Source organism: Wyeomyia smithii, chromosome 1 (genome assembly GCF_029784165.1).
Source record: "Wyeomyia smithii strain HCP4-BCI-WySm-NY-G18 chromosome 1, ASM2978416v1, whole genome shotgun sequence".
Classification (NCBI taxonomy): Eukaryota; Metazoa; Arthropoda; class Insecta; order Diptera; family Culicidae; genus Wyeomyia; species Wyeomyia smithii.
The window spans coordinates 16,832,874-16,944,345 of NC_073694.1; the positions used below are offsets into that span (position 1 = coordinate 16,832,874).

Sequence of the window (111,472 nt, forward strand, 5' to 3'; positions counted from 1 at the left end):
AATTTTTTTTAAGTTACCTAAAAATGCGTGTTTTAAAACTGTGTTGATTGATGAAAGAAGGATACTTAACATCTGTTCTTGCACAAAACAGGCAACCGATTTTAAAGCGACTAACATGCCTAAACATAGTTGTTTTGGGATGATGGCTGTTAGAAACTTCGCTTGAACTTGGAGAATCAAATATCAAAAGTTCCATATCTTTGTTGGTTTTTAATATCATACTCTCGAACTTATTTTGTACCGAACTTAGCAAATTTTTTGTTGTGTTTTCAACAACTGAGCCTTCAGTAAGCAGTTCGTTAAAAAGCTAATTTGAATAGCATGGAGTGAATCTTATTCTTACTTCTTATCTTGCATTTTCCAGAAATACTGATTGCAGTGATTGTCATACGAGTCGGTTATTAGAGTACTGCTGTTTCGTCAAGAATAAACTAATGATTCGTCCGAGTTGAAAACTGCTCTCCAGCTCTCCACGAGGGGTAATGGCGAATAAATTTGCTAGTAACCTCAAACAACATGGGACCCAATGCAAAAACTGTATAGTCAATAGTCTATAACATTATGAAAATAATAAAACCATTAGTATAAAAAAGTGCATTCATGCTCGAATAGGTGAATACTGACTGTTACCGAAAATATTTTTAATGAATCTTCTGTTTTACATATTAAAGGCTTGAGAAAGCGGTCGACGAATAATTTTTGTTAAAATTTTATATTTTATTTACTAGTAAATTAGGCCTTTATTTTATTAAGTTGATTTGCTTGCTTTTTAATTTCAAACTTTCATCGGCTAGCAATAAAGATAGTGTAATGGAATAGCGGAAGTGACTTTGGAAAACTGCCTAAATAGTTTTGCTAAACATACGACGGTACTCCAGCTATGTATCATCAACTTCAGAATCATAAGCAATCAAGTCACTGCAATGCTGGCCCCTTTCTCGCAACGCACCCGCAGGGCTGTACCCAAACAAGCCACAGTTGATCTGGCTGTCAGTTTTCCTGACGTCCCGTAAACAAAACTGTCAGTCGCCGTTTTTCTTCAGCATCGAAGATCAGCGTTTCAGTTCAGCTGCGCGTGAAAAACGAAAACACGTCGAACGGAATAGTACTGAAGAAATTTCTGCACAAAACTTTTCGAAAGCGCAGTGTGGAAAATAGAAACGCCAAATAACGCGCCGCGCCATCCTACGGACAGGTTTGTATATTAGCGTTCGGTAGGGTTGCAAGGAAAACACTCGTACCCGAAGCGGCACCGAAGGTGGACGGTTTTTTGTTTTACTGCTCGTGTTGTGCGCGGAGTGTTGCGGTTTGCCGTTTTTCTCATTATACAGTCCTTTTGGTTGGATTTTGTTTCGCGTCTCTTCCCTCTCCCAGCCCGGTTCGAGCGACGTCGGTGCGCGGTATAGGCCCCATCCACGAGCGTCCCGGCCAAGAAAAATCCTAAGTGTTCGCGTGTGTGTTCGTCAGTCGATTTATGTGCTGCTGGAGTGATTGTATAAGTGTATTTGTGTCTGTGTGTATGCATAACGCGCAAGTGGCGTGAAAAATAATAGAAACCTTAGGTGACAGATCGTGTAAAATCCTTCCGAACGAAGATTGGAATCCGGAGGCGGATTCCGATCTGACAGTGTTTAGGTGGAAGGTGCAGCGATTGGCTTTCGCAGCCTGGACATTACCGAAAGTGAAGTGTCCTTCGCTGACTGCTGCAGCTGCAGCTAGTAAGAAGTGCTTGTGTGCGGTGCTCTAGTGTGGCCCATCAGTGAACCAGCAATCCACCAGGGCCAGGTGAAGAAAAAGGTGGAACAATTTTGCATCGCAGCAGGACAATCTATCGGCTGGTGTGTGCCTTGGGGAACGGTTTCCTTTTTTTTTTCTTGTGAAAAGGTGAGTGTTTTTTTTGCTCCTCTCTGGGTTTGATAACATGCTACAGTACAGACGGACGGACGGATGGAAGGACGGACACGCCATGCAAACAAAATTGCAAAATTCTAAAGTGGCTGGGCTTCTTTTCCCATTCAGCAGCAAGCGCTGCTATGCAGGGGCCTCAGACGGTTGTCATTTATCGATTCTAATGGGAAAGGGTGATGCACCGACTGCGGCCTCGTTCAACACTTGTAGCTAAAATTGTGTTTTTTAAATGGTTTATTATGAAACCGCCCACTTGCCTGATAATAGGAAACAAAACTCTTTTGACACCAGCTGTAAGCATTCAAACTATCTCGAAATTTCGTCAAAAGCTATTATGCCTGAAGGACGTCTGAAAACTGTGCAACATTCTAAGCTACTGCTCACCATCTTTGAATGTCTGGAAGCTATTGCGAAGAAGCACGCAAGCTTCTTTTCCTGTACATAATAGTGAACTTCTTTAAACGAAATATGTAGACTTAGTTTTAGAATAGCCGTTTTACAATTATTATCATTAGCAATTTAAATTTGGTGCTTTTGACAACTACTCAGTCAAAAGTATACCTAACACAATCTCTATAATTGATGTTCCCCTATTACTTTTAACTGCATAAACCAATAACTAAGATTTATGATAGTGGAAAAGTTTTTAAATTCATGGTCAACTTATGAAAAAGTCTTAAGTTTCCCCTATCTTGTATTTGTATTTGTGAAAATTTAAGGCTTGAAGAAAACAACTAATTTGAAAATTCAATCAAAATCAATTTTGAGTGTGAATTCCAGCTTCTCGGAAAGGAAACCATCATTCGGCATTTCAATTCTGCTCAAGTAAATCCATTTGACTTGATATAGCTGTGAGCAAGTCGTCCACCCTCAGCAGCATCGGCTAGGGTTTCCGGGTGAAAATCCAAAGTTGAACTCTTTTCTTAAGAAAAAAAAAAATATATTCATAAATTAACAAGAATTTCTTCATTGTTTTTGTTGTGGCCTCGGATGAATTTAACAATAGAATGGAAGCCAAAGTTGGTGGTACAGAGTTGGAAAAATAGTTTTATATCTTGGCGAGTGGAATCAAGTTTTACATCTTCGACTAGGCTGCGTTTGTTGGGATTCTCATTTTCCAGGCAGGTTGCAAATTATTTTTAAACTTTGGACCATTTAATTCCTCTTTAAATTACAATTTACAAGTTGATATCTTCGAGAAATCGCTAGCTAGATAAGTTTTTGCAATCTCCCACAAAGCTGAAGGCATGCTTCTCTGAATCTCCAATTCGTTCCAGTTCCCATCTGCGAGCAGAACGTTGCAGGAACGTTGCGGAACAAAATGCTATGCAAAATAAATGTTGGCATCGAAATTATATGAGCTTTAATGGTTCCTTCAGCAACAATAAGCAGTGTGTATGCTTTGGAAATTGGCACACACTTGTGCAAGGTTTGGATGATGTTGAATTATTTGTAAGATACTGTGGCAGTCGCAGAGAGTTCAAATCAAATATTTATTACAAGCAAAAACAATGTCGCCTAAATTTTCGAAAATTTTCTTTAAAAAAGCTTTGTTTATGCAGAATTCCAATTTCCTCTTATGTCCATTCTCTCCCACTCATCAAATTCCGTTTTCGAGGCTTTTGAAGATTCTGGACTTCTGGAGTCGGTAGAACATTACAGATTCTATGAAAATACTTGATTATGTGATTCTATACTAAAATAATCTGGAAACTCAGAAAATACTCCTAATTACCATATTTTATCTATCTGCTATGATTTGATACATAAAATAATTGATATGTATGAAAATATCAAGCGTTTGTTTAATTTGCTTGAAAAAATAGAACAAAAACCATACATATGTGTATCTCAAGAAAATGGGGAGAGTTTAAAGGGATTGTACACTAGAGTCGCTTTTTATGCGGGGGATACGTGCCGCGTAAAAAGAAACCGCATAAATTCCGGAATCCGAGTGAAAAAATTCCGAAATCCGCGTAAAAAAAAATACCGCGTAAATTCCGGAATCCGCGTAAATTCCGTAATCCGCGTAAATTTAGAAATCCGCGTAAAAATAGCCGCGTAAAAAACCGCGTGAAAAGCTACCTTAGTGTATCTCCACTAAAACTAAGAGTAACTATTCCTCTTGAATAATATTTCAAGTTTTCCCAAATCGGCGAAAATATGTTGAATCCAAAAAAATGATATGAATATGGCAAATAAAAACTTCCAAAAGCTACCGAAAGCTTTTAAGAAGCTGACTTTCGCAGCGGCGGACCGATTATCGAACCAGGGCCGAATCCAGAATGCGTCACCATGCCACTCGGTCTTGGGCTGCTATCCACCACTCGTCGCTAACACCTATTACGCGGGCACTCTCGTCGACAGCACACGTACAACGAGTGCGGGGTCTACCCCGAAGACCACGACCTCTATCGAGACTCCTGCCAAATATAGTTTTTGCTGGTCATTCCGCCTGCATTCTAGCTACATGACTTGTCCACCGATATCCGCCGATTTGTAAGCCTAGTACACTTCATGGTTCATGCGTCTGCGACAAACACCATTTTCTAGTTTGCCGTCAAGGATTGAACGCAAGATTCTATGCTCAAAAACACCAAGATCAGCCTCTTTCAGTGTTCATGCTTCATGGCCCTAGAGGGCTACCGGAAGAATCAGTGTTTTATAAAGTGCTAGTTTTGTACGGGTTTGTAGGCAGTGGGATCTCTGCTGGTTACCATCCGCCTCTTTTTCTTACGATTAACCTCATTTGCGTACGTCATAAATGTAGCCTGGTCAATAAATTCGTCGACTACTTAAAATGATTCCTCATAAGCACCAACGTCCGACGGGCTATCACGCTCTCTACCAGCCACCATGTGCTTTGTTTTGATGGAGTTTATGGTAAGCCCTATTCTCGCAGCTTCCCTCTTGAGAGATTCGAAGGCCTCTTTCAGCGCTCCACGGTTGAAACCAATAATATCGATATCGTCCGTGAAATTTAGGAATATATGAGACTTCGTCATGATGGTGCAGCTTCTCAACACGCCAGTCCTGCGTATAGCACCTTCCAATGCAATGTTGAACAATAAGTTTGACAGCCCCTGCTTCAAGTCGTCTGATGTCACGAAAGTGTCCAATAACTTTCCGGTTACCTCGACGCATGATGTGGAACCGTCAAATCGTGCTACCGAATCAGTCTGATTGACTTTGTTGAAAAACGATGTTTGAGCATTTTTTGCCATGATTCATTTCTCTTAACTAAGTCGTACGCTGCCCTGGAGTCTATGAAATTTGAATGACCGAACCCCGTCAGGCGTCCTTTGGCAGCGGCTGAAAAGTATTGCAGTGGGTAAATTGTTGATTGTGTGTGAGTTCCATCCTGATGAAGTGAATCACACGTTCTTGTCGAGCTACATTCAGAGCGATAATTACAGTGATCGGAGAAGATCTACGCCTTACAATTTTTCTTTCCGTCCAGTAGAGTCTGGAATTGCCGATCAAATTCTTGAGAATAATCCTGCCGTTAGTTGTCCAACAGATTACATGTATGTTTAACCGTATCATTGAGACATCATCTCTTTTATCTTGTTGGAAGCACGCCAAGATCATCCCACTAAGTAAAAAACCGCTTTGAATACTCTGTCAAATCACACGCCTATTAGCATCCTATCTGCCCTGTCGAAGGAAAAAATGCTGAAGCAACAGATGTCATGCTTTATTACAGAGAATGACCTGCTATCAGATTAACAGGCTGGTTTTCGTTAAGGGTAAAGCATACAAACATCACCGCTGCAGGCGAATCTGCGCTAAATTCTTGTGTACGTTTTACGGGTTAAACTGTTACGCACAAGTAAGCGAGTTTTAAAAAAACCGTGATTTGATGTTCGCTGGAGAATCTTTTCACTGATCAGAATTTCTTCAACCGACCAGAAAGCAATCCCCATCACTACTGTTTGAGAAGCTATTGGCCCTCCAGGCTAGCGTGCGATATTGTATTGTGGTAGCTAAGATATTTATATTGTGACATGCAGCTAAGTCTTATATTGTGACACGCTAAGGAACCCGCAGGTACCAAATTGAAAAGGTTTATGTTTACGCTACCAGGTAAAGAAATGAATAATATTGGTGTGTCGGCAAGGAGAATTCACGAGATTCATCAAAGGTGAACATTTGTCGTAAGGAGGTGAACATTACCATGCCATTTAATTTCCCCTAAGACTAATATCGATCACCCTCTACTATTGTGTTCCTTCTACAGGTTGATCGAGGCGTGCTTGGAGCGGGACACTATAGTAGAGGGTTATTGATATTATTCTTAGGGAAAATACCTTTTCAGTAGTTCAATTGGCCAAAACACCATGCCGGAGACATTGGAGATTGCGGGTTCGAGTCCCGTCTGGATGAGGAAATTTTTTTCTAAGCCTAAGTCACTTTTTCTGTCCTTGTTCATTTTCGCATCCTCGTGAAATTACATACATTGCCCCTCTTATCTTCCTCGTTGTCTTCGTTTTCAATGCGTTTAAAAACCGGGCGCGGATTTTTCATTCCACGAGATAGTGATCCGAGTCAACATTTGGTCCTCTGAACGATCTTGTGTCTGTAACGTCTGAAAAGTGTCGACCATCGATCAGAACATGGTCGATATGAGAGCAGGTCACCCCGTTCCAGGTGTGCTTTCGAATATTCCGGCTTGCAAAATATATGCTACAGATAGCCATGCCCCTGGATGCAGCGATATTGATAAGCCTAATGTCATAATCGTTGAGTGGAAGCTTTCTCTATCGATTACGGAGCGGAAGAAGTCTTCCTGTCTACCCGTCGGGATGCGGTATATTTTTCCAAATATGTTTCATACTTCCAGTTTGCACACATTGCCTGCCTTAGTAAACTCATCCTGCCAGACTTACACATTTCTAACTCCGATGACGATCTTGATTTTGTATTCTGGGCATCACCGTACGTCTATTCAAGGAGATCATAGAAATCCTCCTTCTCGTCATCAGGTTTATCATTGGTCAACACACATAAACGATCACTGATCGGCCTCCATCTAATCACTCGCTTCATCTTTTTTCCGATTCGCACGAAACCGATTCCTTTTTCTACTTTCACGACGCCACTGTAGTAGATGGTGCACTTAAATAAAGTGTCCGCAATAGGATCTACTGACTTGAATTCACGTTCTCCCGTTCCTGGGAAGCAGCACTACAATGAACACCTGAATGGCACAGAGACAAAGAACCAAGACGGTCCAAGACGGTTCCACGATAAGTGAAGTTAAGGATGCTATCAAGTACCTCGAACACAACAAATCAGCTGGAAAGGACGGCATCGCAGCGGAGCCTATCGGGCTGGGTTAGGATAGGTTGCCTTCCTGTCTGCATCGTTTGCTGTCTCTCACCGCAACACGAAGGTTTGTGTGAAGTTATCAAGCCGGGTTTGTGGATGGGCGATCAATAACGGACTAAATTTTCACTCTGCGACAGATCCTCCAAAAGTGTCGCGAATACCAATTCCCCCCGCGCCATCTATTTAGCGATTTTAAGCCTGCTTACGATATTATCGACTATGTAATGCTATGGAAAGTTATGGACGAATGGCTTCCCTGCGAATCTAACAAGACTGATTAGAGCCGAGAAAGATGGTGTACAATGCTCTGTGTCATCGGGTGCGGTATTAAGCTTGAAACACGCAAGTGGTTCGACAAGGCGATGGCCTTTCCTGCCTCCTGTTCAACATTGCGCTTGAAGGTGTTATGAAACGTGCGGCCTTTAATAAATCTAGTCAGTTAATCGGCTTCACTGATGACGTGGACCTTGACGAGAGAACGTTCCAGGCAGTTCCTGAACAGTACGCTAAGCTGAAAAGTAAAGCACAAAATATTGGATTGAAGTAGAATAGGTCGAAAACCAAGTATCTGGTAGCAGAGAGAACGAAGCGCGATAGGACTCGCATAGGCAGTGCCGTAGGTGGTTGACTTGTGTATCTCGGATCATTGGTAACGACAGACAAGCGGAGAAATCCGCAGACGTTTTGTAGTTGGAAGCCTTGCCTACTACTTATTCCACAAGACGTTGAGGTCAGGAAACTCTGTACCCGTACCAAGTGCACCATGTACAAGACGCTAATGAGACCGGTAGTCCTTCACGGGTCTCGCGACAAGGCTGCCACCTTTGATGGTGAGGCACCGCATTTCATGATTCAGTCGCGCATCAGACGCTGTTGTACGCCGCCCTCAACATTGGGACGCAGCCGCGTACGATCACCCTTCCCAGTAAGCATACGACCAAAGTTTCCACCGGAAGTTTTGAGAGATTAAATTTATAATAATTTTTATAAAAAAAAATCCAGGTACAATTCTATGTTTCTTGCGGTGTATATTTTTTCTAAAACGACACAATATTTATCTACAACTTTGTTGAAAACATGACACAAATCTAATGAACCTTTTTAACTCATTTAAAAAAAAAATTAAAATAAAAAAAGCTTTTCGAAATATTTGATGTTTATATATTTAATCTTGAAAAAGAAGTTGTCGCTAGAATTATTATTCCGGAGAAAAACAGAAGCATTGTTTACAACTTAGCCGAGGACGTCACATCGTTCTAGCTTTAAAAATATTCATAATCTTTGATATGTTTTTTGAGTATGCCTTGCTCAAAAAATAGTCTTGATTCACGAAAAACTGGTAGCACAAAATGGCACAGCTTATAGGAACATATATGTTAAGTTTCACTTAAATAAAAAAAACTAATTGTAATTTAAAATATATGATAAAATTGTCCTATGTTGCATGCAAATGCTCAGATTCCGAAAGAAAAATGTCAAAGAGGTGTCGAAAAGATGCAAAAAATATGTTAAACAGAATTCAAAAAGGGCTTTGAAATGAGTCGAGATGTAATATCCAAAAGATGCTAAAAGGATGTCAAAAAGTTTTCAAGGAGATATTGTATGTATATTAAAACATGTTATAAAAATTCAAATAGAAACATAAAAAACATCCGAAATAATTAAAAATAAAAAGTGTCTTGGAAATGCCAAGCTGACATCCTAAAAATTTCAAATTGGTTTGAAATTGTTCAAAATTTTCACAATGCTCAAAAAATTGAAAGTTTTGAGATATATAATGGCATGAAGATGGCAAAAAGATGTGAAAAAATATAAAAAATGATCAAAATAAAAACCAGATAGCGAACAATTTAGAAAACAATATTGAAATAGAAACTAAATTTTATTTTATCAAATTAAATTTATTTTGTCAAACCAAAAATGATCTCGCAATTTCACAATTACAGCACACCAATTTTTTTTTTACTGAGATTCAGTAAACTTTCACTGAATTTTGCCACGCTGAAATTCCAGTAATCATTTCAGCAATGAAATATTACTGAATGTGTCAGCAATGTGAAATGTCATTCATGGTTGACGGACTTTTACTGAATTTCCAGCGAACGTCCGTTAAATTACTGAAACATCAATTCAGTGGGAATTCTTCGTGTAGATTTTAAAACACGTTGAAAGTCGATGTTTTGCTTATTATTTATTAACCTTTCACCATGTCACTAAGATAAAATTGATCCTCGAGTAATGTGTCGCCTAAGTCCGATCCGTTCATCCGATGTCCTTTTGCCAACTTCCGCCACTGAACTATGAAAAACAAGATTGATTAATTTTTCCACTCACCAAACACTTCCTGCACGTCTCAACGGTCGGCGTTCAAGCCTTTTTACGCCTTTATTACGGGCGAACTAACCTTTTTTACGCGCGGACTAAAAATATTGACAACAAGCACCATTTTTTTTTCATTCTGACAGTACATTGCTGTACATTCAGTAATCGAAGGAAAGATTGCTGAATGTCGGTAAAGCAAAACGAATTGCCGAATTTTCAGTATACATTTAAATTGCTGAAATCTCAGTACATGGTTTTTATTGTTGAATTTCAGTGAAGATTGCTGAATCTGAGCTTGGGAATTTGGTGTGAGCTGATAGGAGTTTTTTTCCTGTATACTAAACATTTGAACCGAGTTTTCACCTTCTCTTTCTCACACAGTAATTTGTCTTGAAGTTATAGCATAGAGAAGCCAATTCAGCATTTTTTGCTTTAGCTCAAAAAGATAATCATTACGTCTTCAATTGATTTCTTCTTACCTTCTGAAATTTAGAGAAAGTGTGTAAACATTACACTGGTCAACACTGGTTCACTTCAAAAGCTCAAACCGGAAAAAAATAAAAGATTATAGCTATTCAACCATTCCTGTGAATTTTGGTGTCCCTAGCCATTGATAATTATCAACCAGTCATTTCAACAATTTCAAACAATTTCTTTACTTTTATTTTCAGGTGTAAATTTTCCAGTACCGTTTGGTGAAAGTCAAATAAAAATCAGCTCGCAGTTAGTGAAAACGCACAGAAAATTTACTCTCGTGTAAAACAATGTCCCACTCAAAACTGTGTTTGTGCGTATCATTGTGTTTAGTGTAACCATTTAATCGTCGTCCATTTTGTGCGCGTGCGTGTGTGCGTGTGTTTGGGCAAATTTTTGTAACTGTGAGTTTCGCGACCAAAGCGCACACAAGCCCACTTGACGATCGACTGCTGTATGCGTCCGAACGCAACCGTATACGACCGCTACCGTTGGAAAAAGATGGACCAACAGCAACCGGCGGACCGGAAGTCGACCACGGACGGCACCACGGTCGGCACCGGTCAGAAGGTTCCTCTCCTCACACCAAGTACACCGACAACAGCAGCAGCAGTGGCTCCAGCAGGAACCCCGCCTTCGGCAACGGCTGCCATGGGTGGTACGCCCGGTTCTTCACCGTCAAGAAGGGGTACCAAGCGAAAGAGTTCAGGTGAGTGTGATTTGGTTTTTTTTTTTGTTTGCTTTTGGATCCTTGAACAAATTGGTTCGAGTGAAACTTACACTCATTAACTAGACGTGTTTTTTGACATTGTCGCACGAGAACTATAGGAAGCAGACACAGTTCTAATGTGGGAGGAAAAACAAAAGCTGCTTTCGGTTATGTGTTTGCGTTTTGTTAATCCCCACGCATTCCATCAGTTTTTTTTTTATTTCAACTAGAAATTCCCCCCTGCGAACATAACATCAAGGCTTGTATAAGCACCATAAAACAGTGACAAACTGCAGTCTAGTATTCAAGAACGACAAAAAGAGAGAGAGAGAGAGAGAGAGAGAGAGAGAGAACGAGTGAGTGTAAGCATGGAAAACATCCGCATTACGCTAATTGCCGTTCTTCTACCAGTTTCCTTCGGCCCGTTAGGACTTGCTTGAAAAGTACCATCCACCATCGGCATGGATGGGTGGGCGAATGCAAAAGCAGCAAAAAATATAGTTCCTAGCTTCGAACCGCGTGGCTGCCATGCCAGTCATCATTATGCGAACGGATCAACTAATGGCGCCGCAACGCGTCATTCTCCTCTTTCGGATGGTCCTATGACCGATATTCTTTTGGTGTAGCCGCAATTGGATGGAGGAGAATGGCATAATTTTTGGTTCATTGCAAATCTAGTGACCGCTGCTGTGGTTGGAGAACAAAACATCACAGCAAACCATGTTTCCGAAGGCTGTTTGAATTTGAACTGGTGGTAATTTACCCGCTGGGTGTTTGTTGATGTGCATAAAATGGGAGCGTTGATTTTCCATTTGTGTCTTATCGATCGAACGGTTCATTTGTTTCGCCAGATGCGTGATTTATAGTCTCATCCGGTAATTGTAGTTTTTTTTCGGTTCGAAATGTTCAGTATGATTTGTTAGGCAGTTGGATGATGATAATATGATGTAAAGCTTTCTATTTATAACTGATGGGTTGTTGAAATATCACAAAAGCATAACGAGAGGCAGGAAAAAGTCCTGCAGTTAAGCAGGAAAAATAAGGAAAAATGTTAAGCACACGAAAAATGCCTAGTTTTATTTATTTTCAGAGTAAACATTTTCATTTTTTCCTTGAAGAGTTGAGAGTATATAAAATCGCAGCAGGCATTTTTTTTTTCATGGTGAGCTTGTTCGAGTGATAGAAAGGCCGTCAAATTGGCTTTCATTGGATTCAAAAATTTGTACCCAAGTGATGACTCTTTTCAAACGTGGCACGAAATTACTTCATCGAGAGACTTCTTTTTTTCAATTGATAATAATATTTTAGTGTTTTTTCTTTATTTTTTTTTGTCCTGCGATGTATATTTTTTCTGAAAGAAGAATATTTTTTCTATTTTTATTATAAAAGTTTTTTCGAACTGAATTTCTATCTTTAACAACGGCTTTTTCCCGTTAACACGCAAGTTCATTAAGCAGACAGTATGTGAAGTAGAGAAAGAAACGAAAAATAAGCGAACTGGAAATATGATACAGATTTTGGAAAAATATATACCGCATCCCGACGGGACTTGAACCCGCAATCTCCCGTCGGGATGCGGTATATTTTTCCAAAATCTGTATTATATTTCCAGTTTGCTTATTTTTCGGTTCTTTCTCTACTTCACATACTGTCTGCTTAATGAACTATAAAAGTTTTTTTTTCTTTTTTTTCTATGATTAAAAATTAGCTTTTTGAGATACATACCTTTTTTTTTGCATAAATGTCGTCCGCTGTGGATTTAAAAATATTTGTAATCATCAATACCAGTTTTGCATTAGACCTTTTTAGAAATTAGTTGTGACTGAGAAATACTGTATAAAGTTCCAGCCAAATTAAAAATGATCGATTAAAATGGTTGCCTTATTTTTCATGAAATTTGTATTGAAAATACAAATTTTTTTTTAATGTTCGAAGTAATAATAATACATGCATAGTTTCATTATTTTCAAAATTATCTATTAATATATTTTCGAAAAGATAAAGATTTAGCTTGAGCTTGAGTTGACGACCGCACATTTTGTAGTTGCTCCTCCGTGATCGATCTGAGCTACTGAAGTTGCACAAGGAATCACGTATTTGGCTACTTGGGATTAGTTTGCCATTTATCAGTGTACAGCAATTCAGTAGCTACCACTTTGTATGGATCGATAACGGCGCCGGCCACGTCCTTACGATCGTTAGAGTAAGGAAGGATGTTGTAAGAAAGGAGATGTAACAGTCGTTGTTGTCGGAGACTGAGTTTACCTCTGCAGCTCCACGACTGCGACGGAAAAGAAGGGTTGTGTCATCGTGGTATGTGACTGAGATGGCCGGCTAAGGGAGCGCTAAGTAGTCCACGTGGAATGTGGACAGCTTCTAAATTACTGGAGCTTGAATCCCGAACGTATGAAGTGCAGCCTCACTTCGGTTTGAATATCCCATGATACGTTTACCACAAAATAAGTCGCCTTATCTCGCTTATCAATACCGCCTTCAAAATACTTTCACAGATCCTGGTACGTCGTCTATCACCTTCAACCAGGAGGTTCGTGGGCCAGTACCAAGCGGACTTCATGGGAGCCCGTGCCAGCACGGACCAGATCTTTTCAATCCGACAGATCTTACAGAAATGTCGTGAGTACAACGTGCCTACACATCACACCTTTATCGACTTCACGGTGGGCTATGATACAGTCTATCGAGAATAGCGACAACGGTTTTCGGACCGCGTAAATTCCGGAATCCGCGTAAAAAAAAGCCGCGTAAAAAACCGCGTAAAATGCGACCTTAGTTTATTTAATAAGACAAAACCAGAAAGGACTAAAGATTTAGTAGAGGGGAATCACGAAATGCAGCAATATGCAAAAGGACGAGCTATGCGAAACAGAATGTTCTAGTTTTGCAACAACGCTTCAGTTCGAATCACGAAGAATAGACTAAAAGACAGAGTAGAGTCACGAAAGGCGGAATCTGAACCAGGCTTGAGTGCTTCATCACTTATTCAATTTTCGGACTTCAACAAAAAATAATACAAAAATTCGAATATGGTACGTTCTTAAAAATTCCATTCTTCGAAGGACACAATTCCAAACCCTAACCCAGTGGCTATTATTCTGTCTGCAAAACGTTCGCTTCATGGAGAGCTGTGCAATTTTTCCTCTACCAGACTCAACACCGAAATCGGTGTCAGCCTGCCAGCTGCACACTGCAATGCACAAAAATGACACTTCGGCTGGGCGGCCGGTTATCGGGGATATAAATTGTATCGGTTAGAAGGCAAACAAAAACAAAAAAAAAAGAGAACAGTAACTCCCAAAGTCCCCAAGCCAGGCAGGCAGCCAGGCTGCACATTGTCAATGGTCCGTTAGATTGGATCACATCACACAAGCACACAACAGAGTTTTCGTTTTTTTTTAAACGAAACAATTTTGTGTAAACAACAGCTTGAGGGCTCGAGGTTAGTGGCATTTCGCCATGCCTCATGCCGAAGCCTCGTGCCGCTCGATAATGACGACTGCGGAATTCGGGTTCTGGAACGTGATTTTTCCCTTAAATTTTTTTCCCCGAATACACACATTCCTGTGATACCGGGGCATGTGACTGTGTGCACGAAAGATCCTGCTCCACCTGGTAGTGAAGGTATCGCTCTAGCAAGGTGCCAGTACAATGAATGTGAACTTTCATTTGAATCTGTTCGGTTCTAGGGATCACGGCAAAACGATGGGATAGTGTTTGGGTCTCTTCTTTTTTTTTTTCAATTTGTGAAACCTGATTGGATGTGACGATAATAATAGTTTTCAATCAATGAACACAATGAGTGGTGTGCGGGAATGTCTTGCTTCGTCCCGAACATGGCAACCGTGCTGTGCGCCATTTTGTTTTGAGGCCAAATATCAAAATTCTAAGAGTTTGTCCACATATTAGCATCCTTTTACCCATCTTGTGAAAAAAACAAATCTTAAATCGGACAAAAACTGAGTTCAAAACGGTGATTCTACGAAACCGGTTTTGGCATAGTTTTAGTATATTTCACAAAGCAAAATAATATCGATTATTTCTGAGTATTAATGGTAATTCGCTAATATCTTAAAGTGGTAGTCAAATTATATCTTATTTTGAGTAAAATAGTCTCAGAAATCGAATGGTAGGTGTCTGATCAACGTAAAATGTCAGCAAAATGTCGAACAATTCCCCTACAATACAAAATAGGTTTATCTGCTGACATTTTACGTAGATCAGACACCTACCATTCGATTTCTGAGACTATTTTACTCAAAATAAGATATAATTTGACTACCACTTTAAGATATTAACGAATTACCATTAATGCTCAAAAATAATCGATATTATTTTGCTCTGTGAAAAATATACTGAAACTATGCCAAACCCGGTTTCGCAGATTCACCGTTTTGAGCTCAGTTTTTTGTCCGATTTAAGATTTGTTTTTTTCACAAGATGGGTAAAAGGATGCTAATATGTGGACAAACTCTTAGAATTTTGATATTTGGCCTCAAAATAAAATGGCGTCGAAAAAACCACAAAAATTACCGGTTTCTAAAAAGTTCAAAATGGCGCCATTGTTGCCCCTTAAGTTGAAATATGTTCAAACTCGGGGAAATTCAGTTTTGCATAAAAATACACAAAAAAATTATATATAGAAGCCAAGGCAGACAAAAAGTCAATTTTTGTTGCACTGTGTTATTCATAACTATCGCCGCCCTGCCGTTGAAGGCGACGGCCTTTTGGTAACCAACGATTTAACTCCTGGTTTGCTCAAGCTACTTAAAAAAAGTTGTTTAGGTAAAAAGGCGTCTCATTTGTCTAATATGGTATAACTCTCAAAATAAATCTTAAATGATATAAAATAAACTCAAGCCTCTAAGGAAGAAAATGAGGCAAACAAGAATTTTTTTTTGTTTTTGACACGTAATTCAACAAAAAATCTGGAACGTGAATTCACATTGATTTATATGAACGAATTCTGAATGAAAACGATTTCTAATGTCACCTTTGCCCCAATACTTCTCTTACCATCGTAAGGTTCGCAAATTTATTAAACATATCCACATTACTTGTAGCTCTCAGGGATCACTGTCTTGGCCCTTTCCACGTTTCTAAAGCCAAGCCGAGCAGAAACAGGTCTTTACCGAATACAGAGACCAAAATAAGAGCAACACATAATCACAGAAAAATGCTCCCTTGGTCAAAATAGGCTGAAAAAAGATCCCAAGTTAAACCCAAACGCATCTGTAAAAAGGTCAGAAAAGATAACAAAACATCCCAAATTGGGTCTCACCGATAATCACTTTCTGAGGAGATTAGTTTTATATCATGCTGCGTATCACTAACACCAATGGTAGAGCCCCGAAATAGGCTGATGAATTTTCTAAACATGCCTGAATATTTAATTTAGTGTACAAACAGTTAGATGATTTTTGAACTAACTAGAAACAATCCGAAAAGGAAGGCCTAGATTAGGATTATTTTTCGGTCTTTTGTGGCTTTTTTGTCATTGTTCTGATTTACTGATTCAAAAATTGGGAAATTTAAAGCATATTCGTATATCTTCTGAAATATTTATTCTCATATTATATCTGTATATTTCAATAAACAATACATTCAATTATCCACTGAAAAATGTATGATGATTGCGATTAACATCCTTGGCAAATTTGCATCATCGATGGACACGCAACACATCTAGCTGCGGTTGCAAACGGGTCGAAAATATTGCTCCGTTGCAACATTTGCTCATCACTCCAAAAAGCTCTGTAATTACTGAGCTGCAGTGCAGGTGTGAAAATTCTACTTGCTGCCTGATCGATAGCTTCATTTCCCGGCGTGTAATAATAACAGTAGGTGCAAATTCCTCCGCAACAAAACGTCTCTCCAGCTCCGAAGACGCTCTATAAGTTAAAAAAAATGATTCGTCATTCAAAAAAAAAATAATGTAATGTTTCCCTACCGCTATAGCCGAGTATCCGTCAGAGCCGATTAAACCCTGGGGGACGAAACCGTAGTAATCACAGCGCTCATAGCCCATTGCACGTTCTAAGCCTTGTTGACAATGTTCCTCCCATGGAGCACCGAAGCTGCCTCGAAGCACGGTTACTAGTAGGAACGAAATTATGGTTACTTTCATTGCGGTATCTGTACTGTTACTGATATCTACGGTTTGGTTTCGTCTGTACTTAAATAGTGAATGACGGGGAACTAAACCAAATTTATGGTCCAACTAGTTCCTGACTTTGAATATCTTTAGCAGGTGTTATCAGTATATCACAGCGAGTGTTTAATTGATGATACAATAAAATTTAATTAGCAACATTAAAATATATAATTCACTCGAAGCTTGGTATATTCCAGATTGGTTTTACTTACCTGCTTTTGCATCCATTATAACATAAAAGAAGTGTCGTTACCACAGTTTTCATGAGTTTGAATCAGATAAAGCTCAATAAAAAGGTCTTCACTGGACGGACTGGACTTTTCTTAACATGGAAAAGAAAAACATAAGAACGCATGAAAAATGATATCAAAACTCTGTAAGCTTCTATTCTGCAAAAATCCTCAAAAGCACATTTTTTATGAAATCTACAAAAAGTTAGCTGATCATTGATATAAACTATAAAAAGTTTCAACTTTCTAAAGAAAAAGAAAACATTCTAGAACCAGAAAGGTTTGTTTGAATTGGTATGAGGTTCTTGAGCAAAGTTGTAACCAGTAATTTTGTTTTGCCAAAAAAAAAACATATACACCGTGAGAAAAAATATTTTTTAAGAAAAAAAACGCTATAAATTAAATATCCAACTACCCGCTTTCTAGAAATTTGAATTATTCCTACGGAAACTTCACAATAATAGGTGAACATTCATAGTTGTTTGAACTTGAAAAAAAAAAACAAAACATTGTTTTTCAAATTTGAAGAACAAAATCACTATCTTTAAGTTTGCCAAAGACTATACCGATAAAAGTATCTCTTAATTCTTGTGTCAATATATTTTTTGCAATTAATTTAAAAAACTTTCGGTTGGAAATATTCAATTTGATGATCTGAAGCGGTAAATTTCAGTTATAATTTTCTTTCAACTCTCTCCGATGCTAAGATTACGATAGATTATCTTGTATCAATATGTTTGTAACAGTAACTTTTATCTACTACTAATAAAATAACTTTCTGAAAATAATGTGGTGACCACAAAAAAATTCAAGTTTGTAACTGGGGTCGATTTACACCGTCGGGTTATCATCCTGGTTCCGAATAACTCATAGTAGGGTGTATTTGGTCATTTTATGGTGTTTTCCAGGAACCAGAAGACACCATCTTGAACATCAAAATGGCGGTCTGAAGTCGATTTTCGGTTTTTGAATTTCAAAATGGCGTATGGAATTGATTTCCGATTCTACTTACCGTGCAAAATAAAAAGTGCAATAAAACGAGTTATTTGGAAAAACGTCGAGAAAAAATCGTATAAAGAAAAACCTGTAAAAATTTAACTGTGTTAGGAACACCCTACTATCGTCTGTTACAGTTATTGTTACTCACTGTAATTGTTTCACGCGAAGACGAAAAATCGTGCAAAAAAAAACGTGTAAAAACCCGCGTAATTTGAAAAAAAAACGACGTAAAAAACCGTGTAGAAAAAAACTTCCCTGTACTCAGTTTTTCAGAAACCGGAAGTCACCATCTTAAACTTCAGAATGTCGTCTGAAATTGATTTCCGATTTCTGGGTATTATTCTAGTTACGGAAATATCCATTATGGGTCATATCTGGCCATTTTCACCCGTTTTTAGACACCATATTAAACTACACAATGGCGTCTGGGGTCGACTTCCGGATTTTGGGCACTATGCGGTTTCGAAAATACCCGTTTTGAACGGTATGTGGCATTGTTTTCAGCTATGATGGGTCGAAATCAAGGCTAACAATTTTTTAATAGTACAATAGTTAGCATGATAAGACCATAAAGTCCCGTGTTTTAGTAGACGCTTAGCTGATTTTCCAATCGATTGTTGCAAGACTAAGGAAATCGGTTAAAAACTGACAGATTTTTTTGTATTTGAAATTGAACAATTTTCGTGACGTTTTCGATATTTCCGGTATTTTAGTTTGTACCCCTATTCCAGAATTTTGCCAAAAAAACGTAACTTTACGCCAGAACCGTTAACTTTAAAAATAAGTAGTGCTTCTTTGCTCTATCAGGTGTAAAAATCGAAAACGCCGTTTTTTATCATTGAGGCCAGAATTGACAGTCCGTTTACAGAAAAAAACCTTATCTTAAACTGATGCATTAATTATCAAATGCAAATCATCACATTTGTCAATTTTTAAAAGCCACGATAAAGTGATTCTTTTGCACGACAACATTTGACCCCATATTGCTAACGCCATCAAAACATGTTTGTGAACTTTGAAATTTCTTTTCAAAGAAATAAAAAATCGATTGTATTTATAGACAGCGCACACTGTTTCCAAAGCTGCAAAAACGTGATCGAAATTATTTTGGCCCAAAACATTGATTTTAGGGCCGTAACGTCTTCAGCAAATTTGTTCCGTTAATTATTCTCCATGTTATAGAAGTTACAATTCCATGATTAATCCACTCAACAGTGAGAAACGAGTTTTACTTTTCTCATTCTGGAATATAAAAATCCACTTTGTTCAGCAATTTTGTAGCAAATTTCAAAAGAAACAACTTTGTTGAAGACATCATACTTCCATCTATTTACTTAAATGGACTTTTGTGGAGTTTTCTATAGATTGCTATTAAAAATCTTTTTTTGCTATTAAACTTTTGATAGTGATTTTCTACAATTTTCGAATGTTCTACAAAAATGTTTGCTACAACGAAACAAACAATATCTCAAATGCCTATATCTGGACCTTATGACGTTTTACTTATACTTAAATATAGAAAAGGTTTAGTTTGCAGATATTTGCAGATTTTAAAGATATGTTAGTAAATTAGTGCGTTGTTGCAATAAAAATCGTCAATACCTGATGAAATATGAGAGATAAAAATAAACTTTCTTGGATGAAGTCGTGTGTTTTTTGTTAGTAAACAACAATGTAGAACATTGGAAAATTGTAGAAAATCACCACTAAATGTTATATTAAAAAAATGTTTTTTAGTGGCCATCTGTAGAATCCTCCACAAAAGTCCATTTAAAAAGGAAGATGGAAGTATGGTACCTTTGAGAAAGTTGTTTCTTATAAAATGTGCAACAACTTTGCCGAACAAAGTGAATTTTTATATGCAAGAATGAAAAAAGTAAGATTCGTTCTCACTGTTGAGTGGATTAATCACAAAATTGCAACTTTTATAAAATGGAGAATAATTAATGGATCAACTTTCCTGAAGGCACTATGGCTCTAAAATCTAGTTTTCTGGGTCAAAATAATTTCGATCACGTTTTTGCAGCTTTGAAAACAGTGTGCAGCGTCAAAAAAACGGGCAGTTTCCCGACACTTCTGAAAACGGCGTATGTTGTTAGGTAGGTGAATTCTTTTTAAAAATTGTATCTAAAATGCTATTCTGGATTCGGCATTGGATCGATAACCGGTCTGTAGCCGTAAAAGTAAAAATAAGTAAAGTATCTAAAATGCTTTGATCCGTGTTAAAACATTGTCTGAGTTGTAAAAAATTGATTTCTCGACATAAAAAAATGCACCGAAAAAAAGCTACCGTGAAATTGATTAGTGAAGTTTTCTAAATTTCTACATAACTCAATCAAAATTTATTTGAACAAGTTTCAAAATGACAAAAAAAATCATGAAATCAACTTGAAGTAAACTCAGTTTAGGATAAATTACGTTAAACTTGGAGAACTGACTAAATATTGAGAATAGGTTATGTTTCCATTTAATTCTACTACCAAAAAATCGAATATCCTCTTATACCGTCCGCAGACACGTACGTATTTCGGTTGCTACATACAACCATCATCCGTGCTTATGTGGACTTTTTTTATAATGAAGATTTTTTAATTTGTTTAAAAAAGATTTTGAAAAAATGTTTAACTGATCGAACCAGAATTCCGAATCTGGTTGATCGCCTGTCAGATGTGTCTTCAAATAGTTAAATGATAACACTGATTGGCAAAAGGGAAAAATGCCCTAGAGCTCGAACTATGAAAAAAATAAAAGATTATAGCCTTTCAACCATTCCTGTGCATTTTGGTGTCCCTAGACGTTTCGAAAGTGCCTCAAGTAAACGGCAAAACGACGAACCAGTTGAGAAATTACTCTGCGGCCTTTTGAGGTACTGTCGGGGCGGCTAGGGGCATCAAAATTCACAGGAACAGTCAAAAAGATATAATTTTTAGTTTACGTTTGTAGTTTGACCTCTAGAGTAAAACCTGTGTTGGCCAGTGTAATTTATAATAAAATAAATAATTCACAACCACGAACATGTCATCAGAATGTCACTTGGAAAATATTTGTAAGCATTAAAAATAAGTGTAAACATTTTGTGCCATGAAGAATAACAGTAGCAGGTAAAACAGAACGAAACTATGTAAGACACTTTATGAGTAAAAGTTATGGTTCTATGTAGATAACCGGTTCATGCCACACCGCTCTAATCATCGGTATTTCTAACAGATTAGCAATCACATTCAGATATTCATAGCAGAAACTGAATAACGCAATAAGGAAAACCGGAGGTTTGTTTTCGGAAGACATAAAAAACCTCTTTTTGTAATGAACCACAACACTGGTAAACACAGGATTTACCCTAGAGCTCAAACTGGAAAAAATGAATGCCCCTAGCAAAGATAACTTTTGCAGAGAATAAATAAATTTTCCCGAAAACAAACGTAGAAGCGACGACCCCGACGAGCAATTACTCTGCGGCTCTTTGATGCATTTTTGCATTTACTAGGGGCATCAAAATTCACAGGAATGGCTGAAAAGCTCGACTAGTGTAATCATTATTTTCGATTTTATCAAACTGGATGCAAGTTAGCAGAAGCGAAGCTAAACTGTTTGAATAACTGGTTGGAGTTGTAGCAGGGAACAGTTTAAGTGTGATCCTATTCAGTGTTGGAATTTAGGTGTAAGAAGCTATGATAGTCGTAAACTAAATCAGTTAGGAAAAATTTTTTGAAATATCAGGGAAAATCAGGAACTACCAGGGAATTTATTCTTGGAAGTTGAGTCACCACCCTGCTTTTTGGACGCATACCAAAAAAGATTGATATTTGAAAAAAGTTGTAAAATAGCCAATTTCACCCCATTTTTGTGAAAGTTGGGCCATTGCGACCATTGTTTCGATCTTTTGTGGTATGCCTTTTCTTTATTTTAGGTACTTGTGGCAGACATATCACTATTGATAAAAGTGATTGTCTTTGTCATATCATACCCTTCCTTAAAATTTAGCACTGAAATGTATTACCTCATTAGGAATTGCAGACCAAACCTCGAAAGGCTTTAGAGTTCCTTTTGTGAAAGCTCTTATTCTGCGCTTTTGTTTCTTGTTTGTTTTTATAAAGCGTTTCTGCTGGCGTAACCTTCCCGAACCTGTCCAATTCTCTTGTATTGTCCGATGCTCCCAAGTTTTCAATTCTGCATTTAGGACGTTTGATAACACCCCACAGAACGGTTCTGAGCCTATGAAATCGGAACATGACTTTCCACTCCTCAGTGACCCGGAACACAGTATAACTTGACTTCCCTTTTTATGCCAATTGTTTTAGTGAAAATATGCACTCCCATACCAGCTTAGAGGTTCATGTGAAGGCTTTTAGTGCATTAAATGTTGCTTGGTTATCGGAGAAACACACATATTCGTTAGCATGCTTATATTTTATAGCCAAATATTCAAAAATTACAAATATTTCAGCCTGAAACACTGTAGGCCAATGACCCATCGATATCGAAACATTTTTTCCTGGACTATTTTTACCTGCTCCGCCTGTGTAGAAAACGAAAGAGCCTTATCGAATATTCGGGCCTTCTTGTTCCCAAATTTCCCTTTCGATTTCTATAATCTCAAAAGGTTTTCCGAAGTTTAGTTTCCATGCAACCTTCGATGCCTAGTATGAGTTTGCTCAGCTCAAAATCTTTGAGGATTGCTATCTCCTTCAGATACTTCTTTGTGGCGTGTAAGTTGCAATGCACCTTTTTCTACCTCTAATTGTACTACCTGATGGAGTGGTAATAGATGCAAAGTTGCATTTAAGGCTTTCGATGGAGCACTATGCATTGCTCCAGTAGTAGCATTACAAATTAGCCTTTGATTTTACCCCATTCCAAATTATAAAAAGGGTTTGTAAACTAGGAAACAATGTACAGTCAGTTTGTGAATAACTTTTGAGTTTTTTAATTACGCGTTTTTCACGTGAATTTTTTAATTGACGCGGTTTTATTACACGATACAGCGTTAAATAAAAAATCTACGCCGGTTTGGAACCAAACACGTCAATGTGTTTATTATGAAAAAGATTTAATAAAAAAAACCTCCGAAAGATTTGGAATGCCCGTAAAAAACTTGTCGTAGAGCGTCTCAGGTATTTTTCAAATCTTTTATTGGTTTACTCTACGCAAATTTTCGAATTAACGTGTTTTTTACTCGGACTTTTTTATTGACGTGGTTATTGATACACGTTTTTTTAACGAGGTACGTATCCCCCGCCTAGAAAACCTAACTGTCAATGACATATTTTCCGAAAAAAATCTCGAAAATGACTAAACTTAGGGATGTGTTCACTAAGAGCATTTCTGATTTAATCTACATCAAAAATCGTTATTTGCAGTAGAGATTAAAGTTTTTGAGATTAACTCAACTCTACTTAAACTCTACTCATAACGTGGGAAAGTCACACACCCTGTAGTGGAAAGCAAACACAAATCTTTCATTCAAATAAAAAAAATAATCATGTTTCGTTATTTTGCTATTTCGTGGGTAAATGCACTTCATTCGGAATGTCCACTAATTGATACCTACATTTTGAAATCAATCAGTTTGAAATCAATTTTAAGTAAGCATACTAAGAGTAAAACGCCTAGGGAGGAGCGTACATTTGAAATACTGCAGTCAGACAGAAAATATGATATTCTCGTACTTGTTACTAAAAACAGTGATGAATTGGTAGAAAAAAATTTGGTAGCTTCTTATTTGTATGTATTTGCATGCTAGCCGCGTTCTAAAACCATATCTTAGAAGACTTGAAAGCCGTTTGGCTACTATCAATCGTGAGTCGTATGAGTATGTCTGCTTCCATCCGATATAAATAGAATTTTGACACCCAGCCGCACAGGTGCAATTTGCAATACGCAACAGTGTAATAAACTGTTGCGTGGCTGAGAGTGTTGCACCCAGGCTTCTTTCGTTCTCTTGACTTTTGCTCAAATTTACTTCTCTACCTGCCAAACCCCTTGGAGAACTAGACTTTCTCTCACACAGAGTGAGTAATTATCCACATTTAGGCGTAGAGTATTCCAGTCGCAGAGTTCCTTTTCACTCTTAATCATCGCGTGTTAGGGGTAAACATTTGTATGCTCTCTCAGTTTAAGAGGGAGTAGTTTTCGTTAGCTTCTCCTTTACTAGAAGAGAAGTTGGCCAAATATCAAAACATTTAGGTTCACATTGAAGCCACATCCCGATCAGAAGAGCATAACTAAAAAATTACAAAATTCTATCAACGGGAGATACAAATAACATATTTTGTTACGATTTTGTATTTTCCCATTTGCTTTAGATAACAATATTGAATCTGAATGAGTTATAATAACAAATCATGAAATAGAGTTGTTCTGAAACAAATCTAACAACTTTTTCGTCTCTATCAAGACCTGTTGTTTATAAAAATGGTTGTTATTGTACTGCTCTATGTGCTATCTAATTTTGTTAGAAAGCTGATACGTTAGTAACAAAGTTTGATATGAGTTTGATATTAGTATAATATTTTTTGTTATGATTTCTGTTATTTTAACCCTAACGGGATCAAAATTAAAACGCAACTTTGGAGGTTTTTCACATAACAAACTAAAAGCCACTGTTACATTTTTGTTTTGTCTTTCTGATCGGGATCCTAACCGTTTTCGAATCTAATATTATAGGAAGATTCACAACTCACCACGGGTGCGTGTTCTGCAGAAAGTTCGATTTTATCCTGTTTTGCCGCACCTCGAGCGATGAGAACGAAAACGCAATGATCAGTTGATCGCCGAGCAATTTATTTCAATTTTCTTGTGTGCGCGGATGAGCAATTTACAAGAGTTTCACTGGGTTTTTGCTCTGTCAAATTAGGAGCGTTTTTTCGTCAGAGAAACTATTACTCTGCGCTCTCTCTCTACAGCAGATGGTGTGATGCACATTGAATGTAAGCTCACAGTTGTTAAGAGGAAAGAAAACTGTTTTTTTTTTTAGATGAAGATTAACAAAACAAAGCCTGGTTGCACCTCCTGCCATCTGCATTCTCCATTCGACACAAAAAGAACATATAGCTTGTCGTTTTAAGCCGCAGAACGATACGGGTTTAATTTGTTACGTGTGTGAGAACTACAACATGAAATGATATTCAGAAAAAAAACATTAAAAAAAGGCGGAGCTTTCCATAAAGTAATGGGAGGGGGGAGGTGGTGATGATAATGTCCACGTGGTCATGAATTTTTTTTTTCCAAAAACTGAAAATCTGCCAAAAAATACATTTGTCTATAATAAAAATTCTACAGATAATCTAGTTTTAGAGTCATTGTCAGCTATAGTTTAGATAAATCTTGAATCATTTTATTCGCGACCTCTTCGTTTTTTGGAAAGGTTCTTCAAACATGTTAAGGACCTCTCAAAACTCCAGGCAAAATAGAAGATATTTCTTCTTTTGTTTTCTCTCGTGAATACTTGTAGGTTTTCAAGGATAATTTGAAATCATTTATCATAAACATTGTTATAACTCTTTTGGGCACTTTCAACTAAACTGTGTGCTAAAGTTGGAATTAGTTTCATCCATGTATAAAACCACTTTCAGCTGAATTTGGAATAAATTTTTGCTTTGCTTTTTTAGACTAAATTTGAATCATTGCCAAAAAGTTGCTTACTCTCGTTAAAATTACCCAATTAATTTGAACCAAATTCAAGATTATTTTTGTTACTTATTTAGGATTCCAGAGGCAGGAGCAGAGTTCTCAAATCTTTCTAGTTAAGCCGGAATACCTAGTTGGCATCATCCGAGAAATTTAATTATATATTCTGGGACGAATTTTTATTTTCTTCTGTTTTCATTGTACCGAAGATTTTTTAGCTTGTTTTGTCTAAGTTTCTATCATATTTTATTTTGACTTTTTCTGCAAACGTTTTAAACCATTATTTCCATTGTTTGCTTTTTCTAGTCTTCAGACTTTCGTAACCATTCTTAGCTGAGTTCGGAACTCTTTCTTTTTCATTCTTTTAAGCCTTTCGAAGTATTTTCATATATTCAAGGCTACATTTACGAGAGTTTTTATGCATTCTAAATAAATTTGATGTAGTTTTTTCTTGAGCTTACGGTTTTTTCTTGATTTGTAGTTGCTTTTTTAAGTCATCAGATAAAAATTTGAGATAAGTTTTTTAGATGTTTTTTTTTGGGTCAAGAGTTTCTCGGCTGCTGCGATTTGTTTTTTTTTTTTTTTTGTTTCAATTTGGAACTATCTGTTGTGACCTTTCCGCTGTTTTGTTGCTTTCGTAAGCTTTATTTCAGGATACATTTATTAATAAGTTTGATCCTGGGTTTTGTGAGGTTTTGGGAACGCTTCAATTAAATGAAAATTGTTCTGTTCTCTTGAATGCTTATGGGTATTTTTCGTAAATGCTTCAAACTGGTTCCAGCTGAATATAATTTTGGTTTTTGGCTCTCAACTGTCTTTTTTGACTAAAATGACGATTTTTCTATCCGCGTGTTATGTGCACGGCCTCTCTATACTTCCTCTAAATAATATTCGCTTTAATAGTCGTTTTTCGTAGCCAAACTCCACGACCGGAGCGATTTAAAATGGAGCAGATTTAGCACATCCCAATTGGAAAGTTCACAGATGAGAGAACTAAATCATTTAGTAATGTACAAATTTTAATGACTTAGCTAATTCAAACAAAAAGACAAATACAAGAAGATCATTTCGGATACGAGCAAGTATTCACCTCACTTCCCCAGTGTCATGTTCGAATTTCACCAATATGTTCATCATCTACAAACAAGGATTAGTTTTGCGGTTTGGTTTTTCATATCGATTACACATAATTGTAATTACCAAGAACCCAACAATATGTGTTAGCAGAATGGCCTAGACCCATCCGTTCTATGTCATAGTGGCTTTTAAATATCTCCTGCTCCCCTGCGTGGCCTGTCCGCCGCCCCGCTATGTTCGGGGTTGGTATCGAGCGGTAAAGCTAACTCAATGTGTGTTAGATTGATACATTTGGGCCTTTTCAATCGGTTGAGCTCCCACACAAGCGAAAATGAATCGACGATGACGAGGGAGGACACGATTATGACTCGTATGCTCAGCGTGCAACGTGCGATCAAAGTGGCACCGGAGTTTTTTCCAGCATGTCAAATAACTTCGGTGCACTCTAATTGCATATTTTCGTATAAATCACTGATTCGAACATTTGCTGGGCCTCACAGACAGACACGAGCGTCACAACTTAATCCAGTTTCAAAGCGACCGGAACGTGGTGTTCTAAAATTATATTCTGACTGGGGCAGGATTATTGCGGTAATGTCGCAGCAAACGAATAAAATTGTACCTCCTCTCGCTAATAATTCACCCACCCTTTTTTCTGCTGCCGGTGGAAATTAGAAACTTGCATAGAAAGGAAGTGGTTTCCGGCCGGAAGCCAACGGTTGACCACGGACAATCATAAACAATCGAAGGCCGGTAAAGGTTAGTGCAACAAACAAAAAAAGAGCGACTGCCAGCTTTCGTAAATCACTTCAATTTTAAAGCGACAACAAGATCAATACGACTATAACGTCAAGAGAACTCACTCGAGTGCTAAGCCGCTCAAACAGTGCTTATGTTCTCGAACCTGCTGTCGGGCCTTTTTGTGGCGGTGTCCGTCGTCCGGCCTGGCTTGGCCTGGCCAACCGCAGGCAGACAAGGTTACGGAAAATAGCTACTACTTCTGTCCTAACGCAATTCCCTACCTTTACCCTTCATGAACATCACGGCCACTAACTGGTAGTAAGTATGTAGGCATCGATGATTCTACCATCCGGTTTACAATGCATGAGAACCAACCAGGCTAGCCCAGCCCAACAACGACGACGACGACGTAGAGGCAATGCCTATGTTGATGTTCATCCGGTCGCTAAAGAAGACGTTTCGAAACGACCAACCGAACAGCGAACCGACCGAGTGGAGCAGGGTAGAGACACAAAAATCTGCTTTGCAACATAAACACAACAAACAGCCCCCACATGGCAGAAATCATATGTCAGTCCGGATCGTACGTCGTCGCGACGTCTCTTCATTTCCCAATTGGCTGCTGATGCCCCCACCGTGTGTGTGTGCAAAGAAAATGACTTTCAGCGGGTTGCCGGCGGTGGAGGAAAAACTTTGGTTTTTCCGCCGCTACCGTGTCGTCGTCTTGCGTCGCAAGCGGCCGTCCGTCCGATGTCGTGTATTCACAGGTTTCGGTCGTAAATTTTAACCGTCCGTTCTGCTGCACGCCGCTCCCCCTCCTCTTACCTAATGAGTCAGAATAATTGATTGAGTTGGGAAAATGTGCTAAATTGTGCGCTTAGCTGCATAGCAATGGCACCGAGGGGTGGCGCACGCACTGATTGAAACTTTAAACTTTTATCATCTTGTTTGTAATTTTGCTTATGTTCTAGCAAAGCAAAGCGTGCCTCACTTCTGAACTTTAGCGTAAGTTGCTTATGTTCATTAGGGTGGCGCAAAAAATAAATGTAAGCTCCCATGCACTTTTCGTGTTCCCTATGGGTCCTACAACAACTGTGTAAATTTTCAAATCGATCGATGAAACTATATTTTTGTGCTCGATTTTTAAAGTTTCCATACGATTTTATATGGGAAAATCCACTTTTTCAAAACTTATTCTCTAGAGATGTCTAGTTGGCTCCTCAAAATATATCGATAAATGATGTTTGTAGGAAATTTTCCTGGGAAAAACTCTTCTCAAGACCATAAGGCGCTGCGATGCTTGTAGAAAAAGTTATTCACCTCAAACTGATTGAATGTCTGACAAACGGCTCACCATTGAATTTTACCAGCAACACTGCTACAGCATGCTGCTTTTGCATACTCACTTAAGTATGAGAGATAATTTCGCGTGGAATTAAGCTTGAAAGTGTGATTTTTGCTCATAGTATCTTCGCAAAAGCCTTCAAGATAAATTTTACGCGATATCATTTCTTATCACATGGTTGATTTTGCAACAGCAGCATGCTGCAGCAGTATTGCTAGCAAAATTCCACGGTGAGCCGTTCGTCAGATATTCAATCAGTTTGAGGGAAATAAGTTTTTCTGCAAGCATCGTAGCACCTTACGGTCTTCAGAAGAGATTTTCCCAGGAAAATTTCCTACAAATATCATTTATCGATTTATTTTTAGGAGCCAACTAGACATCTCTAGAGAATAAGTTTTGAAAAAGTGGATTTTCCCATATAAAATCGTATGGAAAATTTGAAAATCGAGCGCAAAAATATAGTTTTACCGATCGATCTGAAAATTTACACAGTTGTTGTAGAACCCATAAGGAACACGAAAAGTGCATGGGAGCGAAAAAATAACACCATCGCTTTTTTCCCATATAACCGTGCCCATAGAACCGGGTCGGGGAAATGTAACTGAGTTTGCTGGTTGAGAATAGTGTTTTACCTTTTCTTGCCCCGTGCCGATAAACACGAGCTTTAACAGCGAAGGTTTTTTCAACAAAAGATCTGTTTCCCACAAACAAAAACGTAAAAAGTTGAACAAAGACTGAGAATACTAAAATAAATGACTGAAATGTTAAGAATATCAAATATATTAATAGCTCTCAGCACAAAATTTACCAAGATTTAGAAGTAAACGAAAAACCCATGCTAAAATGGGTTCCACTAACAGGTATAAATCCTAGAACTGTTACTGCCCACTTGTTACTTCAGTTGCGATTTTTTGATCTTGATAATTCATTTCAAAAGAAATCAGTCGGGTAAACCCTGCTAAGCATCCACTGCTTTTCGTATTCGTATCAGCTTGGCGCAGTTTAGTTTAATGACTCACTGCACTGCTCCGCTGCATCAGTTATGTGACATCAAGTTCCAGTTAAGTTATTGGGTCTAAAGTGGAAGTCTGGATGATGTCAAACCGTCTTGTGGGAACATTTAACGGCAATTCGGTTGCAAGTGAACGGTGAAGCTAATTGGGCGGAGAATTTTACCTCCTTTGTATCGGTCATTTCTCGACTGGTCTAGTGACGATAAAGCTGGCATAAACAATCAATTCGCTATATACAGTGAACCCAAGAAACAGCAATTTATGCTGATGGCAGCTGAAATGATCACGTAGGAAACTGTGAACCTCTGTAGTGCACATATTTTTCGTAAACATTTATTCAAGAACGAACCATCATCGGTTGAACTCATTCTCATTCGATTAGAACAGTGAAGTTGTGAGTGACTAATCTGTGCAAATTTGTGTGGATATTTTTATTATTTAATTATCGGTCCATTTGTTTTAAAACTGATGAAAAATGAAAGAAAATATGTTTGGTTCACAAAATCTAGCAATTACTCAACTTTTTCTGCTTCGGGAGTCTGTCAGAACAGAGGCAGAAAACAACATTCGTCGTTTAAGTTTACAGATTGAAATCATCCGAAGAGCTTATGATGAGTTTGATACATTTTATAGACAACTTTTGACATTGAATTTGCAGCAACAAAAAGGTGAGTCGAACAAGTAACCGGTGAAAGTTAAAAGTAGTGCGGAAGTTAAGCAACTGCAAAAAAATTACATGAGAGCCTAACACCAATTTCGTGGCAAAACTAATACATATTTTATATGCCTCCGAAAAGTTATCGAGGGTGTATGAAAGCCATTTAAAGCAGAAGAACATATGAAATAATTTTTTTTTCAAACTTCCGTAATTTAGTAATTGTTTTCAAACATTCGACCAAATTTTATTCTTGCTCTTTTCCGAAGCTACGTTTAGTCGATCAGGTTATTTAAACTGCATGAGTCATCAAAATACGTCACAAAATAACCTTTGTACACATCATTAAGCTACTAGAGAAATATCCAAAAGCCATGATAAAAACAAGTTAAATTGAGTACAAAATAATCGGAGGTGACTTCGCAGTTGTACCTAACATTTCTCGCGCTATGTTGCTGATCATACAGTGGATATGCCTTCACTGTTCGTTCAGATCCCATCCAACTTGCTCATCGATCCATTCATCAACTTTCTGCGAGTACTCGTTCACTCCTCCAGTTGATAACTGCTGGGTGTTCAACCGTTTCCCAATCAGCACGAAACCGACTCTCCTTTCTGTGGTAAATGTGATACTTAAATGAAGTGTCCGCAATAGGATCTACTGTCTGGAATTCACGCTCTCCCGTTTCAGGCCACCGCAAATTACTGGAGAGCTGCGACCACCACCATTGACCTTCCGCAGCTCTATTGCCAGGATATCTGCGCGTGTCGGTTCGAGTAGAGCCCTTACATTCCATGTACCGAGTGTCCAATAATCGTCAATACAGTCAATAGGATCGTAGCGCCAGCCCCGCAGTTGTCCTCCTGCACACTATCGGAATGTAACTGGACATTTTTTTTCTCATTTGTCTGTCTTCTCATCCGCACTGATCAGCGCTTCAATAGTGAGTGCAGATCAAACCGTTACAACTCTACAGGGCCAACACCTGATGGTATTTTGTCTGTGTGTGTTTCAAAGTTATGTACCGAATTATTTATAATTGATGTAAAACTAGCAAGGCTTAGGGAAGATTGAGACCTTAAATTACTAAAATGTATTTTGAAAGCCAGGAGAGCCAAGAATAATCTTGAACAGTTTGAACTTAAAACGGACGAATATGGAACTGTGAAAAAATTTCTAAAACTTACAATTATGACAAAGGCGTCGGCCTAGCGTAGTTAGTAACGTCTCCGCTAACCACGCTGTTGACCTGGGTTTGAATCCCGATGCCGACATAGGTGTCGATGGATGTGAGGTGGCGTGATCCACTCACAGTCAATCCAAACTGCTCTAGATTCAATCCTAACTGATATCGACAGATTTTCTGAGGCGAAAAATATTCGAAATCATGCCTTCCGTCTCGTGAGGAAGTAAAGCCGGGGGTGCCGTCTTACAAAAGGGTCCTGGATGGAGTGGTCTTCCCGGCCTTCTTCATTGATCAGCAGAACAGTGGCGAGAATAAAAACATCTAAGCTTAAGCTTGAAATGTATCAGGCGTTCCGCAGGGCAGTAATTTAGGACTACTGCTCTTTGCACTTGCATTGTCATATTGCCAGACAATTGCCGTATGTTTTTTGCAGATGATGTTAAGTTGTTCAAGATAATACGGAATACTGTAGACTGCCTCGAACTCCAGCCCTTTTTCTCAAGTGGTTCCATAGGAAAAATAATCCGGAAATGTTAAGCTATACAAAAGTTGGCTAAACTCTAACAAGAGTTAGACAGATTCGAGATTTGTGAGTAATGTTGGATGCAGCTCTGTCCTTCAGGCCACACTACAATGAGATTATAGCAAAGGCGAATCGACAACTAGGTTTTATTTTCAAGGTAGCCGCGGAATTTCATGATCCACTGTGTGTGTTAAAAAAGTGGCGTCTCTAAAGACAAAAAGTAAGGAAAATACTTTTAAATTAATATTCTTGGAACTTGAGAATGCAGAATCTGACTCAAAATTTTAACTTAAATTGACTTTCAGAACCAAAAAGACATGTTTGCAAACAAATCTGAAAACCTAAACGTCTCAAACTGAGCTTCAAAAGATCAATAATAATTTTCGAGGCTATGAATAGACAAAAGTTTGAAAAATAAACGTCACAAAACTATGAGATCCATTTAAAAACTACAACAAAATTTAGCTAGAAACCGAAGACAATTGTTCATAATTCAGCTCATAATTGCCGTGAAACTAGAGACTAGAAAAAGAAGGCTGGAATCGGCAGAAATCAGATTTTAATTTTAGGTCAGATATAGTGAAAATGGTTCTTGCAGCTTTTTGAGGCCAGAAAACCTAAAAAAAAGGAGTTAACTATAAAAGTAATAAAGTCAAATTATTGTCAACAATCTGAAATCTTGAAAGCGGGTTGAGAAAACTCAATACAATAACAAACAAACAAAACAGGCTAAGAAATGTAAAAAAAAAGATTCTTGAATATATTTCAAATTGCAAGAAACGGCATCCTTACAGATCCAAGAAAGACGCAAACTTATCTCCATTCGAGATCAAAAAATTCACCTGAATTATTTTGGGAAATTCTAGAAAAAAAACTAGAACGTTTTCTCTATTTAAATAAAAATGACTATAAAAAGGTTAACGGAAAAAAAATTAAAATAAAATTATTTTTTTATGTAAAAATATTTTAAAGTTAAGTCTAACTGAGTTTTAACAATTAGAAATTGGCGAGAGTAAAATTAGGTCAGAAATGGGAAACATACAAATTTGGTTCACATTTGCTGAATCCCAGTCTGCCGAAAAATCGAAAGAATCCATAGTTATATTTTGTATTTGCATTTGTATTCGTAGTGTACGGGGCTAGTTCGTCAGGGGTTTTCTTCGTCTTAATTTTTGCTTCATTCTAATGAGAAATCTATGACGAAGAAAACCCCTGCCGAAGTAGTCTCACACCCTACGCATTTTAAATTCAATTTCAAATAATGTAAATATCCAATTTTTTTTTCTAAATACAGTGCCTCCACAGTTGTGGGTCAGCTACCATTATGGGCCACTTTCAAGCAATTAAGTCTATTCTCACGAAACAGAACAATTTTTAATAGCAGGGTTATTTTTGGTAACTAACTTATAACCTCATTTATACGATTAATATGATTTAAATTTGAAAATGTCACTAAAAACTATGATTCTGCTCGGAGCACAATGGTGGGTCAGTCCATATTTTGGCTATTTTTATTACTTTTACATGCATCAAGACTGTACAAAATAACTTATTATCAAGCTTTTACAATAATAAAATAACTTGCGTTATGTATTTTACTTATTTTATAGACTAAATGATTTTGAATGCCAAAAGTGACCCATAATTGTGTCTTTTGCTATGTAAGTGATATTTTTCCTTCCAACCGATTTACACGCATCAACTGCAGTGAAACTGATTGTTGATCGAAAGTACACATCAGAACACAGAGATAGATAGTAAAACATTCGTAGTTGATGGTTTTTCCGTTTTTATATCCATTTTTGAACATTCAGACAACACGTTGACTGACCCATAATTGTAAAGGGACTGTAATCCTTTTAAATACGCTGATAGACAATGATTTCAAAAAAATGTCGTTCTGAAGCTCAGAAGCGGCCCAAATGATTCTGATTTGAATTCAACATTCAAGAAAAAATATTCTGAATGCTTGAAAAGGCAAAAACTGGCACTACCATATGCCGAAGCCCTTGACCAGAAAGAGCAGAAAAGCACGAATATCAAATCGCTATAGTTGAATAGTTTAGTTGAACCAGTATTTAATTTTCAAAAGTCTGAAATGACAGAAAATTATTCCGACGAATTCGAAATAAATTAAAAATTAATATAAAAATATTCTGAAACCATAAAGCACACATTAGCTCTAAATTCGAATTGGTGGAAATTTCGAAAATAAAAAAAAAAACACAATTCACACTTTCCGTGGTATTCAGTGGTGTAATACCTCGCTTAATAAGAAGTCATCAAAAATCATCAGCAGCAAACAGATTTCGACCGAACTTGGCCAGTTAAAAAAAAAAAAAAAAAAAAAAAAAAAAAAAACAATTAAGTTAAAATTCTTACAAAAATGTATTTTACGTTAACGTTGTTGTACCTTTTTTTGCGGTTTCAAAAACCGGGAAAACCGAAAAAACCGGGATTTTGAAATTGGAAACCCACTGGCCACCCTGAACCGATGAGGTAACGCATTTCATGATTCGCCGCCCGCTCCGGGGCAGACGCTACTGTACGCCGTCCATAACATGGGGACACATCCGCTGAAGACGTCGGACCGATCAAATGAACCGCTTTGGCTCTGAAAAATTTGAAATCAATAATACCATTTTTACACAAATCCTTTTTACAAACTAGTCGTGATTGAAAAAAAAAACAATAATTCAAAATTTCATTAAAAATAGTTAGTTACATTCTTATTTATGAAAATAATAAATATTTAATAAAATAAATAATATTTAATAAAATATAGCATTCTTATTTATGAAAATAATAAATATTTAATACTTAATAAAATAATGCTGACCCGACAAACTTCGTCCCGCTTATGTTTTCTTTATTAAAATAATATTAAACATTCCAAATTGATTGCTTCCTTGCGATTTGTTTATAGTCGTCAAATGCATGCAATTCAAAAAGGTGTCTGAGGTCGACTGGTGGCTTCAGTGCATCATTACGATTCCGGAAGTTCCCATGTTGGGTAGGTAATGGTTACTTTTTTAGAATGGCATTTGGAGAATATTTTTGGCCTTTGAAAGTCATTCTGGTTCCGGTATTCGGACATGTTCAGCTGTTTACCAGAAACCGGAAGTTTCCATCTCAAATTAAAAAATGGCGTCTGGAGTCGAATATTGGCTTCTGTGCATCATTTCGATCATTCTAGGCTGTATTCCAAATAAAAAAGTAAAAAAAAAAGTAGTATTCGGATAGAGCGGTGTCAGGTGAATACAATGAGAATGAAACTTTTAAACGACGTTAGCAGTAAGTGGTCAAGCGTTGTCGTATAAAAGAATCACTTAGTCTTTTACTGGAATGTGGCCATTTTTCCCTTAACGCTTGGCTCGAATGCATCGATTACCGTTAATAGGATGCTTCTCACCTCCAGTTCTGGCGTTCACGCGTTTTTTCATAGCTTCCGGACGCTCCTAGTCTTCTACGTCAAAATTGAAATTTACGCAGCTTTAAAGCCATTTGTGACAAGCTCCTTCACTTATGCAGTCTTCACCATAGTTTCAAGAATCGTTTAAATTGCCTCGGCTGTAGATTTTAGAAGTTTCTAGTGTAACCTTTTTTCTGGCACCAATCATAAAAATCGACTGTTTTCAATTTGTACACCTGAATGACCTGATAACTTGAATCTTATAATTCAGAGTTTCCAGTTCAGCAGTATGAGTGGAGTTTTTACTATATGTTCTCGTCAGTCTAAGCAGTTGTTTTGTTTAAAATCATCATTCTTTCTTTTTAAGTAATCGAATTTCATGGCATTAATTTTTATCTTGCTTCCCTACTCTCAATCTCACTAATTTTATTGAGAACGGATGCGAAAAACTGGACAGAGCTTTTGAATTTAATTGTAAAAAATTACTCACTAATTCCATTCCCACTTCTGTAGGTGTGTCAGTTTTTTTCGACAACATAAAATATAAGAAAATAAATCAAATTCCGACAAAGAGTAACACACCAAATAAGAAGGAAGCAAACCTTACTTTCTGAAAAGGGCATCGAACCAAAAACTGCCAAACCACCATTTCCCTCCGGGATCGAGGCCATAAAACCACACCGCACAAAGAGAAACTGTTTGAGCAAGCACACCTGCTTTTTTCACTGCTGGCTTCCTTCCGTTACTAAAGGTCTACATCAAAGACTAGAAACTATCAACGGAAAATTCCCCCAAGCTGTGGTTCGTCGTTTCGGGGCATCTCCCTACTTTGCGTATGGGACCGAGCTTAGCAGAAGACTGTTTTACTATGCAGCGCTTCACAATAAATGATAAAGTAGATTTGTTTCTATAGCTTCTAAATAACATAAAAATAATAACCAATTATTACAAATTACTATCTGCTAGGAAATGAACGCTAGATAAGTGAAAACTATGAACAATAAACAAAACGGATCAACTCCTTGGGAGCAGGGATGTCATGTAGAAAACCTCATGTAGTTTTCGACGAGTTTTCTACGTAGAATACCTCTGGTAGAATACCTAACCAAAACCGAGTATTCTACGAGTATTCTACGAAACCCTGCAAAGAGAGTTTTGTGGTGAATTACATGAAGAATAAACGAAATTTAAGTTTAAAAATATTATTTATTTTTGATTGTGATGATTATTTTGTGTGAATTGAGAATTCGACATTTAAAATCGTTGCTTTCAATCTCCTTCGATTGAATTTGTTTTTGATGTGTTTCATAGGTTTTCGGATTAGAAATACTTCCCGTTTTCAAAATATTCTGGGGCTTTCTAGCCAGTACAAACAACAAACCCATGTATGTTTAATTTTATCTTTGACACTTTGTATACATTTGTAAATTAAATTAAGTAACAATTCAGAACCCAAAATATGAGTAATTACTTAACTCAAAACTGAGTAATACTGTACCCAAAAAGTGAGTAACAATCACTCAGTTTTTAAACCGCTTTGTTTCTCAATCATGCGTATTTACGGAGTTACTCAGTTTATGAGTTGTTCAACTTTTTACGACAATGCATCAAATCTTCCTCATTTAAGAGTTATTTTTCCCGAGAGTGTAAAAAATTCTTCCTGCAACCGTTTAAAGTTGAACCATTGAGATGTTGGGTACGCTCTAAATATATGAGATTTGACATCGATAGCATAGTTCTGTAGAAATCAGGCCTTAGATGCGCCTTTGCTGTTGCACTGATTTTGTATGTGACGTATATTATGCGATTTTGCTTTCATTAGCGTTTTTGGATGACAACAAATAAGTTGTTGAACCGTGAATTACAATTGAAATTATTGAGTGAAAACTTTGTTAGGTTTTTTGAGTTTCTTTATCATTGCTTGTTTCGCCATAATCACAAAACAGTTTGGAAAAACACTTTCTTGCTTCTTCGTGTTTCTTTCTTTTGTTAAAATATTCTCCCGTTACTTAAATACATCTTATCAGCGCAGCGAATGGCATTTTATGACTCATACTGTGAATTTTCGAGTGTTTGAGAGTTTTCTACTTGCAAGAGGTTTTCTACCGTTGAAAACGTAGAATACAGTTTTCTACGTAGATTACTTACGAGTTCCGAAAAATCGCGTAGAATACCATCCCTGCTTGGGAGCGAAGATATTTTCCAAAGACACATACTACCAAAAATATGCGGAATCACGGCCGCAGGAGCGCACATCGAACGCCCGAGACACACTTCAAAACGGCAGCCAGAACCCCCCCCCCCCCACACACACTTTTCTGTGTGTGGTACTCTATGCATGCATAGCAAGCAGGATGATTCTTGCCTGAATGAAGTGCTGCTTCATGTTGTTCGCCCATTTTCCTGGCTTCCCCTCCTCCAAACCTTTTACGGAATGAGGTATCTTTGTTTGAGAGGTAGAATGCATCGCGATGTATCTGTGTATGTGTGTGTGTGCTCAGTTTAGTTTCGAGTTTCGCCTTGAAGCACACTTTTGCCACGTTTGCGGCGGCGAAAAACATTACCAAATAATGCAATCCGTCTAAGCGGTAGAAGCTTCCGGAGGGGTTTTGCGGGGTAAATCGCACTAAGCATTACTTTCGAATATGTTCTTTCCTTCATTCTTTTCACACGTTCAACTCAGTTCAAGAAACGACAGATAAGTTTATTTTAGCTGCGACAAGTGCCTTTTGCGACCAAAAGAAGGATCGGTTGCAGCCAGGGGGGCAGGTGGAAGAAACGGTTACGAAATGCGATGGTTGTTTTCTATTCACCGGAATGGAACGACATGTTTGTCCTGCAGGAATTTTTCGATTTACAGTCAGATGCTCTGGAGCGATGGACGAAAAAAGGGAAAAGATTTATTGAGCCCGTACCGAAAACGACTTCGAGCGGCGGACTATTTTCGGTGTTTGTTTATCCATATGTAACAGTAGATTTTACAGTTTGTTTCGTGTTTACTCGAACGGATGTTGAATCCAATGCCCGCCGCCGTTCGCCAAGTTCGAACACAATTCGATCTGGTGGCTTGTTGTCGCCGAGGCCGAGTCCAACTTACAGCGCGAAATTGTATTTCCTGCCGGGGGTGGTAAAACGTAATTTCTTTTCCAACGACCCATCAAACTCAAGTTGGAAATCTAGGAAATAATAAAAACAGAACACGATGACAGCCGTCATAAGCGTCAAACGTCACGCGGCAGCTATGATTTTCGCGTGAATCGCAATACAACAAAGAGTTATGGAGGTGTTTCACGCTAACTCGTCTATGGAGTTGGCAACATTACTCTTTCAGATTTTAATAATATTCAAAGAACGAATTGCCAGAGTGAACTCTGGAACTCAAATTAAAAAAAAATACCTTCGAGGAGTTGCTGCCAACAGCTCGGTGAAATTGTCGTGAACTGCCCTGCTTTCCACAGCACAGCTTTTACGGTAAACAGAAAGAGTTGATTTAGTTTTTCCTGTTTCGGTTGTCGTCGTTGCCGTCATCATTATAATCATCAACAATGATGGTTTGTAGTTCTGGGTTAGCCTGCTGCTACCGGAAACAGCACCGCAGCAGTCCTTGACGCGTTTCCTGGCTATCGGCCATGCCGCGTTAATTTGCTTCTCCCGAGCTCCTACCGGAGGTCCCGAGAAGTACCGTTCAAGTACAATACAAATTTGACAAGCCAAGGCTTGTCTTCTACCTTCATTTAACTGGCTTGCAGTCTTTCCTAGTATTTTCCGCCGGCGATGTTTGATGGCTGTTTTTCGCTTCGAGCAGCACTCATTAACATTTAGTTCAAAGGTAGGGGGAGTAAAACTTGCTTAGATTTTAATTTAAATTAAAATAATAAAAAGGAAGGGGAAAAAAACTACTGTTTATATCAATCAAAACGTGCTTCTACCTGGTTGCAAATCCGTGAAACAAAACAACAATGCAAACCGAAGAGCTTCTCCCGATTTCCTTCCCCGCCTGCACTCAATTCATGATACTGTCGACCTCCCACACTGTTGTCAGGTTGTTGTGCCTTTCGGCAGCCAGCGCAAAGTTGAGTAAAATGACACTCGGGAACGTAAAATGCGAAGTATAATCGCACTTTTTGTCCTGTCATTGTTTTGTTAACAGCAACCACAGCGACCGGCGGCGGTGGGGTTTGAGGCGTCGTCGAGCGCCGCCTTTGTTAAGTATTTGTCAGGCCATGCTTAGTTTGCGGAAGTTACAATTCCGTGAACTGATATCCTACACTAAGCAAAAGCTCCGGGCAAGAAGAGGGAGAAGGAAGCAAGAAAACCCTTTTTCAACGCTGAGCAATCTATAAATGTCGACAAAAAAATAAAAATAAACAAAAACTATTCGCCACTCACTTGTTTAAAGAGTGACATCCGCGTTACAGGTTGTCGTTTATTTTAGTTTGGAATTTTTATTTTACAGCAGGAATGATACTTTATCTATTGATCAAATAATGGCGGCGAAATAAAAGCTAACAGTTGAAGGTTGGCATCAAACCATTCTGCTCTGAATCTATTTTTTAAATATAGTTTTTGTTCGATAACAACAAAATTAGTACAGAGCGTTTCTTACGGTAGTTAATTGCCCACAATAGTCGGAAAATTGTGGGTTTTCTACTGTAGATGATTTTGTCATTTTTTTCTGTGTGGGCTCATCACTGCGACCAGAGATTAAATCTATTGTGATATTGCCCAAGTGTTTTCTGTACTCCGCACTTCATATTATTGGTAGTATCACTATTAAAGTAAGTGATACGCTTATCATTCATATCCGTGCTTGTGTGTAAGTTTTACCTTTCCGTTTCAAGCTTACTACTCTACTATACCGAGCCTCTGTCCCTCCTAACAATATCGCCTAATTACAATTCCCTGTTGAGAACTTTCATACGTTACTCACACCAGTTTTATTATAATAGGGACTTATTTTTGTTAGAAGGAGAGTCACCAGAGGTACTCTAGAATTCAGATTGAACGAAAGGTACTTGGTGGGAAGCCTGAGAATAAACCCATGCTAAAGTCCTTTGGCAACCACCAAATGGCCTGATTCTACTAAGCCCACGACCTTCGAACCCACGACCATCCGCTTACCAAGGCGGACTCTGTAACCTTGCGGCTACGGAACTCCCCATGATTTTGTCATAGGGCTGTCTATGAACAGAGGTAAATCTTACATTTTTTCGAAAAAAAAAGTAGAAGGTTATATCTGACACACAACCGCATTATTGACGTAGGACTACTCCGAGTAATCGTTCATTGACACACAACACAGTGAGCAAGAGGAAAGAAAACTAGAATTACCACATCTTTGATTTTTACATGCTCAAATCATTGATTTTAATTTCTTCACAGCTCTATTTTTTAATTAGGTTTCATTGCAACGACATATCCAGCACAAAGCTTCTCCCTACCCTCACCCAGCGAATGACAATACTGGCTCGTTCTTGGCTTGTTAAAAAAATCAAAACTTAAATTGAATTCATTTGTCCCGCCGCAGATTGCTTAAGATAATTTCTCATTGCGTGTGATTGCGGGAACATATGCAGCTAAGGAAATGAAAGAAAAATTAAACCGGGCGGAGCTTATCAGTTGCCAGTGTGCGAGTATAAAAGGAAAAGAACCGTCCGCGCGTTCAGTCATTTCGCATTTTGAGCTAGACCTGTGCGCGTCGCGGTCGCAGCATTTCTGTTTGCAGTTAGCGGACTCCCGATGTTCCTGTTTGGACAACTTTAACACGCAGTTTACAAACAGTCTTTTTCAAGACTTTTATTAAATTTATAAAGAAAGTTAATTCAATTTTACTCAACGATGGGAATTTCGAGCCCAGTGAATAATAACAGGTTCGTTTTGCTTCAGAAACGGTGCGCTAGCTTGTTTTAACGGGCAGCATTACTGTTGTAATGTAAGACCAAAATCGAATTCCATGGCGGTCGCAGCATTTCTGTTTGCAGTTAGCGGACTCCCGATGTTCCTGTTTGGACAACTTTAACACGCAGTTCACAAACAGTCTTTTTCAAGACTTTTATTAAATTTATAAAGAAAGTTAATTCAATTTTACTCAACGATGGGAATTTCGAGCCCAGTGAATGGACAGTGAATAATAACAGGTTCGTTTTGCTTCAGAAACGGTGCGCTAGCTTGTTTCAACCGGCAGCAATACTGTTGTAATGTAAGATCAAAATCGAATTCCATGACAATTAGTGTTTTAAAATCGTTTCTGGGGGTTCTGACGAGCAGTGGCAAGCCGTCATAAATCAAAACTTAAATTGAATTCATTTGTCCTGTCGCAGATTGCTCGAGATAATTTCTCATTGCGTGTGATTGCGGGAACATATGCAGCTAAGGAAATGAAAGAAAAATTAAACCGGGCGGAGCTTATCAGTTGCCAGTGTGCGAGTATAAAAGGAAAAGAACCGTCCGCGCGTTCAGTCATTTCGCATTTTGAGCTAAACCTGTGCGCGTGGCGGTCGCAGCATTTCTGTTTGGAGCTAGTGGAACGCTGGATGTTTCTGTTCGGATTAGACAACGAACTCTAATCATTTGACTGATTCTAGCGCTAACACTGGAGACGGAGAAAAATAGTTGTGATGAAAGTGATGGGCTGTCGAAAGGCTACTCTGCCGTTCCAATCATAGTAGTCCCATGTTCTACACAAAACTTATGCACGCTGGGACAACTATGCTTGGAAGGGCAGTACTTGTAGTAAACAAATTTGCTGCAGCGAAGGAATCTGCCGAAGCCCAGCACACAACTTTATCAAGCTGTTCAGAAACAGTCTTTTTCAAGACTTTTGAAAAATGTATAAGAATAGTTAATTCAATTTCATCCAACCAAGGATATTCATACTTTTTCGAAGCTGTATTTTAAATGGAATAGTTGTTTAAAATGTCCGAAAGCGTAACAAAAAATCAATCACGACGTGGCATTTCAAGAATCAATTTTACGTTTACATGCGCCATGGTTTGTGTCTACTCATGAAGTCTGTGCCAGGCATGCGCGCACGTGATTGGTTCATTGTAGGGGAAATTCGATCTTGAAAGTTTTCACTAATTTTCACTGTTGAACAATTAAGTAATAATGATCACTGAAGTATCACAAAAATGTCCATCATTTTATCAATCCAACGACATATTGATCATTGTAATCCATCATGTGGTTACACAAGTATTACCGTTTGAAATCTTTCATTCCGGCGTTACACCTTGGTTTTTAGTTTTCTCAGAATGTATCTCAATATAGTGCGGTTAGACGTAGTCCTACGTCAAAAATCGTCAATGTAAACAAATGAATAATTAATTGTTATGAGTAGGTTTCCTTACTGTGTTTTGGACCAAATTACTATGGTACACAACAATTTTTATTGGTAAGTCATTCATTCAAAAAATGCAAAAAAATAAAATTTTCCAATCAATTTTCGAGGTGGCACAAGTAGGACTCTCAGGCACACTATCAGGGACTGTGCTTACACGTGCATTCATTTGATTTTTGAAGGTCAAATTTATGAAAATTTCACAGACTCTGTGAGATCAAAATCTATTACTCTTCCAGTTTTAGGAACTTAGTATAATAATAATGCTTAAAAATGCGTTTTAGCACTACAGAGCCGTTTAAAAAAGAATCGCATTTAGATGATAATTTTTTCCCTGATAATTTTTTGCTTTTCCCTGATAATTCCTGATTTCCCAGAACGACAAATGAATTCCCTGATATTCTTTGATTTTGCCAGGTTTCCGCCAGCCTGCTCATGTTCTGGAAACTAAATCACTGTTAATATGCTGTACCGAAGAAACATTTGCTTAAAGCCAAGTTTTGTCCCGTAGCTCTCAAATAGCAAAGCCTTGATTCGGAACTCGACCTTCTGTTTCTTATTCATAGACTTCGCAGCCAACTGTTTAGTGTACAGGAGAATTGCGGGGCTAGCGCTACGATCCTACTGACACTAACAGTACCTCCCGAGCCGAGACTCGAACCCACGACAACTGGCTTGTTAGACCAGCATCGTACCTCGAGACCTACTGGGAGGTCTGAGCTCTCAAATAGGATGCGTTTTTTGCTACCTTAGTGCCACGAGCCTGGGGTTATTTGCAGATGAATAATTGTATATTTTAAGAGAAAATGATTATCGATTATTGCTAGGATCGAAGATGTGTTCCGTGAGTGTGGCAGTATGAAAATTTGTTAAAATTAAAACGCATTTTCTGTTGAAAAACTGTAAACATATTGAACTTTAAATTAAGTGATTCATTCATACAAACCATGAAACTTCAATGTTCGAAGTAAGATAAAATATATTGAATTCCAAAGTGCAATAAAAGCAGTAGAGCCAGGCAAACTGGACCCGGCCGACAATACATACAACCTGGGGAGCGATGTAGCCGCAAGGTTACAGGGTCCGCTTTGACAAGCGGGTGATCGCGGGTTGGAATCGTAGTAGATTCAGGCCATTTGGTTGACAAAGGACTTGACTCTCCTCCTAACAAAAATAGGTAAAAAATTGACTTTTTTGGATGGTGGTAAAAAAATAACTATGAAAAAAAATTGAGTTTAATGAATTTCCCATGGAACGTAAGCTTACTTGCAATAAAAATCTACGCCCTTGCGAGCGGTCTTATGGCAATGGCGGACAAAAACATGCGTGTAGGCATATTTTTGAGTTCTTTTTTTCGTCTAATCTATCAATTTCACGTCAGTTTTCGCAACAAAATTGTTGAAGTAGATCTTACGCTTCAGATCCTCAATAGGACGCAACTTGGGGACGTTGGGCGAGTTCATCAAATTTGGTACCACACCACATGTTCAGCCGCTTCATCTTCTCCAACGATCGCTTCGAGTAATGGGCCGACGCCAGATCCGGCCAAGATACCGCGTCCTCCGCCTTATGCTATTTCTTGATGAACGACGCAACTACCGGCAGGCACTTCGTACCATAAATTTCCCCGTTCACGGTCAGTCCGGAGTGAAAGAAGAGCGACTTTGACATCCTTTCCATACTGATTGTCAGCAACAGCAGCATCTTTTCTTCTTGGGAAAATTGGTGTGTGAAATGAACATCACCTCGATGTTCACTTCCTTCGTGGGGGAAGTAAATAACGAAGTGCCCTGCCAGTCGTTGTCATTTAGGGTGAGACAGGTCTCCTCGTCCATCACCATCGCCACGTCACGGTTAACCGGGAAAATCGATTTGACTATCTTATTAAGGCGCTGCTGCTGCGTCATTGCCTGCAGCTCCAAGACCAGTGGACGGGACTGCCTCTTCCTGACATGTACTTCCATGTTTGCCAGGTACTTTTTCACTGTTTGGCAGGTTGCACCGACCTCCCGGCCGAGCCAAGGCGTCACTTTTCTCTCGGTCTACACAAAACACCGGGGTAAATATAGATCAAATGTCTCTGGTCGCAGTGATGAGTCCACATAGAAAAAAGTACATACGACCTGACGAAGCCGTCAGATATTCTATCAGATTTGTCCAGGATGCTAGAAATAGCCAAAGAGCGAATAAAAGAGGCACAGTTTTCGATTTAGCTGAAACTTTGCACAGTAGTTTCTTTTAGATAAAGAGGGTCATTTTGTGATATTAGTTGTTTATGTTGACTTACCGCTGCTGTTTCAAGAAGACCTATTCAAAAATGTGACTGATGAATAAAATATTCCCTGTCAGAAAACGGTTTTGTTTGATTAAAATAGTATCTTCGGCAAAGTAGTAGACAATAAAAATGCGGTTTTAGAAAAAATAAATACACTGTAGGAAAATTTTTACAAATTGCTACTAAATATTCAATATCTCAAAGAGAACCATCTTTAAAAATCCATTTTTTACAGATTGAAGGTAACAATATTGTCGAAATTAATTGATGGTAAAACGAGAAACAAAACAGTTAAAATTATCAAAAATAATAATTTTTTTTTATTCGAGCCAAAATGGTTTGTTTGCTTTATGTCACGACTTCAGTAAATTTGTAGATAATATTTTCGTCGTTCTAGAAAAAATATACACAGTTTAAAAAAATTCTTCGGAAAAAAATAAAACAATAATCATAAATTGCATATACATACAATAAAATCTTTTTTTAACGCGGATTGCTTTCCGCTATTACTCAAAAAACGGTGCAAGATATCGACCTCATTTCAATCACGTTTTCCATTTTCGGCAACGAGGGATCATAAAACAGTTTTCGAGAAAAATCACAGTTTTTGGTGTAAATACTCAAAATATTGCATTTTGGTCTCTAGATTGACCACTATCACATTTAAACGAGGTTCAACCATTTAAGGACGATTTTCTTCGTTATATTTGCAACTCAAAAAAGTATTTTTTTACTCGGGTCCATTCAAATTTGAAACGCATTCCCAGCGTATGAAAAAGACCTTAGTGTATCCGAAAGTCCATTTTTACAGTTTTTTTTTACAAAAACTACCAACTAGAAAAGCTAAGATTTGAAAAAAAAAAATTTTTTTAAATTTTTTCCACAGTGTATATTACTATATACAACTTTGTCGAAGACACTATACCAATCAAACAATCCGTTCACACTTAGATTTGAATGCCGAAAACTCAACGGCTGATTAATTCAGCGAAATATTCTACAAGCTTTTGGCAGAATTTTCAAGAACTTCGGCAAACGAAATGTCAATACTTACTGGTTTACGGTAGATCGATGTAATTGCTGAATGTTTGTCAAAATGTATTGCTAACATTCGCAAAAAATTCGCCGAGCTCTATCAGCTTTTGGGAAATTTGCCGAGACAAATTGAGTGTGTTTAGACGCTATTTTTTGTCATTATTAGGCACTCGGCGCAGCAGATTATTTAATTACTTGATGTTCCGGTTTTTGTGCTAACATAAATCAAACTTTGGGATAATATCCTGCGCCGAGTGTCTTTATGTCCCTCCAAAAAAAATTTTACACGGTAAAGAAATTTAAAAAAAAGAAGAGAAGGAGAAAAAAGGAGGACAATCGCATTAGTAGGACAACAAAGAGCTATTATTCATTAACACACTACACAGTAAGGAAGAGGGTAGAAAACTAAATTTACCACGTCCTCAATTGATGCTTACTAAAGTCATTAGTTTGAATTTTACCGTTTTAGTAGTCAACGCAAGTCTTTTTTCAACAGGTGCAGGAATGATTCCCTGCTTCTGACGACGCTTTCGTCAGTCACGAACGTAATTCGCACCCATGTACTTCGACATTTCCTGACGACGCTTCCGGCAGTCACGAACGTTATTCACACGCATGTACTTCGACATTCCAAAATAATTTTTTATATTCACCAGTTTTCGAAATAAAAATAAACTATCCGTCCATTCGCTTTGAACTTGAATGAATGAATTTAAACTTTAAATGAATTAGCTGCAAACTCGCTGTGTACTATTATTATATACCAAGAAACATTACCCTATATCAGTCAAAAATTGGCGTATTTTGCTGAGAAAATTAAAAGGTTTTGTAAAAATGAAAATGAAAAAGTAAATTTACAACGCCAATTTTCCAACACTTTTCCACTTTTATATGTATTTATAAAGAGAAGAATCATTAACTATTCAATTGTAGATTTGTTTGTCCTGATAAGAACAGTGTTTGCATCGGAGCAATCACCCCTTAATCATTAAACAAAAACAGAACTCCGTTTCGGTTAGTTGTTAATGAGCACTATTTCCTGCTGCGTTCACAGCAGCTATCATTAACCTTGTCTATTCTACAGTTGTGCATTTTTTCATGCATAAAAGCTGTACCGACATGTGGCGCGCGTTCATTTCTAATCTAGCTTCTGGAGCAGAAGCACCAGCAGCAGTTCTTAAATATCTTCTTAGAGATGATGCATATGAAGCGCGTACAACGATGTAACCTTCTCTAGTTCCGTCGTTCTCGCTTCGCGTTTACGAAGCTGGCCGTTTTTTCTCTGAGACAATGACAACGACCAGGTTCGTAAACGTAGAAGCGAGAATGACACTTTGATAAATGATGAATGATGTTTTTACTGCAAATTTTTTTGTACGAGTTTTCGTTTTCGCCTTTGATACACGCAAAACTTTTCCTTATTACCTTAGAAGCAATAGCGCAAAATTGCTTTTTAGGTAACAAACCTATTACTAAAAAGGCAATAAAATTCTTCCCCAGTCAAGTAACAAAACATACTGTCATATATTTAGCACGTGTTACGGGAGTACGACTATCTAATAATGGTCGTTTCAACCACATGCAAGATTTTTTCTGTCAAAAACTGCTCCCTTTCCATCTCAAGAAAAAAAAAATCACACCGTCGCATATGTTGCACATGTTACAAGTTTCTTCAATCTCCAATTCATCCGGTAAGCGTGTATTAGTTCGCTCGTTGTATGCATACGGAGTAGAGGAAGAATATGACAAGAGCTGCCAAGCAGCATTTTCCCCGTCATAGAGTATGCAAACGTTGATGATTTCAAACAATTGAAATGCGTCTTTAAATGACATCACGATCTGTAAACTGCGTTAGAGAAAAACAAAAACATTCGCTTTCTTGCAAGCTATCCAAAACACATAGTCATTGGTTCATGGAAACTCATTTGCACCTGTTTGAAAATACAAAACTCGTGCCCATCCAGAACAATATTCGCAACTTCGGCAACCCTGTTCAGACAGTATAACATATATTCATTTCATGTAAACACTGGGGGACAAAACGAAAGTGTTTCTAATTAGACATTTGAGGTTGACGGGTGAGATTCTCATTATGTGTGGATGAAGGGAGCAAAAATGAATCTGATCGTTGCATCAATACAAATGCAGCGAGTAAAGTCTTGCTGACACATGCACTGTGGTGCTTGGCTGTATGTTCTCCTGCAGAAACACATACAAGGGTGTGCCCGTCATAATTTTTGTTACTTTTCGGTTATTACTATTTGTGTATAATGCGCAGTCATAAGACACAATAAGTAATAAAAAATTGCCCTAAAGTAATAAAATGTTCCCCGTTTGCGTTGGGTGTAGTTAAAGTATGTAACAGTAACGATAACAGACCATAGTCGGTTGTTTTTTACACAATTACATTTCTACACGATTTTTTACGATGTTTCTCCAAATAACAAATGCACGGCACGCATCCATCGTGTAAAAAAATACTGTTCTAACACATTTTGTTTTTCGCACGCTTCTAGTAATCATGTTTGTATTTGGCGTTCATATACTTAGCCATCTCACTGACTGTACGTTCGATTGATTTTTCAGTTGGAGTAAGGAGACAGTGTACGGAACATATAAAAAATCTCTATCTACTATCAACCTATTTCAACCAAACAATATCTCAAATCGTCGCGAAGCTATGGAACGAATCCGTTCAACAACATAAAAAGATTAAGAGACTCATCAATAGCCCATTCGACAACAAGAATGATAGATTAAATCAACTCTTCCAATGCAGTGTTTGGTTGTCCTGAGAGACAGTTTATTTTTTCATCTAGAACCTGATACATTGGTCGAAAATTGCTGCTTAGATGTGACCGTCCGTCACACCGTCCGTTAGTGAAATGATGTTTGAGCCAAAATCGACTTTTGTATACTTTCAATAGTACAATAGTTTGCATAATCAAATTAAAATATGTTGCATTTTGTCGGATGCGTAGCTAATTGTCCAACCGATTGCTACAAGCACGAAGCAAATCCGCTGAAAACTAATCGAGTAACAAGCATTTGAAGTTGGACATGATTTCGTCCCCTGTTCCGATTTTAAATTTTCATTTCACACCCATTTTCTTAAAGACGTATCATATAACTACGAATTGTAGCGACAATTTACGTCGTATTGAAGTATATTGATAGACTTCCAAGCCGTAATTTCACTAAAATTAATATTTCCCGGTATCACAACTAATGGACCTCCCGTACCTTTTCATTAGAAGGAAACATAGCTAGCAGTAAACCACCCTACTCGAGCTGCTGCTGCTGCAGTGTGTGGGAAGCGAAACTTAAGGCGTGATTAGGAGGAACAAACGGCCACTAGTCACGTTTCGCTTCCGAACCGGCGTGATGCTTTATTATAAATTGGCTGCACTTGAACTACACTTTGAGCCGATAATTGTGTTAGGCTCACACTGTTTTCCTGATTTGTTAGGTGCGTTACATTGTTCCGAGTGCTCCTCGCTAATGACGAGCGGATTTGTTAATTTTATTCACGAAACCGACCAAACACTGCTAGGTAATAGCAAACTATTTCGCCCCATAACTTGTGCAGTAATGCCACCCCGACCACAACGATGACGACGGAACATGAAATCACGAAACTGAAAATATTCCCGCTGGTAGAAATCCTTTTCGTGAATGACAAACAAACCAGCAAACAACGAACAGCACTTCTGGGACAAAACGAAACGAAAAACTCGCCAAAAACACCTCAAAGGCCAATTGGATGGGACGTGATGCGCGACTGTCACTCCGTCGTACATAGGTGCAAGGGAAAAAGTGGCATGTCTTGGTGTGGGAAATGGAGGCACGATACATTTCGTTAATCTTATAACACAGGTTGACGGCGGTGGTGGTGGTGTAGTGACGATAGAACGATTTCGTTTCACTATTCACACACGGCGGCACGGAATGACTTACCTTGCAAAAATTCGCATCTATCAGAACGGGTTTTTTTTCTTCCTTATTCCTAGTGCATATAACAGATTGCGACTGCAGCTGCAAAACATTTGGGACGAAACGTACGGAAGAAAATCCAATCCCAATATGGTACATCGTGTGATAGGAATCATGATGACAACGAAAAAATGGGATCGAACTGAAATCCTTTGTGAAATTATTCGACTTCTGTTTTAAAAATTGTGTTTGCACATCGTTTCGATGGAGTGTTTCTTAGATTTGGTCAAAACAAAAAAGTCTAAATCTCTGAAGAAAAACGAAAACAAAAATACTTTTTGGCAAATAACCAACTAAAACAATTCATACTTTCACGTCAATCAAAAATAATTTTCTTAGTCAGATCGCAGCCAACTTTCCTAAGGTAAAAACCGGTAAAAAACATCCTTCTAGGTCGTTTGTTATAAATTACCATTCCATCCTCTATACTCTGCCTGAATATTTTTCATTAGCAGGTAAGCATGTTTGATGACACCTGGGATACATTTTTTTCCAGTTCCTATCATATAAACATATACGAAGTAAAGTTCGGAACGTCCAAAAAGTTTGCCGTTTCATCTACCCGTATGTCCCAGTAGCATGAAGCAGCAAGCGGAAGCATGATAATCCACTCCGATAGGTAAACAGAAAATAACACATCAAAAATCTGCCTCCTGAATAATTCCGCTAATAGACTCCGGTTTCAATAATTGAACTGTGAAGAACGTTCCACACGGTGATTATTTACGAAATAAACATTGGCCGCTCCTTGCTGGCCAGTGTTGTCAGGTTGGGAACTGCCGCGGATAATCCGTTTACTAGCCGCTCGCACCTGAACACCCGGCCGAGGCCAAACCAAACCAAGCGGGAAGCCATTTGATGCGCTAATTACTTCGCTCGTAATGTAAACATATTAAGATTCTACCAAGCGTACGAACTGAGCACAAAACAGTGAACGAAACCTCGTCACACTGATGTTTGCTCCAGCGTCTCCATCCAGTGGGACCGCATGGTAGATCACCGTTTGATAGCAATTTCACTCGTTAGAGAAACCCAGAAAAACTGGTGGCAAAAAGGTGATTCTCATTTGATTCGATCAAGTCCACGCTGCGCTACCGCCGCAACGCAGTTGGCTAATATCCAAACAACCTCGAAAGAAAATCAATAAAAAATATGTAATTTTCGACTGTCACACAGAGCAACCGAGTTTATTTACGTTTGGTGTCATCGATTGGCCTCCCTCCCACGTGTCTGTCGAGTCGCAGCCGAGCCTCTAGTGTGATACCTACCACCTTTCACCTGGCTAGAAACTATAGAGGGAAAACTCGTTAAATCCAAACCCTGCCCCAGCCAAAACGGTGGACGCGCAGTCTCGACGGCAGTGGTAATGACTGACTAAAGTGGCATTTTTGCTTCCACATTTCACCCGTCATGGGCTCCAAATGTCATGCCGTTTTAACATAATGCGACACATTCTGCACTGGCTTCCGATCCGCAACACTTAAACGCTAGGAAGCGGGGCAGTATGGGACATAATGTGTGCACGATCGCAGTTACGAGGTATTCACACGGAAAGGCAGAAAGTGAGCGCTCCTGGTGGAATTTGGATGAGTAGGTGGCGAATGACGAAATGTTGACTACTTCGTCAGGTAATTTTGGGTGCTATTTCAGGAAGAAAAGTTTACGTTATCGAGGGGTTGATTTTGCATGTATCGTTCCGAAACAACGTCATTCCAACACATTCTGGATCAATTGTAGTTCCGTTGAAAAGTCATTTAGCTACTATTGTTTAAGATATTACAATATCGATATTAATTCCATTACACAGTGCAAATTTTTTTTTTGCCTTGGCTTTAATAATTTTTAGTAGTTTGATGCAAAACTTAATTTCCTCGAGTTTGGACCCATTTCACCTTGAGGGGAAACAATGATAATAACCTTCTTAAAGCTCAAACTGGAGAAATAAAATTAATATAATTTCCAGCTTTTTAATCGTTCCTGTAAATTTTGGGGCCATAACCATCTCGGAAGGACGTAAAACAGCAGCAGAATAATTGCCCGCCAGGTTTGTCGTGTCTACGTATGTTTCCGGGACAATTTTATTGAAGTTAAGACTTGACGTACTTCTAGGGCGGCTAGAAGCACCAACATTCACTGGAAGCGGTGAAAAGCTGTAATCTTTTTTTTTTTTTTTTTCAATATTCCAGTTCGAGCTCTAGAGCAATTTTTCGCTCAGGTTTTGCATTTTAAAAATATATAATTCTATATATCTGAACTCACAATATATGATATAAAAGAAATCACTTAAACTTAAAAATTCGTGGAAATGGCGAAATCCAACAAAAACAAAAAGAAAAGTTTCTGTGCTTTTCTAAGACGATTTCAAAAATTTCAAAATCAAATTACCTCCGGAATATGAATCCGAGAAGCAATGAACACAAATGGAATCCAAGGATTCGAAAAATTGAAGAATTTGAATCCAAGGATTCAAATAATCGAGATTCAATAAATTCGAAATTTATCACAACTACAGAATAACAAATCTTGCAAAAAATTTCCGAGAACTCAAAGACGGAAAGTCTGAATGAAAACTATTTCCAAAATATCAGATTATGAAACTGATGAATTTAGAAAATCCAGATTTCAGTATAATTGAAAAATCTTAGAGTTCTTAGAGGAATCAAATAAATCCATGAAACTAAAGGAATAAGAAGACTCAAGCAAACTAGAAAGAGAACAGAAATTTACAACTCAAAATCAAATAAAAATCAGAGAAATCCAACAAGTTCTAAAGGTTTAAGAAATCAAAAGAATACGAAATTTAGATCCTAGAAGTTCTAAAACTTTGATAACTTCTTAAATTTTTCCAAATTTCAGAAGTTTAAAAAAAGTTATACTGAACATTTAAATTATAACATTTATACAAATATGAACATACACTAACACATACACTTGCAAATAACATGAAACAAATATGTTTTAAATATATGACGCGAATTTTTTTTTTTTTTTTGATCGTGGTATAATCGAAACGTCACTGTATTTATATTTAGGTTGGGCTCAATTATATATAGACTCGATTATATATCATTCGATTAAATATCATTTTAGATTCGATTATTTATAGTAGGAGTTTTTCTCTATTTCAAATATGACTTACTTTTCACAACTTTTGAACCGCGTGCTCAATCATAATAAATCATCAGTTAACCCTTAATAAGTCCGTTCATCTGATATCAATAATGCTCAAATTGGTTGTGTAGTTTCTGAGATAATGAAGTTTCGTGATTTCCACTTGTTGATACATTACAGACGAAGTTATAGTCCGATTACAGTAAAATTCAATAGGGTGTTATGAGGTAGCTAGACCTTTTATTTGACATTAATTTTGTGGAAATCGGTTTAGCCATCCCTGTGAAAAGTGAGTGAGTGCGAGTAGTCTTCGGAATATGTTTCTTTTCATAACTGGATTTCACATTTTTAAACATAACAGACAAAGTAAAAGTCCGATTGCAAAAAAAAATTGATAGGGTCTTATGGGGCAACTAGACCTTTCATTTAAGAATAATTTTATGAAAATCGGTATAGCCATCTTTGAGAAAATCGAGTGAGATTGAAAAGTTGCACATACACACACATACAGAAAATGCTCAGCTCGTCGAACTGAGTCGAGTGGTATATGCCATTTGGCCCTTTTGAGCACTTTTATACCTTCAGTTTTTCCAGTGATTGCTATACCTTTCTAGGAGAAAGGCAAAAAAGGTGGATAAATTGTCAAGCCTCAGGGTCAAGGTCTAGAATAACATGGGATTATTCTCAGGCTTCCTCCCGTCCCCCTACTTGATCCTTCCCTCACGATAAATCTCAGAAAAAGTCACACACAGCTGAGTAAATACCTCTCCAGAGAGTCAAAAATGCTGATACTTGGCAGGAAAACTGACGAGGTTCGGTAAAAAAGAGCAGTAAAAGTATAGAAATCCGTCACCGATCACGGTGACAGAGTACTCTTGCTTTTCGTTATAGTCGTTAGAGATGCAGAGGTAAACCCGGTCTTTTGTAACAACGATAGTAACACTTCCTTCTGCCCTATCCTAACCGACCGTTTAGGAAGTAAAGCAGAAGCTACTGAACTGTTGTTCAGCTTTAGGGGTTTATATTTGATGGTCGTTATTGTAAAAATAACGATGCATGAATACATGGAAATTTCACACTAGTAGTAGTTGTGAAAATTCTCATAACTCTTATTTTCAAGCATTTATAGTTCAGAAAAGAACTGATTCTATGATCTTCAGCTCGAGTGTGTGCTACAGTACGTTGATGATCGTACCACCGGTAGCATTGAATATTTTGCTTGGCCGCGCAAAATAAAATTTGCTCTCTGCTGTGCCCTCCAGTAGCTGTACCAGCCAAATATCCTGTAGCGTACGATGGTAACTGTTGCTGCCGTATGCAAAATAAAGGTAACATGTTCCGCAGTGCCTGGAAGTTGACTCGTATGCAGCTCTCGTTTCTGTTTGTCGCGTACCTCTAACAGCTGTACTCCAGTCGCTATGGTGTGACAAACTAGACTGACGCTGAATTTTCTACACGCAGTCTTTTGTATCGAGTTCAGTGTAGATTTTTTCCAAGGGAAACAAGGGAATAGAAAGGAAATGTATGAGAAAGCTTGACCTTGGAGCTTTTCACTTCTTTTCACCATTAAGCAGTAAAGCAACAATGTTAGACATTATATCAAACAATTCTTACACATTTTATCTATCCACCGACATATAAATGACTAAGATGCATTAAGTCGTTCGCTTGCTATGATCGTTTGAAATCTGACGCAACATTTGCCAGTTCCAATTTCAATTTCACAAAATGTAATCTAGTATAGAAAACAAAGACGTAGTCCTACGTCAAAAAACTTCATTTCAATAAAACCATAAAAGTCAGCAAATTTAATGAATTCGATAAATTAAGAAAGCATCGGCGTGAGATTTCGTTTCCCCGAGTTTCTGCATCGGAAGGAGGGAACAGAGCGGTCGCGCATAATGCTTCGGTGTAAACGCGTTTCCTGCCCAGATCAGTCTTGTTCATATAGAGTAGTAAGAGGCAAAAGTACGCACGGGGCAAAAGAACACTTTGGCTTTTTCGAAACATACGAGGAAAACAAACTGGTAAAATTGCATGAATTTGCATTATAACGCCAGTTAATCACACATGTAAACACATTAGATTTCGTTTAAAAGGTGGAAAGTTAGGAGAAAAGTTGTGTTTTTAGCTGTCTTGATCTAATTTTCTTAGTTTTGGGAATTAGGATTCTCTTATTCGGAAACTACAGAAATTGGAAAACAATAGAACCTAAAAAACTCTTGTATAGTTATGGTTTGTAGAGTGATTTTGAATGTTTTGGTGTTTGTCATAAAAATTAAACCAGTTGAAAAACTCATTGTGGGACAAAAGTACGCATATTTCGCGGGGCAAAAGTATGCACTAAGTTTCTGTAACCGTAATGAAAATATGTGTTTAAGGTCAAATACCATCCAATATAGATATTTTTGCAACAGAGATGATGCCTAGAGATAGGGAAATTTAACAGACGCCATTTTGAATTCCAAGATGGCGACTTTCAGTTTCTAATAAAAGCAACCTAAAATGGTCGAATACCCCTTAAAATGTGTATATCCGTAATCGACATTATGCCTAGAGACTGTAAAACGACCCCAGGCACCATAAGGATTCTAAAAGGCGACTTCCGGTTTCTGTAAAACAACAGGGAATCGGAAATCGATTTCAGATGCCATTTTCAAATTCAAGATGGTCTTTTGGCATCATTCTGATTTCAAAAGTACTCATATGAGGTAGTGTTCGGTCAATTTTGTATATTTTCCGGAAACCGGAATCACCATTCTTGAAATCGCATTCAGAGTCGTACCTCCCATATTGGGTCGTATTCGGCCATTTTAGGTTGTTTTCCGGAAACCGGAAATTCAAAATGGTATCTGGGTTCGTTTTAATGTTTCTGCACATCATCCCAATTCCGAAATTACTCATATGGGGTGGTATTTGGTCAATTTTCACTGTTTTCCGCAAACCGGAAGTAACCATTTTGAATTCATGAATATCCTCTGAGGTTGATTTTCGATTGCAGCATCAATCCGAGTTCGGAAATACCCATATTTGGTGGTATTCGACCATATATGGTTGTTTTCCGGGAACCGGAAGTCGTCATTCTAAAACCCAAAATGGCGTATAAGGACCTCGTTTTTTTTAATTATTTCTTTGGGCTTTAGAGCCTCTAGAGGCATAACACCACGACACTCAAAACCATAAAAACCGGCCTGTGGAAGTAACTTCAAACCAATAATTATAAAAATCTATTCAAATATTCATAAAAAAATACTTCATAAATGGAACATATAGTCGGAAAGCCGGGTTTCAAGGACTAAGAAAATTATTTCGAGGCACCGCTCTGCCCATAATTGCATAATTGTTACATTTGCAAAATTGGTCGTTTAAATGACACTTTTATATTTTTTTATATTTTGATCTGTGCATTGTTCCCAATATATTCTTGCAAATAGACACTTGAACTAAATTTAGTATCATGAAGAAAGCATTACTTATAGATGAAGAAAAAAAAAAGAAAGCATTACTTTACACTATGTATACAATTAACATGTCTTTTGAAGTCAAATTGGTTGAAATTTTTGCAATGATACTTTTATGCCATCACTTTCAAGCTACTTTCGGAATATATCACAAGGGAAATGAAGTTTTTCTTGAATTCAAAAAGCATGAGCTGAACATAAGAAATGGATCACCGGTGGTTGGTTATCGTACCAGAATAACTCCCGAGTTCCAAAGGATGCTTTTTGAACAGGAAGCTTTTTGAACAAGTAGTGTGATTATTATGCGGTTTTTTACGCTATGTGACAAAACAACTCGGTATTTTTTACGACTTTTTTCAAACAAACATAAACATATTTTTTCAGATGTAAAAAGTACATACCATTTAAAGCATTTTCCAATAAAAAGCACGAATTCCATAAAATATCGAATGTTACAATTATGCGATTACAGGCAGCGCTCTAACGCAGCTAAAATGAATCGCTGCAATATTAGCGAAAAACGATTAACTTTTTTAAGAATAGTAATAAATGCACTGTTCATACAGTGCGAACTTTTGCTCCGCATGTGGGGTAAAAGTTCGAATTTGAGTATTTTTTTTTTCAAAAAGTATAATTATCATGCTACAAACAAAATTCGAAAATCTCTGGTAATTCGTTTTTAAGACAAAAGGTTCATGTACCGCTTGGATACAAAAAACGTATTTTATAATAATATTTTGCAATAACAATTAGGTTCGTACATTTATCCCTCACTACTCTAAATGTTTTCGGAATGTAGAGCGCGAGGTATACACAGAAATTTGTTTATGTCTCACAGTGACCGGTCAGCCGAAGGTTTCGTTCGGTCAATAAATATCGTAATTAACGGAACCATCGTATGCACAGGATCGCAGTGTTTTGCGAGAAAGATTCTCATCGGTCGTTTTCGTTACATTGTTTGATTTCGTGAATTACCACGGTGTCAACAAAATAACATAAAATTCGCGCCTGCTGAGGTGCATTTGCTTACTCGAAGGTAATGGACAAATATTTAAAATACTTGGATGCTTCTGGTTGTGAACTGCATTCGCGCGCGCCGCTCGTAAAGGCCGGCGGGGTCTGACAAGAGAAATACTCATCGTTCATCTTCGCAATGAGTTAACTTCGCGCGCAACACTATCTGACTCGGTCACTTACCACGGTGACATAACCCTTTCGTTCCGTCGCAGTCGTGGAGTTGCAGAGATAAACTCGGTGTCCGACAACAACGACTGTTACACCTCTTTCCTCACAACATCCTTTCTTACCCTAACGATCGTAAGGACGTGGCCGGCGCCGTTATCGATTCATACAAAGTGGTAGCTACTGAATTGTCGTACACTGAAGATAGCAAAATAATCCCAAGTAACCATTTACGTGGTTCTTTGTGCAGCTTTACTAGCTCAGATCACGGAGGAGCAACTACGAAATGTACGGTCGTCAGGCTCAAGCTCAAGCTCTATTTTTAATTCATTTTTCATTAAGTACCTAACTATTTAAATTAAAGGGCTAAGGTTATTATATTAAAAGTTATAGCACAAGTTTTTCAATTTTTTTTAAATATTGGATTCAGAATTTCGAAATCATTTCCAAATTTGTATTTTTTTTTAATGTTAGAACTGTTAAAACTCAAGAACAAACAATGTTTCTGCATCATTTAACGTTGTGGATTTAAAAACCAAGATTTTACAACTATATGTTTTTGGAGTTAAAAAATTGAAGATGATTGATTTTTTCATTAATTTTCAGGTTTTTGAAGTTTCAAGTATTTTATATGTTGGGATTTCAGTTTTTCTTAGAGTGCAGGAATTTAGGATTATTAAATCTTTATCCAGAATTTTAGTGATATTGGTTGACAATTCCAGGTATTTTATGTATTGGAATTTTGACTCGCTTATAGATTTCAATGAATTTGTTTTTGGGATTCTGGGATTTCTAGCGTTTTAAATCTTAGAATATACAAATTATCGCATTAAACATTGCTCGAGCTTTGAGAAGTTATAAAACAATCGGATTTTCCGATTTTCAGAACTTTTAAGTCAAGATTTCTGATTATTTTATTTCAACTTATTTGTTCAAGATTTTTATGGTTCTCAAGGGTTCCAGCATCAGCATCCTTTTAGGATTTCACAATTTTCTCGAAGGGCCTACAATTTTTGGATTTTTTTAATCTATCTGAACCGCTTGATGAAACGTCACTTGTCAGGCTGCCGTGTGATGAAAATTTGACTGTATTTTTTTTTTTTTTCATTTTCATATGCGCTGCTGATTTGAAGTGGTAGGATCATAAGATAAATGGGAAAAATTAGCCAAAAACCACTTAAGACCGGCAGTGCCGTTAATTCGTGTTATCTGTCTGAATTGGTATTTTCTTCGGAAGGTTACGTAGTTTGAAAGCAAAAAGCACGGTTGCAAATTTTCACTTACAATTAAAATTAATCGCTGTCCAAAAAGGTTATCCGTTAAAATGAAATGAAACTCACCTAACCGGTGAATAATGATCTCAGGTTGCCTGCCGGTGCTGAGAACAGTGCCAAAAGATTCACAGTAGTACACAGAGGAAACGGCGATGACACGCTATTTCTCTGATACCGCATCGCACCTTGCTGTTACCTCAATTGACTAATGCAGTCGTGCAAATTTGCATAAATGTGTGGTCATTTTCGAGCAGTGTTCTAGACAGGAGAAAAATATCTTTAAAAAGGAACAGTGCCTAGCATTGCAGGATAATGAACGGTTCGTGCTGATTTTGAAGTGAAAATTGGGGTCGTTTTGTGAATGATATGAAACTAGCAGATTTTTTATATCACATTGAAAATCGCTGCTGTCTCAACTGATTTCCCTTCGACCTTTTACTGCACAGTAAACGAAACTCCTTGCTAACCCCAACAAAAGTGGTAACATTTGTTTCCCGTTCGGATCAACAAGCGATCGGTTCGATTGGTTCGGCTGGCCCCTTCGCTTCGCAGTGAATAAACAGCAGAATAATATGAATGCAAATTGAAATCAAGCAGTTACTTTTGACAGGTTAGGATTTTCGGGGTTTTTTATTCTAACAGCTCTGCCTGTGCAACCCTTTGATAATCAAGACGCAGGTATTTTGGGGTGATTTTTTCAGCGCCCTTCAGCAGCGGTACGAGCCGAAGTCAAGACCAATGAATGGCACCTGGAGTGGCTGGGGAAGATGGGTTAATCGAACTCCACTGGCATAGGTCAGGGGTTGTACATTGCCCTAGAACTGTCGACGGTTACGGAAAGTGCATTGCATTGCCTCGCATGCGAAAAATTCGACCGAACTTAGAGTTCGGGTTCGAGAGTCGAATGCACGCACATGTGCAACAGCTGAGTGTGATGGGAAGTGTGTGACTATGGCAGGGGGTTGCATTCTGGAACTGTTTTATCGATTTTTCTAGTGGTTTTCGGCTACTCCAAATATGTGCGGTGGAATTTCCACCCGAGGAGAACGGTTTTAAATGCATTTTTAGGCTAATTTTTTTGACAAATACAAGTAACTCCGAGAAAAATATGAAAAAAGTAAATATTAAAAGACTGATCGCAAAAAAATTTGAAAATTCAAATTATTTTTTGGAAGTAAAAAAATGAAAGAAAAATAGATAAAGAGAAATAATCCAATATTCAGAAATGACGCATTCTACACAAGTTTCAAAGTTACGCACGGATTTTGTAACTTATGCTTTTTACGCTACACAAAAAAAAGTTTTCCTAACATGTATAAGAACATGCGATTATTTCCCCACATTAATAACGCTTTTCACCCGACGCCAGTTACGGTGTGCTGTTGGTTGTCTATTTTCAACAAAGCTACTATTTTTGCTGCCAAAAAAAGGTCACTAGACCCCGTTCTGGCGTTTAGTTTTTATGCCATTATGACTAAGATAAGCAGCTGACGCAAATGGTCTCTCTCTCGTGCTCTGTCTTGTTTTTTTTCATCTTTGCCCTCACTTTTCATATCCATTCATTGCGTCACATTTGTTTTTGGAGAGGCACGTGGTGACTTCTTCATCGGAATGTGTTGCAGTGTAATTAATGTATAATAAATGAAAATTTGTTCTTGTTAAAGTTTTTTTTATGTAGATCTAATCTGATTTAAAAATCTGTACGACGATTATTTGAAGAACCATTTCTGTTTTCTCTTCCAAAAAAAAAAAACTAACATGCCTTCATTTCGCGACACAATGGATTCTAAAAATAGTCAACCCACCGGCAGGTAAGCTTTACACACGGTTTCGAGTGTGTTTTTTTTTTCCTCACCATTAAAAGTTCGGCATTTTTACTATCTTCTATTTTTGACTCGTTAAATGTAGACATATTGAGTTGCTTAAAGTTTTATTTCACCCCCTCTAGGAAGTGCCGCCGCCCGGAAGCGCCGTAAATTGCAGCAGGCCCAGCTGAAGGCGGGTGAACCGAGCGCAGAGCAGGTTCCACAGACCAAAAACACCGTCGCCGTGCTGAACGAACTGAAGCGCAACCTGGTGTACAACCTGGAATCGCAAACCGGACCAGTGCATGCTCCCCTTTTCAGTATGTCCGTTGTGGTGAGTTTCTCTGCTTACTTACAGTCTACCTAATTATCATTAGCCAAATCGGATGCGTTTAATAATAGCCGAACTGCGAGAAAACGATACGGGGCCGAAACGTTACAACAGTCTGATTGACCAATTAAATTCCCATCTGATATCTAATGTCCAGTGCAATGCAAGTCGTCAAGTCAAAATTATTCCAAACGGCACGTTTTGCCGATATCAGCTATTAACGAAAGCGGTGATGGTCGTCCGCTCATTTACTTTGGCAGTCTATCGCACGATGCAGCAGCTCTCGGGATAGTGTTTATGGACGTCAAAACGAGCGACGAATTCATAAACAAGATTGTTTCTGTCCGTAATGAAATGGGTTTCAGATGTCGTAAAAAAGTTGAAGAGGGCCTTTGCGGTTCCTATAGCAGGTGGTTCCACGTGCTTCCGCCAAAGGCCCAAATAGGATGGACTGATGAATTGTAGATGCATGAATGACTTCGTGTTGTGGTTTACGATCAAAAAAATTTTTTTTGTGATTTATTGCTTCAAGTGGTTGAATGACTACTATACTTAAAATTTCATGAAATGTTTTCACGTGCTTCCATGGCTAAATGTGGAGCATAAATCGGCGTCGATTGTTTCTAATGAATTGGTATAATTATTCGGACAGTTGACATTTACGGCGAACACTGAATTTATTGTTTTAATGGTGGCGCCGATGACTAACCATGGCCTCTGCCTAAAAAAATTTAATCGGTTAATCATTTTTGATTGAAACTGTGCTGGCTTAGGATTGAACTTTTTATCGAACTTTTATTTTCTGGCATATTTTAACTCGATATCGATGATTTTTCACGGTTTTCTGTTTTCAATAATTTTTTGCCATTATTTGGTTTTGACCACTGTAGGGTTTTCAGCAACAACTGTTTTGACATCATTGTAATCTCTTTTCAGCAACTGTGACTGCATTTTTCAAAATTATATTAGAAGTGTAACTAAGTGTTCGCGTTTTTTTTTTGGATAAAAAAGCAACTCTATTTTGAACAAATGGTTACTTAAAAATCTTTCAAAGTGTTTCTCATCGCTAGCTAGGGTAGATGATCCAATAGTTGTGGTAGCACCAATAGTTGCGGCATCGCTTTTAAATTCATCGTTTAAACTAATTAGAACCGAATTGCTTATGCTACATGTTGGAGAAATAATAGATAAACATAAGTACATATGTTACTACAACAATATATACTGAAAATATCCAAATTACTGAAGAAAACTGTATTTTTCAGAAACTTACCCGGAAGGCACCACTCACTACCCATTTTCTTATTTTGTCCACGATTGTTTTAAGAAATGTGTAGTACGATTATTACTCATATAATTATTTTCCCAGATAACAGTTTATTATGGAAACTGTTGCACAGGTGAAGTTCGTCAATAGATGATCATATTATTTATAAATTACTTCCTCCACTATTGGATCACAGGATACACTATGCTCTTATAGTTGCGGTATGTTTCGCAATTCTGATTTACTTTATCAGAACATATGTATGTGGGACTACTTGTGTATATTAGGGACAAGCAGGTACTAGGGGACATACCTAAATGATGTAACTTATTACTATTCAATTTTCGAACCCCACCTTCCCCTGCCACCGTGTATTTACCGATACTTCATACATGATCGGCCACAAAAGCTATCGCTCTCACCCCTAAAATGCTGTATTATGCATTTATGACCTCTTAATCGATGCTTACCCACTGCTTTTAGTCTTGTAATTCTTTTAACGAGCCTTACACAGCTTCAATCGCTCTTTTAGTAAACACTAACGTCAAAAATGTAAGCGCAAACATGGTACGAAGCAGAGGTAATAGACCCTAACTTCCAGTGTTGAGAAATCACCATTTGCGAAAAAAAAATTCTGAATATTTCAAAATGAGCGCCATTGGTTTTTCTCTTCAGCCAATTTCAGCCATTTTCAAATGTTAGTCTATCGACATTTTATAAAAAGTATGCAAAATTTGTTTTATTTTAATAAAACCTACATACCCTCACTGAATTTTGCCAACATCTGACCAAATTGGCGTAAAATCCGTCTCTTAGTTAACTTCGTGCATTTTTGTATTTACTTGCAAACCGACTTGTCAACCTATTAAAAATAATATGATAAATAGTAAAACAATCAAAAACCACTTCAAGCAAGGCAAATACCTTCATTTAACCAAGCAAACACGAATGTTTTATGTACCGCAACTACAGGAACACCCATTCACAACTATAGGAACTCTACCGCAACTATTGGAACAAAAGCGTGCAACTTATTTTAGTTAATTTAAACTCTCAAAGCGGGTTCAAAGTCAATTTTAAGGTGCAAAATTATCAAATAGAATCCATTTCAACAGAAAATAGTGAAACGGACCAGCTAGATTCGTTTTTCTTAGCCAAAACATGGCTAAACATGCATAACTCGTGCTTAGCTCCTCCACTATTGGGTCATTTACCCTACAATTTTTTTTTAATTTTTCTGACAGAGTTCCAATACCGTTACGATAAAAGTGCTCGCCTTTAACGTTTATCCACGAATCAATCGATTTTTCTATGTCGTGATCAGCCATAACATGTTCCATCGAACATAACGAGTAATAATCAGATGGTGCAATATCTGGGGAATATGACGGGTGGGCGTTTCTATGAAAACTTACGACTTTAGCAGTATGAGGCGGAGCATTGTCATGCTGTAGAATCACTTTTTCGAGCCTCTGCTCGTATTATGACCATTTTTTGCCCAGCGCACGGCTTAATCGCATCAATTGAAGTCGATCCCGCACCCAGTGATGGTTTCGTTCAGTTTCAACAGTTTATATTAAATAACAACGATCTGGTCCCACCAAATACACAGCATAACCTTCGCGGTGTGTATTCCCGGCCGAGCTGATGTCGTAAAAGCATGACCGGATAGTCCACATCAAAGGCGTAGCCAGAGGGGGGCAGCCCCCCCCCTAAATGTTGACATTGGTGCAGAATTTTGTTTTCAATAATTCTAATAGCACAAAACGACATCTTTAGCCCACACAAACATCTGTGAAGTAACGGCCAGATCAAAATAATTTATTGAAATGCTTGCGCCATGTTGCGTGGAATTCCACAGGTTTTTCAGTTGATCCACCAAGGATATTGCAGCGGCAAAAGTACCGGGCAAATCCGCCTGTATCAACTAGCTTGGAGTATTGGAACCGAGCTGTGACAATTTCTTACTTTGATTCTCTTGTAACCTCACTGGAAGCACGGTTCGATGAAGATAGTGCACCTGCCTACGCGTTGTCCTTACTGCATCCCGCTAACGCAATACGCATGTCGTTGGAAGAGTTCAAGCGCAAAACCAAAAATTTCGTTATTTTTTATGAAGTTGACAATTTTGTTGGAGAGGTGGAAGCATGGGCGCAACTAAGGAAAATTTCTAGGGGGGGCTAGTTTTCATGTATGTCACTTAAAAAAGAGAAAAAAGAGTTTGAATATGCTTATTTAATAACGCTTAAAATAGTATCGTAAAAGCAGAAAAAAATCACTTCGGGTTAGAATCTCCGAAGATGTACTGAATATCTTGAACACATCTTTCAGCAACAATGATTCGATATTGAGGAGAGCTAGATTTGGTAAACGGCTGGGCAGTGCTTTTTAACAGTTCACCCGTACTAGTTAGAAGAAAATAGACCCCAGTGTGGTTCAAGGCATATTGCCCTATTCCTACCTCCACGTGGTACAAACTGGGATACGAGCAACCAAGGAAAAACCGGTAAACCGGTGGGGTAGTTGTTCTCCTAGAGACCCAAGCAACAATTGAAACATAATAAAAAAATAAATTGTGATCATTTGTTGCACTAATGAAATTCCGAGGTTTTAAGAAACAATTTTTGTTACTACGATGAAATTGTAAAGAAACAAGCAACAACTAAAGTTGCATCGCTGCTTCAAAAATCTTCACACCAACAACGTAATTCGCGAGGTTAGATTTGTTGTTGAAACGTATAAACGGCATTTGAAAACCTAACCTTCACTGAATAGATATAGTGGGTGGAGCATACAGGTTGCCAACGTGATGCTTGCGAGATACAAAAAACAAACACACAAAAATACTTCTAAAAGTTGCTGTCATGTTCTGAAGCCATGTAACAGCAACTTTTGCTCAATCGTACGCCTTATATTTGTTTTTGAGATGAGGTTATTCACTGCGTTGTAACTCTTGGGTGCTTGGACTAGAAGTCGTCCAAAAAGTGTGGGTTTCTTAACGATATGATAAATTGCTTTGAATTTCATTATCACGCTAAGGTACTGATGGATTGAAGAAGCAAAATTAAAAACTGGTAATGACCATTGCATTGGCATGATAAGGGAAGCAATATTTAAAACTGAGCCATGAACTTGCAATGCAGCATTTACCATGTTGTTATCAAATTCCATGCATAAGTTCATACACATAGCGGTTTCATTCTTGAAACTTGTGTTGAAACAACGAAAATGTTGCAATTGGCTCCACCTCCTGCGCTTTTTTTGTCATTGTGTATGAAACTGAGATGTAACTGCAACTTAATTTCGCATAAGAATTTGTTGCTGTGATGCACAAAGTTCATTAACGAAACAAATTTTGCTGCTTGGGTCCGCAATCTGTTATATCTCCGGCATGGTGTTTCGGCCAATTAAACTACTGGGGAGGTAGTTTCCCCTAAGACCAATATCGATCACTCTTCACTATTGTGCCTTGTTCCAAGTACGCCCCGATCAACTCCTAATCCCAAAGTAAGCTGTTCCTGCGTTTGACATTGATTTTTATCGAGCAATTCCTCCAGCAAAGCGTTTTCAAAGGATTTAAGTATCCCTTCACGAGAACAGTTATTAACATCCGAATTACCGTCATTAAAACGAGGGAACTTTTTTTAACTTTCGATGCACTTCAGCGCAAATGACGCAATGACAGCTGAAAGTGTATGACGTGACGCCACAATAAAATCACTAACGTTATCGAAGTGATTTAATAACTATTTATTTCAACTTGGTTTATTACGTTTTAGAAATGTTAGAAATGTTTAGAACATTTACCCTCGTCTTTTTACTGACTCTCACGAACTTTTATTGATTTTCTTAGATTATTTTTAACAACTTGTTATTAATTTGTCATCATTTTAATCTATTTTTGACAGCTTTTCCAACAATTATTGTTTTTTTTTCTTAAACTACTTATTTACTCTTAAACGGCAACTATTTCTAATGCCTTTTCGACAACTTAAAGAACCGTTTCTGATATCTTGGTGATTTTTTGATTTTCAATGACTTGGTGATTTACAATGGTGACTGTCAAAAGTTACCGATGAAAGCTGGATCTGGATGGTTTTGAATAGGTCATAATTTTCCAATATCTTTTCGATGACTCTTCAACAACTTTTTGACAGAGTTCAACCGACCTTTTAATAAGTTTTTATATTTTTTTGACAATATTACGGGTATACAAATAATTATTTGCTTTTTCACATATTTTTCACATTTTTTGACAACACTCTGATGAACATTTGGTAGTTTTTAGAGTAAAAACCTCGCATCTTTTAAATTGAAAGTCATAAATTAAGTCTAACACTCGCACATTAATACTTTAAACACAAGGCTAACACATTATAACATTTGCTTAAGTCTATTAAAAAAAAACGCTTGACTCATTAACCCTCTAGTGCCCAAGCCCGCCTTTAGACAGGCTTCGGTAAAATTAATGTTAATCTTCATAAACATTTTTTAAGTATTTATTGAAGATTGATAGTGATTCTACAGAAACCCGTCTAAAGACAGGTTTAAGCACTAGAGGGTTAAAGCTAAACAAGTCAAGCGCATTATTGAAGACGCTACACATCCTCCTGGTGAGTTCATCTTGATCATATTCAGTACGTTGAAATAGGAGACGCGAAAAGTGTCGTGATATCAAATTTCTGTTCAGCATATTTATGTTGACTTCCTATAGTATACTTGAAGCATCTATTTGTACTGATTAATTCGTTTGATCCAAATGTCGGTGTAGGGATTCCATATTATAGCCGAAATTTCTAAAATAGAAAAAAACTAGGGAAACGTAAAGCGATCGCAAGCAAAACGGATTGTTAAATTCTTTGGCTATTTGCATAATAAAACCCAGGTTCTGGCCAGGTTGCACAACGATATGGAAGTAGTGGTGCCAGCAGGATAGTTGCGAATCAAGCAGTACACCTAAATCATTGACTATCGATACTCTTTCGCGAATTTCTCCAGATACATTATAGTTCCACGCAAACGGATTTTTTTCCGCGTTAAAGAAATCGCGAGACATTTCGAAATGCTGATTATCAGCAGAATACGATGACGTCAGTCTGGAAAATCATCCAGATATTGTTGCACCTTTTTACAGTCTTCTTTAGTGCGAATGACGTGAAAGAGTTTTCATAATCAATATAGATAAGTTTACAGCCTGGTAGAATGACGTTGCAAACATCATTGAAAAAATTTGAAAAAAAGCAGTGGTTCAAGGTTGCTCCCTCGAGGCACACTCGACAAGTGTGCGGTCTACGAGGTATGATCTCAACCACTTTTTAAAATGATGTGATGCACCAAAACGTTTAATCTTGGCCGAAAGAATGGTGAGATCAACACGATCCAACGCTACGTTCAATTTGGTATAAATAGTGTCCACTTGCATCCCATTTTCCACGTTTTCAATACAATTTTATGTAAATCGAAGCAAGCTAGTTGTTGTTGATCTACCTGGGTAAAAGCCATGTTGGTCTATCTAAATTTTTCCGACGAGAATCTCAAAAGACATTAAATGAGGTTTTTCGTCGATAGTTCGTTACATCGTGCAACAACAAGCAGTCAAAAGATACCGCTTGCAATAGCAAGTTGGTAAATAACATCCTCAACAGAACACAGAGCACGATGGCAGATCCATTTAATAATTCCTGTGAATTTCGGTGCCCCTCGCAAAGTTGAAAATGTGTTAAATGAGCGAACTCTCTGTTGACCAGTGGGTTTTCTTAAAACTTTTTGATTTCATTTTAACGTCAATTTTGCAAAAATTCAAAACACTATTTGAAAATTTTTATTGATTTTATAATGTTTTTTTGACAGTTTTTTTCGTCAATTTTTGACGATTATTTGAAGACTTCGTTTTTCTTAATAGTTCACAAGAGTTTTTGGCGGCTTTGAATTTTTTTTGGTTAAATTATGTAATTGATTTTCAATCTTTTGACAATTTTATGATGTTTTTTCTGCCATATTTTATGTTCCGTTTGAATGATTTTTTTCCACAACAAAATTATGAGGACATTTTGACAACTTTGTGTGTCAAAATGTCCTCATTTTTTTGAGACTATTTATAAATTTTTGCAATCTCTTTTTTCATGATACTCTTTATGATTATTTTCGTCGCGTTTGTGTTACAGTACAGTTGACGATCGAATCCCAGTTGGTCTCGACGTGCGAGGCTGGCCTAACAAATCGTCGTAGGTTTGAGACTCGGCTCAGGAATAGTACTGGGACTATCCGGATCAAAATATCCGGATATCCAGCCTCGGATATCCGACAAATATCCACAATTCGGATCAGTTGGATGTCCGGATATTATCCGACAGGATATCCGGATTTTCGGATAGTCGGATTTCCGGATATCCGGAATCTATATCCGAACATAGTTTAATGAAACCTATTTACATAAATAGTTACGATTAGATGGGGGGTTGTGGAAAGAGCATTTTTTCGCGTTACATTTTAAATAAATGGCCTTTGAAAGACAAAAAAAATCGCATATCCGGAAAGTAATTATCCGGATATCCGGGTTTCTGAATATTCGATTATCTGCATCCGAAATTCCAGATATCCAGATAGTATCCGTTTACCTATCCGTGATCCGAGCTTCGAATAACCGGATCACGAATGTATCCGGTTAAAAGTCCCTGCACAACGAAGTCTGTGTATGAAAAACGGAAGGTCGAGATCTAAATCGGAATGTGGCACCAAGGCTTTGCTTTTCACAGTTGACTATTAACTATTTCTTTGACAATTATCAGGTGTTTTCAAAAGCAATTTAAAGATATCTTGGAAAGATACTCATCGCTCGCAACATTGTTCGATTCCGTCACTTATCACGGTGACACAACCCTTTTTTCCGTCGCAGTCGGGGAGATGCACAACTAAAATCGGTCTCTGACAACAACGATTGGTACCACTTTTTTCTTACAATCTCCTTCCATACTCTAACGACCAGTGGTGGGCACCGCTAACCGAAAATTTAGCGACGCTAATCTCTAAGTCGCTAACCGGAAAATTTAGCTCGATAATCGCTAAACGCTAAGCCCACATTAGCGGAACTTTCGCTAATCGCTAACTTTTTAATATGTAAATAGTCATATCGCTATATTTATTGCTCATGTTTTGTGAGATTGGGACCACATTGATCTGTTTTGGTTAAACAAACGAAAACAATTACTTTTTAAAGCATTTACAATAAGAGGTTCACGAAACGGTATTCATATTTGATTTTGTAAAAACAAGAATAACAAAAGTTATTTAGCTTGCATTGAAAATAGATACTCTTAGGAATGTTTTCATGAAAATTCAATTATTATCTGAATCGAAAAAATAGAACCAAAGTTCTCATAATTTCAAGCGCATTGCAATTTACCAAAGTTCTTGGTGTGCCAAAAATTCAATCTAGACCTTGTGCTTGTTCTTCAAAATGCTCCTGTGGCTTGTACGATAACTGGAACTCCATTCTAGGGTAAAAAAACTGACAAAAGTAACTTTCGCAGTAAAGTATGTTCATCTTTCGAAGCAATTTACGTACGCCATCAGCAATTCACAGTTTTTCTAAATATTTCTATTGTCGCTTCTCCACAAAATTTAGCGAATTAGCGATTAGCGTTTCGAAGGCCAAAATTTTAGCGACGCTAACAGTTTCGCTAACCAGCTTAAAAATTAGCGAAATCGCTAACTGAATTTTAGCGTCGCTAATTAGCGAATTAGCGAATCAGCGGAATGGTGCCCACCACTGCTAACGACCGTAATGACGTAGCCGTTATCGATCTATACAAAGCGAAAGCTACTGAATAGTTATACATTGAAGTAGGCAAAATCATCCCAGATGCCATAAACGTAGTTCTCTGTGCAATTTCAATGGCTCAGTTCCATCACGGAGGAGCAACTATGAAATAAGCAGTCGTCAAGCTCAAGCTTAAAAAAAAAACAAATAAAGATCTCTTGGAAACTTTTAAAATCTTTTGTGATTCTATTTTGAACGGCTCTTTAGTTCTAAAACTGATTTATTTCAGCATAACGTCTACTGCGGGACCTCTACTTTTTGGTTTCACATCCGATCGAAAAATATCAGGGCAGTTAACGGTTGTGAAAGATTGAAATTTTTTCAAAAACCTTTTTTGATGATTTTTCGACGATTTTTTGACAAATTTCTTGCGAGTTTTACTGTTGTTATTAAATACCTATTTGTAAATTCCAGTTACACACAAAAAAATTTTAGCACCTTTGAGTCTTTTTGTGACAACTTTCTTACATCTCTCCAACTGCTAAACATGAGTGGAAACTTATGTTTGACAATATTTTACAACACATTGATCAACATTTGATAACTGTTGAACAAATTTTGTTTTTTGAATTTTTTCTTCCATATTTACGATTCTGTGACGGTTTTATTACCAGTTTTTGATAACTATTGATAATATTTTGATAGTTGTTTTTAGACATCTTTTATAGTTTATTTTGACAACTTGTGCACAGACCTTTAAAGGGTTTTTATTACATTCGTTAATACGCGTGTCCCCGAATGAGAAATTTAATGGAATATTTTTTTTTGTCTAATTGTTCGAAATTTTCTAATATACTTTTCTCTTGTTTTGTTTCAGGTCGACGGTCAAAAGTTTATCGGCCATGGGCGCAGCAAAAAACTTGCCCGCATAGAGGCCGCTGCAGCAGCCCTGCGCAGTTTCATCCAGTTCAAAGACGGTGCCACACTTACTCCGATAAAGCCTCTCCATAATGTTGACTTCACTAGTGACGATCCGATGATCGAGAACAGTATCTTTCCCCTTTCGGACCCTCCAGAGTTGGCGGAAGCAGTCACCACAAGCCCGACGGCGGGTAAAACGGAAAAGGCCAACAATAAGGCGTCCCCATCCGAAAAGGGTCACATTTCCCGACGAGGCGAGTCCAAGGAGCGGCAGAACGGCCCCAACCACAACAACAACAATAATAATACCAACAACAACAACAACAATAATGTGCACTCAACAAACAACAGTAATTCTCCTTGTCAACCCAAACAAAGTTCAATTTTCAGCTCACATAACAATAACACTACTAGTGCTACTAGCTATTACCAGGCGAAAGCTAGCCATAACAATACTAGTAACAATAATAACAACAGCAATGGCAACACTTGCTCCGGTTATCCCGCATCCCGTCCTGTCGGAGCCTTCCAAAATAGTTCTCCCCTACACTACCATCCCTACCATCACAATCAGCAATTTCCCAACAACAACTATCAAACCCATCACAATAGCACCCACAGCACACACCACTATCACTTGCAACAAAAACAGCCACGCTCACACCACAACCATAGCCAAGTGGTGCAGCAACAGCAAATGGTAGCGTCTTCGGCCGGTTTCCACCGCAGCAAGATCGACAGTGTTCCCAGCACGACGGACAGCGGTGGAAGTGTGAACCGCTTCTCAGCGGCGATTGAAGCGATTGCCTTCAATTCTCCTTCAACCACCATCACCACCACCACAACCACCACCAAATTCACCACCAATAACAATAGTAATAATAATTCTTTTCCTACTAATATTTCTACCCTTCCCTATACTATTACAACTACTTCTACTGTCTTACTCAAACCCCATTACGATCGTTGTAAGCGTACCAAATGTGATATTAATATTGAATCGTTTAATGCTCTACCACAACAACCACCACCACCACCAACAACAACAAAAATGCCACTACTACCACTACCATCACACCGCCTACAACCACAATCACCGAACTTACTACAACATTCACCAGTATTAGCGACTACTACCAATACCACCAACATCACAAAAGTCACTGCTGCTGCTGCCAACCAAGCGCAAATCAGCAGCAGTGTCCTTAGCAACAACAGCAACAAAAACCAGAACAACGCCTACAACAGCAGCAGTAATCTGACGGCGACGACGGTGGCAACAGCGACGGTGGCGGCGATGACGACGATAAGCCCCGCCCAAAATGGGCACCGGCAAGTGGTTGAAAAAATTCAGCAAAGTTTAGATCTATTTAAAAATTCCAATGAAAAGAATGTAGCATGGAAGAAACGATTAGAAAGCAAGTATATTTTGTTATTTTCAGCCCTCTTCTTTCTCGACCCCCACCCACACTCCACTAGCTTTTTGTTTATCCCCTTCCACCTGTCATCTCTGTATCATCCGTATACTACTGCAACTGTAAAGATATTTGCTTTCGGTATTGCTTTCGAAACATTTGCAGTAGCCAAGGATAGTATCTCTTCCAGTATCTCTAGCTGTAGCTTTGTGTCCCTCCTCTGGGTGTCGATTTGTTCGATGCCAAAGTCCTTTTCTCTAATTCACTGTTTGTGTAGACTAGCTCCATGTGAAACCAAACTTCGTGTAGTCAGTGTAGCGTAAAACATTTTCCATGTAGACACATTCGTTTAAAAAGTGCACCATTCGAACGCGCGCCCCCTTTTTGTGATGTCTCAAGAAAATGGTTGCCGAAATGTAGCTTAACTCCCCTGCCTTTACAAGAACTGTACTTGCATGGATTCATGTTTCCACACACGGACGTTATGACGGATATAAGACGGGTTAAGATAGAGGAAATGTCTCGCAGAGATGGTAATAAATACATAGTCAAAAGCGAAAAAAAAAATGCTCTGGAGCTCAAACTGGAACAAAATGGAGGATTATAGCTTTTTAACCATCCCGGCGAATTTTGGTGCCCCTAGCCACCTCTAAAGTGCGTCAAATCTTCAGAGACTTCTATGAAATTTTCCCGTATTCAACATTCACAGGTACAATTAAAATGCTATAATCTTTTATTGTTCCCAGTTTGAGCAAAACCTGTGTTATCCAGTGTAATTCAAAGTTCAGTCACAGAATCACGAGTCTGGTGTCGCAGTGAATTCTAAAATTTAAAAAAAAAAACTTTAAAGGGCGTCTGTCACAGTTCAAAAAAATTAAAAAGGATGAAAAAATAAAACAACACAAATAAAAAAAAGATAAAAAAATAAAAAAAAAACGATTTTTTATTTTTTTTTAAAAATCAAAACAAAAACACATGAAAAAACCAATAGGTTGAAAAACGAAAAAAAGGAAACAGAAAATATGCAACGAAGATAAAGTTGAATGAATCATAAGAGAATAATTGATAACACTGGAAAGTACAACAAAAATAAATTGATAACAATTTAAACAAGTCAATGGAGAAAGATAACAATGAAAAACAAGCATAAAAATGTACAAAGAAATTTAGAAAAAAATACAAAAAATGAAAATAAGAAAATCCAAATTGTATTTTGATTTCTGAGGCCAGCGATGTGAAATGGACAAAAAAAGTCTAGAATAACCTCAATTATATATTTAAAAAAAACTTTCAATACAAAATAATTTGAAGAATAGTTTGGACTATCAAGCTGGAATGAAAAAAGATTCAATAACACCAATTCTGTCAATGGAATGCGACGCTGCAATACAGAACAATACAAACAAAAAAGGAAAATCAACAAAAACAGTACATTGAGAAATGGTTAAAGAACAAAACAAGCTAAAAATATAAATATGTTTTCATAATTATCGCGAGACTTAAAATCATAACTGAAAACAAAAACAAATGATGAATATCTTGAAAAAGGAAATACAATAAAAATAATGAACAAAAAAAAACATTTAAAAAAATAAAATGAGTAAGTAATTTGATAAAATCAATCAATGTATTAAATGCAAAAAACGCTGGGAAAAAAAATATTTAAATAACCAAAAAAATGAAAAGTTAAAAAATTTAAAATTTAAATAAAACAAAAGATTAAGAAAGGCCAATACATGGCACATGGACAAAATATTTTTTTAGCAATATCGCTATGTTTAAGAATAATAAAAAAAACGGAAACGTGGAAAAACAGGTGATGAATATTGAGAGAAAAAAATTAACAAAATCTTCTGTATAATAAAAATGAGTTGGAGTTTCTAAATCACGATTTATCTCAAAAACGGATCAGCGGACCGGCGTGAAAATTTGTATATAAGGGTTTCTAGGGACGGAAAAAGTCATTATACTGGTTTGAGATCCCTCCCTCCTCTGGAAGGGAGGGCTATCTTACAAATGAAACACAAATTTCTGCCTAACTCAAGAAATAACCATGCAAATGGAACCATATTTGGCATGTGTGGGTTTTTGGAAGCAAAAAATATTTCTATAGAAGTTTGACACCTCTCCCTCTTCTGAAAGGGAGGGGTCTCATGCAAATGAAACAAATTTCTGCATACCTCGGGAATTAATCAAACAAATAGAACCAAATTGGACAGTAGAAAGTTTTTGGTAGCAAGAAATTTTTATGTGGTAGTTTGAGATCCCTCTCTTCTCTGGAAGGGAGGGGTCCCATTTAAATGAAACATACATTTTTGCATAAATTGAGAACTAACCATGCAGATAAAACCATATTTGGCATGTGTAGGTTTTTGTAAGCAAGAAATATTTCTTTAGCAGTTTGAAACCCCTCCAGAAGAGAAGGGAGGGATCTCATGCAAATGAAACACAAATTTCTGCATACCTAGAGAACTAATCAAGCAAATGGAGCCAAATTTGGCAGGTAGAATTTTTTGGGGGCAGAAAACATTTCTATAGTAGTACAACACCCCTCCTCTCCTGGGAAAGAGGGGTCCCATACAAATTAAACACAAATTCCTGCATAACTCGAGAACTAATCAAGCAAATGGAACCTTATTTGACATGTGGATGATTTTGAAAGCAAAAAAAAAAATAATGGTGATTTGACACCCCTCCCTCATTTTGAAGGGAGGGGTACCATACAAATGAAACACACGTTTTTACTAATCAATAAAATGGAACTAAATTTGACATGAGACTGATTTAGGGAACGAGACATGTTTTAATGGTGGTTTGATACACCTTCCTCCTCAGAAAGGGAGGGCTCCCATACAATTCAAACATAAAATTCTACATACCTCTAGAACCAATCAGGCAAATGGAACCAAATTTTTAATTCCCAGAAAAGTCGTTTTTTACGCGGCATGTTTTAATTTTTTTTTTTTTATTTTCAAACCGCTTATTCAGAGTATCAGATGAGTTAACTTAATCCAACTACTCAATATTTAATGATTTGGCCCTACCTTGTTTGTATTTCCTCTCGATTTTCAACTTGATTCGCAGGCGGAAGTAACACTGCTATTGATTCTTTTTCGAAACTATTTAGCAGAAATTATTAAAAACCTTAAGCAAATTAAGTGTTTTGCGCGGTTTTCAGAATTTACACGGTTCTTTTTACGCACTGTATATTCCCCGCTTAAGAAAAGACTTGAGTGTATGTGGAATAGAAAGAACTCCCATGCTCTCAATGTTTTAAATTTTAAGTAAAGAGAAAAAATGAGCGGGACGAAGTTGCCGGGTCAGCTGGTGAAAAAATAAAAATGCGGACCATTAAGCCAATATAAACATGAGAAAAAGAAATTTCTGAGGATGCCTACAAATATTACTGAAAAAACAGTTGATGAATAACTAGAAACAAGAAATTCAATAAAAAGTAGTAGAAAAATTTAAAAATAGTAAAAGGAGAAAAGTGCAAAAACAATTCAATCAATGCTTACAATGCAGCAATATAGAATTTTGGAACGCTGGAATAAATAACCCGTAAAAAATGAGAATGAACAAAAAATGAAAAGTTAAGAAGAAATAAAAAAGACTAAAGCTAATAAAAGCCCAACATAAACATGAGAAAAAACATTTTTTTTTTCAGAAATATAACGATTTTTGAAGATAATAATAAATGTCGAAAACGTGCACTAATAACTGAAATCACAGTTGATGAATATTAAAAAAATGAAATTGAACAACAAAAAAGATATGAATAAAGACCAAAATTAAGGAAAGCCAATATACACGAGAGAAATGATTTTTTTTTCAGAAATATCGCGATTTTCGAAGATACCAATATATATTGAAAATGTAAATTTTTAAACTAAGTAACTCAGTTAATAAATATCTACAAAAAGAAATTCAATTAAAAATAGTACAATAAAAAATTCTAAAAACAGGAAAAATGAGACACTAGAAAAAACCAGTTCAATCACTGTTTTAAATGCAGCAACAAATAATTGTGGAATGTCGAACAACCTGAGAGGTAAAAAAAATGAAACAAAATACTCAAAAGTTAAAAATCAAATAAAAAAAATCTAAAATTAAAAAAAGTCAATAAAAACATGAAAAAAACGACTTTTCAGAAATACTGCGATTTTCAAAAATATCAATGAATGATGAAAACGTGAATTTTAAACTAAAAAAATAGTTTTATAAATATTTTTAAAGAAGTAGTTATATAAAAAACAATAGAATAAACGAAAAAAGACAAAATGGTAAAAAAACCTTGGAAAAGTATTGAAAATAAGCACCAGTAATGATAAAAGGAAACTCAACCAATGAAAAAACATTATAAAAAATATATATATAAAATACAAAAAGGGAGAAAGTTGAATAAATTGTGAATGAATAACTATCAAAAACTATCAAAGTTTATACTACAAAAACGAAAACCGGTGGAAAAATTAACAAAAAGACATAATTACACACAATATCTGGCTCACGTATTTGAATATTAAGTATAAAAAGTTAGGTTAAAAATAATTGGATAGCCAAATTAGGAGAGAATAGGAAAACAGCTTAGAAAACAATTTGTAATCATCTATAAATGAATACCAAAAATGGATTCTGGAAAACAAAACTACTGATAAAACCTTTTGAAATGCATACCAAAAATGGGTTCTGGAATACAAAACTACTGATAAAACCTTTTGATATGTGAAGAAAATTTTTCGACGGTGGTTGTGATCTCTGTCGCACTGTGGTCCAGAAATCGATTATACTTCAAAAGATGCATCAAAACGTAAAAATTCAAAGCTTGCTATGTTTTTCGCAACAAAAACCCGCTATTGATCAACATGACATAAATAAACTTACGTTAAAGTTGTTTTGTTCCATGATTTTACAAGTTTCTGCAAATTTCTGCAAGAAATTTTAACTGCCGTGCGTGCAGAGCACATGGACAATTCAATTGGTGGTAATCTTGCCGTGGGATGTGTTGGGAAACGGCAGAAAACCGAAAATTACTTGTCAAAAGTAAATTTTTTGGCAGGAAATATTGATAGAAACCTAAATATCATAAATTAAAGTCTGCTGTAACATATAAAAAATAAAGGTCTGATGTTGTTTTAAAAGTTCAGTGAGAATATCAGAGGTATAGTAGGTTAAAATATGAATTTAAACGGCAAAAACTTTATTTTTAAAACATCATTGAACATAATCAGATAGCTCAGTAAGATTGAGAAATAGCTACCTAGTGTCTTCAGCAAAGTTTTTTTCTATATTATTTTGGAAAACTTTGCCAAAGACGACGATAAAAAATATTGATTTTTAGAGAAAATACTTTTTTATCTCACTTTTAGGGGGATTAATCACGGATCTGTTAAAGTCCAAAGAAGGATCTTTTTTTACTCGAAAACTTTCCCGAAGACAGTATTGCTCTAAAATGTAACGTTTACGAGAAAATGACTTTTGACCACCTTTTTTGATTTCTGGACCACAGTGTGTCGCTGGGCAGCCGGCTGGCGTGAAAAAAGTTTTAATATACTGATTTTCTTTAACAAAATCTCTTACCAAACTTTTTTGGGAGGCGTAAAAAACTGCCTAAAGTTTTTCGAATTTATTTTGCTACTTTACTTTCTTAAGTTTACACAACTACTGACACATCACACACCGTTCCTTTGATCCCACTTTTTTGCCCGTTTCGCGCGCTCGCTCGCTCGTTTGTGTTTTGATCCCACTGGCTGACACACTCGTGGCACTCCGTATTCGAATGGCTTTCGCTCTCTAGTCCGTTCAATCGATCGATCAAGACAAAGCTTTTTTTTCGTTCTTGCTTCCTGCGAAGACGAGCCATTTTTTTGAATCTTTTGATTTTTGTTTCGCTCTGATAAGTTTTTTTTCTTCATTTCTGCTTAACCGAAATCAAGCGACAACATTTTCATTGATCTTTTCAAATATATTTAAACTATTGTAGCGGGGAAGAAGTGGAACCAGTAACTGCCGGCATATTGTTTCCGTTCTTCCTTCGAACTTTGTACATAAATTGACTCTCTACGAACTTTACACAAACGTCGCCCGTCCGCTTGAGCTAACTGTGTTTCACAATTTCCTAGTGTAAATATTATCGTAGTCAAATTAAACGTGTAGATTTGTGGCTCAGTGTGGTGTAACGCAGACATCGTCTGCGTGAATACGTCTCTATATATGCTGTATAATACAATATTCTGAAACTGTAAATATCTTCTCCTGAATATCCCATTTTTATCGTTCCTCTGTTGCTTTTTTCTCTCGAACCGCCAACCAACAAATGCAGTCCACTAGGGACTGTTGGTTTCCCTTTTTTTCCAAAGCAAGTAAGCATCCTATTTGCACCATTCCAACAGATTGTTTATGTTAGCGAGAGATTGCCAACAACTTCCGGTTTGTTTGGTCTCACGGCATAGATGTGAAGTGCCTCTCATGTATGTTCCCTACAAATAACTCTGTATGTTTCATAACAGCAAGGTTTTTCTCGATTTTCTCTTTTTTTTTTCCTTTTCCGAATAACCAAGCTAAGCAAAATACTACCCACAATTTCTGGATTTTGATGGTCCTAAAGATTGACCTGGAATTATGTTAACCGGCTCTAATTGGCTACCCGTTCCACTAGGAAGTTATATAGGGCTGGTTCTGTTCTTATCTTTCTACCTAGTAATCAAAATTACTGGATCCTAGAATTGCTCGACAAAAACGCGTTTCATCAGTTCGAATTATTTGACCGCACGAGTTTTTCCCCGAGATGTATCAACTAAAAGTTCACTGAACCTACTAACACCTCTAAGTTTGAAATGATTGATTGATTAAGTACACACCTCTTTAGTTTTGTTAGGTTTTAATCGGAATGTGTTTTGTATTTTGTAAACCAGACCATCCGAGAGCTAAATATTTTCAATAATAATCGTAATAATAACATTTTCATCTTTTCATCCTTCAACCCGAACCTATCGACTATACAACAACTTTCATCCAACAACAACAACAATTAATCTTATCGCAATTCCAAACCAAAAACATCTATCAAAACAACTCTCGAAAACCACCTTCCCGCTCTTGTTGTTATCTTTCTTCTCCGTGCCACGTCCCGCTCGTCAACCCCCGCAGAGCTCAAGGCATCGGCAGCGAACGCATCGCGGAACGTGTCACCGGGTCAGCCGCCGAAACCGCAACCGGAGAAGGGTCCGGTTATGCTGCTGCACGAGCTGTTCACCGACGCGACCTTCGAGTGCGTCTCGACGGACGGACTGCAGCACTCCAAGTTCACCGTTGTCGTCAGCGTCGACGGTCAGCGGTTCGAGGGTACCGGCCCGTCAAAGAAGATGGCCAAAAATGCGGCTGCCAAGGCGGCGCTCGCCTCGATGTGCAACATCTCGTTCAGCCCCCTGCAGCAGGCCAAGTTTGGGGCGCTTATGAATGCGTCCGGTGGGGGTGTAGGAGGCGCTGGTGGAGGCGTCGGTGGCGGTCCGGCTGGGGCTGGACTGAATGGCGATGCTGGTGGGTGTTACGATCAGAAAAACGTCGAGTTGCCCCAGACGTTTGCCGATTCGATTGGGAAGTGAGTGGCTGTTTTATGGGTTTTTTGTTTAATGTGTTTGATGTTGATGGTTTTCCTCTTTTTTTAGGCTGGTCATCGAGAAGTTTAATGAGGTGATGAAGGGCAACGACGTCTATTCGCGCCGGAAGGTGCTAGCTGGTATTGTGATGACCCAGGCATATGACGTTAAAACGGCTAAGGTGAGTTCTGGTGATTTGTTATCGGGAATTATGAGGGGAAGAACGAAATTCCAAATCGAAAATTACAAGACAATTTTTGAAAGGAAAATGAAACATATGGAGGCGCGTGATCAACAATACACTGACTACGTGCGCAGGCTACCGCGGGTCTGCATGTGATAATCAAAAACCATTAGGTTATTATAGCATGAGTAGTACTGTGGCACTGAAAATATTGGATTTCTGTGACATTTTGATTTATTCCACCAAAATTTAATTTACCTTTCATTCCCTGCTGTATGGTATCACCTGACACCTAAACTTTGCTTTAAGCCTAAAAATTACACTTGAAATTTTAAACGATGACACTATTTCATACGATAAAGAGAACAGATTGATTTTCAATATGCAATACAGTTTGTGTCAATCGTGCATGTAGTTGCTGAGTAATAAGAGACCTTCAAGGTCATTTTTTGAGTTAAAAATCGTTAAAAATTCTCTCCTCCGGGAAATGGTTAAGGACATTTTGACTGCGACGTTATTTTATAACCGTTCAATTTCATTTCTCAGTCGAGATTCGATAACTTAAACCTGTATCGTACCTCAAGGCCAACTGAAAGTTTAAACTGAAAAATGTTTAGATTTTGTTTAAATTTTGTATACTCATTCTGAATCTTATTGCTGAGTCGTTAGATTTGTATTTCATTTTCTTTGGCGCTTAAACTGCCCTCTTTTACTGTAAGGTGCGCCCAAATGATGAATTTATTTTTGCCTTTGGATCTTTTTCAAATTTAATTTCTTGCTAGTTGGTACCATCATAACTCAAAAGTAGGCGCTCTGAATGCCAATTAAAAGATCACGTAGCTAAAGAGGTTGTTTAGAGGGCACGACCGCAAGTCAAAGTAGAACTACGACAGCCTGTTATTTGTCAAAGTATTTCTTGCAAAAGGCTTGGAAATACACTCGACATTTTGGGACATTTTCTACAAACAAGCGGACAAAAATATTTTTATCATTTTTTCAACACTTTTGTTATTTTTTCTACTTGTTATGATCTAAACAAGCTGCGAGGATTTTTTATATGAAAAGCGGAAATTATACATTGACTTTTTCGGAATCCAGCACCTCCCACTCTCCTTTCCAGAGGCTGCCCTCTCGTTTCTCATACGCTTTTGAATGCCTCTAATGTGTGAGGCATTCATTTTTCATTTGCCAATTAGGGTATCTAGTCATAAAATAGGGTGACAATATGTTTGAATTTGTGTATTTTCTAGAGGGATCAAAAAATTTCAAAACGGTTTTAAACGCTTGGTCGCAGGTGGTCGCAGCAAAAATCTTTAGAAATTGTTAGTAGACACCTGAAATTTGAAAAAAAAACATAGACCAAGCCCGGGTGCTCCTGGGAGTAAAAAGATGCCGATCAACAAAGTTGAAAATAATGATTTTTTTCTCATTTTCTTCTTGTTTATCCTCTTTTCTTCACCCACAAAGCCACAAATCCGCACGTTTTTCTGAAAGCCCAATCAATAACGTTTACAAAAATACACTTGATGGTTGTTCTGTTATCATGTTTGAAAAAAAAAAAATTTCATTTTTATATTTTAATATCTCCTGAAATTTGGAACTTTTCCCAGTTGAAGTGTCTACTTTCGATAAAAAAATATAGAGAAACAGATCGGCGACTGAAATCCTATGGGTGCTATTGGGGTCAATCAGTTTAATGGTGTGAAGCGGTGAATATCAGTTACAATCAGGGCGACTCGTCCATAGGTGTGCAGTTTTTCATACTTACCTGTGCATTGCACATGGGGGCGTCAGGCAAAAATTGTATAAAATATTGTTAAAACTAATTGAAAGTTGGATGTTTCATCTTTTATTTTACAATAGCAACAAAGAGAATAAATTGCGTTTTCTCGCAGACATTTTTTGTCATTGCTTCCTCGAAAAGTGATTTTCTGAGTTTGAAATTGAACAGGTAGGTTTCAAAGCCACGAGTCGCCCCTGGTTACAATCTTTTTTTTTATTACATGATTGGTGGGAAAAAAAAGGATAATCGAAATATCGAAAATAATGATAAAAATTGCCGGGACACAGTTTTATAAGTTAAAACAAGACAGCGTGTGTAAGACTAAATCACGCTCGATGAAAAGGTTATGTCAAATTTTAAATTTTAAATAGAGGAAAAAACTCAGTTGCACTACTTTTATTGAAAATATGTGGTGTCCTTAAAAGAACGGTTGATTCTAGTTTTTATAAAGCTGGGAATTAGTTTTTTTTTCCTGTATGGACTTCCTCACTGCGACCAGAATCGTTGATCTATTGTGAGATATGCCCGGGTGTCTGCTGTATCCCGCACTTCTATTTTTAGCAATACCGCTATTGAGAAGTGGCATGCTTATTATTATTTTTGATCAGTGCTTGTGTGTAATGTACTTCTCCTCGTTTGACACGCTTACTGTTCTTCTATAGCGAGCTTCCTTCCTCCTGCCAAATATCGCCAATTATAATTCCCTGGAGAAGTTTCGTCGTGCGTCCTTCTGGCCAGTTTTATTGATAAGAGGGACTTATTTTTTGTTAAGAGGAAGTCACGCAAAGGTATTATAGAATTCAGCGTAAAGAAAGGGTAAGTGGTGGGGAGCCTGAGAATAAACTCATACTTAAAGTCCTTTTTGACATCGAATGGCCTGATTCTACTAAGATTTGAACCCACGACCATCCGCTTGGCAAAGCGGACTCTGTAACCTTGCGGCTACGCAGCTTCCCTGGGAATTAGTTGAATTATGTCATCTTTCCCGTTTTATGCGGGAGCAGAACTGCTTGGATGGACAATAATGACGACGGATAAAAGATTGTTCAATTCCTCATCATTGCGAATTTCAAACTGCAGATGACGCTAGATAATTTTTGTTTTATTATTACCTCCAACAGCCTTCCCCGCCAATTTCAACTTTTCTGTAGCAAGATTCTGCATTACAGTCGTCAGGCCGACAGGTACTCCAGCACCTACGCACTTAATTTCCATCACGCAATAGACGATGAGTTCGACCTACCGCGAATTAAAGCCCAGTTCGAGATGAAAGGGATTTTGTCTTTCCCTTGAATTTGCTTCCACTGCTCCGACCAAATAATGTAACTTGCAAATTCGATTGAATTGAACCGCGATGTTACGGTGAACAAAATTATATGATGAAAAACCCCGTCAATAACTAACACATGGAGAATCCTGAGTAAGAATTCTAAGGATACCAATAATTCGGTGACGGAATCGCGAAAGGAATCATTTCTGCGATGTGGAGACAATCTGATCAAATCACATTATTGGACTTCCTGAATCATATTCTTTCAAGTCAAATAAAAAATATTAGTGAATTTAGTTTTGCTGAAATGGAACTTTTCTCAATGAGGAATTTTCATTTTTTAACCATCGGGCTATAGGAGTGCTTGGTCCATATTATTTCCAGACATAAGTTTTTTATACTTACAGGCCATTTGTATGTTTTTTGGTATTCTGGTTTTATGCCCTCGAAATGGTCTTTCCAGAAGAGTTTCCACAGGGGCTTCTAGTGGCCATAAAAATAATCGAATAAAATAAGGTCGAATACCATTCAATATAGGTATTCTCGGAATTTGGATGAGGTCCAGATAGAGGAAAACGATCCCAAATGCCATTTTAGGCCCCTTCCACCTTTTTAAAGACTGCCGGTTTCTATAAAACAACCGCCCAACAAATGGCCGAATTTTCAGTTTTGAGAATCCTTTCAAGCGAAAGCTTTCGAATCCTACGGATTCTCATCACACAAATCTCATTCAAGAATCCTGGTTCATAGACAGGGCTGTCTTGAGGATTATTTTCTCAGAATTCCTTACCTAGGGGCCCACGATTTCAATATGAGAAAGCATAGGAAATCTGTGCGAATCTTATGTGTTCGTCCGGGGTCTGATTGTCTTGAGTAACTACGGAGAGGACTAATGCAACAAGCAGGTGGTGCGGTGTAGGTGATAGAATGAGGGAATGTAAAAAAGGGACGAACTGTGCTACAAACTATTCGTAGGTATACAGACGAACGTTGTGTGCGAAGTACATTAGATGAGAAGTACATTAGAGATCATTGAGATGGCACCTAAGACAAGTGGCAAAGCAGCCACGTTCAGACTTCCGTACGTTTGCTGTTGCCAGGAAAGTTAGCCAATACACTAGCTCGAAATAAATTTTTTTATTCCTCCTACTGAGGCATATGTGCCGCAGTTCTACATTCATTCCAAACGATGAAAAAGTGGCGCAAAAAGTCCCAGCAATGTTTCTCACAAAATACGATCATATTCTAATTATAAAGCTTGTTTGATTTATGAGAATTAGAAATCTGTGATAAAGCCAGCGTAGATACCTTTTAGTGTTACATCTAGTGGACCCCTTTTACATCCTTTGAATTTGTGATGAAGGTTTCTAACATACATCTAATAACATAGACTCTAGATCTGGGTATTCGGTGTTCCGATGAGAGAAGAATCAGACGAACGCGGAAATATGCGTGTTTTGCTTTTTTCATAGTCGAACACCATGCCGTTCGCTACGGGTAATTTGATGCCTCCTTTGTACTTGCATCCGCTGGTGTGTGTTGCATAATGGAATATTTGCCCTAATTTGTTTAAATGTTTTTTTTTTTTTATTTTGATGCAAGGTTGAGGTCGGTACAGTGACGCTCATATTAATAGTCACCTCACCATGTAGTATAATCTAACACATATAAAACTACCATTCAGATGTAACGACACAACTAGGGAAAATCGTTTGATAACACTGGTCGACAAAAGCAAAAAAATGTTGCTCCAAAGTTCAAAATAGTTGCCTTAAACAGATTATAGCTTTTCAACAACTCCTGTGAATTTGGGAGCCGCTATGTATGCAGAAGTGCGTCAAAATACCGCACAGCAAGTGCTCGCCGTGTTAGTCGCTTCTACGTTGGCTTACGGGAAAACTTATTTAGGTCTCTGAAAAAGTTATCTTTGTTAGGAGCATAAAAAATCACAAGGATTGTTGAAATCTTCCAGTTTTGTCCAGTTTGAGCTCTACGGCAAAACGTGTGTTTACCAGTTTAATTGAGTTTAAAAAACTGACAAAAATAATAAGAAAACGAAAATCATCCCGCATCATATGGTAATTCGCAATGACAAGAGAATTAACAGACTTGATTCATTCATTTGAAATTGTAGAACAGCGTGGGTGGAACTGAACTCTGCTTCGAAAAAGAAAATTACAAGAAGAATAGACACAAAAATTTTGCATTGCACATTGTGAAAAACGGAACCAGAATTGCCACTAATTATTCATCGCTGGGCCACACAAACATCAGTGCCTGAACGGGTGGAATCGAACGCGCCAGATCCGGACAGAATCACTAACTTGTTCGGACATACATGCCTGTATGACGGTGCTTCCCACACAGACGGGAGATCCAAAATCTAGTGCTATGGAAGGGTATCCCCAGTGTGGTCCGCCGATTTTATCTGGTGGTCCTTCCGACTTATAAACCTGCAATGGAATGAGCGGGTGTTGCAACAAAAACCATACAAACATATTACTACAAATACTACTAATTCGCGGCAAAAAAAATGAAAATTCGCGGGTAGCAATATTCGAATTTTGCGTTAATTTCGTTTTGTTATCTAGCCGAATCGTTTGTATACTTTAGTGTCGGCTATGTTGGGGGAAAAAGGTAGTGAGTGGATGTTAAGTTTGATTTGTATTGAGACTAATAGTTTTGGCTGATATTTGGCCTTACTTTGAACTCTGATCGAAATATACGTTTAAAAAGGCTCTAATTTTTTTAACATTACAGTAGCACAACAGCTAGCGTCAGAAAATCACAATTTTGCGCATTTTGGGGAACGCACAACTAATTTTTCAATCGATTTTTGTAAGAATAAAAGAAATCCGTTAGAAAATGACTGAGTTATAAGAATTTCGCGACACTCTCGATGTTTTCGGTTTTTCAATTTGCACCTCTATGCTGCCATAAGACGTAATTCTACATGGGATCCTAAAAAATTCACAACAAAATGTACTTCCATAAATAGCTTAGAAATAACCAAGCATTACTTTTCCAGGTCATCTCGCTAGCGACCGGCACCAAGTGCGTAAGCGGTGAGCACATGAGTGTCACCGGTTCGGTTATCAACGATTCGCATGCGGAAATTATCGCCCGGCGCGGTTTGCTAGACTACTTCTACAGTCAACTGGATCTGCTTAGCAATAATAAGAACAATAATACGGCTCCTAGCGCCGGTCAACCCGTGGCTCAATACATTGGAAAGAATGGCAATAACAATAGGAACAACAACAAGAGCAGTAACGGAGAGGTGGAATCGATTCCGGCGGCCGAACCGGAGGAGAGCATCTTCGTGAATCCGTCCGATGGCTCAAGGCTGTACAAGCTGCGGGATGGCATCAATTTCCATCTCTACATTAATACTGCACCCTGTGGTGATGCCCGAGTGTTTAGCCCGCACGAGAACGACAACATGGATGTTGACAAACATCCGAATCGGTAGGATAGTTACTTCCACTAATTTCTTCTTCCATCTAGAGTAGCGTGGCGATCGTTGGAACATCGCAACTGTTACATTTTTTTCTTACCTCATAATTTCGCTGCTTGCTCACGTTTTGTTTTTTTCTCCATCCGAATTCCGAATCAAAAAACTCTAATAAACAGGAAAGCCCGCGGCCAGCTGCGCACCAAGGTGGAATCGGGCGAAGGGACGATACCGGTCAAGAGCAGCGAGGGCATTCAGACGTGGGATGGTGTCCTGCAGGGGCAGCGTCTGTTGACGATGTCCTGCTCGGACAAAATATCACGCTGGAACGTACTCGGCTTGCAGGGATCGCTGCTCGCGTCCGTGATCGAGCCGATCTATCTGCACTCGATCGTGCTGGGCAGCTTGCTGCATCCGGCCCACATGTACCGGTAAGAACCGTAGCCAGTGTGAGGGCGGACTTTTCATGAACAACCCGCACGCGTCGTGAACAGTCCTAAGCCTAGCTTCTGTGTGACCTGCATGTGTTTGGCACCTTTAGGGCTGGGGATGGGATAATTTTACGTAATCAACCTAAACTGTTAGTTATGCGTAGTGTGACTGGAGTGCATTAGAGTCGTAAGATTTCAACACGAACTAATATTTTCTATTTTTATTAAACAGTGCCATTTGCGGTCGGGTGGAGAATTCGATCCAAGGCCTTCCGCCACCGTATCGGCTGAACAAGCCGCGCCTAGCGCTGATGACGTCGGCGGAGTCCCGCAACCAAACCAAGCCGCCAAACTTCAGCATCAACTGGGTGATCGGCTGCCAGGAGGTGGAGATCGTCAATTCCTTCACCGGCAAGCTGATCAACAATAATACCAACACGACCAAAATGTCCCGCCTATCGAAGCAGTCCTTCTACCGACGTTTCGCAGCCGCCATCAGCAAGCTTCCGCTGGCACCGTTCCGCGAGGTCAAACCGAGTTACTTCGAAACGAAGATGTCCGTCCCGGAGTACCAGCAGGCCAAGAAGGAACTGTTTGCCGCCTTTGCCAAAGAGGATCTGGGCGATTGGCTGAAGAAACCTATCGAGCAGGATCAGTTTACGTTGATTGCTCCCAGGCCGGAGGAGCTGCTTGTGGCGGCTGCGCCGCTGAGCTCCTCTGGCACCGCAGGGGCTGTTAGCAACAGTAACAGCAACATAAACAATGGCACCGGATCCACCGGTGCCGGCGGTAAATGACATCAGGCTAAACACTCTGCCGGTAAGCACCAGGGTGGATCGAATGGCAACAATAACATCAGCAGCAGCAACAACAACAGCCAATCCAACCAGTCCAGTGCCCGACTGTTCTGAGAACGGCAGCGAACGGGCATTTAGAAGAACATCTAGACCCGTTCTGGTTGACAACTTCTAGTGTTGTAAGATTTTTAAACTGTTACTCCGCGCAGTTTTAGCTGCCTAAAAACGGGCGTATAAGAGTAGGCTGTTCCATCCACAGGAGAGATTTCGTTTGACTACTTATTTGCTAAATTTTACTGTCTGCCAAAATCGGCGGTTCAGTTACATGCTTTATTTCCGGACGCATCGTGTGAGAGGTACATCACATGAGAAGGGTTATTTTTTTTTATTAGTTATAGTGCCCTAATTTTTAATTTGGTTACTTGTGCTTTCCTTAACATTTAGAGTAGAATCGATCTTATCTTGAAAGAAGATACAATAGGTAGTAGCTCTAGTGAGTAAGTTTTAGCCATCTGAAGACAAAACAACAACAAAACATTTATGCTTTTAGCATAAAAAAGAGAACAAAATACTTACGCGTAGGCTTCCAGATACTAAGCACGTTTTTCGTTCAGTAGGTCGATACAGAGTTGCTTGATGTGTTTCGTTTCATGAAAAAGTACAGTATGAGAAAGTCAAGAAGATTTTAAAATACAATATATAACATGCATCTTATTTGTCAGGTATTTCCACATAGTTTATAAGTTTATTTAGCAATAAAAATGCTATCGGAATGGCCAAGCTTATCCAGAGAAATACGAGTGATGAAAGGTAGATTTGTAATAACATTCGATGTTTGTCACCAAGATATAAGAGAAAAAGATTGTTTAAAGAGGGCTGAGTATAGACATTTCCGACAGCGATAACTCAGTATTCTTTCTTTCGAAAGAATGATGAAACGAAACGATTAATTTTCATGTAATGAGAGCTGTGAAGAATATCGAATAAATGTGTCGAGGTTTGGCACGAATAGTGAATTCTTGGTTGGGTTTGAATCCTGGATAACGAATGTGTCTTTGCTACAACACATCATCGGTTTTAGGTAGAAGTACGTTTTTTGGGTTTCGAGTACATATTACATACAAGTCTTTTGTAATTCGAAAAAAAAATTTGAAATCTACTTTCCTTAACAAAAACACGTTAAGGAAAAGTTGTTGAAAAAATGATTTTGAGGTAATTTTCAATACCGTTTTGCTTAAGAAAAATAACATTCAATAATTTTTCTCGTGATGGTTCGATACTTTTTGGCGTTTAAGAATTTACAATAAAATTCCTTTTTTTCAAATATTACTTAAGTTTTTGGTTAAAAACGAAATCATATTGACAAAAACCAGATCAAGCAAAACTGTACGAAACCTACTTTACCGAAACACGTGCCATAAAAGGTGATCGCTATTGACGGCGTCAAGCAAGCTGCAAACAAGACACAGCCTACTGTTATACGATGTGATCCAAGCTCTAAGGGCTTGAGAAGAAAAAATTACTAGAAAAAAGTTTGTTCTATTCAATCACGCAAATCTTATCAAATATTGCAAACCCATTAATTACATACATACGAGCGTAAGCTACCAATTTCGCCTAGTCGAAGCAAATAATATGAGAAAATAAAACGAAGCCGACTAAACACACACACATGCATAATATGTATCGCGCATCACATTTTAGTCGTTGCCATATTCAAGCTACTAAGCGAGCAAAGTAGTGTGATATATTTCAAGTAAAGATAATATTTCAGTAATTATTAAAATTTAAACCCTGGTGCACGCACGCACGCACAATTGATAAAGTCATTAACACATACACACAACAAAAAAAAAAAAAAACACACACCAGCAAAACGATGACGAAAGCAAAAACCCAACTCAGGTGCGTGCGTGCTGATCGATTGAACTCTTAAACCAACCGTCAATCGCTGCCGGTCCAGCCGCGAACGAAGCGCGATCCCGCTGGACCGGCAGGGCAATGCGAAAAGAAAACAGAAACAAATCGACTGAAACACATAGACAACAGCAAATTATATCGTACCTAAAAGCAGTAATAGTAGTAGTGGTAGTAGTGATACTAGGCGTAGTAGTAAATAGTAGTTTCAAGCAGCGGCTCTAGGAGCCCAAAATGGAGGGACAAACAATGGTTTGTTACACTTCATTGTTTGACTCGCCGTTTTGGTGTTGTTTTTCAGTTCCGTGTGCGAGCGAGTGAGTGAGCGAGTTGCTATGGCAGCACCCGTGCTTGTTTGGTACTCCATTAGAAAAAAAGTTAGTACCGACTGACCTGCGGAAGAGGCAGAAAAAAGTAAAAGGTTTTTTTTTTTTGTTTGGTTTATGCTGTCAATAGTTGTCGAATAATTAGATGAAAAATGAAAGCAGCTTTTTAGGGTGTGCTATTTTCTTTTATTAGTTTGAGGTGCCATTAGTGGCACGATGGGACATTTTACAGCTTCCGTTAGTGATGCTAACATTCGGTTCCAGCAGTAAGTACAGATTCCATTTTTTAGAGCAATAATTTTGTGTAGACATCATATTTACAAGTAAAAGACAGAAACAGTAACCGATACACCAAGCAGAAAGTAGCAGGAGGATACACCCTAGTAGACAGTAGCAAAATACAAAGCGTAGAGATTCGGGAAAACGAAATTTTATTAGAATTAGTTGAATTTGAAAAAAAGACTAAGGAAAGATGTCCCCTTTTTTGTCTAATACTGACAGGCAACAAATATACCATCAGAATGCGAGCGTATACGTGTGAGTGTGCGAGGTCCGAAGTGATCGATCAATATGTTTGTGTATGTGTAAATGTCGATAATAAATTGAAATATTTACTGTGATATTAATCTTTACTTCAAATATTGACATTCGTATCAAAGTAACATTGACAAGTAAACATTAAGGTTAAATAATAAGCAACCACACGCAGACATTTACTTATTAAAAAAAAATAATAAAAAAAACAGCAAACGTTCATTAGTCCAGTTTCCTAAAATACCGTAGCAGTTAAAATTCGAATGCATATTTTCAATTAAGAAGCAAGCTGATTGTTGAAGTTATTAATAAAAGTTATTATATTATCCACCACGAATACACACACACTCATCCACACAGGCATTCGCTGCAAACCACTTGATGCACCCGGAAGTTGGCTGTCCGTAAACGTAACCACAAAAAAAAGTGTAGGAGATCGCTCGGTTTTCCTGTTTCTTCCAAACACACATGAACGGATGCGGACAGCTTCTTCGCGCACATCGCAATGCAAAGATATTAAATTCAATTAAAACAAACAAAACAGAAATCTTTAAAGGGCTGTTTAATAACTGACTAAAATTCAACTAAAACTTATTACCTAGCAACGCAATTATCAATAGCCAGAATAGCGCAAAAAAAAAAGATCACAAAAAAGAAGTGCTTTTGATTTTTCTTTTCTTATTGAGGAATTTTACGCCACTTCAAGCAGGTGCAGCACTCTCTCAGATTTTAATAAAACTGTGGGTTTCACCAAAATCTGAGAGGCTGTTGTTAACTCGTTTGCGTGAAACCGTTCAGACACAAACTTATCCAAAACAACGAAATGATAAACCAAAAAACTCGTACACTGTGCTTTACCGTTTTGTCTGGCCTCTTCTTTTCTTTGCCCGGTTTCGAAATCAGAGACAAATAAACGTTGTTGTTTTCCGACTGCAAAGAGAAATTAGGAAAAGAAAAATACAAAGTAGTTTTCAGAAAACAAATGAATATTTTTTTAGTATGAAAGCAAAAAAAATACTTTGAAATTCTAACATTTCAAAAGGAGTGAAACAAAAAAAAGTTAGTCTAAAAACACGCAGCTTAAGCTGTCTGGCTTTGGCGCGAACTACTAAGGAGTGATCATAAATTATCTAGAAAATTACAAAAACAAATTTTTGATTTCCGGGAAAAAAATATATAAATAGGCTAGAGCAACTTTAAATAAGACTTCCAGGTGACGGTCTCGTGTGACTGCGACTTATCTGTGCGTAATTACATGAAAATAAAAATCCAATACCAATTTGAACCGTAGACTAGTAAAAAACGAAGTATATATCAAATATATTCCGACGGCAAGAAAGGAAGCAATGAAGGCAAGAGGAAAGGAACAAAAAAAAATTGTCTAGTAACATGCCCTTAATCATAAGTTTCGACTTTTCTAGTAGTTTTTCTCTTATCACTTTCGAAATCGAAATCAAATATCATCTAAACGTATTTCAAAGTTTTGTAGTACTACAGTAAAGAAGGAGAAAACAGAGGAAATACTGCCGTAAAATGGCGGTCTTTTATCAGCAATTATTGGAGTAAAATTGGCAAACATTTGTGATCAACTAGATTTGTTCTAAACGTTTGGTAGATACGACAGAGTAACCTAAAACCGCAAGCAAGTTGCGAAGATTTTAATAGTTTGAAGCTGTAGAAATTTAGCAAGAAACAAAAAAAAGATTAGAGTGATGTTTTCCAACAAAAACTAATTTTAGCCATTATTGAGTTTGAAATATCTATCTTAAAAGTACACTTTCACTCATGCGTAAAGGTCAATTTAAAAAAAAAAAACATATAATCTTATGATTACAACACGTACACAGATAAACTACTACAAACGGTAAACAACAAAAAGTTTATAGGAATAATCCGATCTAATTTAGGAAGCTTGTTGTTGCAAACAAGTTCGAATAAGATACCAATTCCATACAGCCTGACTCCTATCCAGTTAGAAAACTCTCTGCATCATAACACATACTTACTCAGCCATACGAAAAAGCATTTCTTTTACCTTACACATGTTGTACTCCAAACCAATCAAAGCGTGTTCCTTCCGAAGAAAAAGGAAGAAAATGAGAACACTAAACCAAAGCAGATTCCTACAAACAATTCTAAACGAACGAACATTTCACTCTTGTGTTGCATTGTTTAAACCAATACTAATATAACCAAAATCACACATACAAACACATGCAAAACGTAAACGAGAAACGAATGAGCAATTGGCGGTATCGAAAAGAAGCGCGGGAGTCGCGTCATCCGCGGCGACCAAAAACCCCCAGAAAACCAGAACGAAATGTTGATAGTGAGATGCGATGGTAAAAAAGGGGTGCAAAAACACAATTTGATACAAGTTACGGTTACGGTTTGAATGACAAATTGCCAACACTACAATATGAGACGAAATAAGAGCGAGAACAAAAAAAAAATAAGCAAATCAAGAAACTGGTAAAGGTGAACAACACAACAGACAAACAAATAACAAGCTTACCAACATACTGTGACGGAAGAAATGGATAAAAACAGAATGAATAAAATTATTGAACAGAACAAAACACGAAGTGATACTTCTCGGAAACGTAAACCGGACCGAGTGTTACGAGTGATGATTCACATTGGCCATGCTGGTGTTTTCTTTTTTCCAGTTTTACAGCCTCGAAAAAGTGGATTATGAAGTGATTCATAGAAATGATTATTGGAAAGTAAAGATTCTCTCTCTCGAGTATTGATGGCATTTTCGACAGCGATCGTATTAGGTGAGTTTTGTTTGATTATTTTATTTTTTATTATGTATATATGATATACAATCGAACATATATGATATGCTTAATATTGCAAATAACTGATACCCGGCCCGCGTTGCTGCGCGTCATGATTTATGACGAAAATGTGCCATTATTTTAAACAAATATTAAAATTACCATGTTTTATTTCTTGGGTTTCCTGGATTTTTGGAAAAATCCTAGTTTTATCAAAACGCTACATTCAGAAGTTCGGTTTTATTTGTTTTGGCTAGAAATAACTCAAGCATTGTCTTAATCTTGAATCAAGCAACAGCTGCAAAAGGACTAAGGTGTCAAATGTAAACAAATTGAAATCGGTTATTTTGATTCAAAATAATTTATGAAGTGTTTTTGCTTTACAAATAAAAATGGTACGCATCCATTTTGATGACTACCTCAACCCTATTCCGATAGGCTCTGTTATGTAGAGTCCAAGGCGTCAAACAGAAAATTGTCTCAAGAACTGTTGTCATGTCAAGTTGAAACAATTTATTGAGAATTTGTTCAAAGTGTTATGCCTGTGCTATAACTATTGATATTTAAACGGAAAAATACAAAAGATACAAAAATATGCGAAAAAACTTCTTATTACCGTCATGCGGGGCTTCTTTCGACACTTTTCTCAAGTTGTCGCCTTTGGGTCATTGTAACTCCCATTATAATTAATGGAACTCAATGATTTTTACCTATATTTAACGCGGATATGTGTGTAACGGCCAGAAATTATTTCATTTGAATTCGTTGAGAAATTAAAAAAAGTTCATATAGCTACTAAAAAGTTGTTTGTTGCTTCCGACTGGGGGCTACTTTGGACAATTTAAGAAATCGATAGGACTCTATATAAAAATACTTTGAACTTAATTATATTTTTTATAGTATTATATAGTATAGTATAAGGACCTATTTTACACAAATTCTTTGGTTTTCTTTGGTGTGAATCAGAAAGCTTGTTGTAGATAGTCTGCCGACTCCATTTAAGCTGTTTTGCAGCGTCCGCGATGTACAAACTCCGGTTTGGACTTTTTTGAGACATTTTCGTGAATATTCTTTTAAATTTATGACCCTAAACTTATATAGTATATTTCTGGAAATAATTGGCCCTTCGGTAGGTTTGTACCATACAAACACAAACATAACCTTGTAAAATGGCTAACAAAAAGATCGCCGCATTCAATATTTTTGCGAAAAAAAAAAACAACTGAACTGAATTTAGAAAATCTATACCGAGCGTCTTAGCAGAGTGATTGAGAAATCAAAGAAATAGTTATCGGTTTCCGTTATACTCTACTAAATTTTTTGGAAATAAATGTTGAAATTCAGTCCGCAAGCAGATATTTCGACTGTGACTTACAGTCTTCCTCAGTGCTTATGTGGACTGGTAAAGAGCAAAGCGTAAATCCTGTTTTTTATTTGTAGTAGGTAAAAATGGAAATTTAGCACTCTTAAATGGAGTTAGGTAGGGGATTATGCGGTCGATTGTTTACCGTACCATGTCTGGGGTTTTTGGGGAGCAGATTGATTTACCTGCGACTTGGTTGAGAAGCGTGCATGAGTGTTGTTTATAAATTTCTAAACTTTCAGCTACGTCTAATTTCCATAAATTATTAACGGGGCGGAGGAGGTGAATGTTATCCGAAGTTAGTGGATGTTCCTCGTTTAAAATATGTTCAGCCACTTTTGATTTGAAAAGGTGTGGTGGGGCATTTTTTGAAACTTTACTTGCTTTTGTCACTTCTGCGAAATGTTCTTTGAAACGTATCCCTAGGTTACGTTTAGTTTGTCCAATGTAAACCATGTCACAGTGACTGCATGCAATTTTATAAATTCCAGCTTTGTTCAGGGTATCAATAGGGTCTTTGGTAGACCCCAATTTTGTTTTGAGTTGGGTATTTCTACTAGTGTAGACAATATCCATCCCAAATTTCCTAAATTTTGAACGAAGTGGGCGTGTCAAGTTAACGTCATATTCAACGGCTACCCTTTTCAGATCTTCTGTTATTGGGGTGAGTGTTGTAAAAGATTTCCGAATTTGAGCACGCTTCTTTTTATCAACAGTGGCTTGAATGATACCTTCATTGTAGCCATTAAGTTTAGCAATTTCGAACATATATTCCAGCTCCTTTTGCTTGGCTACTTCACTTAGAGGTAAAGTTTCCATGCGGTGGGTCATATGATGGAAGGATGCCATTTTATGCTGGAAGGGATGGTTTGAAGTGTTAGGTATTACCCGTTTTGTATTCGTGGGTTTCCGATAAATTTCAAATTCCAAGTCCGTAGACTTTTTGACTACAACGACGTCCAAGAAAGGGAGTCTGTTGTTAAGTTCTTTTTCAATTGTGAAGTTTATATTTTTATGGGTATGGATATGAAAAAAGTTTCAAGATCCGCCCTTTTCAAAATACAAAAAATATCCTCCACATACCTCCACATACCTCCACCATCGAATCGGTAAGATGTTCCTTTTCTCTAATATACTTTCTATATTTGCCATGAAGAGCTCACATAGAAAGGAAGAAAGAGGATTCCCCATTGGTGCCCCTTTAGTCTGTTTGTAAAATTTACCACGAAATGTGAAGTAGTTTTCTTTCATGCAAAGGCGTGAAAGTTTCAACAAACTGTCAACTTTCTTTTTCCAAGTATTATCAGAATATTGGGAAAGGAGCCAGTCCTCTAAAAGGTTTAAGGTTTCATTCACTGGAACGCTAGGAAATAAGGCCGTAACGTCAAATGAAACCATCATCTCATCAGATTGGATGTTACCCGAGGATCTTAAATTTTCAACGAAATCTCCAGTGCTCTTTACTGATCGACTTGGAAATTTCTTGGGCATGGCTTGAAATTCTTTTACCAGCCATTTAGCCAATTTTTCTGTGGGAGCCTCTACCGCTGAAATAATTTCTCTCATTTCATTTCCAGGTTTGTGAATTTTGGGGAGACCCTTTATTCTTGGAAGAACTGGATTTGAAACACGAAGATTTTGTAACGCATTACCCAAAATGGGTTTGCATTCTTTTATTGTATTTTCGACACGTTTTACCATATCAGCAAGAGGATTAAGTCGCAGTTGCCAATATGGACCTTTATCAATTTTTTGGGTTATTTGTTCATCATAGTCAGACTTGTCCATGATGACGGTTTTGTTCCCCTTATCTGCTTTTAAATAGAAAACAGGTTTTTTACGTCATTCCTCAACTGTCTTTATATCAGACGAATTTTCATGACGTGGCAGTGTCTTAGTAATTTTTGAAAAAATTTGGCGTACTTCACCAGTTTGTTCTGTGGATAGTTTACAACTGTCCATCCCAGCTTCTATATCGATGATCGATTGTTCAATATTGGGTCGTGAAGGAATTGCGAAGTTTAGGCCCATATTTAGAAGATTTTGCTGGGGTTGTGAAAACTCGTACGAAGACCTATTGACCACAAAGTCGTCAATGAGGTGTACTTTGGCTGTCTTTCTACTACTGTTATTTCGTAGAAGCAGTTGATTTAACTTTTTCAATTCCAATTTTCGTTTTCTTTCCCCTTCGAGGAAGTTGGCAGCACGGCCAACTGTTAGTTCGTGTTGAGTTTGCTCTCTGTTTATTAAACCTTTTCTCATAGTTTTTAACTGAATATATTAGTGCCTGCTGAATCAAACGAAAAATCTTTGTGTGCCGTGACGAAAACCGTAAATTTAAGCCGATATAAGTGTAAATAAATAGCGCATTTTGTGAAATTTCTTTCGTGCCGGATAGCTATAGTATTTTTCGTGCGACCTGCCAGACAATTTAAAATCATGGCTACCCAGAGTGGTTACTAGTAACACGTTATAGTTGGAGAAAAACGAAATGCATGCCAAGTGATATTGTATATCAGGGAATCCAATAAAATCGTAGAAAACGGCAGTTGCATACCTCACAATGCTTATCTGTGTATATGTGGCGTAGAAAAAAATGCCGAATTCGCAGTGAAAAATAGTACTGGTCGACATGGAAGGATAGACTTGATTTTCGTCTTGTTGAAATCAGATAAGTAATCGCTTTCTTTGAATTTCATATAATCATCATTTAGGAGAATATAAATGCCGTAAAACGGCGAGTTTAGTTTCCGTTTTTCTTATCGCTAGAGTTGAATTTGATAAATAAGCAAGTGAGCAAGCAATGCAAACAGCATAGCCTTTTCCAACACCGTTATCTCTCACAGAAACATTTACGAGATACGAATCTTATAAGAATCCCGTACAATAATGGAATTGCTTCAGTCTCGTCTAATCGTGATTTAATTTCTGCAGCAGCCTTATGCAAAAGCCTGCCGGGGAGGCCACTTAAAATTTGAAATCAAAATTTTGAATGTTCTCAATGTACTAGATGAAAATTAACATAAATGTTCTACATATTTTATTTTAAGTTCGTGATATCTACGAATGCATAAAGTTATTAACTGCTTCGGAAATTGTTTCATTTTATGATTTATCTAGCTTTTGGAAAAATGTTGGTGTATGTTTGAAAAATTAGATCATATGGGTCGGAATGTTACGAATCCACGACGACTGTAATTTGATTTGTTTAGTATTTTGCGAGACAAGTATCTGATCGCAGGGTTTTCTTTTGTTTTGAACGCTCATCTTCTACCCGTTTAAAAACTGTAGTACGAGAATGAAACAGAATCGAATACTACTGTTTTATAGTAAAGTTCGCAAAAGTTGCGTTAACATATTTTTGGGATATAGATATTTCAGAAGATGATTGTCGTTGTATTTAATGAACAAGCTACTGGTTCGACTATTTCTATGGTTTTTTTTTCTAATAATGTTCTGGTTATTGTTTCAAAAGTTTTACGCATAAATGCAATACGACCTCTATTACATTCAATATCTTATGAGTATTGCAATACGATTGTTGATTGTTTATTTTGCGGTTTTGCTCTATTGTTTAAATGTTTTGACCTAAATTGAACTTGAACCAATTTATTATGCTATGCATTCACTCTGTCTTTTTATTTATGACTTCTCTAGCTTTTGAATATTGTTCCTCTTGCTCTCAGGCATTTTTTTGACAATAATGTTAAATTTTCAAAGATGACAGGTTTGAAACGATTAAATCATTTGATAGCTTTGGCATTTTGCAAATAGATTAGAAATGTTATATTGTTACTTATGCGGATACGCTTTTTATCTAATTTTTGCGTGGTTATCGGTTACCGGTTATCGTAGTACATATAAATAATAATATCAGACTAGCATTAATTAAACTCCATACTTTTTTAGGTATTGCCATGACTGGTGCGCTTCCCCTACGTGTGTTCGGCGCGCGGTGCTTTTTACGAGATAATACTTTGAATTCGTTATTCGCGATCTATCGATCTGTTAGGCAGAAAGCCCCGGGTGACTGAGTTCCTAGAGAATTCGCGTCTATATGCTCCACGAAATCGTATCGTCTACAGTTAGATTACCACCGCTTAATAGTAATCGGTATGAGTTTATCTAAATTTAGCCATAGGTCCGGTATCCTCGCGTGCACTTCGTTTTTATGGTATTACATCATCAAACTGAATGAGTTTGTTACGTTATGATTTTTACATCCGATATAATGATCTCGTAGGCGCGATATTTAATTTTGCAGCGGATATAATTATATCGAAGGCGCGATATTTGTTATCATGAACCCGATGCTCGAACCCAGCTCATCGTTTACCAAAACGAACCCTGCTGCAAACCCTGCCCTTTTTCCAACATCCCAGTGATTTCTCGTGGAAGTGCAGAGGTGTTCTCGGCTTCCAATAAAGCGAGTATCACGTCAACATATTCCTATACAAACTCCTCCATTGACCTGCATTCGGATGCGGCCGGCGCTGGTATTGCCTAATACAAAGATTAAGGTCTTCAGTTTTTATACATTGAGGGTGAATGTTAGTCCCAAGCATCATCCGTTGGTTCTCTGTGTAACTACAGCTGATCTGGCAATAACGGAGTAGCAACCGCGGGCGGTCAATCATGCTCATGCTCATGCTCATGCTCCAATTTTCGTTTTCTTTCCCCTTCACACTTTTCGGCTACTTTAACTTTAGTTAGAAAATTTTGGAATCCAAAAGGAAATTCTTTGGCAAGTTTTAAATGAAGTGAATAACATTCCAGAGTTGTGGAGCTAAGTTTACTATAAAAAAACTTGATGCTACTTTTCAAACACTCCCGTTCCATATGTTTCATAATGGAGGGGGCTATAGGACTTTTAACTTTTACTCTATGACTCGTGAGAGTGACATGATATTTCAAACAATTTTTAAGAAAGGAAATAGATTTGTGGATACCCGCAATGCTCTTTTTTAACTTTAAAAACCTGTTTGGCTCATTTGGCTTGGATGCCATTGTCAAATTTAGAAAATCTATACCGAGCGTCTTAGCAGAGTGATTGAGAAATCAAAGAAATAGTTATCGGTTTCCGTTATACTCTACTAAATTTGAACAAAACTAGTAGCCAAATATGAAAAAGAAATTGTTTTTTGATAAAGTTACCGGCTTATCAAAATTAATGGTCAGCAAGAACATCATTTTGGAATAAAAGTTTCAGCAACTATAGTTTATTTCCGCATGGCTATTAAAGGTTACTCGTGTTTTGACAAGCACGTACGAGTATTTTTTTTTTGAGAACAGTTTATGCAAAATGGTGAAAAATCCATTGTTTTATCAACATGTAGAAAATAATATATAAATTTAAGCTGTAGTTTTGCTAAAAACCACCATAAAACTGAAATGACCAAAGTAGCCTCGCATGTCAAAAAAAGCTCCACACGACGATAGTCAATCCAAAAAATTAGGAAAGAAACAGATAGAAATGAGAAAATTTAGAAAAAGGGAACAAAGGAAAACCTAGCTCATAAATATGCTGTTTTTTGCAAAAATGCCAAAAATATTTTGACAAAAAACCTTTAACATTTCATATTAAAAAAAACAATATTGCAATCAAAATAGGTGGAGGAGTGAACAATAACATGAGAGGAAAAAAAAGAGAAATCATATTCAACGTAATAATGATTAGAATAAATAAATGGAAAAATGGAAAAAAATGCCAAAAAAATAAAAAAAAATTGTGAAACGAATCAAAGAAAGTATAACAGTATAGAAAATTATGAAAAAAATGAAAAAACACTAACATCTATACAAATAAGTCGTAGATATGAAAAGACTTACTTACTTACTTACTTAGATGGCCATACGTCCATGGCCTGCATAACGTGGTTCCGCCAATTTACTCGGTCCATGGCTGCCTGCCTCCAGTTCCGCGGGCACCCGGTACTCTGCAGATCGTGCTCCATTTGGTCCACCCATCTCACTCGTTGCGCCCCTCGCCTTTTCGTTCCCGCCGGATTTGAAGCGAACACCAATTTTGCAGGGTAGCTACCCGGCATTCTAACTACATGCCCTGCCCAGCGAATCCTTCCAGCTTTAGCCACTTTCTGAATACTGGGTTCATCGTAGAGGCGCGCAAGCTCGTGGTTCATCCTACGCCTCCACACTCCGTTCTCTTGCACACTGCCAAAGATGGTTCTTAGCACCCGACGTTCAAAAACTCCGAGTGCTCGCAAGTCCTCCTCGAGCATTGTCCACGTCTAATGCCCGTAGAGAACGACCGATCTTATTAGCGTTTTGTACAGGATACACTTGGTGCGAAGACTCAGATTTTGCGACCGTAGTTTTTATGGAGCCCATAGTAGGCACGACTTCCACTGATAATACGTCTCCTTATCTCCCGGCTGGTATCGTTGTTCTCAGTTATCAGAGAGCCGAGGTACACAAACTCGTCGACCACCTCGAACTCATCCCCGTCGATTGTTACCGTATTGCCTAGGCGTGCCCTGTCGTGCTCGGACCCACCTGCAAGCATATACTTTTCATACTCCAGATATGAAAAGAGTGAAATTCAAAAAAATGGAACGAAAGGAGGAATGTACAAAAACTATTCATAAATCAATCCTATTGATTGAACACAAAAATCCTAAATCCTGAATTGCTTGAAAAAGTGTGAACAAAAATATCAACAAAAACATTATAGGAATATACTGAAAAAATTTAAACATTGGTATCAAAAACCATGAAAATATGGTAGAGTGAAAAAAAAATGTGAAAGAATTGAAATAAGTAAAAACACGTGAATAATCTCAATTCTGCATTGAAACAAAAGCAAATATAAAAACAACAGTTGAGTATCAAATTAGTACAAAAATATGAGAAAAATTGAAAGAAAATTCTCAAATTGCAAAATTTAAATTGCGAAAATACGTGAAAAATTTACGACAAATATCTATAAATTAGGTACAAATGGACAAACATAAAAATAAATAAATTTGTATAATAACAATACATAATAAAAACACAAAAAATGAAAATAAACAAAAAAAAACTGGTGGAAAAATATGATATAACAATAAAAAATTCGCATAAATTTTAAAAAGATAAAAAATTTGTGAAAGATTCATTAACAGCAGAAGAAATATGCTCAAACATGATTAACTATCCGGACTGCTTGACATTCTTATTTATAAAGTGTCTATTTTCACACGCTAGCGAATGATATCTTTAGACATATAAGACACTTTTTTTTTAATGAATGCATATTGTTGTATGCAAATAATAAATGGGCTTGGGTACGAAAGCTACCCAGTTGGCTTCGTACCACTCCAGGGCATATTTTCTTCTCTAAATCGTAGGTCCCTCGTAGTGCTTCAACATAGGAAGCAGACGCTTCTGTAGACACTCCTTGAAGTAGATCTCTCCGTTAACAGTTCCGGTAGTCACGAACGGCGCACTTTTGTGCCGAATCAGGTATTTCTCGACAAGCTTTGAAAGTTTCTGCTACCTTACTTCCTCCGGAACATCAAATTCGTGCTGGGCAGTTAAGAACAATAGCCACGGAAGCTACCAGAAGTATGGCTTGAGATTCGTCAGCATCGGTGCATTTCTACTTTCGATGCTCAGGGTTCCTTCACGACTACATGATTATGAACTATTTTCCGACGTCCCGATAACCTTTTCAATTTGAAATGCCTACTTTCATTGTTTAAAATCGTTAGAATACTCTGACTCTTTATAAGAAGTTGCGTTATAACTTCAGATTTCTCATAAAAATTAAAAAAATAACTCTTTTTAAATTTAAATTTAGTCTTTTTATTCAAAAAAAATTGTTTTTGGTTGTATATATTTTATGCTAAGCGATATTAGTTCGCTACAATTCACTCTCAGGCTCTCAGGCTAACATCATGCGATTTCGATGAGTGCCGGGCGGAAAAAGTTTCCTTTTCACTCCAAAAACAAGCCATGAAACTTTGAAGTAGATCCGAGTTCATTTAATGAAATGAATTTGAAGTAGATCCGAGTTCATTTAAAGCCATTCCCATGGCTTTTCAAATAAACTCGCACCAAAAAAAAACTCAATAAAAAATCTAGTGCTCTATCTTCAGAGGGTAAATATTTTTCAAACTGTCATCTCTAGCACTTCTCCCTTCTCCAATTCCAAAACGGTATATTTATTCAAAATTAAGTGCTGACCATAAGCTGCCAATTAGCACCTCTATGGCCGGCGTTCGGACCCTAATTTCAAAAGCACATCTTAGCGCCGGTGGTCCTTCTTCTCTCCCGACTGGAGATAATTTCCCAATGATACAGTTAACCTTCTTCCCGTTTCCGTACAATTCCCTCCTCGATGTCATCCGCTTTTCGGAAATCATTTACCCTAATGATCTTTTTTTTGGCTCTCACCGCCACGTCCCTTTAATCTCGAAGTCTTATTTTTTTCTCAAAAAAAAAAAAAAATACGCAAAAAGACCCAGGTATCGGATTTCCAGTCGGGTTCAAGCGATGATAATAGTAATGAGTTATTTGCCAGTGGCCTTTAACTGCACACACGCACGCAGTAAAAAAAGTGCTTGCGTAAAAAAGGGGCCTTTAATCTATTTTTTTTTTTTCTTTCGATTTCCAAAATAGCAAAACCAACCCGAAGGTCATCGTGAGAAAGTTTCGTTTTAAATTACCCCAATTTGAAAATTGAACTTCGCTCCGGCGCTAGTGAAATGATAAATGCAGAGACACACTAACACTTCACCCCTCGATTTTCTCGAAAGGATAATGCACATCCGTCGTGCTCGTAGCAGGCCGGGGTGCAGTTGTGTGAAGAATTCGCATTTTTTTTAAGATAAACAAAAAAAAACTGCGAGGAAGAGTAAGCGTTGGTGATGATTTCCCCCTTTAGTAACCTTTTTTTATAGTTTAAAATTTCCGCTCCATGGTCCGATCGGGTGATATTTTCTTTCTTTTTTTTTTAAATGCAATTCAAGGGTAGAATAGAGGTGCTGTGATGGCCTGCTGCGGGGTATTTATTTTTTACGATAGTTTATTTGTGCGGGTTTTCTTTTTTTGTGTCGCTCGTTTACCCGTTTTAAAATCCGATGAAAATTTAAAGGACGACGGAACCATCGTCGACGTAGTTGTTAAGGGTTGTAGTGGCTGCTGCTGCTACCGTACGTGAGAGAATCGATTTTGCAAAATGTGATTTCAAGAGATTGATGATGATGTTCAGCCGTTTGGTGGCGAATGGATTTGAAAAATGATGCTGCTGGATATAATCCTTTTTTTCGTAACGGTTTGCACAGCTGGAGTTCAACGTACAGTTTCTCAGATCGATGGAAAATGGAGTCTAGAAAAATAATGTTTTTTCTCTGTAACTGTACTGTACATCACTGCCGTGAGATGACATTGTGACGTAGATCCAAGTGATCAGTTTTTCAGTACGGCCCAAAAACGAAAGAATCCTTCGTCACTTTTGTATGGAAATGTGTGCCAACGTCACTTTGTTTTTTTGATTTTATGTAACGTACGAATAAGTAACAACGAAAAGGAAGATACCAAAAGATAGGTCTTCGAATAATGAACAAATTGGCATGAAAAACTCATATTCGAGAAAGTGGCACTTACGTCACTTTGTCATCTCACGGCAGATCAGGTATTTTTATTTTTTTTTCCGTATTCACTATTTCCATATTAACACGCGTGATAAGGCAACAAAATCAATTACAAGTCGAACAAAACACATTATCAGCAGCTTCAGTTGACTTGATCTACGATCGGAACAACAGTACATTTGTAGCCCAAATTTCCAAACAAAAACTAGTACAGATCTCGTTCGATTTTGGCACGTTTCGTTTTTGGCACGGCTCAATTTTGTCAACATGAAAACTTTGGACGTGTTGCCACCAGCAACCATACAAGCATCGAATTAAATTTTCGCTTCAGTCCGGTAGGCATCGGACAACACTGTTCGGATTGGTGTTACAATTGGCTATTGAATTTTCTCTTTAGTCCGGTAGGCATCATAAAAAATTTAAATTTGGACGTATTGTCAAAATCAAACATGGCCTGTAGTAGTACAATGTTGTCCACTAAATCAGTGTTCAGATTCTGAATTTTGATACTGGTGCAGTTTTGTTTTCATATATGATTGTATCATTCAATATCAAACAGCCACAATTTTGCCGTAGAACTACATCTTTTGCTCTATATCACCTTGATTCTGGAAATACCCATACTAGGCGGAATTCGGGTATTTACAGCTGTTCTCCATAAACAGGAAGTCGTCATCTTGAATTTCAAGTCAATTTCTGGTCTCTGAAATTTGATTCCATTTTCTTGCTTGATTCTTGAGTTATGCATGAATTTGTAATATACAGGTCGGACTCGATTACCCGGAACATAAAAAAAAAAATCATTCCGGATAATCGAGTTTTCCGGATAATCGAATCACACAAAAAATACAGAAATTTTGCTTTTAACGAACATAAATTAAATATTTTTTTTCTTTATTTCACTGGTATGACGTAACCAGACCAGAAGAAAAGGAAAAAATTTGAGAAGCAAAAAAAATTGGACATTGAATATCTTCACTTAATTCGAACATGTCCCGAACAAGCCGGAAGTGACTTAAATGGTAACAAATATGCCAGAAGGAATGGTAAAGGCAAAAGTCCGAGAGTCCGACCTGTATTTGTATTAGAGCCCTCCCCTCCAGAAAAGGGAAGGGCGTCAAACTACCATAGAAACATTTTTGACGTAGAACTATGCGTCTCAGGAAGTTTGGCTACATAGGAATGTAAAATGAATATCTAAAAACGGAAAAAGTGTAAAATATGTCCAATTCCAAAAGATTCCGTTAGTTTTTAATTGATTCGCTTCGTTTTTGCAGTAATCGAAATCATCTAACCATCTATCGTACTATTGCCAACTGTCAATCCTTGCTATAACGCAAAATTCGACCTTTGATTGGTCACTTTATGCGCATTTTCCCCAGCACGGTCGAGAGAATTATAGACCTAGTAAATCGGGAATGTACTATTCGGCATGTACAAGAGCCTGCTTCACCCTAAACTAGTCACATTAGTTTTGGACAGCGACTACGACAGTCCTTACTACGCCGCAGTAGCAGTGGTAGCGGATAGCAGCAGCAGTAACTCTACACAAGCATTCTAGTTTTTGATTTCCAGTGTAAAAACTGTATTCCACTTTGTTATCAAAGTGCTTCATTGAGATTTGGTGATACTGTTTGAATCAAATGTTTACGAAATTTTAAAATATTTTGCTTTTTTCCATCCAATAGAATAGATGATTCGATGCTTTAATCGCACGTAAATTTACTATAATTCCAACTAGCACAAGCACAGGTGCAATAAGATTTGAAATTTAACAACAAACTGTCCTTTTTAGGAAAACCAAGTTTTGCGCTAGAATTAAAAGTGAAATGTTATTTTAACCCTCTAGTGCCCAGTGCTGCCTTCAGACGGTCTTAAGTTAAACTTCTAAAATGCTTCAATCAATACTTTAAAAAGGCTTATAAAGTTTCAAAGTGATTTTTTCGAAGTGCGTCTGAAAATTAATTTGGGCACTAGAGGGTTAATCTGCATGCGCTCTGACTGTTGAAACTTGTTCATTCCTGTTCAAATATATTTATACGTGCAAATTGAAATTCTGTAGCACTTCAACTCCTCTTTTTTGCACAAGATTTTAAATATATCCAATGGTTACTGTGACAAACAAACTGGAATAATTCTACGTCTACCCTGCGGCCGTGGCTTTGCACACAACCTTTCGAGTAATGCAGAAATTGTGTTCATAGGAACCATTCCTGGCCCCAAAAATCGCTACATACTAATTTTCACGTCGATCGGCTCAGTTATTCTCTAGCCTATTAGATCAGACTGACTGAACTTCATTTTTATATGTTTAGAAGATTTTTTTTACAGGTGCTTATTACGGAAGCCACTTCAAGGTGAAATCCGAGTGAAGTGAATAAAGTCCCATTACGGGACTCACGAAACTGAGAAAAACGTCGCAAAGTGACATCTGCCGTGAAATCTGCGTTATTATGAGTGTCACATCACTAAAGTGGAAACGCAAAAAGCGACGTTTCGAATTATTTCACGACCATTTTGAACGGTGAAATGATTTCACGATGATGGGAAGGTTTCAACACCGATTGATTTGTGTTATAATGATAATATACATTGGATTTATTGTACAGTAACAAGACGAATCATTTTTTTGTTTTGAAATAATCGACTCTCTGGGACATAAGTTTTTGAGCTGCGGTCAATAGAACTTAAGGGAGAAAATTGATCACCGAACGGAACCAAGGAAATGGAGCATAAGGACGATTTCAACCTCGACAGCAAATCGCTGGACGGAGCATCCTCTGCTTCATCCTTGATCCTATGTTCTCCACAAGGGAACGACGAAAGTCAAATGGACTTACTTCCCGGTCTAGAGACAAGGTCCGAAGACAAAGGGAAACCAAAATCATCGGCACCACTTGTCAAACGACTTTCACACGCGCAAAGGCGGCGACTGAGCAAAAATCTTCATTCCGGTCTCTCGTACGAAAAAATCCTGGCCCTCCTTCCGACAGAGCAGTTTGCTCAAACAAATCAAGTCGCCGTCAAGCGACAGCGGTCGGATGACTTGGTGTCCCCAAACACCAGTACTTAGTGTCCACAGCCCAAAAAACTGCAGAACGGCACTGGTTTGGGGTTATCGGGTCCGAAGCAGCTCCCGACGGCCACATATAGGGACCTGGCGGGAACATTAAGCCTTGCGGTTACTTCTGCAACCCATCCTAGCTCCATACTCACAACGGACCAGTTTCAGACTGTCCGGACCTCCATCCTAGATCACATTGCTGATCAGGAAAATCCAACCACCAAGCCCAAGTTTAACGATTGCTATCAGGAAAATGGCTTCCTGCAACTTGCCTGTGCCGACACCGACACTGTGCAGTGGTTGGAAAGGGAGGTACCTTCTCTCGTACATGTGGAGGGAGCACAGCTTCGTGTATACCACATGAAGAATCTGCCGAAGGCCAGACGCTTATTGGTTACTTCGCGGACAGTGCAAACTCTCCAGACGAGAAGATCCTTCGTTCACTCCAGAATCAGAACGACCATCTCTCTATCAAAATGTGGCGAGTCTGTAACCGCAAATTGGTAAAGACCTCGGTCGAGCTGGTTCTGGATGTTGACAAAGATTTGGCTAAACTCATTGAGATTGGAAACCATGAACTGCACTACGATTTCGGCAAAGCACGCATGATAAAGGTAAGCGGAAGGCTGAACGTCACAGGCAGAAAAGACTCCGTCGCAACGTCAGGAAAAGTACGTGCGGGCAACTCCTCCGGGAGTGTCCTGCCACCACCCAGGCAAAGCGATCCTGCGAACACGTACCTTTGTGTTGGAAACTCCTCCGGGCGTGCCCCACAACCACTCAAACGCAACCCTGCGGCTGGGAAGGTACGCGCAGGTTGCTCCCCCGAGAGTGCTCTGCCACCACCCAATCAACGCAACCCGCGGCTGCTCGGACGGTTCCGCTGAAGACTCGCAAGAGTGCGAAGCATCAACCACCGAACAGTCGCACCCCCCGGAGTCAAAAACCGCCACAGAGTGCGGGTCGACCTTCTGTTGCCAATCGACGGCTGCAACCGAAGTCAAACAGTGAGGAAGAACAACTTCGATCAACCAGCCTAACCGCTGTTGGCAGCCAATACCCGGATCAACTTCCGATCCGGACAAAGACGGCTTCACTTCACTGTAAAGTGAGCAGCCTTCGCTGCGTGCAAGCGAATCTTCATCACGCAAAAGGCGCCTAGGGTGTTCTTTACAGGAGATTCGCTAAAAAGCAGCTAGCGGCTGCACTCATCCAGGAGCCGTGGATCAACGAATCCAAAGTGCTCGGACTTAACGCTCCTAACGGTAGGTTAATCTACTGCGACACGCAGTCCAAACCAAGGACTGCAATTTTGCTAAATAGAGAACTAAATTTTTCACCTATTACAGAATTTATTCAACGCGGTGTCGTTGCCGCCACGGTTTTAGTACCGACAGCCAGAGGAAAGCAGGAGATGGTTTTCGCGTCGGCCTACTTCCCGGGCCACCAAGGTGATATACCGCCACCCGAAGTTGCTGCGCACGTGCGGTACTGCAAGGCAACAAGCCTTTCTGATCGGCTGCGATGCCAACGCCCATCACACGATCTGGGGCAGCTCGGATACCAACAACAGGGCTGAGTACCTATTTGAATACCTTACTTCTAACGATGTCAATGTATGCAATGTAAGAAATAACCCCGCTTATATCAAAGCTATCAGACAGGAGGTCCTTGATCTCACTCTGTGTAGCGCCTTTATTTCTGAAAGAATTAAAAATTGGCTTGTCTCCGATGAACCTAGTTTGTCGGATCACAGACACATTGTTTTTATTTTAATTCATGAACTTTCAGTTACAGCAACATTCTTAATGCAGTTGACCTGAATTCGGCAGCAAATGACCTACAAAACAGAACAGCTGCTGGAAGCTACGCGGCTCCAAAAAGCGATGTCCAAAGACTATACTAACGGTTTAGGACAAGTAAGGAAAGAGGATGGATGTCTCATTGTCACTAGTAGTGTTTTTTTTTTCGCTGATATCTCCACCATTGCATTCAACCCCAATTCATTTCTACAATTTTAATTTCAATTGGTTTTTGCATGCGAATAATTTTCCGAATCAAGCAAGCAATAACTGCTACTGCCAGTGATGGAAACGAAACGAATATGATGCAATCATCGTTTAATCTCCACATGTACACATCATGAAGTGTTACAGACCGCGACTAAACTTGAATCCTCTCAACACATAATGAAATGATGATAAGGTGCGTAGGTTTCTGGGAGAAAATAAACACATGACTAGACTACATCTGCTCTGAGAAGCGATTCGCTCGTTGCGTTTGTCTCTCCATATGCCGGTCGTTAGGGGAACAAAGAATAGCAGCAGAAGAATATTATGTCGCCTGAGCAGCAGAAGAGGTGTGGTGCGGGGAGAAGGAAAATGTGGGGGAAGGGACTACTTCGGCAGCGGTTGACTTGAGCGAGAGTAGGAAAGCATACATTGTCATTTTCTTTCTTTTTCTGACAAAAAATCTTATTCATGGGTAATAACATAACAAGATCTGATCGCTCTGTGTAACAGAGACGAATAACTTCATATACCGAGTTGTGCACATTGAGAACCATCTGTTGTGGTGTACGCTAACGACAAGCAATATATCGTAAAAAGGAAAGCAAAGAAAGTGAACCAACACCGATACTTTGTTATTCGCATACTGACGATGATGTCAACCCATCTTAGGCTTCCTTTATATGTATTCAAAATCGCTAGAGGTGATTTTTTTCCATCGCTGGTCACTACCAAGGAAACGTTGGAGGTTTTTATGAACACCCACTGTCCTTGATCGACAGAGACTGAAGACCTGAATAGTGATGGGTCGCGGCGGGACAATTCGAGACATTGGAGCGTCTTTGGAGTCCATCCTGCTGGCCTGTCGACTGTTCACGGAAGCTTCAATAGGTTGGGCTCTAAGCTCATTCTACCCTAAGAAGTCTCCAGGTCCAGACGGCATACTACCCATCTTTCTACAAAAATCGGCCGCAGCTGTCATGTCCGAACTTATCAACCTCTTTAGAGCCAGTTTATCCCCAAAGTTGGGAGAAAGGACAAAACCCTACCTAGTACTTCCAGACCCTTCGGGGCCTTCGATAACACGTCCTTTGCATCAATTAATACGGCTCTCTTCAATAAGGGAATCGACCACACTTCAAGGAGCTGGATACACGCAATGCTCTCTAGAAGAGTGATCACAGCAACCTTGGAAGACTCGTCTGTTACAATGTCGATGATCAAGGGATGGCCGCAAGGAGGAGTTCGCTCGCCCTTGTTATGGTCACTAGTTGTTGACGCACTTCTTAATAAGCTTTCACAGCTTGGTTACGAGGTCATTGGATACGCTGATGACATCGTCCTCATCGTCAAAGGTAAACACGACGCAACTCTGTCGAGCCGAATACAAGCGGCTCTGAATGTCACCATGTTATGGTATTTACAGGAGGGTCTAAACATAAACCCCTCAAAAACAGTCCTAATTCCATTCAGT

General features: G+C 37.9%; 2 protein-coding genes across 7 annotated transcripts; one reads left to right on the plus strand and one right to left on the minus strand.

Moving 5' to 3' along the window:
- Positions 1 to 1,036: 1,036 nt before the first annotated feature.
- Positions 1,037 to 93,765, plus strand: LOC129734024 (double-stranded RNA-specific editase Adar). Of its 5 annotated transcripts, none has more exons than XM_055695721.1 (11): positions 1,037 to 1,884; positions 10,233 to 10,744; positions 61,191 to 61,205; positions 61,343 to 61,533; positions 71,434 to 72,352; positions 72,599 to 72,895; positions 80,042 to 80,492; positions 80,560 to 80,671; positions 86,756 to 87,195; positions 87,361 to 87,612; positions 87,845 to 93,765. In XM_055695721.1, the coding sequence occupies exons 2-11, from the start codon at positions 10,492 to 10,494 to the stop codon at positions 88,407 to 88,409; spliced, it is 3,495 nt and encodes a 1,164-aa protein (XP_055551696.1). In that variant the 5' UTR covers positions 1,037 to 1,884; positions 10,233 to 10,491; the 3' UTR covers positions 88,410 to 93,765. The 5 variants fall into 5 exon arrangements, with proteins under 5 accessions (XP_055551696.1, XP_055551699.1, XP_055551698.1 ...); XM_055695724.1 differs by having other exon boundaries at positions 71,434 to 71,827; XM_055695723.1 differs by lacking the exon at positions 72,599 to 72,895.
- LOC129734025 (uncharacterized) lies at positions 16,303 to 49,823 on the minus strand. 2 transcript variants are annotated; one of them, XM_055695728.1, is made up of 4 exons: positions 49,617 to 49,823; positions 17,126 to 17,235; positions 16,710 to 16,855; positions 16,303 to 16,650 (listed from the first exon to the last, which is right to left on the minus strand). In XM_055695728.1, the coding sequence occupies exons 2-4, from the start codon at positions 17,139 to 17,141 to the stop codon at positions 16,399 to 16,401; spliced, it is 414 nt and encodes a 137-aa protein (XP_055551703.1). In that variant the 5' UTR covers positions 17,142 to 17,235; positions 49,617 to 49,823; the 3' UTR covers positions 16,303 to 16,398. The 2 variants fall into 2 exon arrangements, with proteins under 2 accessions (XP_055551703.1, XP_055551702.1); XM_055695727.1 differs by lacking the exons at positions 17,126 to 17,235; positions 49,617 to 49,823 and having other exon boundaries at positions 16,710 to 16,893.
- Positions 93,766 to 111,472: the final 17,707 nt, after the last annotated feature.

Excerpts from the sequence above, each read along its gene's own strand:
- LOC129734024 (XM_055695721.1), top strand. The coding sequence starts at position 10,492 with ATGCGTCCGAACGCAACCGTATACGACCGCTACCGTTGGAAAAAGATG. Across the intron at positions 61,534-71,433 it reads TTTTCAGTATGTCCGTTGTG|GTCGACGGTCAAAAGTTTAT; the intron begins GTGAGTTTCTCT and ends GTTTTGTTTCAG. Across the intron at positions 87,196-87,360 it reads GTTGACAAACATCCGAATCG|GAAAGCCCGCGGCCAGCTGC; the intron begins GTAGGATAGTTA and ends TCTAATAAACAG.
- LOC129734025 (XM_055695727.1), bottom strand. The coding sequence starts at position 16,886 with ATGAAAGTAACCATAATTTCGTTCCTACTAGTAACCGTGCTTCGAGGC. Across the intron at positions 16,651-16,709 it reads ACGGATACTCGGCTATAGCG|AGCGTCTTCGGAGCTGGAGA; the intron begins GTAGGGAAACAT and ends TTTAACTTATAG.